Source organism: Dermacentor variabilis, chromosome 4 (assembly GCF_050947875.1).
Source record: "Dermacentor variabilis isolate Ectoservices chromosome 4, ASM5094787v1, whole genome shotgun sequence".
Taxonomy (NCBI): Eukaryota; Metazoa; Arthropoda; class Arachnida; order Ixodida; family Ixodidae; genus Dermacentor; species Dermacentor variabilis.
In genome coordinates, this window is record NC_134571.1 from 62,606,647 (window position 1) to 62,734,994 (window position 128,348).

Genomic DNA, 128,348 nt, shown 5'->3' on the forward strand with positions numbered 1-128,348 from the left:
AATCAAGGGTATAACCGAAGAGGGCCATGAAGGATATACCGAAGCCGAAGCCATTGTGATACAATTTTGTTCCGCTCACTTGAAGGTCAACGTTGGTGACATTGAACGTGCTCATCGTATTGGTAAGCGCCGTCACGGTTTTCTCCATCCTATTATCACTAAGTTCCTCAAGCTTAAATCTAAAACAGAAGTGCTACAAAATGCCCACAAACTGAAAAACCTCAAGTCCGTTAAAGTGTGGATATAAGACTTTTCACGTAAGGTAAAGTTGAATCGTAGGAAGTTGCGTGACCTTACTAAGAGCAATCGTGAAGAAGACGAACGTCTTTCTATTGATTTTACGTCTCTACATTTTAAAGGTTCTGTTTACCAGTTCGACTCAGTCACTAATAATGTTGTACAGGTTGCTGCAAGGAACCAACCTTCCAGTAATTGACGAAAAAAAACTGAGAGGTGTAAGGCTACGTCCATACATGCAGTCTCGTTGCTCTTGGCAAACTTCCGCAGCCTTTTTCACAAAATTGGCGCACTGAAAACGCTCATTCATTTTCCACTATAGATATAGTAATAGGTACGGAAACGTGGCTTTCCAGTGACATCACTAACAGCGAACTTGCACTTGACCCATCTTTTTTTTAATCTTTCGAAAGGACCGGGAAGGCTTTCGAGGAGGCGGAGTTATTATAGTCATTAAAGATGACTATCAACCGGCTCTAGTGACTGTCGACTCTCCTCTTGAAATAGTGTCTCTGCACGTATTGTACATGCGCAATGTCTCGTTGGTGCATGTTATCGTCCACCTGATAGCCGTGTGAAATTTGTTCTTTCCTGCAATGGATGCTATACAACAGGTCATATCCCAGTTCTCAAAATGCATATTGATATTAGAGGGTGACTTTAACTACCCAAGTATCGAGTGGTCGACGTCGTCCTTGAATGCAAATAGCAACAGATCTGAGTGTCTTCATCTTCCACAAACCTTGCATCTTCATCATTTAACACAAGTCATGCGCGAACCAACTCGGGATGACCACGTACTACACATCATTTTAAGAAATCATCCAGAGCTTGAGGCGACACATGTGCTAGAACCATTAAGTGATCAGAGGGTGGTGCAATGCTCCTCTGCATTGAAACCTGTCGAGAAATATACAGCGAAAAAATTCATTCTCAACTACGCACGCGCCGACACTGGCAGAATGATTGGTATGTTAGCCTCATTTACAGCCGACTTTGCAAACATTTTCAAAACAGAACGGTAAATGATGACTCGAGCTTGTTCTGCGTAAAGCCCCTGCATCCACGCGCCACCGCCGCTTTCTTAAGTGGCGACAACCTTTGTATTGCGCCGCTTTTTCTCTTCACAACAAATCCGGTTCCGGCATTTCCGGTTTAAAAATTTCCGGTTCCGGCGTTTCCGCCTCCTGGAGTTGCGCTGCGGGAATTTCCGCTTTGATAGCTGTTATACGATAGGGAGACGCCCGCGCGTGCTTAGCAGAGCTGTGGCAGCCACCATAAGAAGAATGCAAAGGGGACAAGCTGTTGTATTCCGCTGAAGTAGTAGTTCGCGGTCACTGTTTTCCAAATGCACGAAAAACGGCAGTGGTCTCCAAGCGCCCAGGCACTACATTCCACTGTACGTTGTGGCTCGTGCCACAACCGGTCGCAGGTTGACCCAAAGCAGCGATCACGAGCAGATCCCTGGTTACAGTAGGCGGCGGTTCTTGGATGGAATCGCATTCACAGTTTCAACCGCAGCTGGTGCAATTTAAGCCTCTCCAGAGACGCGAAAGTAAACAACGCTAAAAAAACAAAACGTCACTTCCACTCGGAACAGGAAGCTGCGGCTACGTAAGTTCCGCTTGGTGCCGGAAGCTAAGGGGGTGAGTGGGAGAGGAGGGTGGAGGAGGAGGGCAAGTTGGCGGTACTTAACCTGGTCGGCGGAAACGTGTATGCAGGGGTTTTAGTTCTGCGATAAACTCAAAGAAGTTGAAACTACATGTATACCAAAAATGACCATCAGCACAAGGCAGAACAATCCGTGGTTTAACCGCGAAGCGAAAAAAGGCATAAACAAGAAAAAGAAGAGCGTTCAGAAAAGCTGCCCGAACAAATGCTCCAGAAGACTGGCAAAATTACAACACCATAATGCGTCATACAGAACCTACAATTCTCGAAGCTAAAGACAAGTTTTTTAATTGCACCCTTCCGAATATGATAAAAACTGATCCGAAAATGTTTGGTAACCGCCTCTTGATAATGCTCACATACTTGAACAACCATCTATTCAATTCCCTTTTTCGTCCATCATAATATCGGAACAGGGTGTCTCTCGTGCAATTGACAGGCTTCCTCATAAAACCAGCCCAGGTCCTGACGGTATAAGTGCTAAACTTTTAAAATTAATCTCGCACTGCTCTTCTGTTTTATCTCTAATATTTCAGCAATCCCTAGACACGGGATGCCTACCGGTAGATTGGAAATCAGCATTAGTAATACCGGTATTTAAACCTGATGACACAGCAGACCCTCATAATTACAGACATATATCACTGACATTAATTTGCTGCAGATTACTGCAACACATCCTGTACTCTCGCATTATAGCCTATCTTAACGATAATAACCTGCTCCTCAATGACCAACATGGCTTTCGTCAAAATCGCTCGTGTCAGACGCAACTCTATGTACTTTTAACAGATATTCATATTTCTTTGCACAAATTGATTTATACAGGCGACATTTTTAATAATTTTTCTAAAGCTTTCGATCGGATGCCTCATAATCGACTGAAACTGAAAGAAACCTACAGCATACAACACGACGTGATGGATTCAGGAGTTCCTAACCAACAGGTTTCAACTAATCAGTCTAAACAACTGCTTTTCTAACTGCACTCACGACAGTTCGGGAGTTCCTTAAGGGTCCGCCCTTGATGCACTGCTATTTTTAATATACATCACCAGCACTGTAATATGCTGTGTCGACTTGCAGTTTCGGTTTCCAATCGGTTCCGTCAGGGCATCACTCAGCGCCAAACGCTGTAAGTACACCTGCTGCGTTTGCCCTCGCTGGAATAAAGTGATTCTTTGTCTGGTAGTTTCTTTCTCTATGGTCTGGTCCCCGACTCGAGCAGTCCGGCTCATCTTCCCGGCGCTCCGCGCCCCGGCCGTTATGCCTTGTGCCGTATAGGTACCGCGTCCGGCCACCCCGTCGAAGCTACTACAAACTGGCGCGAGGTAAACCGTTTACTCTGCTTCCTACGTAGCCTTGCTGGTCTACTTCCGCTGTTATCCTGCTTCCGGTATGCAAGACGCCGCAGTATACGTCTCCTTCCCCGTCAACCGCAACTCCCCCGCCTTTGTTCTCGCTGCCTAGCATGGCGTTCGCACCACCCCATGCCGCCTTTCCTGGCCCTACCCGGTCTTCTTGCGGTACCATGGCTCACGTGGAAACGTTACTTTTGCACGTTTCTCGAGGCAACCGGAGGCGAGACACTACAAGACAAGAGGAAGAAAGCCATTTTACTCAGTAACTTAGGCTTCGAGGGGCAGCGTCTCTACTACGACCTCGCGTCGCAAACGGACCTGATATCTACTACGTTAGAAGACATTCTTCGCATCTTCGACCAGCGCTACGAAGAAAGCACCGATCCCCTGGTGCACCGCATTATCTTCAGGGACAGAAAGCAATTACCTGGGGAAACCTTTCAGGACTTCGTCACCGCGTTACAAAGGCGAGCGCCTGCTTGTGCGTTCGGCGCTTGGTCCGACGAATCCTTTCGCGACCAAACCCTGCAAGGCGCCGCATCCGCAAGAATACGAGAAAGGTTACTCTACGAAGGATCGTCCCTCACGCTCAAGGAAGCCCAGGAAATCGGACGAAGTGTACAGCAAGTTCACAAAGAACTTCAAGTTTTCAACTACTCGTCTGTCCACGACGAGTTGTCTCGAGGCAACGCCAATATGGCGTCGCCAGCCATCACCTTCCTCTCCCGGGCGCGCAAGATGGCGGTTCCCGCCACCCTTCACCATCGACCCGGCGGCTTCAAAATGGCGCTGAGCGGCATGGCGGAAAGTCGCATCCTGGGAAGGCCCGCCAACATGGCGCCTGGCCCGAACTCCGGAAAGCCAGTGGAGACATCACAGTCCACTGCTACCGATGTGGTTCACCTCACCAAATCGCATCCGATTCAGGCTGTCCGGCCAAGCACGTTTCCTGCCGTGCGTGCGGAAAAGTGGGACATTACGGTTCAGTTTGCCGCTCGAGGAACCGGACGCATCGACAGTCCCCTGCTCGAACGCAGCTTGTTTCCGCTACCGCTTATACAGAATCAGCCACTACAGACCCGTCTGTATTTATTTATTTTTCATAACTTACTTTTTAATTTATGAGGTTGTAAAAGACAGCAACCTTATATTAACATGAGGTCTTAAGAATTAAGAAATTTTAAATGCTTATTAGTTAGCTTTCATCTCATGACAAAGAATTTAATTTCAATAAAGATATCCTTACGATAATTAAAAGCCTATCTGCTTGACAACGTTTCATCTGAATTCCCCCTTTGCAAGCTGATACCGACCCCTTGGTTGGTGGTTCGTATCGTGGGGCCTTGGGATATGTCCAACCGTGAAACAAAGGGTTACTCCGAATGTTTCATTTCACGAAGGCGTGTTACCCTCCTGCCCTTCACTCCGGTTCGCAAACACGCATAATGAATAGCTGCGTGAATAGCGTCGTTAGTCCAAACCCGTGAGCTATCGTTACTCATCTCGCCTTATCGCTGTCATTCAGGCTTAGAAAAGAAATGTACATTTTAAATCGATGTGTCGCGAATCCGAAAGGAGCTGCTCGCGACTAGCCCAGCTAGGTTTCTTTCATTTTGTGCTTTGTCCTAGAAGAGATCAGGCAGACCACTGACAAAGGAAAGCGCAACGTCATAGAGCAATGGACAGAGAATGGAAGAAAGGAAGGCAGGAACGTAGACAACCTCTGTGAGGGCACACACGCACGCACACACGCACAGTGAGTTTGTGTGTATACGCTTTTCTAAGCTGTCTCGTCCCCTCGCTACCTCTCCCACGTGACCAGCTTGGCAAACTTCACACGCTTACAATTTTTTTTCACACGCTTACAATTAAAAGAAAAACAGAGAGATAAGGAAAAAGAAGGATAAGAAAATAAATGAAGAGTTAGCGATAGTGAACACTGCAATACACACAGTGCAGGCACCTTCAAGAAGCACAGTTGGTCTTTTGTGGCCTTGTGCGTCGAATAATGCTCAGGCCAAGTTCCCAGGATATTTTTCTTCGAAAGTGGTCTGCCGTCGAAGCGGCTAATAGTAGCCCATGGAGTAGAGCGCTGAGTTTGAAAGAGGGAGAGAAGGCGTTCTTTGCTGTTTCGTCACTCACCGAAAATTGCACGCCGCGCCGGTAGCCATTAGGAAATTGATTATGCGATGCCAAAACATTTGCAACACGGCAAGATCGTATTGCGATGGGAGAGTACAGGTGTGAGAGAGGGTGGATATGGAGATGAAGACACGCTGTGGTCGAAAGAATATAAGCGAGAGTTGGTGAAACCGGTATAATTCCAGTGTAGACGGGTGATGTGGCGAACAAATGATTGGAGTCACTGCCCAGCATGCGTCCTTCGCAGTGGAATAGGCGCCCGCCGTTCTTGGTAATAAACGTTTCCTGAATACCAATATCGGCAATTACATATTCATCGACCATACCTCGTCGCGTATACTTTAGCGGCAGGCTCTGTATATTACAACTGCGCTGTCGTGGCAGCTTGCGACCATACCATGAGATCTTCCGGTTACGGTGGCCCTACTTAGGACTCTTGCGATTGTGGGAATACTATAAACATGCGCTTACTTCGCAAGTTAGAGAATAGACAGTGTAGAATAGAGTTTCTCGCCTTAGATACGCTCAACGCAAGTACTTCTGCAGCATGTTACGGTGCACGTCCCTTTGAGGGAGAGTTTAATGTACGCGAATACAAACATGGGAACGCGTTAGTAGACAGGGGGCCGTCTTCGGCCTCGTGCCAAACATGTCCAAGCCAACGCAATCTATTAGCAACCATGCTGCCATTTCTATGCAAGGATGTTATGTACTTAAACTCCAGAGGCAGTCCCAGCCGCCGCCGCCTACATTCTAAGAAGAAAAGGAGGAAATGTGGTATTGAGGTTACTCCTTTAGGGGAGGAGCTGATCTGCCACAACCATTCCTCCCTTTGGGGGGTAAGTGCGAGGAGATGAATTGTTACTCCCCATGCCGTTACTCCTCCGAGCACTAACAGTTGCTCCTTTCCGATGCTCCTCAAGGGAGTAACGGTCATTACTTCCGGTGCTCCGCAAAGGTGTAATTAATGAAACTAGGCATTTATACCCTAATAAAATAGATCACTGAGCTGGAAAAAAAAAGAAAAGAAAAACCTCCCCGAAAGCAGGATTTGAACTCACGTCCTCGCGCTCGCAAGTCAGCTACTCTAACCACTGCATCACGGCAGATCTTTCTTTTTTCTTGATTACATGGAAAATAAAACTGAAGATGTATTACAAAGTCGACACAACTACACACTTAAAACTCAGGCGAACACACACATGCATCCAACAAGTGCATCCAGTCTGGCGGAGGTTCCTGCGCAGCGTAGACACTTCTTACATAAGCAGCACTTTCGCGAAAGAAGGACTTTGTACATCGCGGGCTTTCGGCATGGCGGTCACACAGTCTACTTCTCCATAGGCTATGTAAACCAAGTACTATGAACATGTCATAGGGAGAACTACCCGTAACTTTAAACGGTAGAAACCTAATTGTATATGGAGTCATGTCAATGTCCTTTTTAAGCGTGCGTTGGAGAATGTCCCAAAAAATACAGCGTCCCTACAGTCTATGAAGCAGTGATCTATGGTTTCGGCACGTGGACAGAGGCGACAATTTGTTGACCACGGCACAAAGCAACCCCTCGAATTCAACCAAGTTTTAACAGGGAGTGTTCCCGAATGTATTTTAAAGAAAGATATTTTTTCTCCAGGAGGTACACACATTTTTCGGACGTGCTTAAGTACATCCTGATAAGGTCGGCTTAAATAAGGTGCACGACACAAAGGATCTGGGAAAATAGAGTCCACCAGTGCCGCCGAAATTGCTTTTCGACTCGCAGTGAACACGTACTCGCAGGCTGAATCTAACTTTCAAGAAAAGAAATGTGTCAATAACCTCCTTAAGAAAGCCCCAAGGAGCCTGTGGGACATCTTTGGCATTTGATGACACTACTATATTAGGAATATAGTGAACTAAACGGAGTTGCAACATTTCACGCAAATATGGTTGGTCATTGTCTCGAAAGAAAAACAGGCGTGAAACAATTTGTCTGACGAAGAGGTGGACTAATCCTAGACCACCACGTTCAAGGGGGAGGAACAGATTGTCGCGCCGCATCGATTCACAACTCGAACTCCAAATAAATGTTGCAAATACGCAATGCAGTGCCTGAAGGCGAAGCCGTGAGCAGCGCAGTACTTGGAGCACATACATAAGACGGGAAGCTAAGAAAACGTTACACACTTCAGCACGAAAGAACATTGACAAATTCCGCCCTCGCCCTGAATTCACTTTACGTTGAATTTTGCCAACTTCTCCCGACCAATGAGCGTTGCTATTTCTATACTGTGAGAGAGGCACACCTAAATAACGCAGATCTTCTTTCCATTGAATGCCTGCGTAATGTGATGGCATTGTGGCCCATAATCCAAACCAAAAGCTGAACTTTTTTCAAGGTTAACGCTTGCGCCAGAAGCCGCACAAAATTCCTCTGTAATTGCAAGAGCAGTCTTTATACTCTTTTTATCTGTACAAAAAAGGCCACGTCGTCTGCATGCGCAAGAACCCGAACCTCATTAGTCAGTAATTTAAACCCTTGGAAATTTTGTTTTTTTAAGAATGCTCATACAAAGTGGTTCTAAATACAAGCAGAATAGAAGCGGTGACAAAGGGCATCCTTGTCGTACTGATGATGCAAGCCTAATCGAATCGGAGAGAGAGCCATTCACTATCAGCCTCGTTGAACCATTAGCATAACATATCCTGACACCTCTAAGGAGCAGGGAGCCGATATTTATATGCTCTAGTACAGTAAACAGGAATGAGTGATTCACCCTGTCGAACGCCTTAGCCAGATCTAGCTGTACCATTGCCACCTGTCCAAACCCCTCAGCTACACACTCTAGCACCGATCTCGCAACATGAATGTTCGTCTGAATGACGCGTCCTCTGATGCCACATGTTTGATGATCGCCGACCACAGATCTTATTACAACTTGCAAACGGTTAGCTAATACCTTACCAAACATTTTATAATCAACATTGCATAAGGAGATAGGCCGATATCCGTCAACTTTTTGCAATTTAGTCTCATCGTCGCTTTTAGCTATAAGGGCGGTGTGTCCTTCGTACATTGTGGCGGTTAGGTACCCGACTTCCAAGACCTCACGGTGCACCTGAATTAATAATGGTGATAAGAGGGAACGAAAAAAACTGACAAAATTCAGCAGTAAGGCCATCCGGGCCGGGCGTCTTGCCCTTTGCTAACGAATCGATGCATGCAGTTACCTCATTAATATCAATGTTTTCATTTGTATAATTGTGATCATCCTGATTTAACTGGGGCAGCAACGATACAATTTTTTTGGCAGCATCTGTATCCAATGGCTTATGGTATCGAAATAGTTTTTGATAACGCTCGAAAAACGCTTTAGTTATTAGAGTAGGCTCATTAACAATGATTCCACCATACACTATAGCTAGTATTTGCTTCGACAGCGCGTGTCGGCGTTCATCACCAACGGCCCTACTGCAAGGCTGTTCTTACAGGAAATGCTGCTCTCGCGCACGCACTAGTGCACCTCTGTATTTTTCTGCGTTCAAAGTTTGTAACTGTGCCTTGACCTTATAAATATCATCAATATATTGACCCGCATGTAGGCATTCAAGCTCATGCAATTCACTCAGAAGTTTATACAATGCTTTGTAATTATTCTTTTTTTCAAAGGTCAATATTGATGATTCTTCGACAGCTATCATTTTAACTTCCTGTTTGAATAATTCCCACACAGCAAAGAGTGGCAAGTCCTTGCGGCATGACACATGAGCTATAAGCTCAGCGACACGATTTAAGAAACACTCACGCCAAAGTAATTGGTTATTAAACTTCCACAGCTCCCAGCACATACGCCGACTTTGATACCGACGGCTGCCAAACGATGCTGAGACTAGGCAATGGTCACTAAAGAATATAGCGTGCACAGTGTGTCCATAAATAAGAGGTAGCGCGCCAAGTGAAACGTAAATTCGATCAAGCCTTGCATGCGAGGTACCCTGGAAGTGCGTATATCGACATCCCGCCGAGCGCTACACATCGCTTCAGTTAAGTTCGTGATCTCCTTGAAATGGAAGGAACTTAGGTACTATTGACCAGCAAAATCTGGCAGTCTATCAATGACTTGCGCGTTTAATGTGTTTCGCTCACTTATGGTGTGCGCACGAAGGGCATGGCTCCTCACATTCCAGCTTTTAAATTTCACGCAATTTTCTCACGAAGAGGCAAAGTGCTGCTTTGCATGTAGTTCAATAGAAAGCGCACGAACTTCGAGCTATTAACAATTTATAGACATACCGTTTTTGCCGCATCACTCCACGACACGGATTAAAACAGCCGAGCGCATGGGGAGTAACTGTTGCCGTTCGTCCTCCTGTTGCTCTCTTTGCGACCAGGATCTAAAAACACTTACTCTCCGAAATTTGCACACGGCACGCACATTCATGCAGTTACTCCCTTGAGAGACGAAAGCGCCCTTTTTAGGTCTAACTGCCCAGTTACTCCCGTTTTCCCCGGGATTCCTTTGAGTGTAGGGGAGCGAGTGAAGCCGCCGGCTTCCATATTTCTATAGATGAAAAAGAGTGCGCGCCACCAGCATAGTTGGCCGCGGTATACGCGCGGCGCTCCCTGCGTTTGCGGTTCCATGATGAAAACTGAAATTTAACCGCTTTAAGAAGCATATCAGTCCGCGGATGTGTGTCGCTGATGTCGAAAAATACTCCTGCGTCAATTGATTGCCGCAGACTTTGAGAACGGTATCGGCGGGATGCTTCGCCAATCGCACTTCCTCGCTATATTGTGAACGGTCTCTCCATACAAACTACGCTTGTGTGATGTGAGTGCCTAATGAATATCCATTGCTTTAACTCGCTGAGTGACGTGAAAGATTATAAGACACCTTGCATAAAGAATACACTTCCCGCCCTTCAACGGTTGACTAAATGGTGGCACCATTTCATCGTTCGTGAGCGCCGTCACATGGTTGTGGACATGTGGTGAAACTGTGCTGAATATTTCGTACGTGTGGCAGATAGTTCCAAAAAGGCGTTCACGCAACTGCAGGGCTTGCTTAAATCGCAATGTTCCATTACCGTATTTACGCGAATATGAAGGGAGATTTATTTCGAGGTTTCTGACCTCAGAACGCGCCCCGCAGTTTATTCGGATTCAAAACACCAATATAAGGCGGCTTTCGTTTATGTTAATTTTTTTTTCAATATCGCCTACTCTCCATGTATTATAGTACGATTACACTGCCGATGACCTAGCCCAAAGCGCATATAAAAAAGAGCTTCTTTCGAACCTTCCAATGCAGTTCGCAATTTTGTTTTGTAGCGAGGATGGCTGCCTTACGGCGTATAAAAAAAATTTGAAGAACACTTATAAGCACGAATGCAATCAGGCAGGCAGCCCAACAAGATTCTCTGCGCAATGTATCTTGCACGATAGAATCCACGCCTGCCACTTTTTTCACAGTTTCAGCTTCGATAAATAGTAAACTGCGAACAACTGTAACATGTTGGAATTCAGACAACAAATTTGAGCAAAATGATGGTTCTTATAAGCCATTAGCTATAGCATTGTAATAGTCTTGCTGAAATCAGCATTTTACCGGCCGCCAATGTTACTGTTTCAGATCATATTGTAATGTATTAATTTTGGAAGATTTTAATAATCCCTTGGAAGTTTATAGCGTGCTGTGTATTATTGCTTCACTATACTGATAAAGTCCCTATTGCTAGGACGAGAGGCTTGTGGAAGAACGACGCACAACTAAAGCATCCGGCAATCTCTTAGTTACGCTCGAGCGATTTACACCGGTAAAGAAAACCGAGCAAAAAAGGAAGAACAGACGCGTTACTGGGTGCTGTAGTGCGCATCCATTTGTACGCTTGAAAGTTGAATGTCCATATATATATTTGCGGTACCTTAAAGTGCAGTTGGCTATCTTTTTCTGCGGTATCCGAAAGTGCAGTTGTCGGTGATAGAGAGGTCCCAAGCGACAAAAAACACTAGGACGTTCTGTGCTGTATTGGTTCGATGTAGCGGTAAAGTACGTAAGTAAGGCCACAGGCTCACAACACGAACGTAGATGCAGGGCGCAACTATAGGTCAACTGACAGGCACAACCGGTTCTGGTGATAAGCAAGCCATCGAGCAGCGGCTGCTACATCAAAATTTTTGGTCCTGCTGTTAAGCAGGTAAGTGGGTAACAGTGAGTTCGCTTGTGTGATCAGCCAGAGCACATCACCACGAGTATCAAGTCTTCTCAGAGGTCGCATCTAAAGCCGAAAGTGTATTCAGAGGAAGTACAGTATGCTCCTGTCGAGGAAAAAGAGTTATGAATAACAAGTGTCATTGCAGAGCGAGGTTGTCGAATGTCGCCAAAGACAGGGCCACGTTCTTATCCCGGCGATCAGCAGAAATGTACATCGACAGCATGTCAACTAGCATGTAACTGATACTTCATTAAAGTCCTTGCGTGTTCGTGTTGTGCAAGTGGTGTCAGCGACGGCGTTGGTGAGAAAGCGGTGAGCTAAGATCGCGAAAAGTACTTGAGAATCGCGATATTGAAAATCAACGCCATGTTGGAGAAAGCCTGTGACATTAGTGTCTCAAATGGCCTGGAAGGCTTGAGTGGTATCTTTGGTAGCTTACCGCTGGGCGTATTTGGTAACCACAGTGATAGACACAAACTTTGCGAAAGTAAGCAGAAGGAAAGGGCGGAGTGAGTTGAAAATTTTATTAATGAAAGAACTGGTATGGTATATGAAGAAAATGAAGAACACAGTCAGGCTAGATGGACGGCTTTTCAAGTACCGGCAGAGTTTATACGTGGCAACTTAGCGGCGCACAAAATGACATATGCCAAATCAAATTAATCAGCGTGGTCAAACATGTGTAACAAGTCATGCTGGCCGGCCGCCAGGGCATCATGAAGTTTTGCATGAGTGTTTATATTGTGTGCTTGAGAATAACAACAAACACATCAGATATATCATGGGGACGTTTCTGCGGTACAAGGGGACATCCTGAAAAAGAAAAAGTAAACTTGTGAATGGAGGCATTAGACGATCGAGTACTAAAGCCCTTATTGGCCTTGTTCCGGATGACGTAAGCGTTTAATTCAGCATTTAGTTCGGAGAGAATGAGTTCAAGTTATGTTTGTTTGCATCACAATGGCGGGCGTGCTCAGGCAAGTTAGAGCACTTCATTTTAAGGTGTCTGAGTAGTCTGTGTACATTGCGTGCTACAATGATAGCAAGAACACAAAATTATTACATGAATAGGATTCGAAGACAAGCGCACTTATTAGTACAGTGTAGTAAAAAGGAAGCACCTTTGCAGTATTGCTGTGGAGGACGCAAATAATGAACAGGATGAAGAAACACACAGTCCTGTATGTCTGTAGTAAACTGGATAGACCATTGACGTCTTGGCGAAAGGGTAAGGTTACTCCTGGTGGCAGAAAACCTAGAGGCCCAGTCGGACAAGTTTATCTCTCGCAATGATGAAATCCCGCAAAGGACGTGATGACACCATGACGACACGCGACTGTAAGCCAAGAAATAAAGACAATTTTTTTGAAAGTGTGAATTTACGTATATGCTGAACAAATGCGCTCATTAATGGAATAGTTTTATTCCAAGTGCGAAAAAGCGGCCGCCGTGCCCACTGTAAAGTTGATTTAAACAGTTTCAATCTCATGACCATTGCATGGTTTGGGAGTCCCAGGGTATCGTAGTTTCAAAATGGGTTACAATTGTTAGTGAATTCGGGAGGCTGCTGAACGGCAAGAAGGTAGAAGCTTGCAGAATTCCTCATGTTTATAAATTGACTTTTTGAGCAGCATGGTGAGGTGGCATGGTATTGTTGTGACGGCTTTCGAAAATCTCCCAAAATTTGAAGAGAGGCGGACAAAAAGTATGCAGCAACTCCACTGAAGTTGAATAAGTATGCATATGCATATCCCCAAATTTCAGTTAGCAGACCCCCAAATTTCAAGTTGACCCAGCCTCAAATTTGAAATTCCCAGTACGGCCACCCCTAAATTTCAAGTGGGCCCACTCCAAATTTTAAGGTGGCCCACCCTCAAATTTACGTTGGCCCACGCTGAAAATTTAAGTTGGCTCATTTCCAAATTTCTACTGGCCCACCTCGACATTTCAATTGGCCCACCCCCAAACTTCAAATTGGGCCAGCCACAAAATTTAGTCGACCCAGGTGTCCCCATGCATTTTCTATGGAGCCCTGTGTAATCCTAAGGATATATGCATAAATGTGGTCATATTGGTATTTTCTCTGATCAATTCTTTTTGTTGCAATTGCTCCTAATCGCTTATAATGATACCAATTATCTATATTCACACTACTGTACCGTTTAAATGTCTTAAGTTCTCACATTACGCATTTTTGTGTAGCTACAAGACATTACGCATTTCGCGTGACATATTGCTGCAGTACTCGCCAAAGAATGCTTACTAATTATATTGCGCGCATCTTGGCAAAGATGAAACCGCAGGAAATTTCAGGACATCGCTCACTTAAATATAAAAGATAACTTAAATATAAAATATCATAACGTTGACAAGGTGGCCAAATTTCGACACAAATAAATTGGCTGTAGAACTAGTTCAGCTGATACCTGATGGCGCGAAATACGGTGAGAATTGTCGGCAAGTGTCCTTACAGGGTGAGTCGGGTCTGTAATTTTGGACGCGGACTCCATCACATTGAAGAAAATGGACTGCACAGTGTCATCCTTCGATGGCTGGTACCGACTCTCGCGCAATGAGGATGCGAACAAATTGTCTCATGTGTCTACTGCCACGTTCCTCGAACTGCCAACATTCCTTAATGATGTCCTCAACAGTCACACAACTCTTGAATGCAAGTAAGTGTGAGGAGTTGTGCGCCTTTGAGTACGCGGGCAGCGTCTTTGGCGTTAGACACGTGCTAATCTGCATTGCGGCTATGCTATAAAGGCGTAACGGCAACATGGTACAAAACATCGAGAGCAGGCAAATACCGTGTGTATTACTGCACAATAATATTAAATAGCGGTCTTCTGTCACGCACGTGGAAAACCATGACAAAACAGTACTTTGACAACTAAGTGCAAGTACTGTAGTCTGCATACGTCACGCCAAAAGGTGTACCTGGCCCGGTGGCCAGTAAATGGGTCGTAATATTGTGAGCAGCTTCGGTCGTAATATAGTGAGCAGCTTCGGCCAAAGCGTGCTAACGGACGACGAAACAGAGGCAGTGGCACAATTCTTGTGCCGCGCCTTTTGCCTCAAGCTGCAAAACCAACTTGTTGACTCGTCCATCTTAACACAAAGGAATATCTTTTCTCGATTTGCAACTGCTGCGGCAGTTCATGAGTGCGGATAGAAAAATTGCTAGGGAAATAATTGGAGCACCTTAACGAAAGCGATAGGTCAAAATCAAAAGCCGTCCACGACGGCGTCTTTCGTAGATGCTGTGAGACGTTCGAACGCAAAGAATGTGTTCCGACAGGAGAGCTACCGCGGAGTGCTTCCGACGATTATCCTAGCCAGTTGACTATGTAGCATTAAAAAAAAAGAAAGAAAAGAAAACATTGTTGCCTTTCGCGGAGTCTCCAAAAAATCCGGAACCAACAGTCGTTGGGTTTTCCTCGTCGGGTCTAAACACTCTTAGGATGATAAGTCATTTCCAGCCGACGAGCGGCTACTCTTTAGCATTTCAAGCGCATCATTTCAACATTTCAAGCGCATCAATAAACTGAAACTGCAAGAAACTGAAAACTGATAACGCCGGTGGGACAAGTTTTGTGGTGAAGTTCAGCGCGCAGGGACAACCTTTAGTTCTATTATTTTTGTTTCGATGACGTCATCACTACGTCACTGTGGGAAGTTTGAAAAGTTTAAGGTCACGTGGTGGTACCCTCACGAAATAAAAGCCTGATTGATGTCAGGAAAAGCTGGATGCGTTATAGCACACGAAATGTTTCATACCCCAAAAGCGACCATCGCTGATTCTCTTGGAAACAAAAATGGGTTGGTTGGTGATTGTGCATAATGTTTCTCCAAAGTAAGTTTCTTGAAAAAAAATTTTGGGGATGTATAAGCGCTCTCTGAAGTTTTCGTGATGAAGTAAGTTTGCGGGGCATAAATGACTTTTAATCAAATGTTAAACCAGATAGAATGACAACTCTTATTTTAATATATTCTACTGTGGTGATTCTTTCATGTGACTCGCAGGTGAACACATTTATGAATCATTCGCGTTTGTAATTGGCTCAGTGAAAAAGCAAAAAATTTTCATTTTCAGAAACATTCCACACGAACATATTTGACCTTTCAGCCACGATATTTTTTCACTACTTTCTCCGTTGCTATAGTTTCTGCTAAAAGTGTTTGACTACAAATTCAAGTACTCTTCCAGAAAAGTACTTACGAAGTTGCCAAAAAGTCACGTTGTGTCGATGTGCAGACCTAAATTAAGCATTAAGGCCCTGCAGATTAAAATACGCGAGATAGTTCATTATACTAATCAACCTTTCATCTTGTGATCTAGAAATCTTGAGTAAATTTTATTTGAGGTGAGAAAAAAAAATTGAAATTTAATTGAAATTGAAAAACGAATATCACCGGTGGGCACTCCCGAACTGTGTCTTCACTGGAAAAGAAGTATGCGAAAGCATGCCGTGTCACTTAACATCATTATAGATACATCGTGAACAACTATGGTCGGTAGTTCACCCCTTCTAATTTTGTGTACTCGGGGCTGTCAGGTAGGCGAACAGGGCATAAATTAGCTGTTGCAGTAGCAGATAGTGACTAACTTAGTCTCATATTGTCCGACACGGAGGCAGAACTGTCACACAGTCATTTCTTCTCTGCTGCTTCACACCAGAAGCCGCGCTTTCTAGTTCTTTTATTTCCCCCCCTCCCCGCACGGTCGGCGCCGCCGCTGCCGCGGATGCGCGGAGGCGAGCGCCATCTGCTGATGCTTCCCAATGGCACACGCGGCGTGCGCCTCCCTAGCTTTTGCTTACAGACACGACAAACCCATCGGGAGGTAGAGCTATACAGCTTCGCTATAAAACACGGCGCCAATTGACACACGTCTTTCTCGTTCGAATTTCGGTCCTCGTCTCTTCTCCGTGTTCACAGAACCCCTCGGGTGGAGTCGGGAAGAAGAGGAGCTTCGAAATGCGGCTTTGAAACCTGATCCCTCGGACAGCGGGCCCGTCTCGTTGGCGCCAGGCGCGTCCCGGTGGCTGGCACTGCAGGTGGCGGAGTGCGCTGCTTGTTAGCCGATTCCTTTTGCGCAGCGAGAGGATCGCGATGAGCACCGAGACGTAGCGCCTTCGTTTCAGCAGCGTGTGAGGCAATGCGGAGCATTATATTTTCACGTGTCTTGAGAGGGAACTGGCGACGTTTAATGATGGTAGCTAGCTCCTGGAAAACACGGTGGTAGGACCTGATTTGTTTGTTCGTTTGTTTGTTTGTTTGTTCCTCAATTTTAGCGCTAACGCAGTAGAATGTATTGGCGAAGAAGCCGGTGGTTAAAAGTTAAAGGGAAGGGGAGAGAGATAAAAACCCAAACGAAAAAAGCAGATCATGGTGACGTATAAAGTTTATGATAATTAAGAAATAGATTTACCTGGCAGATACAGAAATAAAACTTATTTTTATTATATATAAACACCAAATCTTTTTTTGTGGTATAATATATTCGAATACACAATCAGCATTTATTGAGCTACCCAATTATTGATTTCTAGAATTAACATGACAGCTTGCTTGTGTCACAGAGATAGCCGCAAATGGCCACGCAATGTTCCCGTGGCTAGAGCCGAATGAAAAAGCCCTGAAGGAGAGGATATTTTGAGTAGCTGATGAAATACCCACAATTCGGAATGAAAATTCTCATTTCTTCTTCTGATTTCTAAATCGACGGCATGCTATTAGAAAGTGATCAATGTTTTCGGGTTCCTGGCAGGTAGAACGCATAGGGGACGGTGCCAGACCAGACCTGTATAGGTAAAAATTTAATGGTGGGATACGGAATCGTAACTTTGTTATGGAGATTTCTAATTTGCGTGTGGAACACCATTTATTGTCCCATGAAAACGACAAATGATAAAATTCCGACGTTTGGATTTTCAGTTTTCTAGAATCATGGAAAAGAGAAAATTTTCTTAACCTAGCCGCAGTGACATAAGCCGAAGTAGGCATAAAGGACATAACTGGCCCATCAAGATGTATCTGCGAAAGTGTGTCAGCCAGTTTATTTAACCCCGAAACCTATACCAATTACATCATACTTAAGTTCAGAGGGGTTAATGATTTAAATGTATTGGCTACAGTAATGTCTCAAGTTGAAGTGAGTGATGTGCATACTGACAGTGATGAATCAGTCACCATAACCACTGTTGAATAATTTGAAGGAAGTTTTCGAAGAGCTACGATAATGGCTGATAGTTCAGCCCGAAATATGGGTGTGAAATCCGGAATGCGTAATGCATATGATCAGGATAGAAACTCAGAAAAAAAAGAACACCCGGTTTCTCCTCACTCATTGACGCATCAGCCGCGATCACATTATCTATTCCCAAGAGTGTTAAATGATCTTGTAGCATATTATTTAGATATGTAGTGTGTAGGAGCTTGGCATTCGACGGAAATATGTGATCAAATTCAATCTTTAAATTAGACGAGGGCTTGTTTGGGCAAATTATCTCGCATACGTTAACGTTTGATGGATCTAACTCAGCTTGCACAAACAAAACATGAGATTTATGTAAGCGAGACCAATGCTCACAGATACATGCCATAATTTCGCTAATAAATACAAATTGTGATCGTCCAAAAGAAGATTCATAAATGTTTAAGTATGTTTCTACGGTTAGGATGCGGTATTTGCAGGGATGAGTAGGCAGTCGTGCTTCTTGTTTTTGCAACATTGTTTGCAATAAATTTTGGTAAACCAAGACAATTCCGAAGGGCCTCCCACTCTAGAAGAACCAGGAGGTTAATCTTATATGCTGGCCCACCAGAGAATAGCACGCACCCAAATTCCAGTATCGGTCGATGGTACATGCGACAAATCATTATTTGAGTATCCCTGCGTAGCCCAGCGCAATGTTGACCAAGTTTGCTTATCGTGCCAACCGCCCGTGTCGCCCTAAATTTAACATGATCCATGTGATTTCGACAGCTCAGTTTTGCGTCGCATATGACATCTAAATATTTGATAAAGTCAACTTAATTGCGCAATTATTTCCCGACGGTATTTGAGGGAGATAATAACCGGTGCATTCAATGGAAACACAATCAAGTCACTTTTGTTAACATTACGCGACATGCGAATATCCGAAAACCAGGCGTCAAGTGTTCCTAACTATGACTGCAATCTTATGTATAATGAGCGAACATCACCCGCAGATGCAAGGAATGCTATGTCGCCTGCGTAGACGTACACTTGTACGGTATCGCACAATGGAATTGAGCTTAATAAAACGATAAACAAAATAGGAGGAAGCACAGATCCCTGGGAAACTCCTCTTGATTAATTAAATATTGGCGTCAACAAGCCACGTGGGAAGCAATAAAATTTCTCATCTTTAGAAATTCATATACCAAATTTATAATATACCGAGGAAAACTCATGCTATCTAAAACGTTAAGGAGTGTGACATGTTCTACACTGTCGTATGCTTTAGCTAAATCAAGAGTCACTAAATCTGCATACTGCATTCTGTGTCGAGCTAGCTTAATGCGTCCCTTTAAATCGGCATGTGCTATCATATCGGGCATGGGCTCAATAATGCATTATCCGTTAAAACTGTAATGATATGAATGTGCGATAATAGCCTGTCTATTAATGTTATAGCATTCGAAGTTCATGCGACTGGTCTTACATTCTCTTATGCATTCCCGCTCCTTGTTTTTTTAAGCAGAGGGATTATTTTTGAAAGTTTCCAATCAGGAGGAATTCATGCGTTCAAGAGGGAGTAGTTGACTATATTGGAAAGGTCTTGTGGGGTGAGGTCAAACAATATGTTCAACATGCCTGATGTAATGCCATCTGGGCCCGGGGTTGTGCCAGGGAGCAACCGAGCAACGTGCTCAAGCTCATCTATTGTTACCTCTATAATATCATCCCCGGACAGAGCTCCTTTCGAAGTTTATCAGCAGCTGAGTTCTAAAGCGCTTTTCTAAACTTTTAGCAATTTGATCTAATCATTCTAACAATTCTTTTGGTGACAGAACAACTGAGTCAATGTTTCTGGGCGCTGGAATAGTCTTGCGAGCGCGAAGAAACATAAACAGTGCTTTTTTATTACCACTTTCCTATTAAAAAATTGTAGCGTCTTTCGCCATAATTATTTTTCGCTAATGAAATCGTTCTTTTCAGCATAGAAGCTGTATACTTATAATTACTCTAATTAGCAGGGCACTGATTGAAAATAAGTTTCTTCCACGCGGCTTTTCGGCGTCTATAATCTCATGCGCAATCCCTATTCTACCATGGACAATCAGTCCCCCTTTTGTTGATGATACTACAAACTCTGATTTTTTAATGGAACCTTTCAAAATTGCACGAAGGCTCATCACCCTAATAACTCTTTCTTTCCATATCTGTCGTAGAAGACAACGTTTAAGGCAGATTATTTTTTAATTCTTAATAGTCCACAACTGTCTGTTCATGTTTATTTAAAGAAATTGTGAGCTTGTTAATATCATTGACAATCGGGCGGTGGTCCTTACTAGTGGCGACATCGACTACAGCCCAAGAAGAGATGGAAACGCCCGAGCTAGCAAATGTCAAATCTAGGACAGATCGCGACTGCGAACGCATGAAAGTGGCCACTTTAGCATTTAGACATGTAAAACTGTTAACATTAGTCCGATCCCCTAAACGATCTACAGATGAGTCAGTGGAGAAGCCCTATGGCACATGATCTGAATTGAAGTCGCTCGCAAACAACATGTTCTTTTCGCAATAGGCCACTGCGACATCAAGTGAGCGTACATCTTGTACCCCAGCGGGAAAGCAGGAGTTCACTATAGAGAGTGGGGCGCAACCCGAATAGTTATTTCTAATATTAATATTCCACATTCGAAAGGTAGAGTATGACGTGAAATGTTTGCATTATGACAAAATTTTGACGAAATGAAAAAAACTAATCCAACACCCCGGGAATGTCTATCCAATCGAAGACACCTCTAGTAGTTTAAATGAAAGTCTTGATCAGCGAATTTAGCGATCTAGCAACATAGCGATTTCAAGGAATTACAGAAAAAAGAGTTATTCGATTTTAGTGGTGAAAGCCTCCAAGGATTCAACATTCATCCAAGCTGGAAGATCCAAACGAAGATCCAAACTGGTATTCGGGTGACCACAGCAGCTTATCGGTAGCACAAAAGTGTTCGTGAGTCGTGACACTTAATGTTCAACGTTATCAGTAGCATTCAAGATATTGACATATGCATTAGTGGGCACAGTGCAAGAGGAAAGACAGGCAAGGACAAGAAGGAATTGCGCGGGCTACCCACCTTACTCGATAGCCAGGCACCTAAGGATCCTCCAGTCGAACTGCCGTTCAATACTTTCTGCAGCTACATATTTGTTATACTGAATCTCCCAACAATCTTCGGACGTTATACTATTACAAGGAACTTGTGTGTCCGCTGATCAAGAGAGAGAGAGAGAGAGAGAGAGAGAAAGCAAGGACAGGAAAGGCAGGAGGTCAACCAAAAGAGCACCAGGTTTGCTACCCTACCCTGGGGGTGGGTTAAAGGGGAATAGAAAGAGGAAAAAAGGCAGAGAGTATTGCGCGGGTACAATACTTGAAGTGCACCGGCTTAAGAAACCGTTTAGAGTGTGCCTGTGTATAGTGTCCCTCCCACACGCACTCAGTGCTACTCTCTGCCTTTTTTACTCTTTCTGTTCTCCTTTCCCCCACCCCCAGTGTAGGGTAGCAAACCGGGTGCTCTTCCGGGTGATCTCCCTGCCTGTCCTGTCCTTGCTTTCTCTCTCTCTTTCTCTCTTGATCAGCGGACACACGAGTTTCTTGTAATAGTATAATGTCCGGAGATTGTTGGGAGATTGGATACAGCGCATCTGTAGCTGCAGAAAGTATTGAACGGCAGTTCCACTGGAGGTTCCTTGTGTCTGGCTATCGAGTAGGGCGTGTAGCCCGCGCAATTTCTTCTTGTCCTTGCCCGCCTCGTCTCTTGCACTGGGCCCATTACTGCATATGTCAATATCTTGAATGCTACTGATAACGTTGAACATTAAGTGCCACGACTCACGAAGAGAGAGAGAGAGAAAACAAGGATAGCAAAAGGCAGGGTGGTCAACCAGAACAGCATCCGGTTTGCTACCCTACACTGGGGTGGGGGAAAGGGGAATAGAAAGAGGAAGAAAGGGAGAGAGCAAGCACTGAGTAACACCATACACAAGGACACTATAAACGGTCTCTTAAGCCGGTGCACTTCAAGTACTGCACTCGAAAAGCGATACGACTCACGAAGACTTTTGTGCTACCGGGTAAGCTGCTGCGGTCTCCGGAATACCAGTTTTGATGTTCCAGTTTGGATGAATGTTGAATCCTTGGAGGCTTTCACCACTAAAATCGGGTATAACAATTTCAAGCAATTACACAAAAAAGTTCTTTTTTTGTGCAGTTTCTTGAAATTGCTATGTTGTTAGATGGCTAAATACGTTCCTATACTGCTAGTTTTGTCGGTGCGCAACACTCAGTCACGTAAATTCAAAATTTCATGTTTTGATGATATATGTAGACAACTTTGTTACACGAAACCTAGTAGCGATGTGTGATAACGATTCTTTATGTGTATTCTCATATTCACTTGATAATTATACCAGTGTACTTATTGTTCACTCCTGTAAGGGCCTGCTAAGGCTTATATTATCCTATAAATAAACAATAAATAAATAAAAAAACATAGTTCCCTTTCGCAGTTCTCGCGGCAGTACGTCATGTCATGCCTCTCACTGTAAACCCCAACGCACATACCCATAAAAGTCGGGTACATGACTTGATCAAGATCTATGCGACCTTACAACAACACTCCGCTACCTCGGATAGTTATCGTTATGTAATCGCAGCTACATGCAGCAGTTTCGTTCCAGCGATGACCTCAGTGACCCCGGAAATACCGATAAATCGAACCACACACCAATATCACGACATACGCAGATGTCTCTGCGAAGATCTAGGAATGCACGCAGACTTGCCGAATGCCAGATGGCGCTTCAAATCGCGCGCCCTTTATTTTTTTCTTTACAAGCGCCCCTCGGTGGCGGCTCTCGACACCAACCTTTCGTCGAAATGAGGGCAAGGGGCGTCGGGGCGTTGTCGTCTGCTGCCGCCGCGCTGCCCGTTGCCGCATGCGAGAAGCTGCTCTTGTTCCACGCTTGCTGCTCTCTGCTGGCTTCTCTCGGCAGAGCATTTTTGTCTGCCGAGAGCAGCTCGCTCCGGCTCCGCGCCGCTTCGTCTCTTCTCCCTGCACGCGAGGGAAGCCAGGCCACCGGTGGGCCGATCTTTCTTTGCTCGCGCTCTGGAAGGCCAAGTCAGCAGCGCTCTGGCCTAGCGCAGCGGCGGCAACCGTCGTCGCGTGGCAGCGCGCGGGTGTGCGTTCGCGTGACCGTGTTCTTCGGTCGTGCTCGCGCTGACTGCTGTCGCCCAGCGATCGGACCACAGCGAAGGAACCACCGGAGGTTGTCCGCTGCCCCTGCTAGCGAGGACGCGGCGGTTGTAAAGGAACGTCGCCAGGCTCTCCGTGTTGAGTGCGTGCGTGTGGCGAGGCGGGAGTTTTATCGTCGCATCGACCATGCTGGCTCTGGAAGCGATGTCGAGCGTCCGACAGCTGAACGCCTTGGTAGCGCCTGTGGCAACGCGAATGGCGGGAGTACCAAGGTTTCGTCCATTCGCCTACAGTGAGTACACTTTGCGTCCGTAGCTGCGGCTGTAACGAGGTTATGCTCCTGAAACGGGACGGCAGTTCAGTGTCCACTTGCAGAACATTTCTACCGCTTCATTCACGTCCGTCGCGCTCATGTGCTGACCCCGTGAAATCTTTCGCAAAAGTAGGTAGTGTACGATGAGTGGAAGCTGTCGCGATGATCACCTCTGTGCAATTGATTATCAGCTGTTCTCGGCGCATTTATGAACGACGGTAAAGTTTTATTTTCGAGCACTTTCGGTATCCCGAATATCGGCTTCACAGCGTCGCCAAATTAGAAGACGTCGCGTGGGTTCCGAAACGCTCGTTGGCTGTTGTTGTCCGTCCGATGTCTACTTTAGCTCCAACGCCTGTGGAATCTGATCACTGCTGATTCTGTCTGTCACCTCCTTTAAACACCGCTTCAGCAAAAAAGAAAAAAAGAAAGAAACTGAAATAAGTTATGCGCACTTTTCTTGAAGATAAGGGGAGCAACAGTCACAGCAGGCATAAGTGGCCCGCGTCTGCTCACACCTACGGTGGAAAAAATCGTTCACTTAGCGGTATTCGCGCTTATCTATAAAGCTGCAGCAAGAAGTAGCATTCAAATCAACCGGCGACAGTTCACTGGTGCAACAAGAAATAATTGCTGGCTTTGTGACGAAAACTGAACTTCTCTGACCTCGAATCAGTGAAAAAGAAAGCTTTATTGCCGCGCGTAAAACCAGCTATCCTGCGGTCCCGTGAATTTGTGCTGTCCGTTCCGTTCGGTGTTATCAGCGTCAGTTTCGCGATTCTCCAAGCAGTCACCTGTGGTTCTCTCGGACAGGATTTGTGTGGTGCAGATTCCTACGCCACTGCTGGTTGTATAGAGTGACATCTGCGTGCAAAGAATAACTGCATGGAAAGGACGACTGATAGTGGCAACAATGTACAGTTACGAGCCTTTAAAAGAAATTATCGAGCACATCACAATGCTTCGCACTTGCCCGCATAGTAAATCAGTATTCCGACGACGCATTCAACTGTGTTCTCGGGCACTCCAGTTTCGCATTTCATTTCATGTAACACTTGGTGATGTCGGTTTGAACTGCGCAGGCAAGGCAGTCACGCACCCGGAACGCTGATCAAAAGTGAGAAGTGGGTGAGTGGGTACGAGAAGCGTAACTAAATTCAGAGCGCGAACTACAGGGACACAAGCTAAGGCACAAGAAAAGACAGAGCGCATCCTGTCTTTTTTTTTTTTTTTCTGCCTATAGCTTGTGTTCCCGTAGTTCGCGCTATGAATTTAGCCAAGCCAGATCGTATTCCTCCACACATAACCCGCGTTGCAGCGGTCACCACGTTTCGTTCCATCTGGGTAGAATGCATCCGAGCAAGGCCGGAAAGCTGTGCAAAAGGATAGAAGGTTGGGCGAGTTGGTACGGTAACATCAAATCAAATCAAGTTTATTTCAACATACAACTGATGCTGAGGACCGTGGACAAAAAGCCAGCAACGCTTGACGTGGTCCATGGCCCCGTTTTGCAGGCAGCAACAAATGCAACAAAGGATTAGCACGGTTAAATACAATAGTAATTGGGAAAATAGGATTTCCACACTAATAACTGCGAAACATTAATCATGATAACTATGAGCAAGTATAACAAAACACAAGAAAGTACAAAAAACAGCTAGTCATGAAACACATCACAAATATACAAGAGATAATAAAACAAATGCAGCACTATGCACATCGCTATTACGACACAATATATAAAATTATTTAATACAGTAACATATACAGAAGGATTCGATACGCACAATACCAAAAAAAATGATTATACAAGAATTGAGCCTGTTCAAAGAACATTCATACGTCTGTGTACATATTCGCATTTAGACATATGTTTATCGTAGCACAGAAATAAGCATTACTTTATGTTTGCTTTGTTTAAATGGTAGGGTAGTCGAAAACGTAGCATTTCATAATTTGTTCTAGGCCTTGGTAGTTCCCATATTTCAGAAACTCCTTGTACTGACCGATGATCTTGGATTGTAGCGCGAAGTGACACGGACACAGACTAGAAGCATCAGGGAAAGCTATGGCTGTCGCAGCCTGCCTGGTGTGCCATAGGCCCGAAACCAAGAGATATGCCGTAAGCTCGTGCTACACTGCACGCCCCGGTGCGGGCTCAAGGTTTCTTTTTTTTTTTCTATTTGTACACATATATAGTAAGCATATTGAACGAACTTAAATAACCCTGTGGAAACTGTTGCTTTAAACGTGCAGTCTCTCCAAGTACAAACCCACCGCAGTGGCCCAATGACTATTACGGTGTCCTCTCGCTGTGCACTAGGTCGCTGGTTCGATTCCTAGCCGCGGCGCCCGCATTTCTACGGAGGCGGTGGGCAAAAGCACTTGCGCACCGGCCCCATGTGGGTGCACGTCGGAAAAAGAATTCCGAGAGTGGTCCAAATTAATCGGAAGCACTCCACATCAGCATTTCTCGTAGCTCCTGTGCCGCATCAGTAAGACGTGAGATTTTGACTGAGGCGGTTCAGGCGTTGCCCAGAAAAATCACCTGTATACGTTTATACGTACAGCGCATCCGCGGAAAAGCTTTAGGTCACCACGGAAAAATAGCTGATTCCGGTCGACTGAGGCACAGTCGCGTTTAATATGAGCCGCAACACGGCGCACTTGATTTAGTAAATACAAAAATCGGTTTAGTAGATGCCAGCAACGGGAACGGTGTTCAATTCTGCAATATTTGTTATTTTTTCGTGTGCTAGCAACGACGTACAGTCTCGGATCCCTTCGGACCGCGGCTACCGTGTGGCAGCTCATATTCAACGCGACTGTGCCTCAGATTTGTTTTTCTACGTCATAATAATATTATGTAATAAAAAGGTGATGGGTGGTAAATAATAAAGCTCACTCTGCAGGCAGGTCTCATTTTTACAGACTTTGATACCGCCAGTTTCCTTTATTGCTTCTCCAGCTTGAACTTAACGAACCCTGCAAACTGCCTAATGTGATCGCGGTAGGTATGTTAACTTACGCTTTTAAATGCGGCAACATATATTGTTCCAGTGCTTCCAAGCACTGACGGGCAATGACTTTCCTTGTACAAATCTCATTTCACGCTCTGGTTCTGCGTGAACGCCTCGATTACTCACTCGCAAAGCACGCGATAACATTTCTCGGCATGTGGTTCGCTCTTATCGCGCATATCCCGCTGAGAGGATTTGCCTGGGCGAATTGAATGAGCATACGTTGCATGTATAGAGCACGCTGACGTAAATGATAAGCGCGGGAACAGAGCCGCTCGTTGCCTAAACGCCACCAAATGAAAAGCTTCTGTTTTTTTTTAATACAAAGATTGGACATCTATAGCACACAGGGTGTGAGACCAGGCTAATTGGTATTTTGTGCTAAAGTGACTAGCGCAAGAGTGGACACGGGACACTAAAAAGGCGACAAGGACAAGCGCAAACTTCCAACTGGTGTTTATTGCAAAAAGGTATGTATATATACTCTCGCGCACTTCATCATAATCAGTAACAATCGTGCAAGTCAACATGGTCACCACAAATAAACAAGAACGCACCAAGGTCGCGCCATGGCCTAAGGCGGCCTCCCACATACAGATCCCAAGTATGCAAATTCCTTAACAGCCTATGCTAGGAATGGTTTGCTAACGCAGTCGACTTATTTTTCTGCGATAGCCGCTGCCTCAATGATGAGTCTAGTGTTTTCTTGCGCGTTGCTTCCTATTATTTGTTTTTTTTTTTCAAAGATTCGATGACATGTGCATTGGGAGCAGTGAATCCCAAGGAGAGGGTGTGTGTGTGTGTGTGTGTGTGTGTGTGTGTGTGTGTGTGTGTGTGTGTGTGTGTGTGTGTGTGTGTGTGTGTGTGTGTGTGTGTGTGTGTGTGTGTGTGTGTGTGTGTGTGTGTGTGTGTGTCCGCCACAGTCAATTTAAAAAGAAAATTTTGAAAGTGTTCGCTGAAGCGCCCTGCATACAGCGTTAATACATTGCTTACTTGGTGTCAAGTCTTGCGCAGTGAGATCTTTATACCTTGCGACGCGCCTAATAAAGAGATGATACTTCGAATGGGCTTTCGAGGTTACTGAAAGTTATTCTACTCTGTAAAAGCTCGAAGGAACATCTCGGATAAGTTCCTCCCTTCATTATATGTCGACGAAGACAAGAAAGGGATTATCGTAGTGTGCGGTGCGCCGGAATTTTTCTGTAGTTCCTTCTTTTTAAGTGCACAAAGGCGAAAGGATTTATTATGTCTTTCGTAAGGAAACTTCGAACTTTGTCGAGATTGGCGTTGGAAGTTCGTGAACAATGATCAGCAACAATTCTGAGTTTAGATTCGAGCACCAATTGTCGTCCGCGAAACGACGTTGGTGTGTGCTTCGGTCATTTCGAGCCTTCCTGCCTGAATACTTTTTTAAAGCTCATTTCTTCACGCGAACGCACCCCTCGAATAAGAGAGAATTCCTCTTATTCCTTGGTGTCAGTGTTTGTCGGCTTCTTATAATATAACTAATAGAAACGGGCACCTCAGTTAACCCCATTTCTTCTCGTTTATTACATAACGAGGGTCTCGTATCCGGCAACGTTGATGCCTTCAGGTAGCATGTGTGGGTTTATTGACCGGTTGCCTTTACCCAAAAAAAGATCACGTTGTCGTGACGCCTGCGGCAGAAAGGATATTCCACATCCACCGCCAAGCTCTGAGTGGTGGCGCTGGCTTACACTCCCAGTGTTCTACTAGGAAACATAAATACCCAAGAGAGTGGATGGAGAACCGGCGCCGCGGTAGCTCCATTGGTAGAGCATCGCACGGGAAATGCGAAGGTTGTGAGATCCGCTTTCATTTCCATTAATCTATCGTTTCTTTATTCAATTATTACGCACAAGTAATTTCCCCTGTGTTGTCCTCGGTGTCAGTGTTTGTTGACTTCTTATGATATAGGTAATTTCTCAGTTATTCGAAACTGCATCCCGCAGCTCATTTTACTAGCGCATCTACGGCCGCTGAAAATTCACTATTTCTAAGGGAAACGTTTGAAATGGCGGGTTTTGTCATGTGGATAGCTGCACAGAGTTTCTTGCAATAACTACACGAAGCTCTGGCGCTGCCATCATTCAGCCAACATGGGAATGACGGGTAGTGCCTGGATTTGTCTCATCTTCGTGCTTGGGGCTTCAGACGTTCTTGTGGCTTCGTTTATTACGCTTTATCTAGCACTAAATTTCAAAGTAGTTTATGCTTTTTCTTTTAATACAGAGGGTAGTAAGACTCTGCAAGCACGCATAATCGCTGCTAACTGCAGTGGCTCCGCTTGTCTATGCGTCCGTGGCGTAAGGGTTTCGATATCGGGCTTCTCTGCTAGAGGTCCTGTGTTCGAATCCTGCCTTCGGACAATTTTAGTAATGTTTATTTAATTACTTACGACTCAGTAGTTTTTCACAAACATTTGCAAACTCATGAAGCCATTTAAAGACATAAAAAAACGAAGTTTAGGCCAGTCAATGTACTACCCATCATTTCCGTGCTGGCTGAATTGCCCTGCTTGCTCGTAGGCACTAGCGCCACCTCTACTATTTGTATGAAACTCTGTGGACAGCAGCGCGTTGTTTCCCGCTTACGAAGATATAAGCTTTTTTACGCGCTGTTGCAGAGTTGCCGTTCGCTAGGCCTTGTGCTCAGTACGAGGCAGACGAAGAACGAAAGCGTTTGATCTCGTGGTCGTACGTGCTTATAGAATGAATATAAAAACTGAAATAACCTGAGAGGAATAATTAGCTTGATACGATAATATCGAGCACCCAGCTATTTGCCAGGTGTGTCAATTGAACAGGCAAGTTTAGTTGAGTTGTTTCAGTGGAAGATACCTGTTGAAATGCCTCGTCGTCAGCGCCGAAAGTTGCCGTTAGCTATCTTATCCAACCTATACGGGCGACTGGCTTTGTTAACACGTCAGTCATGTCCCTCAGTGAAAGTCGATATGAGGTGTAACTAATTTCTTGTTCCCCAATAGGGGAATACAAAGAAAATCTTCTTTCTTTTCCTTTGTGGAAAAAAATAGTCTGAAAGGTATGTCAGCTACTCCTTGTCTCTTAAAATGGAAAATACAGTGAACTCTCACTTGGGTGCACTTCAAGGGACCGAAGGAAATAGTTCACTTTAATGAAAGTTCACTAAACTGAATATTTACTAGAGTATGAAACAGCATAGGGCATATCAGACAACGAGTCAAACGTGTGAAATGCAATTTATGGAGTTAGGTACATCAACATATGCAAAGTGCGTAACGAGTACCTTGCTGCCGATCTCATATTGAAAGAAAAAAACTAATTTTCATTTGCACTGGTACTCTTAAAGCGCAAGAAGTAACACAGCTCTCCAGACAGTGTGTTTTTGCGCACTTCCTCAGCCATTGCTTGTTGCTGAGACACGAAGTCTCTCAGCTTTCGGAGGAATTCTACAGCCTCGGCTAGAGTTACAGTATTTAAATCTGCCTCTGCCATTGCATCTCCCTCATCGCACCCTTCTTCGGGACGAGCACTGGGAACAATTTCCAGATCTAATAGTACGGCACAGGTAACTAGCTCCCAGTCACTGCACGTAGTCTTCAAACGAAATGTTAATGTCGACATCCAGCCGGCGACAGACCTCTGTCGACATCCCGGGGACGATCATCTCGTCACGCTCTTCCCCCTGCTCGCTCTCACCTCACAGAGGGGAAAGGCCGGATATATGCCAGCAGTTTCTAATTGTAGCCGGTGTTGCTGTCCACTTAAGCAGCCTTAAGTTCGTTCACCTGAAATATTCGCCATTCAGAAATTCGTTTAACTGAAGGATTTTTGCATAGAATGCATATGAAACCCACCGCGAATTCTGTAAACGCTCGTTAGTCTGAAACGTTCGTTAAACCGACGTTCGTACAACTGAGAGTTTACTGTAATAAAAAAAAGTACCGTTTGAACAATTTTATTGCCTCCTGTTTAATAAAGGACGGAAAAAAAGAAAAAATGGGAATAAAATAGCACTCAGTGGGACAAGAGACTACAGTGCATTTCTAATTATGCGTGCTCTTATCGGCATATATACGCCACCAGGTCAAAGTACGCGGCAGCTGTCATATTGGCGTCCACGTGGAGGCCGATTCAAATAAGGGCCTCAAATGCAACTCAAAGCAGATGCTAGCTGGCCCAACTAGGAGAACGGCTGCGATGCCGACGCTAACTCAGACGAGGAGGGCACGACGACGGCACGATGGCGGCACGATGGCGATGCGAGATGCTAGACACGTTGCCGCGTCGCTAGGATCGTGAACGCGAATGGTGGAAACAAAAACTTAAAAAAGTTACTGAAAGAACTTTTTTTTTCGTTTTCTTCTCTCCAATCTTTTCAACCATAATTTCCAGCCTCATAAGATAACGACGTATCGTTAAACATGTTTTTGCGGAAAGAGAACAAGAAGATCACCGTTCTGCACAATAAGTCCCCGAGCGAAAGCAGGAATAGAATATCAACAGAGAATAGGTAGGGATCTACCTTGTTTGTTTCACGTGTCTGTGTTTCGAAGCACTTACATTAGAAAGTTTGTTTTGACGTCACATTGAAGGCGCCATGCAGATACGCTTATAATCTTGTATTTCTAGTCAACCGAACAAAATAAATTGACAGTCTCTTCATAATATTTGCCCATATAGCACGCAGAATCGCAGCGCCTAAACGACGGGCGTAAGCAGAAAAAAGGAGAAATACCGTCGCAGTGTTACAAGTATTTGTAGTGGACACTGTGAAATCTAGTTTAATTCGTCAGTAAAGAAAAAAAAACGAGAAATAAATAAATTTCTCTAAACTTTTGCGACTGCATGCTAGGAGTGATTCCTGCTGGCGATCGCTGTGAGTGTGTATCTTAATTCGTGTAGCCCGTGTGCAACGACAGGTGTAAATGAAGTATAACACGAGTGAAGTGCTTGACACATGTCTACTTACAGAGAAGTAGTTTCACCGAACCTTTCTGCACTTATAATGGCCAATACCGCTGATAACCTTTAGAATATATTTCAGGTTCACGAGTCCTCGCCTATAAATATCCAAGGTGTTTTATTTTAACGCTATCAGAATTCTTTTTTAAAAAATTGCCTGTGGCATATACTGGGTGTCCCATTTAACTTAAACCAGGGTTTTAACATATGCAAATACCACGTAACTGGACAGAACAAAGGTGATGTTGTTTGCCGTCGCTTGGAGATACTCAAACCATTGTTTTTCATTCTGCCTAACTAGATAATTAGTCGTAATTAATTAATCAACTTCTCAAGTATTAATTGTCAGGCGTGCGGCAATTTTGCGTGCATTTGTGGGCTTCTTTCACGCTCGCAAAAATATTTATTTTTATGCAGGGCGTATTCAGCAACGGAAAGCTGTATCGGAGCTTTTCATGTCGCTCTACAATTTTCTCATTGGCACTTCTCATTTAATTACAATGTTTGATAAGTTGATTAAGTAATGAAGACTAATTAACTAATTCGGTGGAGTGAAAAAAATAGTTTGAGTATTTCCAAGCGTCGGCAAACATCACCACCTTTGTTCTCTAGAGCTACGTGGCATTTTCATATATATAGACTCTGGCTAAAGTTAGCTCGGACAGCATGCATAGCGCGAATCTACTTTTTTAGCTGAATTACTCAAACCGGCAGACATTGCTTACCCAGGAAATCAAATGCATATTTGAATAATGAACAAAATGTCACAAATCATGTTTACCTTGCACATATTGCAGTATACAAATTGAAGTCAATGATTTCACAAGACAAGTCCATTAGGAACCACTTTCGAATCTATAGCGCCAGTTTTAGGATCAGCGCCATACAATCGCCCATAGCCCGAAGAGAGCGCTTGGAGCTGGCGTCTCAACAGCGTGCTGGCCACGTATGCAGGAGGAGCACGTGAACACGCTCCAGCAAAATGGCTCCAAAGCGTGCACTCAGCGTCGAGGACACCCATGCCCGAAAGAAGCGTCACGCATAGCTGGAGCGTCGTCGCTACGCAACGAAACGTGGTGCAGACCGCTCATGCATGTATACAATGCATGCATACAACTATAATAATTACATGAATCACGTGCAGTCCCTTAGTTCAATTGATGATTTACACTTCTGCCACGATGCGTTGTGTCATGTGAGGCGATTATAATGGTCAACCCCCTCAGATATTATAAACAATGACGTACCAGAACGCCTCAGGCAAGAACGTCTCGATGTGTGTTCTGTAGACTACGCAGACAAACAACAGTGTGGTGCACGCAAGGTAACGTTTAACATCAACTCGCCACTGTCGTATTTGACTAAACGCTGAAGAAATGACACATTTTCCGCCAACATCACCGCTAATTATTGTCTATCAGAGCAAATAGCATAGAAAGCTTCGCTTACTTTGTTTCCCACAGTGCGTGGGACCTGCAGATTTTTCTTTGTGCGCGCGCCATTTCTGTGGTTCAGTCTTGCGGCATATTTTTTTTTTTTTTGTACGCAGTTGTCGAACCGATACGTACGTATGCCACTGTATCGCCTTGGGACTCAAGTTATCTTTAACTGTGGTTGGTCACCGCATGGATTAGACGAGCGCAGTTCAGAATGACGGATGACCAACAAGCCCAGTTCCTCAATTTACGCAGATGGTACATTGCTGGGGCTTGTCTGCAATTTAGTACGTGGTCCCGTGTAGTTAGTTCCACTCGCGATCAACCGCGTGCGGTCTTACTCGCGAGCTGCCAACCTGTATGCCCTCGGTCCGCAGTCGACCGCTTGACGCTGTGATAATCCACTTATGTCTTATAAGCGTGAGAAAGCTCAGTTGCCTTACGCTTGGCTTGTCTCTCTGCTCACCTCTGCGTTACCACCTTGCTCTATTATACATCGTGCGTATCAGCGAAAGCTGACGAATTCCTATTGTCAGGTTATATTCTTTACGCGCACAAAACGCGAGGAATTGTGAGAAAATGAACTTACGAATGAAGTAAAATTCGCTCATTCGCTTCCAACCGATACCGGAGTTCACGTGTTGCTGAAACGACAACGTCGGCAGTCATGCTTAATTAAGTTCATTAAGTTGTGATAATTTGTATACGTGTTGTATATACCAGCCCCGTTGCGAAAGGCCGCTGACCAGTTATTCTAACCTGGTGTGTGTACGTGTGTGCGTGCGTGCGTACGCGTTCTTTGTTCTCTTGTTCCTTGCTCTTCCTGTTGCTCACTTATTACCCCACGGCATGTTAGATCGTTAACTTAATTCGCGCAGAACTGCTTCCGGCAAAAACTGCAGAAGTGCTTTGTAGAAATTAATTTTCACGAGTAAAAGCACGTAGCATGCTCTAAGTCAACTCTACGCTTTGTGCCAAACAAGCGCTTAGCAAGCCCCTACATTAAACACTGATACTTGTATAAACATGAAATTCTTTGCTATAGGGTGGCTGCAACTCGACCTCGTCGTTAGGAGCCAATGATAGATGACTGTATTGCCTTTCCGATGCAAACTACGGCTGTCTGCCTTTAATTATTCTGCCGTTTGTATCACGCATTCTTTCTCTCCATCTTTATTCTGTCACGTTGCACAGCCTGCGTAATATTCCGCTTGTACTTGTTCACTTCACTGGTTCTTTCTACGACCTTCTGCGGTTTGTGAGGGAGGTTGTTGACACAGGACTGGGCTCGGAAAAAACAGTTTGTGCAAGAGACAATCTGGAGCGTTTCGCGATGTATTTTCGTTGACTGCTTTAATTATGGGGTTTTACGTGCCAAGACCACTTTCTTATTATGAGGCACGCCTTGCGCGGAATAACAGACGCGAAGCAGTCTGTTATTCCGCGCAGTCCATGCTTATCCATGCGCTGCGCTAAAAAAAGAAAAAGATAACGCACTATGCCGACATAATGAACCTCGTCAATTTAGGACTGTAGCTAATACGCATATACTTTTGTATGCGCCCGTCTATATAGTTCGTGTTACATTGGCGTAATTTTGGCTTTTGCGCTTTGATCAGAGCTCCCACCACCTTCAGCGACTATACGTGTAGCGGCGTGACATCACACTCTCGAGTATTTGCGCTTATTCGGGATTCTTTAAAATTTCCTGTCACGTACAGTTCTGCGAGTAGTACTCACGCAGCAGACGGCGCGAGATTAGAAGGAAACGAAAAACGTAGCGTGTTATTGCGGTAGCATTTATATGGACATTCCAGGCGAATTCTAGCCATCGCCGTGATTCTTCGTATCTATTGGTGTATATGCATATAAGCTACATGTTTATCTATGCCCTATATGCAAGGTAGATGCTACACACTCTGAAAACAGTTGTACCCTCTGAGGTGTATATTTGTCACACAGCAATAATCATGTGCCTTGCTTACGTTTCCTTTCTTGAAAACGCTGCGCTCGCTGCTTTCCTGTCGAGAATGCTCTGCCATGCTGGTAACGCGCATGCCGTTCGTGACTTGGAAGTACCGGGCTCGCAGCGTTAAAGAAATGGAAATGTGGACACGACAATTCTCCGCTGAAATATTCTTCAGAATTGGACAGAATTGATGCGCGCAAGAAAAAGTCGCCAAACGTTTCCCTCACAGCGTATGTCTTCTATCCGGAGCCTTTCAGACTCTTAAAGAGAGCAAAACGATATTAACGCTCGCAATCTGAATGTGATGTCATTTCACTGGCGCCGCTCATTACGGGCAGGGAAGTGGCGCCTGTGACATGTCATAACAGGCCCTAAACGGAGTTTTAAGGTTTTTAAGGGTGCCTGAAGTGTTGGCCCACCCGCGTATGTCGCATCCGCGTATATAGTCGCGCCTGCGTTAGTTAGAACACCGTGGTTCGAGCGCAACTTTAAACCTCGCCATCACTGTCATTACTTCGTCCTGTGGGAGAAACTGACAATTCTTTCTTTAAAAGGGCAAATCTTTAGGGTGCGGTGAGAAAGCCAGTCTTGAGATTCTACGATGACTGTAGCCATCGTAAAGGAAGAAAAAAGAAAGAGAAAGCGTTTCAGCGGCACTGAACAACACATAATGGATATCCAACCATTCGGTTTAACAAAAGGGATCCGCTATGGTACACATTAATGCAATTAGGGGTGGCTTATAATGTCGGCACGCTTAAGTAAGTAAATATATAAATGGTGAGACCAACTGAAAGGATGCCCACCCACCGCGGTGGCGTAGCGGATATCGTGTTGCGCTGCTTAGCACGAGGTCGCGAGATCAAATCCCGACCGTGGCGCCCGCATTTCGATGGGGGCGAAATGCAAGAACGCCTGTGTCCTTCAAAGATCCCCTGGTGGTCAAAATTACTCCGGAGTCCCCTCCCCCGCTACGGCGTGCCTCATAATCGAACCGTGGTTTCGGCACCTAAAACCGTACAATTCAAAGGTTACGCAAAAAATTTTCGCAGAAACTCCTCTGGTAGTTACCTAAGTATGCGTAAGCATTGTACCACTTGCTCTTCTTCACGCAGCCCACTGTCATTATCAATGTTACGAAACTTGGTCCGACCAGCATAAACCCTTATCAACCCTCATCGGTCGTTCGCTTATCATGCTCGATAGCGAACGTTTTTTTATTTATTAACCTATTTGTTTATTTTCTTAATGTGGTCCAAGAACAGCTTTACGCCTTAATATTGGTAACGTTAACATGATGAGGCAGGTTTAAGATCGAATTCATCACGGCACTCGAACCCACGACCATTGGTGCTAATTGAGGTGAAGTTAATTAGTGATTGTTGCTTAAGATATAGTTAATTAAGGCGCTCGAACCCCAGACCTTCGGTTGGAGTTGAACCCGCGACCCTTGGTGTTAATTAGGGTGAATGAATGTTAATTTAGCGAAGCTGTGTCAAAACCACCGCTACATTTGCTGAGGGAGGGGTGCACTGCTTTACTGATGGTTCGAATGCTTGTTTTGAGCTTGTTCTTTATCGAAACGTATGCTCTTCTGTGTGTAGTATGGGTGATTTCAATGAATGTATGCAGTGCTCGCTTCACTTTGCTGAGCGCTTGTAGCCTCTGCCTTACGTGGGTATATGAGCCATTTCTTTTCTTTTTTTTTCTTTTTGCTGGCTTGCTTGCTTGCTTACGGGACTACGATCAATTCCTTAAGGGAGTATGAGCTATTCATTGTCTTACGTGGAGGACATATTTCTCGTTGGATAGGCATAGGAATGCTTACGCATTTCAGATGTGATGTCTGTCATACAAGTGAAAGGCAGTAGTTCCATCGTAACACTGCGTTACGGGAAAACGAGGCAACTATAGTGAAATGTCCCGACGAAAGATTAAATAAAAATAGTTACGTGGTGTACCCGTGCACAAGCGTACAAGTTAAACGTTGTAAAGCGTGAAGAGACGTTGCAAATTTAAAAAAAAATGGAAAAGGAACAACAATAAAGGCACCAGTAAAATCAACCTGAATGCCGCGTACATCGTCAGCCATAGAAGTTGTCGCTAAAATGATTAGATGGTGCTAGTACGTGGACGGCCGCTTATCGGCCGCAGGTATTTCACGAGATGAAACTGTTTGTGCAACAAATGACTCGATGGTCGGCCATCCTTTATTGTTTGATTGCCGCGCCTGTTGCTATCTATACGTGTCGGAGGGTTAAGCGAAAGTGATGCGTATATACATGCTGCGTGTGAAATTTCTCGGATTCTTTTTTTTTTTTTTTGCAGCGATGATTAGAGGCGTACGCATAACGTTGGAGAAGAAATTGGCTCCTTTTTTTCAGCGTGACCGAGTGCCTCCACGTCCCAGCCATGTCGAAACCGAGAGCAGCGAATATCATGTCGCATTCTCTTGCGCTCTTCATTGGCCAGGCGCCAGCGACGGTTCGCTGGCACTACGTAAATGTGCGCGAGGTCCTATATGGGTGGCATGGCTACTAGTGGCAATTCCAGCATAAGCGCCGTGCCGTAACGAAGTGAACGGAAGTGCTGCGCCTCCGCGTTCAGAGCGGGAAGCTCTTCACGGGAAAACACGTGCTTTCGAAATGCTTGACGAAACGGTATTGCGAGACGGAAGCTGGCGCGTCTTTCTTGCGGATTAAGATCACGTACAGCGCGTGTCCTTGGAAGTGTCCGTGCAGTCTTACGTCTCTTTACTGGCCTTCGGGCAGGTGACTCGGGGTGTCGAAGCGTCACCTAATTTCGCGACGAATTGAACGCGGTTTGTCAGAACTGGAGCTTCTCCTACTGTTCCTTATTCCTGCGCGGCGTACACCGATGCTACCTCAAAGCAGAAGCTGGTCTCTGATAGCTTCGAAATCGAACAGCGCGAAACGAATTGACGAAGGAAGACGACTCAGCCAAGACGGACGCTGGCGCACAACTAAGTGTTTTGTTACACTGCATCAAATTATAAATACGCACGCATTGCAAAGGCACGTGGTGCATTCCAGATATTGTAAGCAAGGCCCATCAGGAAGTCATTCTATTCATAAATTCTACTTCCTTGTTGCGCAAAGTGGTAGCCGTTTGATTTACGCACAAGGAAGAATACCTATGCATACGGTATGCATCGACTACAGTTCGCGGGTTCTCATTTCGAAACAGAACCTCGGTTTTTGGAAACCGTCTCTGATCCTCGCAACCAGCGGGAACGCTGGACCCAGTCCAAGCAGTGGCTAGACGAGTGCCATCTCTACAGCACCGCGACCGTTATTCACCACACACACTGTATTAAAGGCGAAACAACAAAGGAAGCGACAGCATATGCCGAGCTGTTTCCATAGAAGTGCACCTCTTTCCTGTGCGTGCGCCGACGTGGGCTGTCGCACTTGTAGCGTTTTCCCTCTGCTGTCGACATCCGTCTTCGCCCTGAGCACCGTGCATGCCGCGGCCTCTCGATGTTGCGTTTCCGCCGCGGGGAGCTATGCTCCAGAGCTTCGCCTTGTTGTTGTCTTTCTTCCTCTTTTTTTTTTTTTTTGCGCCGTGTCCTCGGTGTTTGACCTCGCCTGGGACACGATGCGGTAAATAGTAGGCGTGAGTGTAACCGTCTGCGTGCGTATAAAGACGCTCGTAAGCCGGTAATTTACATAGGGCACCACGTTTTCGCTTCTCAACGCGAAAGCGACGCACTTGCGTGGCGGAAAGGACCATCACTGGGCGCCTATAAGGAAATGCTGCCGTGCGATGCCGGATGCTGTCACGAAAAGAAAAGCGAAGAAGACGTGGGGACGTACCTGCAAGACTTTTCTATACGTATAGAGGTGCCGTCCGCGATTGGGCATCGCGCAGTTGTTGTCACCTGCCACATGGTCACACCGATCGCTGTCATGTGAACGCCAGCCAATGAGGAAATGAGGACACGTAAGAGAAGTTTTGCGCATACCGGTCCCGTTCATTTAGTTATACAGCGAAGCTGATAGCCTCTAGGCGGTCGGCATTTTTTCGTGTCCGCATCCGTTAGCAAAAACGTGGGCCGATCCCGGAGGCAGTGCTGGGAAGGAGCAGTGGCTCGTACCCCTTTAAGTCAGAGGCTCCAAGCACTCGGAAAAGTGAAGTGAACAGTGCGTACATTCTTTCCAATCACGCATACAGCATACAAAACAGCATTCCTTTCAATAAAGAACAAGCACCAAAACAAGCATCCAAACCACATAATTGATTATAAGGCGCTCCTGATATCAATACGAAGCACATAGCGCTCCCCGCATACATTTCCAGGTAAAGGTTACTATTGCGCAAGCTGCCGCGGCGACGGCAGCTTGTGACATGGGGAGGGACGTCGATAGCCTTTTGTATATAAAATAATCAGCCTAGCCACTGATTTTATTGTTGTAGTAGCACCTCTATGAGAGCACACGCATAGCTAGGATTCCCGAGGAGCCGCGTGAATACGAAGAGCGGCATAGGGAAAAAGATGCGGCAATATGAGCAGCGGCGGTGTGCTGCCAAAAGTACCATTACTATCATTCTCTAAAGCAATAAAGCATTGCATCCCCCCCCCTCAGCAGTTGTAGTAGTGGTTTTTAATAGCTTCGTTGGGCATACACTTTCACGGGGCCGGGATGTAAGGTATCCGGTCTGCTGGTTACCTGTTCCTCTTTCTTCGGAAGGTGTTCCGGTAAAAACTAAAAAAAAAATTATTCGTTCTTATCCCAGTGGACGAGTTGAGTTTCGAATTCTGCTGCTTTAGTGCGCCTTTACAACGATTTTTTTTTTCTGTGGCGCTTTTTCTCTCTTCTGTCAAGGCAACGACACTCACGAGTATTGCCGAATGCGTGGCCCGCATACCGCTGGACGAGTCGGGATCGAGCGCTTTGTACCGACTTTGAAATCTGTGTGCTTACTCGAATGCGTACACTGTGTTGGTGCGCTTCATTCGGTCGAATTCTTGTCATTCTTATTTCATGTAGCGCTCTGGTTTCACGATTCCCGAGGAGAACTTGTACAGTGCGCTCAACACTTCAATGTAGACCGCGTGCGAATTTTTCCCTCTTAGAAGTGTACACTCGTCAAGCACTGCAATCGTCCAAGAGACGTTCTGGAGAGTTACGGGCCAAAAACCACGGTCTGCTTGTGGTGCATGCGGTAATGGGTGGCTCCGGATTAAATTTGACGGCCTGGGGTTCTTCAACATGCACCTAAATCGAAGTACACGAGCGTTCTTGCATTTCGTTCCCATCGAAATGTACCCGCCGCTGTCGGTATCGAACCCGCGACCTTCCGTACTGAAAATAGCACCGATCGCTAACAATCGGGCAGCGGTTATTCATTAGCTTTGACTATCCAGAATATGTACACACATTACTCTGTTCAGCTGCGCCGTATTTCAGTTATCTTTCTTTTTCCGGGTCGACGATGTTCGCCATGTATATGATAGGATCCATCCGGAACGGCTATAGCTTGTGGTTTCTGTTACGTGTAGTTACTTGGATGCTGTGTACTGAATTTTTGCCGTAATGAACGTCAGGTCTGCTGCATACTTTAATTTTTCGTTTTAATTCATTCGCATGCACCTTCTGTTTCCTTTCATTGACTCATTCGCACACAAGTGAGCGCAATCAACTATCGTTTAATTTTTTGTCTAAGGGAACGTAAACACATACGCGTTTGATCGTTATTCATTCAGTCAGGTTGTCCGCGTTCCTTCGAAACGCGGGCTGGGTTTGTCCCCTTACAATGTGAAGGCCGACGCGGAATTTCTTCTGTTGTCAGCATTCGCCGTTTTATAAACATGTTAGTAAAGTAAAAGCCCGTTACACCACGGTGGTATAATCGCAATTTATTCCTGACCTGCATGGGACACTGTGCAAACGTGAAAGATTTCCGCAAATCCTTTACGCCAATGTTAGCCAATAAGATGATGTTCCAAGCTACCTATATCATATAAAGATTCACTGGAGAGTTTTAGCAACACATTTATCAACTTTGCGTGAAGACTTAGCGAAACTTTAGCGACTTCACGGCCGTAGGCTAGAGGCTCGCTCGAAAAAAAGAAAAGTTGGCAACACAGCTATCGTGAATACTGTTTGTAAAAATCGTGAGCGAGGTCATGTGGTGAAGCGTTAGTGATGCCATATTGCGTGCGAAGACGCATTCTCCAGGTGCATTGGTGCTGTTCGTGAAGCCGACAGTTCTGTGACCGACTGTACAGTATCTGCGTGCACCTCCGGATAGACGCGCTTAGTGACGTAGCTAGGTCGCCTGGCACCCGGGGTCCATAGGTCTTCAGTCACCCCCCCCCCCAACCCCCCTTCCCCGGTTGTAGTCAGGAAGGCGAGGATATCGAAAATTTCCTAGGAGGGGAGTGATGTTTCAGCAACAGCACAGCCGCCTTGGATACCGCACATGTCGCCCCCCCCCCCCTCGCTTTCGTTCCCAGAGATCGCGAATGTAGCAGGTATAGGCGCTGCTTTATTTTCTGCACCAAGTAAAACAAAGCTGCACCGATAACTTGTGATAAGCTCATTTGCACATTTGGTGTCAGGCTGTAAGGCTTAGCAGCCAATACAGATGCGGCATCGTAGAATATATGGCCCACAAGTAACAAGGACATTTTAATAAAGTTTTAATTAGCGATATTAAAGGCAATATTGCATTTACAAAATTGAAGCTGACAGTCATATGTTGCCCAACAACAACTTCACAAAAATCGTCGTAAGTGCAACGTACTGTGGCGTGCGGTATTTTGGCTGTGTGCAGCCCTTAACCCAAACGAAAGTAACGTGTCAGTGACCCTGATCTCCCCACCCTATTAGAAAACGCCACCTGCTTCCCTGCCGCGTGGGCGCCAATGCTGTGACAATTACGAGTTTGTTCATGCTGATCCATAAAGCATTTCTTTATTTGCTGCTATTGGCAAATGTGATTACCCGAGCGGCGGTACCGCGACAAGATTGGGAACGGAAATGATCACGCTTCGCGACAATTCCTGGCGCCACCATGCAAAAAGAGAGAGAGAGAAGGCCGCGATGAAGCCTGTGTCAGCGAAAGCATGCGTTACTTTTGGTCCGCACTCGCAGTGGAAAGGATAGAGAAAGCGACGTCACTGGTGCACCATTTCGTGTTTCTTTCGGTGCTGCCATACTTGACCGCCTGCAGTGCCAAAGTACTGCAGGCTCTAGCACCTAAGACGATATTCTTTAGAGAAGTCTTAATGCAATAACGTTAGGGGCCTCTTGTCGCAGAAAATCCGGTGCTGGTGTGGTAGTCCGGCGTCGTACGTCACTTAGGCAAAAAGAATTTTGAGCCACTCATAACAAGGGCATCCATGTGGCGCAAGGAAGTTACAGAACTAATTAATTTCCTCAAGCTAAAATACGTAGAAAAATTGTAAATTACGACTTACACACAACCTGCAGACATGTCAGCGTTGGTCTGTAATTTGAATATACGAGAAAACATAATTCTCTTACTCGAAAACTCAAACAAACCCCCTTTCCAGCGTTTCCACCAATCGTAGACCGGCCACGGCGCCCGCCATTGGCGCACGAACATCTCGGAGGCCTTGGATCGGCGCGCCCGGTTCCTTGTAACATCTCCAGATGGCGCTCGCCTCCGCCGCATGATAAGAGCTTGGTGGCGCAACCCACCGCCCCTTTCCAAAGGGAACGCTCATGACATCCATCCACCCATCCATCCATCCCGGCCCACGCAAGAGGCGCGGTTCCTACCAGAAAGCCCGCCTTCGTGCATAACGTTCGCCGCCAGCGTTTCCCGGTGGTGGTGGTAACAACTTTATTTCGTCAACAGAAATGATTTGGCTGACTTTAGTGGGATTCCAGGGTGCGTGAGGTGGCCGTCCGATCAGTTCCTCTAGTGCCACCTGTTATGGTCGTGAGGCCCTGTCTGTCGGCGACTTCCAAAGCCTAGCTGACGGCCTGCAGTTGAACCGCCGGATCCGAGCCGGACACCGCATCCTCCCACTCTTGCTCGTTATAGAGATGTCATTCTCTTTTCGGTTTTAGATTGTCGCAATCGAATAAAATGTGTTTTAAATCTGCCTTTGTGACCCCGCAGAGCTTACATTCGGGGGTGTAGACTCCTGGGTAGGCCTTGGAGTATCCGGGTAAATACTGCTGTTATGCACGCTGCAGTTGCCGGGAAGCGCGAGAAGCAGTCAGGTATCTTTGAATGATAACGCGTTCCATTCTTAAAGGCGAAGCTTAAGCGTCCTCCAAATTTTTGTTGAGTTCACAATATGACTTTGGGTCCTCAATTCCCTAATTGCAATGTTTCCTCTGTAATTACTAATTAAGCAGTTATTTACGATTTTCTTATTAATTATCTTCCATATTTTGCACGATACAGAGCTCCTAGTGGTCAGAAAGGCACAAAACCTGATCGAATGTCGGGAAATATCCTTGCAAAATTCACCTTTTTTTAAAATTATGTACTGTGCAGCTGAAACAAGACACTGTATCTGTTAGATGAAGTCACACAACAGCAACAAAATGGTAATGAGATTGTTAGCTAGGACTAAGAGATAGTTTTTATTCAACACCGCGAAACTGATACAAAGCTAATACAAACGATACAAAACTCATAAATGGAACGCTGTACGCATACTGACGACACACAAATTATGTTTGGACATTGGGCGTTTTACACGAAAACGTAATGACCGGTAAGTACTCATTTCCTTCAGAAGATCATTTTCCGACACTTTGCTTCCGCAAACCCATTAATTACAGCGGTAAAGTTTATATTCTTTACGTGTTTTTCTACGGTTAGTATCGCCAAGTTTGATAGCCTTTCATCACTCATGGTGGAGCGCAGAGACGTTCTGATCAGCTTTACTTTGAAAATTCCTTTCGCACGATGCAATTGACACACAGATAGCGAGGAACAAGCGAAAGGTAACGGTAAGGTTTCGAAAGGGACTCAAAGGAGTTCCATTTGGCGATAAACTCCAGGAACTGTGGTGCGATCCACGTCCTCGTGGCACCAATGCGCTTTACAAACCCTTCGGCCGCATCGAGTCAATACGATCCCGAGAACCCCGTTCGCGTCTGTCGACGGCCGCACTTGTGAACTTTGCGCCGTCGCTCTCGAGGCGCGCCTCGCCGTAAACGCGAGGGCCGGACGCGCTTGTTCAGCGTCCACAAGGGGAATCTTGCAGCTGTTCGTTTTCGCAGCGTGGACTGAACACGACCCAAGAGCCACATCGCCAGACTGCACGTTTAGCGACGCCCGCTCCGAGCACGGGCGCACCGAACGAGCGCACCGCGCGTGAAACGTCCCGCAAATTAAGACGAGTAGTTTTAGCGACCACTTAGCGAATTATTTTTTTTTAGCCGGCACATTCGTGCAATTGTTTATTACGCAGGATGTTGATAAAGCTTCATTCTGCGGCACTACACATCCGATGCATCGGGTACGTGAGCTCGGGCGTTACAGGTTACCGAAAGATTCTTTAGCATTTACCATTTAGCATTTTGTCAAGCCGGCGGAAAGAGGAGGGTCTTCAGACATATATGATACCTCCCCCCCCCCCCACCTGTTACTACGCCACTGGACGTGCCATCAGTGTTCACTCTTTCGTTCTTTCTTTCCATACCTCAACCCTCTTTAATGCTGAGTAGGGTAGCAAACCAAACATGCATCTGGTTAAGCTCCCTGCATTGCCTTGCCCCTTTTTCTTCTCTCTCTCTTTCATCACGTTTATCTAGTTGATCTGTACTTCCTTTGTGGGTAGTACTACGTATGAGCGCTTAATTGGAGCCCCAATAACTGACAAGCGATTGCCGAACATCCCCTTGATGAAGGAAGGCCAACACATTTGGACTGTTGCGTCATGTTGGAAGGCTAAACCCTGCTTTGAGAGATTTGGTGCGGGAAATAGATCATGGGCAGAGTTGCCTGCGTAATCCGTTCCCTCCCGCGTGACGTCATGGCTAACATCGCGGACGCCTTCTGTTATATGGGAAGTATTGAATAACCGCCGCTGCCTGCTTCTCACCGTTCTCGTTTCGATCGCCTTATGGCTTCACCGCTCAGAATGAGAAGTACCACTTCTGTCATCTAGGTGCAGTTGTCTTATCGCATTCACGATTTCGAGCTGAACTTGGCGGTACTTTCTGTACCGCCAAGTTCGGGCAACCGCGCCAAGAACGCGCGGTTGCCCGAATCCGGGCGATAGCGCAGTTGTGTATCGAAGACGTTTGCGTTGTGTCTACGCGCTATATTTTTCACCGCGATCTGCGCAGTCTCCATCCACCTAATGCTTCGGTTTAATTTCTTACATTTCATTTTCCTCTAGTGGGCGGAAGACAAGGCGGAGAGAAATAGGTCGCGCGTCGTCACGGGACCTTGTTTGTGTCGTGCCGGGTGTCGTGCGAGAGAAGTTTCGTCGGTCAGGCTAGCGCACTGACCAGTATGTACAGGACCGTACACGAGTATGTACGATTGAGGAAAGACGTTGAATAATATGTTCGCGATTCGCCATCTGTGGGTGCTGGTCGGGGCCGGATATACGTAATCTTGTTCGGATATCCGGCACCCATGTCACCTCGTAGCTGCGCCGTCCACAGATAACCTTCCGGAACAGCTTTACTGATCGCGTGAGTCTACAATCTTTCGCATTTGCTGCTTTATGCGGCTCGGGTTTACGTAATTATCCATATGGAAGACGAATTGCCAACATCGAAAAAGGACGCAACCGGTAAGAGTTGCATAACTCAACGTCCATGTCGAGCTGCGGCAAAGTGTATCCATGGCTGTGGCTGCTGAGGGCGAGGTCGTAGGTTCGACTCCATGCTGTGGCGACAACATTCCGATGAGAGCGGAACGCAAAAGCGCCTGTGTACTTTGATTACTAAACATTCTAACACGGCGCGACAACTACGTTTGCGTGCCTTGCTTTGGGTGCACCTAAAAGAACCTCGGGAGCCATATTTTCCGAAGGGTCTCTCCATTTTTCGTTCTTTTTATGCCATTCGCCATGGCTTCTTAGGCGCCTCGTTTCCGTTATCTACGGTATCGGTCGCTCGTAGTGATAGACGACAGGGAATAAATAGTACCGGAGGAAAAGAATTTTCACAATGCGGAGAAACTGCAACCGCTAAGAGGTCTTCAAAATCAATCCCGTGTTCCTCCACTACGGGCACTCCCGTATACTTTAAAATAGTTTGCACCCTTAAAAGTGAAAGAGGGTGTAAATGTGTCTAAACTCACACCCTTAGGGCGTGATTTATATACACATTTACACCATTTTTCACGTTTAAGGGTGCAAATTATTCTACAGTTTTAACTACCTTGCGGCTCGGGTGCGTTAAACCGCATTTATTATTATTATTATTATTATTATTATTATTATTATTATTATTATTATTATTATTATTATTATTATTATTATTATTATTATTATTATTTATTTATTTATTTATTTATTTGTTTATTTATTTCCTTAAAGACTCCGCACGGGGGTATTATGTAAGGAGCGGGATTACGACAATAGTTAGAGCAATATTAGTTAGGGTGAGAGAATCGCTGACACTTCTTCCGTGAATGCAGATGAACTGGTGATGGCAGAAATGTAAGGAAGGCCGTTCCAGTCTACACCTACACGAGGTAAAAACGAGGACGAGAAAGTGACAGTGCGCGTTTTGGGGCGAGCGACACTTAATGAATGACTAGTACGACGCGATTTTCGTGCCGGCGGTGAAATGTGTGGTGCGATGGCGAGCGGCCTGTAAAAAACAATTGTGAAATAGTGAAAAGCTGGCAGTGCGACGCAGATACGAAAGATTTGGTAAACTGGAGTCTGCTTTTAAGGATGATGCGCTGATGTAAGAATATGCTTAAGGAATGAATCTAGGAGCGCGATTCTGTACGGCTTCAATTATTATTATTATTATTATTATTATTATTATTATTATTATTATTATTATTATTAGTGAGCCGTGCAGGGCAAGCGCAGCATGCAGCGTTTTGATACCGTGCCAGACCACGTGCACTGAATTATCGCCACTTTTGTTTCTGTTCCGCTTCAATCGAATTCCTGGATCACGTTTGAAGTAACTGTTTTCAGCGCACTTGTCGTTTATAGCTGGCAACTCACACCGACAGCTTCCAGCGGCGTGCATAGTGAATGTCGCGCTCTTGGTTCATTGACTATTCCATGCATCGTTCCTGTAATCTGTAAGTACATCGTCGTAAAAGGACGCTGTCGGGCGTCTAGCTAGTTGTATGGCATGTTGTCAGCCTTATCACCGTAACCATACATCAAGCTCAGTTTGCTACGCCGTAATTCTTGAATAGATATTCGTGCTGAAGCTGAACTGGTTTCCAGACCGACCCAACAGCTCGGCACTTTCAGTCTATTTGCTTCAAGCAACTAATCTTTAGCATATTTAGTTACATTTTAACCGGAACCATGCCATCGCGCAAACTCGTGCTGAAGACACGCAACTACATCGAAACGGGGCCGCATCGGCGTATACGCTCCACGATCGCTATTGGCTTTATACGCTCTTTGACAGCTGCGTTTCGATGTACCTGTACCTTTGTTCTGATCGACCTCTTTTGAGAGGCGAAAACAGGTGCACGTAGTTCACTGCTGTCGGACGAATTCGTCGATGGCGGCCAGCGTCAGTGGTCTGTCGTCTTTTGTTCACCGCATTTTATTTTTCTGTCCGTGTGCGTGGTTGTGCGCTACGGTTTGTCACGATTCCGAACCAACAGGACCGAACGTTGCCAAGTGTTGGCTGCTTTTGTGCCTCGCTGAGCGCAGAGACGCGCAACCTCACGGCTGCCGCGTAGCTCTTAATTACTTAATTATGAGATTTTACGTGCCCAAACCGCCTTCTCATTATGAGGCACGCCGTATTGGAGGGCTCCGGAAATTTCGACCACCTGCAGGTTCTCTAACCCGCGCGGCTCTTCCAGACACGGCGATACACGTTTTAATTCATTTCATTCGGTTCCACCTTAAGGGCCCGAAAGCATGACGTAAGGGAAGGGATTGAGTTGTTTTTCAGTAGCTCGGAAAGTGAACAACAGAATAATAAGAAAGAACAATAACAATGTTAACAATCGGAAATGGAAGAATGCAGTTTGTTAATAAATATACCTCACTAGCTGAAGATTATCGGTAATCTGTGACAGTAAATTTGATTAAAAGCATTAATAAACGTGTAAAGTAGGATGCACAACAATAGTGTATGGCATGCGCATCTGTGCCTATCGGTGCACGTCGGTACATTCCCTGCCAGGCGCTGTATGCACGCCGACGCTTATCACGCTTTGTTTTCCCAGAGCTTATATTCATTGACTGAGAAGCGGGGTGTACTTGAGCTCGACTTAGCATCAAAGATTAAAAAAAAACAGAAACAAAAACACGTTGGCAGTAAGTTTGTTGGCATCGTGCATTTGCGACATACTAGTGGAAGTTTGACCTGTGGCAGAAACTGTGAAGCGTCAGACTTTTGGGGACGAGGAAGCTGCGCTGTGGATGTTCACGATTGGGTGCGCGTTCGAAACCTGTATGAATAATCTCTAGGTTCATCGCATGCGCTGCGGTGTTATACACGCGAACACACGATGAAATTTTTTTCTTTCCAAGTATGGAACATCCGACCGGCTTAAACCTGCCAATTCTCCCAAATTGTTCGTAAAATTTGCGAATTTGGGCTCCTTTTATGATTTTACGACTGGTGCGTCGTGTTTAACGAAATTCTGTTCGCGAGAAAAAGTTTCGAAGGTGTTCGAAGATGGGACGGCACAAGACGCCGTATAGTAAACCAGAGGGGTACTCGCTTGGAGAAAGTTTATCATGTATAGTTTCCGAAGCAAGGCGAAATCGTCGATAGCAGCGTCTTGGTGGTACGTGCATGGTTACAACGGCGCGCGTGACTCACACGCGCCGCGTTATAACCGTGTTGTGTCAAGCCAGTGACCAACCGGGCCGTCTCAGTCTCTTGACAGCAATGTCGCTGAAAGAGTCAGTCTGATACAAGAACAAAAAACGATGCGTTGCTTATCAGTATCTGCTGTTCCCTGTGGGCCGCGATTTCTGTGGGGCGTCTGAAGTTGTTTCATTCGTAATGAAGTGCGTGTATACATACGCCAGAAAAGTGTGCGCCAAGGGCAAAGTATATTTGTGAACGCGTGCTATAAATTGCCGTGAGCGCCACAGCCGGCGAATGAGGCTGTCGAAGAACGCACGGCTAGCCAACATGCGGCAGAAACCGTCGCGACGGCTAAGGCGTTGTGCCGCTGCACGAAGTCCCGGGATCGATTCCAAGGCCACGGAGCTCGCATTCAGGTGAAAATGCAATGCATATTACTGTTCGTGTATTGAGCTTTCGCGCGTGTAAAATAACCTCAGCCTGTCCGAATTCGTCCGGAGCCGTCGACGGTGTGCTCTCTCGATCTCAAATCTCCTAGGTCGCTGCGGGGCGTTAAACCTTAATATCAATCAATCAATCAATCAATCAATCAATCAATCAATCAATCAATCAATGAAGCAATGAAGCAATGAAGCAATGAATTGACCAATGAATGAATGAATGAATGAATCTGACAGAAACAGCCAGAAAGAGAGAATTTTCGGCGGCCTTCCTCCGTACATTCCGTTCGTTCGGAGGAACGCGAGACCGTCACCTGCGGCAGCCGAACCGCAAACATTCCATTGTTTGCATCGCGCTCGTTCCGACGGTTGGCGAAGAGATAAGAAGCGAGCCGACCGGCGCACTCGGGCGTCACGAGTGGTTTGCACCGCGACGAGGGGTCGCGACCGCCCGAGCGGCGGCTGCCGCATATAAAGAGCGCAGCCTTCCGCGACCCGCTGATGCCACCACTTTTGCATTCGCGCCACGAAGCGTGACGGCGTTCGGCCGCGCTTGAACGTTCTCGCGTCGCGAATTCCGTCGACATGCCCGTCGCACGCACAAAGGTACGGACGTCTCCTTCCGGTCACTCGAAGGAGTGTAAATACTCTACAGAGTTTCCGCGACATGATTTCAGCGCTCTCAATTTTGCGATGTGATCGAAGCAATAGCCGAGTGCTCTGACCGACGATAGATCAAAACCTGTAACGATATTTGGCATGAGCTCTTAATCGGCTCGAGTTTTATTATTATTATTATTATTATTATTATTATTATTATTATTATTATTATTATTATTATTATTATTATTATTATTGATGGTGCATGTGGAGTATTGGCCAAGAGTCGTATGGCGCTAGAAAATACATTTAGTCCGCAGTCGCTGTCGTCACTTGTAACACGTCCAGTACATATACACAAGTACGCAGTGTAGTACGTGCATAGTGCCTGTACTGTAGAATCGCGCCTCGCGTACGTCGAAACAGCCAGTCACCCCGCGCAGTTTAAGCTTAATAGCTTTGTGTCATGCACTTCCCTTGTGACCAACGCGCGTCGTTTACGATATCAGTGAAGCAGCACACGTCGCTACAGACAACCAGTGTGCGTAGGCTCTTCCCGAAGGCACACATGCTGCTTCAGTGATCTGAAAGCTGAAACTGCCAATGTTTGTGTGCCTTGGTGGCCTTCGACAGGCATACTTATACGTCACGGGGTCGACGAGCATGCTTGGTGAGCTGCCTACGTTATAGGAAGGTGGCCTGACAATTTCGAAAGATTTTGAACAATGTCACGTACCTCCGGCGTCCCCCAGGGTAATGTTTTGGGTCTCTTACCATCTTTAATTTACATTAATGATCAGCCAGCGGGTATCTCCTCTAACATGCGACTTTTCGCAGGCGATTGCGTAATCTACCGTAAACTAACTTCTTCAGCTGATCATCTTGCTTTCCAACAGGACCTGGATCTCGTAACTAATTGGTACTCACGCTGGCAAATGTCTCTTAATGCCGATAAATGTGAACTAATGACCTTCACCCGCAATAAATCAGCTTCAGGATCTAACTACACTCTTAATAACAGCCACGTAGCTCGCAGAACGTGTTACCTTGGCGTGCATCTTTCACCCAAACTTTCTTGGACAGCTTGCACAGATAAAATCGCAGCACAGGCATCACGCACCCACGACTACCTTATACGAAACCTTCACGACGCTCTTAGTTCGATCAAATCACTAGCATATCCAACATTCGTCCGTCGTCAACTCGAATACGTGTCATCAATTTGGTCACCTCATTAAACCTATCTAATCAATGATCTTGAACGTGTTCAAAATCGTGCCGTCCGTTTCATCGCCAAAGACTGCAGCCATTATTCCAGTGTTACTAATATTAAATCTTCTCTGTGCTTATCCTCCTTAAAACCATGCAGAAAGATTGCTCTAGTCTGCTTATTTCATAAAGTAACAAACCGTCAGATCCAACCCGCCATCCTTCTCTCCCAACCGTTAAGAACGTCTCGCCGTTTGCGCAACAACCGCTCCTTCAAACGTATCTTTGGGCACTCAAACGCTATCAATTCATCCGCGTTACCACTAGCAACTGAACTATGGAATAGGCTCCCTGATAATGTTGTCCACATTCATGACCCTGTTAAGTTTCGTCATGAAGTAACCGCTATTTTTTCGTGACTAGTTGCGTTCATTAATTTTCTCTTAATTATGTACACACTTCTCGCTAACTTCTGTATTTGGAAATGTCGAGAGCTGTACCATTGCATTACTTTTATAAAATTTGGCATTGTTAAATAATGTACCCTTACACTGTGTAGGTCGCCATCCATACCGATAGTATATATCGCGTTCCGCTAACTATTATGTAACATCACCTCGTTTTATGTACCTTAGTACACGTCTCATATATACTCGTTATCTCTTTCCATTCTTTGTAATGCTTCCACTTATGGAGATATATATTGTATTATCCCCCCCTCTCACCATGCTCCTGCTGGAACCTGTCAGGTTTTTTGAATAAATAAATAAATAAAATAAATAAATAAGTAAATAAATAAAAGCCGTACAGATGAGACGAGACCGTCTTTCATTTTTATGTCTTTATTTGTCTCTTGCACAGAGCCTTTCAGGAAGGTCAATTACAAATAAGGCCGACAAAAAAGCCGTAATCAAGTGCACAGATAAGAAAAGCACCTCTTAGCCAAGGAGAACGAGCAGTGTCAAGTAACTTGCGCATTAGAGAAGCCGCTCTCGTCTAATTAGAAGGCAGTGTAGTACTTCTTTATATTTTTATTTATGCACATTGCCTGCAGCGCCTATGAAAGAAACGATTGCAGGGAAGGTGAAGAAGGGGGGGGGGGGGCTACCACGGATAATAACTCACAATAAACCATGTACGTACGTATATAAACAAAGCAATGATAAATAATGGAAAAGGTGCGCTAATCTTCAAAGCGAAGCTATTGAAGTAAAAAATAGGCACTTTTTTTTTTTTTTACGAAAGACTCGACAAAAATGAGCTGAACGCTTCCTCCGACTCGTACTGTTTTCAATGCCCGTGGGTATAGCTTGTTCCACTCCGCAAGTGTGTCTGGGAAGGAGTCTTGAGAAACACCCGTGCGGTGCCGGACCTCTTATTTTCAATACGTGGTCGTGATGTTCGTGTAACGAGCACGGAGATAGCAAAATATCGCGTCTAGGTAATCTTAGATTTATTAAAGTAATTGCGGTGAAGTGTAACTCCAGCTTTATGTTTGATGTATTACGTAAGAAGCAAGACTTCTTATGAATACTTGATTCCAAGAAAGCTTGCACATTCATCAGCAGCTTCGCTGCTGCTGAATTCCTAGTTTCTGGCTACACCAAACGTGCGGCTCGGAATTGCGCGCGCTTTAAAGCGGAAGCTGACGCTCTTGAACGCGGATACCATATCCTCACAAGCGTACTCGAGAATCGGTCCGACATTTGTCAAGTGCAAAACTTGTCCAACCTTAGTTGGCGTGGTGTGGAAGTTGCCTCTTATGAAGTTAAGCGTTATATGTACGGTTTGGCAGTTTCCTGTTCAATTTGTTTAATCCAAATTAAATTTTGATGAAATTAAAACAAACACGCGCCAAGTGTATAATAAAAGGACAAACACTTGACGTTTCAGAGCCCGCATACGGGTTCCTTGCTCAATGTGAAGAAGGGACCTGTACGGGCCCCGAAACGGCTAGTTTTTGTGTATTCATTATACTCTCGGTGAGTATGAAATCAATCATATCGTGGTTTTGGCTCGTAAAACCCCAGAATTCCATTTTTTTAGCTCGGTAGACTAACCTTGCATTTTACCCCGCGGGAAAGCTCTGAAAGTCCTTTATACGAGAGCTGAAATACTGCTGCTCTTTACCCGTGAAACGGCGGCATAGTGAGGTAACATCCCTCTGTCGTCTGACGGCCGTCCTGTGCTTATACTATATGAGGCATGATGTTACGGGTTCGTTTCCTAGCCGCGGCGGCCGCATGCCTCTGAAAGCGTGCAAAAATGCCACGCAACTCCAAGCGACCAAAATCATCCCGCTGCCCTCCGCTACGGCCTCCCTCAAAATACAGGTGTAGCCTTGCGACGCAAGAAAGAAAACAAATCCCACAAAAACCAATGAACCTTTTTCGACATGCTGACGCCGCCGAAATAGTAGATGCCTTGAACATGAAACGTACACACCTAACGCCCCAGGTCAGGCATCGTTCTAATAAAAAAATAAACGTAAAAGCGTTATTCACTCAGTGGACGCTGATACGCGTAGCAGGGTGTCATACTCGTCGGTCTACATTGATAGCGATATCGCGGCTTTCAAATTCCCGGCACAAGCGAACCCTTGTCTATCTCTCCGACGATTGCCTTCGGGCCTTTCATCGCTGTAACTTTTTCTCGCTCGTCACAGATAAGGCCGTGGGATGCGACCCGACTGTGAAACGATAGTGACACTCGATAGAGGCTTTCACCGCCGTCCCCGACGGTGTCGCGTGGGCTTGGAATCTTTCCGCGTCGACTAGTTTTTATCGGGCTGGTGTATGAGTGGGCACTGTAGCAACTCGTTCACCGCCACCTCCGCTGATAAGAAGCCAGCGGGCACAGATGGCATGCTCACAAAGCGGGTTGGATGCGGTCCTTGATTTTCTGCCGAGCCGAGCTTTTTATATGCGTTCGTCTAATCCGCCTGGAGGGACCCCACACGAGATTATACAGGGTTTCCCAGCTAACATTAGCCAGAGTTCAAAAATATGTGAATGTCACGTAGCTGGACAGAACCAAGGTAATGTAATTTAACATCGCTTGGAGATACTAAGATTATTTTTCACTCTAATTATATAATTAGTCATAATTATTCAATTTCTCAAATATTATAACTAGATGAAAAGTGTGAATGAGAAAATTGTAGAGCAACATGAAAAACTCCCGATACAGCTTCCTGTTGCTCAATACGTGCTTCACAAAAGTTTTTTTTTTTTTTTTCGAGCTGGAAGAGCCCACGAATACACGCGGGCTCCTTCAGCTTGGAAAAACACTTTTATGTAGCACGTACTGAGCAACAGAAAGCTGTATCGGGAGTTTTTAATGTCGCTCAACCATTTTTTCATTGACACTTTTCATCTAATTATAACATTTCAGAAGGTGATTAATAATTAAGACGAATTATCTAATTAGGCGGAATGAAAAAAAATGCGTATCTCCAAGCGACGGCAAACAACATTACCTTGGCTTTGTCTAGCTACGTGGCATTCGCATATTTTTAAACTCTGGCTAAAGTTAGCTGGGACACCCTGTATATACCTATGTAGTGATACCTGGCTCTAGTGTTAAGAGGAAGCTTCAGCTTGGCAGAGCGCTCCTGCCTAAAAGCACGGAAACAGATAGATAGTTTTTCTCGGCATCCACCGCACTAAATTTTTTTTTATTAGCTTTGCTGTGTTTGAAAGGAAATGTTAGAATTTAATAGCCGCAGGACGGTAATTCTCAATTCGTGCCTTCAGTGTTATTAGATAAATTCTGTAATGCTGCGAAATTATCTGAAACTAAAATATCAACTTTACGACTCTATAACTCAGCAATAAAAAAGACTGTTAATTGTTCTATAAAGTACCCTTAGCAGTGCACCTAAAGTGGACAAAAGTGATTTATTGTACATCACTCTGAAATATGCTACCAATGTGGGAGCAGGGCTTCTGCAAAACTCTCATAAACATTGTAACAATTTCATGTAAGCTGTAAACTCGTATATCAAATATGTTCGCTTGAGATGCTCACGTGATGCAGTTTAAAGAACTGAGAAATGTGTTTTCGTGCAGATTTGCGCATTTGTTAACTTCGTGCTTCCACTTTTTCATAAAACGGATTTCCGGCAATCTTTATACGAAATTAGAGGTACTAAATCAAAATTCTGCTTCTGGAATTATTATAATTTAGCTTTCTCTTTTAAGGGCAACAAATTTCATTTAGATCGGTGTGGCAGATGTCTCATAACAGCATTGATGTGGTTTACACGCATTTGCATAGGGAAATCTTAGGTGGCACTGAGCTAAAGGTTCCTCTTAAAGCGAGTTTCTTTAATCGCGTTTGTGACACCCTGGGAACGCCGACGTAAGGAAGGCTCGGACTGCCCCGGACGTGGCTTCGCTTAAGACACGATCGCAGATGCACAAATCAAGCTTTCTTGGAAACAAGTATTCATAAGAAGTCTTGCTTCTTTCGTAATACATCACGCATTATTATTGTCTGCTCAAACATACTATATACGTTACGATGACGGTGACCAAACAAGGGAGTGCCAGAACTGTGAACCATGAGTCTAACCCCTTACAGAGATAATACGTCATATACGTCTGAAGACACCCGAAAATTGTCGATATCCTCGCCTTCCTCGTCTACAACTGGGGGGGGGGGGGGGGGGGAGGACAGAAGAGCTATCGGCCCCGGGTGCCAGACGACCTCGCTACGCCACTGCTCGCACCTCCTGCCCTTTTTCTATTAGCGGGAGGGTAATGACCTCTTCCAGTTAGTTTCTTTTGAATAAACGTGCTGAACCGTACGTGTATCTAGTGAACGTGACTCAGGCCGTAGGTCTCGTATTGCCCGTTTACCACCCCATTGCAATGCAGCTCCATATATCAGCAGGACTCCCTAGTTGACGAGCCGTCCACCGTGGCGGGATGGCTTGCCATGTGGTCAACGGAGCTGCGGGCTGTGCTTACAGTGCACGTTGCCTGAATCCGAGTCGATAGGCCGCGACAGCCTTGGAGACCGGACCGCGCCTATATCGATCCGGCGCGTCGTCGCGTGCATTATGCTCTTTCAAACGTCCGCTTTTCGGTGCCTCACTGTAGCGGACGACGCGTTCGATCATTACAGTTCTTCGAGCTCCAGGTATAAATAGGAGACGGCAAATTCGGCTGATGAAAAGTGGGCTGCATGACCTAAAATGCTGTTTTTGTTTAGCTGATTTTTTGCTGTGGTGGTCGGAAAAGTGGCGCTTTATATATACGTTGTCAATAGGTAACGCGTGACATTCAATACACCTTTCCGTGTTTTGCGCCAAACACTGTGTGCCTCTCCTGAAACATGGGGCCTGTGGCGAGTTTCGCAACCTGTATGGTTGAAGGGCTTTTGGATTGCATGTTGTGGGTATATACCGTGGTCTCAACCCCAGCGCTTAGAACTGAAGCCTTGCATCAGGGTTTATACCGCGGTGCAAGGAAGGGATATAGCTTTTGTCGGTGGAATGCCGAGGGGACGTGAAAGAGGAAATGACTTCTTATAAATTTTACCATATATATATATATATATATATTGTAGCCTATTGGTTTCAGAGGTAACATATTTTCTTCAGATTGATTATTACAGTGGTTGTCAAATTGGTAGATTTCCATGTTTCACTTTAGCAGTGCTGCTTCTTGGGTGCGTTGGTATTGCATATTGAGCAAGGGGTAGGCTTTCCGTATGGGTATTTGTGTGCTCTCACTCAGTCCTTGTGTTCTAGTGCACATCTCCTGCACAAACTGCTTTTCACATTCACTTCAGTGGGAAAACGGCTTGTGGTAAAAGCTACCTCCCACATTTGGTGCAGCAGAAATTTCTTGCCCGTAAAGCTTTCTCTGTAAGTGGACACAGACAAAAGCAGAGCATAAAGCTTGCCAAAGAGCAAGCACACACGTGCTGCAAGCTGTGCCGTATAATTAACAGCCGGAAGCACAGGCAGACCCCATTGCACCATGCAGGAAACGTGGCACGAGCCGTTCGCCTGTTGAAGGGAGTGCTTAGTGAACCAGTTGGCCAAGCTGTGCGATGTTCTCCGATTATGCCAGGATGTAGCACTTTTTCTTCTTTAGTTACAATTATTACACATAGTCTACAGAAGTGGCCTGTCTGAGGCATGCAAAAATAATTAAATGGAGCTTTCGGTGAATGACTGCCTTGTTGGTTGTTTGCTGGCTGTAGTTGACAGGATATGAGCTGACTGGTACATTTACATTTGAGCTTTCTCATATGAAAGAATGCATGTATGTGATCGTGAGGCTTATAGCGCGTTAAAAAGACGAGGACGAAAGTGAGACGTGACACACACAGGCGCTAATGTATGTGATATGTTTGTTGTCAAAGGCAAAGAGGCACATAAAAAAATTACATAAAACTTGCGACAAATTGCATTAGCTTCCAAACTCTCTACCACATGGCTCATTCAAAGTATGCAACAGCCCATTCCCCCTGTTCGTCCGTTGTGACAAAAGGTTTTGTCGGTTTTTTTTTTTCTGTCTTGGCGGCAATAGAAAGAAAAGTTTGCAGATCCAATGCACATCTTGGAACCTAGTGAAGCTTTCATGAAGTGTTTAATCAAGTGATATAAATATGTCCAATTTCATTCCTGTCTCTTTGGCATAAGGGAAACTGGCATGTGCATGTGGTCTCATGCACTACTACACACAATGTAACACACTGCAATCATCTCAGAGAGCTATTGTATTTACCCGATTCGAACTGTCACCTGAATCTAACGCACGCGCTATTTCCGAGGGCTTAAAGCGACCCGTCACCCCACTCTGAGGATTTGCCCTTTGAGCGAAGGTTTCTGCCTAGGCATCCCTCTCTCATTTGGCGCCTCAGTCTTGGGTGGCGATTCAGTATCAGTTCCACCGCGTTAGGAATGACTTATCCGTTGTGTGAGACAGGCAACCGAGACCGTCAGTTGTTTGGTGTACCGCCTTGAACACGCTACTAGTGAATTCCCGGTAAGCGCTGAACGTTTTTATTTCTTCTCATTTCCTTTTTTTTTTCGCACTAAATTTAAGTTTTGTTCAAGTTCGCCGGAAATGTATCGTATATTTAGCCGCGTGCATGGCCTCATGCGTGCGGGCGACTCAGAAACTACAATGTTCGAACCATTGAGAAATACTACGCCGTGTCACCTGCGCACGTGTGATTCCGGAACTACGAAGCCGGAACCGTTTAGAAATCCTTCTGTATTGAGCTACCCATCGCGATCAGGAATACACTTCTATCGTCGATAAATCAAAGAAGTTTTTAGGCATGTAGAGCCCTCAGGGCTGTACTTGTCTGCGATAAGGTAGCCTCCCCGCCTGCGGGATTATCTGACTGAGCTATGGCGAATGCTCGGTTGTCATAGTAGGAAGTTCGAATCCCGCTATAAGTTTTTTTTTCTTTATGATGGTGAGCTTGAAATTCAACTCCACTGCACAACTTCTGCAGGCTTGGAGTTACGCCTGTCATCGGCAAAAGATGTCGCGAGCGAGTGGCGCTATACTAATCCAGGTACAACCAAATTAGGAAGGCCCACAAAGCACCAAAAAGACACTCCCTCACCGGATATTGGCCTCCCTGGTGCAGTATTCGGCCACCCCCTCCCAAATGGCTCATCCAATTACCCTCTGGCCCTCAGTCTCCAGCAGCTGCGGAGCACCGGACCAAGGCGGCGGTCAGACCTGTAACGCAGCAGAGGGTGCTATGAATATCTGGATCCGGACAGGCCGCCAATGGAAACTGACCATTGCAACGTTTAACACCCGAACCCTCTCGAGTGTGGCTAGCTTAGCAGGACTCTTTGATAAATTATCAGAGATTGTTTGGGATATCATCGGCCTCAGTGAGATTAGAAAAACTGGTGAGGCTTATACATTGCTGAATAACGGACATGTCCTCTGCTATAGAGGTTTCCTAGATAAGAAGCAATACGGGGTAGGAATCCTCATTTATAAAGACATAGCGGGCAATACTGACGAATTCTACAGCATTAATGAGAGCGTAGCTGTAGCCCTAATCAAATTTAATAAGAGGTGTAGATTAAAGGCCTACTTACAAGCCTACGCTCCTACATTTAGTCACGATGATGAGGAATTAAGTAGATCAGTTTTATGAAGATGTCAACTTATTGGTGAGAAAAGTGCAAACTCAGTATACTGTAGTAATTGGCAACTTCAATGCAAAAGTGGGGGTAAAGCAGACTGGGGAACAAGCAATTGGCAACTACGGCGTCGATTCTAGGAATGCTAGAGGAGAGATGCTGGTAGAATTCGCAGAAAGGAATAAGCTTCGAATAATGAACACCTTTTTCAGGAAGTGTAGTAACAGAAAGTGGACCTGAAAGAGCCCTAATGGTGAAACAAGAAATGAAATTTACTTCATACATTCTGCTGATCCCAGCATAGTGCAGGATGTAGAAGTGGTATGTAGGGTAAAGTGCAGTGATCATAGGTTAGTGAGGGCTAGGATTTCCCTCAATTTGAAGAGAGGAAGAGCTCAGTTGGTCAAGAAGAAACAGGTCAGTCTAGAGGCAGTAAGGGTAAAAGCAAACAAACTCAAGCCGGTACTTGCAAACAAATATGCAGCCTTAGAACAGAGAGATGACGATGACATAGAGCTAATAGATGAAACCGTAACTAGGTTGGCTTCAGAGGCAGCAATTGAAGCGGGAGGCAAGGCACCAAGGCAACCAGTAGGCAAGCTCTCCCAAGTAACAGAGGACCTAATAAAGAAACGACCAAAAATGAAAGTGTCCAACTCAAGAGATAGGATAGAATTCGCGGAACTGTCAAAATTGGTCAACAAGCGAAAATAATGGATATTCCAAACTATAACGTGAGAAAGACTAAAGAAGCCGTAAAAAATAGACGCAGCCTGAAATCGGCGACAAAGAAACTTGGCATAGGACAAACCAAGATGTATGCACTGAAAGATAAGCAGGGTAATATCATCAACAATCTCGAAGATATAGTAAAAGCAGCGGAACAATTCTATACTGACCTGTACAGTACCCAGAGGAGTCAGGATACCTCAATTAGAAAGAGTAATGAATAGGATACAGAAACTCCTATAACTAGCGATGACGTCAGAAGGGCCTTGCAAGACATGAAACGAGGAAGAGCGGCAGGAGAAGATGGAATAACAGTCGATTTAATCAAAGATGGAGGAGACATAGTGCTTGAAAAAACGGCGGCTCTTTATACGAAGTGTCTATCGACTGCAAGGGTCCCAGAAAACTGGAAGAATGCAAACGTTATACTAATCCACAAAAAGGGATACGTTAAAGAATTGAAAAATTATACGCCCATTAGCTTACTCCCAGTATTATATAAAATATTTACCAACATAATCTCCAATAGAATAAGGGCAACACTGGACTTTAGTCAACCAAGCGAACAGGCGGGCTTCAGGAAGGGGTACTCTACCATGGATCACATCCATGTCATTAATCAGGTTATCGAGAAATCCGCAGAGTATAATAGGCCTCTCTATATGGCTTTCATAGATTACGAAAAGGCATTTGATTCAGTAGAGATACCAATAGTCATAGCGGCATTACGTAATCAAGGAGTACAGAACGCTTACATAAATACCTTGGAAAATATCTACAAAGGTTCTACAGCTACCTTAATTCTACTCAAGAAAAGCAGGAAGGTACCTATAAAGAAAGGGGCCAGACAGGGAGACACAATCTCTCCAATGCTATTCACTGCGTGCTTAGAAGAAGTATTCAAGCTATTAAACTGAGAAGGCTTAGGAGTAAAGATTGACGGCGGATATCTCAGCAACCTTCGGTTTGCTGATGATATTATTCTATTCAGCAACAATGCAGATAACTTACAACAAATGGTTGAGGACCTTAACAGAGAGAGTGTAAGAGTGGGGTTGAAGGTTAATATGCAGAAGACAAAAATAATGATAAATGGCCGGGCAAAAGAACAAGAGTTCACGATAGCCAGTCGGCCTCTAGAGTCTGTGAAGGAGTACGTTTACCTAGGTCAGTTAATCACAGGGAACCATGATCATAAGAAGGAAATACACAGAATAAAAATGGATTGGATCGCATACGGCAGACATTGCGAGCTCCTGACTGGAAGCTTGCCATTATCATTGAAAATGAAGGTGTACAATCAGTGTAGTTTACCAGTGCTGACATATGGGGCAGCGACTTGGAGATTGACAAAGAAGCTTGAGAACAACTTAAGGACCGCTCGAAGAGCGATGGAAGGAAGAATGCTAGGTATAACGTTAAGAGACAGAACGAGAGCGGTTTGGATTAGAGAGCAAACGGGTATAGACGATATTCTAATTGACATGAAGAGGAAAAAATGGTGCTGGGAAGGTCATGTAATGCGCCGGTTAGATAACCGTTGGACCATTAAGGTTACAGAATGGGTACCAAGAGAAGAAAAACGCAATCGAGGACGACAGAAGGCTAGGTGGAGCGATGAAATTAGGAAATTCGCGGGCGCTTGTTGGAATCGGTTGGCTCAGGACAGGGGTAATTGCAGATCGCAGGGAGAGGCCTTCGTCCTGCAGCCGACGTAAAACGTGGTGATGATGATATATATATATCTATATATATATATATATATATGAAGTTGAGAGTATGACGGAAGCCCGTCTGGTCGGGATGATGCATACTTAAAGGAAGAGGTCTGGACACCGACCAAAAATGGTTTAAAAGAGTTATTTACGTTTCGGCTCCCCCACGGGAGCCTTGTTCACAATGAAAGTAGCGGCAGAGCTGGCGCCCCTTTTTATGTGCGTCTCAAAACATGATTAAGGCACCTGGCATACATAGGCGGCAGATTGCCTTCGTTGCGATTAAGAGTGTGCGCCGAGGTTTGGATGATTAGGGACTCAAGATAAAGACGCGAAGAATGATTTCGCTCCTTGGCAATCACACGAGATTTCTCCCAGTTAATCTTATGTGATGTGGCTGCGCAGTGTTCGGCCAAGGCATTTGATGCAACGTGTCGTTTCTGGACGTCATTCATGTGTTGCTTAAGTCTTGTTTTGAAGTTGCCGGTTTCACCGACGTAGACATACCGACAGTCCGCACACGGAATGACATACACCACGCCTGGGAACTTGTCCTTTTCCAAAGGGTCTTTCACATGCACGAGCTCGTGTCTAAGTTTCCGGGAGGGCACGTGCGCAGCCTGCACGTCATATGACCGCAGGACGCGTGCAAGAGTCTCGCTTATGCCGGGGACGTACGGAATCGAAGCCCGTCTTTTGGGGGGTCCAGGCTGGGTGGGTGCTGTGCGAGCCAGCTGGCGCCCTACTGAGTCAATGACGTACTCAGGGTATAAACCATTTTTGGTTGGTGTCCAGACCTCTTCTTTTTAAATATATATATATATATATATATATATATATATATATATATATATATATATATATATATATATATATATCTGAAAAGTAGGCCAGCATGCTACTATCCTTAATATACTTGTTTTGTCAAGGATGTGTAAACAACAGGAAAGCGCTTAGCACGGTGCTGCTCCGCACTTCTTTCTGATTTCTCTGTAGGTCGTTATGAACTACGCTAGCGGACGAAATTGGGTGCAGTCAATTAGGGGCCGACAGTTTATGCAAGGCGGCTCAAAAGCGAGCATACATGGTGAATGTCGCGGGCGCTGCCGTGTCCAATAATCCTTGTTGTTTTTCTTGTGCCTGCGCCGGTTTTCGGAAGGTTAGACTGGTTGTACCTTCCACGCATGTGCCCCTTCGAAGGTGATTTGCTCAAATACAGATCTTTCTTCTGGACGTACGCCTTCGAAGATTCAAACAGGAAAATTAATGAAAGGAACAACTTTATACGTTGCACAGCGAACAAGCGGCTGCACATTCCTAGAAGCCCGTGGTGCCCATGTAAATAGTTTGTCACCAATTTTTTAGGGCGTTTTTTCGGTGTTTATTTATTTATATATTTTATTTATTTTGAATACTCCAGAGGCCCCGAAAGGCATTACATGGGGGGGAGGGGGAGATACAATGCACACATGATATGTCAACGCAATAAAAACAACTGAAGACAACAATCAAGCACAGATTTGGGTAAAAGATACAGTTTGTAAAAAAAAAGAAAAAAAGAAATTAGGGTGAGAATACAGGGTACAGTTCACATTTGCTATACATGGCACGCTTCAGCAAGGCACACGCGGCAGGTGGGTGTTGGAAAAATACGCGTTTAAATATATATATATATATATATATATATATATATATATATATATATATATATATATTACAGGCCAGGCAAGAAGCGGCAGCTGAACATTTTATACATTTAAATATGTGCGCAGGGCAGACTGGAAGGCAGACGGGCCAGTGATTGTTACAATGTCTTGGGGTAGGGCGCTCCATTCATTCACTTATAACACCAAAGGGGAATTTTTGAATTTTTTGGTCCTTGCAGATATGGGAGACACTTTGCATACATGGTCATTGCGGTTGGACATATAATGGGAGGGCAAGATGGGAGCAGATGAAAAAGATGAACCGCTATAGTAAAGGGAGTGAAAAAGAAAGACAGACGGAAATATTTCCGTCATGTGCCAAGATCCGGAAGATCAAGGGTCTGCTTTAACGCCGACACACTTTGGTATGGAGAGTAGGAGCGCAAAATAAAGCGGACAGCCTTATTTTGAATCGATTCGATGCAATCAGAAAGGTTAGCTGTTTGAGGGTTCCAAATAATTGAGGCGTAACCGACAGTTGCTCTGATAAGGGAAATGTATGCACGCATTCTTGTGTCACTGTTTGCAAGGCACAGACGGCGCTTTAAAACAAGTTTATTTAGTGCCTTGTTAGTAATATGCTCGACATACATGGTCCAGCTTAAATCAGAAGTAAGAATCACACCCAAATATTTAGAAGAAGAGGTTCGTTCGAGTATGCAATTGCGTAGAGTGTATACGTGGACGGAGAGCTTAACTTGGAAGAAAATGTAATGACCTTAGTTTTATGTGCAGTAATTTCCATCTTCCATAGCGACACCACTGAGCTAATGTGGTTAAATCTTTTTGTAATATGGCAACGTCATCAGGGGTGGTTCTCTGTCTATAAATTACACAGTCATCGGCAAACAGCCGTATTGTTGAATTTATATTCATAGCTGTGTCATTAATACATATAAGGAATGCTAGCGGGCCTAACACTGACCCTTGAGGCAGCCCTGACCTAACGCGGCAGACAGTAGATTAGTTATTAATAGTTACTGATTGAGAGAGACCAGATAAGAACTTGTTAATCCACTGGGTAGTTTATTCATCTAACTTAAGGCTGTTTACTTTCATGATTAGCCGTTTATGGGGAACACGATCGAAGGCTTTCGAGAAGTCAATAAATCTTGCGTCAGTATAAAGCAAATTGTGCCAAGAGTCATGTAGGCCAGTGGTTAGTTCGAACAACTGCGTTTGGCAAGACCGTTTGTATCTGAAGCCATGCTGATTCTTGAATAACAGATTATTTGCATTAAGCTGACCCATAATGTGGGAGTAAATTGCGTGCTCAAGGAGTTTACAACAAACTGATGTCAGTGAAATCGGGCGGTAATTGCTTGGACATGAGGGCTCACCAGATTTAAATGTGGGTATGATATATGGCCAGACTTCCAATCATCTGGAACGCAGCCGGTATCCAGTGATTGTTGGAAAATTAAACACAGTAAAAACGATGATACGCGGGAAGTTAGTTTTATTAGTTTTGAGCTGATGCCGTCCGGTCCAGGACTGGAGCTAAGTGGGAGCCTGTCAATAGCCCGTGATACACCTGCTGCAGTCACGGTGATGGGCTCGCTTGGGTGAGTTATCGTAGAAAGAGAGACGGTGCAAAACTGGTCGAGTGTCGGTTCGTCGCTAAAAGCTTGACTGAAAGTATTGTTGAAGAGGTCACCACATGCTTAATTGGGCACAATGCTGCCATCTGCGACCTTTAGGATTATTACAGTGTCCTTATCTTTAGGGTTAATTACACGCCAAAACTTTTTGGGATCGGATTTTAACAAAGTGGGCAGGTTATAATTGAAATAATGATCCTGAGCTTCTTCAATTCTTTTCTGATTCACGACCTAATTCTTTATATTTTTTCCACGCATAATCAGTTTTGGTTCGCGATACGTTCTTTTCTTTTTATTCAGGCAATGTTTGACTTTTTTTGTAAACCAGGGAACATTTGTTCTTGATGTGAGTGGAATCTCAGGGATGCACGTATTTTCGATTTTCTTAAGGAAGTCGCGGAAGTCGCGGTTATTCTTAGCACAAATACAGTACTCGTGAAGCCTGGCTATTGAAGGGGGTAAGGGGGGGGTGTAAGTTTTTACCTAGTTTTTACCATTTCGTCCGCTGCTGAAGTGCTGATTGGCTGGGGGCTCTTGTCTCCTACGTGCGCGTACCCCAGCCCAGCCAATCAGAACTTCAGCAGCAGAAGAAAGGGACACTCGTGAAAGTGGCAGTGCGATGCAGGACAAGAGTTCGATTTGTACGGGGAGAGACGCAGGAATGTAGCATTCGTTGCAGCAACACTTAGTGTGGAAAGAGTGCGAGAAGGGTGGTGTCGCTTTCGGTATGCAATCTGGCGAGCTGTTGCTCTGCCCCGAGCGCTTTAGATCTGTAGTGCGACGAGCAGAATGAGGTAGAAAGCGGAGTCGCCGTTTCCGTAATTATGTAGGTGAGTCCGTTACGTTCGGAAGTGTTCACATGCGCTGGTAGCGACGCCGCTCTCTGAAAGGGTAGCGAGCGACGCAAGCGAGGAAGTCAGGCGGACAGGTGACGGCCGAATGCGGAAGCACTGGCGGCAGTTTCGGACGGGACTTCGTACAAAACGCGTCCAACTTGTCCAACGCGCCCGCTGCTGTCAAGGCTGCAGTGTAGTACAGCCACGGTGCATCTGTACCAAAGACGGAAGTTGGTGGAGCTCGATATCATCATCATCATCATCATCAGCCTAGTTACGCCCACTGCAGGGCAAAGGCCTCTCCCATACTTCTCCAACTACCCCGGTCATGTACTAATTGTGGCCATGTTGTCCCTGCAAACGTCTTAATTTCATCCGCCCACCTAACTTTCTGCCGCCCCCTGCTACGCTTCCCTTCCCTTGGAATCCAGTCCGTAACCCTTAATGACCATCGGTTATCTTCCCTCCTCATTACATGTCCTGCCCATGCCCATTTCTTTTTCTTGATTTCAACTAAGATGTCGTTTACCCGCGTTTGTTGCCTCACCCAATCTGCTCTTTTCTTATCCCTTAACGTTACACCCATCATTCTTCTTTCCATAGCTCGTTGCGTCGTCCTCAATTTCAGCAGAACCCTTTTCGTAAGCCTCCAGGTTTCTGCCCCATATGTGAGTACTGGTAACACACAGCTGTTATACACTTTCCTTTTGAGGGATAGTGGTAACCTGCTGTTCATGATTTGAGAATGCCTGCCAAACGCACTCCAGCCCATTCTTATTCTTCTGGTTATTTCAGTCTCATGATCCGGATCCGTGGTCACTACCTGCCCTAAGTAGATGTATTCCCTTACCACTTCCAGTGCTTCGCTACCTATCGTAAACTGCTGTTCTCTTCCGAGACTGTTAAACAATACTTTAGTTTTCTGCAAATTAATTTTCAGACCCACCCTTCTGCTTTGCCTCTCCAGGTCAGTGAGCATGCATTGCAATTGGTCTCCTGAGTTACTAAGCAAGGCAATATCATCAGCGAATCGCAAGTTGCTAAGGTATTCTCCATCAACTTTTATCCCCAATTCTTTCCACTCCAGGCCTCTGAATACCTCCTGTAAACATGCTGTGAATAGCATTGGAGATATCGTATCTCCCTGTCTGACGCCTTTCTTTATAGGGATTTTGTTACTTTCTTTGTGGAGGACTACGGTGGCTGTGGAGCCGCTATAGATATCTTCCAGTATTTTTACATATGGCTCATCTACACCCTGATTCCGTAATGCTTCCATGACTGCTGAGGTTTCGACTGAATCAAACGCTTTCTCGTAATCAATGAAAGCTATATATAAGGGTTGGTTATATTCTGCACATTTCTCTATCACTTGATTGACAGTGTGAATATGGTCTATTGTTGAGTAGCCTTTACGGAATAGTAGCCTTTACGGAGTAGCCTTTACGGTCCTTTGGTTGACAGAAGTCTAAGGTGTTCCTGATTCTATTTGCGATTACCTTAGTAAATACTTTGTAGGCAACGGACAGTAAGCTGATCGGTCTATAATTTGTCAAGTCTCTGGCGTCCCCTTTCTTATGGATTAGGATTATGTTAGCGTTCTTCCAAGATTCCGGTACGCTCGAGGTTATGAGGCATTGCGTATACAGGGTGGCCAGTTTCTCTAGAACAATCTGACCACCATCCTTCAACAAATCTCCTGTTACCTGATCCTCCCCAGCTGCCTTCCCCCTTTGCATAGCTCCTAAGGCTTTCTTTACTTCTTCTGGCGTTACCTGTGGGATTTCGAATTCCTCTAGGCTATTCTCTCTTCCACTATCGTCGTGGGTACCACTGGTACTGTATAAATCTCTATAGAACTCCTCAGCCACTTGAACTATCTCATCCATATTAGTAACGATATTTCCGGCTTTGTCTCTTAACGCACACGTCTGATTCTTGCCGATTCCTAGTTTCTTCTTCACTGTTTTTAGGCTTCCTCCGTTCCTGAGAGCCTGTTCAATTCTATCCATATTATAGTTTCTGATGTCCGCTGTCTTACGCTTGTTGATTAACTTAGAAAGTTCTGCCAGTTCTATTCTAGCTGTAGGGTTAGAGGCTTTCATACATTGGCGTTTCTTGATCAGATCTTTCGTCTCCTGCGATAGCTTACTGGTTTCCTGTATAACGGCGTTACCACCGACTTCTATTGCGCACTCCTTAATGATGCCCATGAGATTGTCGTTCATTGCTGCAACACTAAGGTCCTCTTCCTGAGTTAAAGCCGAGTACCTGTTCTGTAGCTTGATCCGGAATTCCTCTAGTTTCCCGCTTACCGCTAACTCATTGATTGGCTTCTTGTGTACCAATTTCTTCCGTTCCCTCCTCAAGTCTAGGCTAATTCGAGTTCTTACCATTCTATGGTCACTGCAGCGTACCTTGCCGAGCACGTCTACATCTTGTATGATGCCAGGGTTCGCGCAGAGTATGAAGTCGATTTCATTTCTAGTCTCACCATTCGGGCTCCTCCACGTCCACTTTCGACTAACCCGCTTGCGGAAAAAGGTGTTCATTATCCGCATATTATTCTGTTCTGCAAACTCTACTAATAATTCTCCTCTGCTATTCCTAGAGCCTATGCCATATTCCCCCACTGACTTGTCTCCAGCCCGCTTCTTGCCTACCCTGGCATTGAAGTCGCCCATCAGTATAGTGTATTTTGTTTTGACTTTACCCATCGCCGATTCCACGTCTTCATAAAAGCTTTCGACTTCCTGGTCATCATGACTGCATGTAGGGGCATAGACTTGTACCACCTTCAATTTGTACCTCTTATTAAGCTTCACAACAAGACCTGCCACCCTCTCGTTAATGCTATAGAATTCCTGTATGTTACCAGCTATTTCCTTATTAATCAGGAATCCGACTCCTAGTTCTCGTCTCTCTGCTAAGCCCCGGTAACACAGTACATGCCCGCTTTTTAGCACTGTATATGCTTCTTTTGTACTCCTAACCTCACTGAGCCCTATTATATCCCATTTACTACCCTCTAATTCCTCCAATAACACTGCTAGACTCGCCTCGCTAGATAGCGTTCTAACGTTAAACGTTGCCAGGTTCAGATTCCAATGGCGGCCTGTCCGGATATAGCTCGATATATATAGCTCGATATAGCCCGGGGCAAGTCCTTCGCATCGGCTTATCTGTGCTGAGATGGCTGGAGCACGTCGTGTTTCCGCGAGGAAATGGAATCACAGCGCATCTTAAGCATTGTGGAGAATAACTCGCAGAGCTCACAGAAGACCGAGGATTCGCAAAGGTTCGATAGAGTGCTTACTGAGTCGTGTCATCTATCCAGTTGCGAGGTCGTCCATCCTTGCTCGAAGGTTGCGTCGAGTGAGAGTTGCAGGCTGACGTGTTATGTGAACAAGATAGGTATAAGTAGTTGATGGCGGGTGTTCGTGGAGGATAACTGGCGGCGGTACTGGGATAGTCAAAGGTATGCGCCTAAGGTGTGGCATCGAAAAGTGAGTTGCTTGGCGCACTAGTTTACTAGGGATTGCCATGAGTTTGTGGCTCTTATTGGACAGACAGTGGGGATCATGGTCTCTGAGGCGTGAATTCCTTGTGCAATGTCTCGTATGTGCCATCGTTGATAGACCGTTTGCCAGCCACAGTTTTATGTTTAGGTACATCTGCTGATTGCATCTTGTTGAGGAAGAGTCAGGAAGTCTAATTCTGGTGCATTGATGGCGAATTCTCTGCTCTGCCTGAAAGCTGGCTTATTTGTCCGCTTAAATTGATTCTGTCTTTTGAAGAAATTGTTATCAAACGAAACCGTGCTGGCTGTCTATTCCCTTTCAGCTATCTTATGCATCCTTTCTAAGGAGATCAAATGAATAAAAGTAACCAGCGTCGAGTTAGCGGTAAATGCGAGAGTAATGCGTAAGCATTACGTCTCATCTATTTGAGGTCCCAGATCGATGTTTTAAAACCGCATTCAGCAGCACATTGCAAAGTGTTGTTCAGGCGCTCACTCGACACACGCCCTGCCTATTCGCGGACCGAATTGCGACTGACAGAGCAGCCCACCGTCAGTTTCACTAATATATATATAAACCACCTGAACTGCTTTCCACACTTCACACATACACTTTTTTTTTCCACTTTGATTCTCCTAATGCCAACGCGTTAATCATAAAGACGGAAGCCATGGAGCGCATGCTGTAAATAAAAACTTGATATCGCTCGCACACGCAGTCATCTTTTTAAAACACGTCAACATTTGGTTTTAAGTTAATGTTATACCTGGATTTTCTTACACATTCCCCGGCTTAGCATCTGGCCATTTCCTGGCACTCTTTGCGTACGTTCGGTCATCTGCGGTTTGACCGCGTACCTAGAGCTGTGCCCCGGTGCATTCACCGTTGTTGCTTGGTGCCTTCGAACGCACTCCGTGAGGCCTCAGCTATCGGGGTCGCGGAACCGGTCGGCGACTTGAGTTATGCACTCTTCGCACTTCGGCTGCCGTGCGTGACCTTGACCTTGTCAATCATCTCGCGGTGTTCCTTCAGCTCGCGTTCTTCTCTCCGATTTTGTCGATTGCTTTGACTTGCACATACGTGTCCGAGGGCAAAGGGGAGAGGGAGAAGCACGAGCGTCCGCCGACCGCTTTGCCACGAAGGCTATTGGACCGCTATTCAAATGGCCGCTGGCCTGGAGCGACCCCGATAGTACAAACGCGAAGTAACGGCGCCATGTTCCGTTTTTGACTTGGAAGTAGCATTGGCTAATGCTGGCAAAAACAATTGCGTGCGTGCGTGCGTTCAAGGCGGGCGTCATTGGGCGAAAGGTTGTGCGGACTGAGCGTAAATCGCCGCCGATACCTAAAAATAGTTTTCGGGGGGACATTTTCTGGCCACACGTGAAGTCACAAGGAATAAGGCGCCAAAAAAAAAAAAAAACGCGAAGGATGGTTGGTAAGGTTTTCCCATCTTGGCGTGGAACGCGGCCCCGGCTTTTTGCGCGCTCTTTCTCATTCTGAACGCGAGCGCTCCCGAATTTCTGGTCTTCCGCACATGCATAGACGACACCCATGGTATTGCTCTCCTGATCTGCGGTGTCCGCACAGTTCAAGCTGCGCCCGCTCTTTCTGCTTTGGTTTCGTTCTCTCTTACGTCTTGCGTGCACATGGCGGATTTCCCCCTCCCTATGCGCCTTGATGCTACGAAGTGCGTTGTGAGCCCACGGAGCACGACGTCGCAAGTCTGGCGTCCGACCCCATGGCATTATTCCTTCGTCGACAGCTAGGTCTAAGGAGAAAAAAAAAAGATTTATAGCACCCTTGCGCGTCAATATTTGTTCGTACGTGTTCTAGTACCTTGAAGAAGCCATGTTAGAAATTAAAGTTTGGTGTTTGCTTGTGGAACGCTAAGCTCCGTGCATTATTTCTTTCGTTATCTTATCAAGCTTGAGGTCACTGCTTTCTCTTTAACGTGCGCCTCGCGACCCCGTTGCTTCAAAGACGACTTGCGAAAGGCCTTCAGCGGAATTCTGCTCTGGAAACCTCTGAGCACCGTCCTTCCGCACTGGCCTCCGCGGAAAAAATGGTTCGGGAGCTTCTCGTCATTTCATTTTTCGTGACAGCGCTAGAAAGCAGAAATAAGGACAGGATGGTGTCGTTGGTGCGAAACGTTTGGAGCTTGTTGCAATCTGTTGTCATTACTTTTTTTTTTAATAGTCGCATCTGTAGACCTCTCCGGCGCGTTCTTGAAGAGGGAACCGGAAGTCCTGTCAACCTAAATTTATGCGATAGCAAAGTGCTGATAATTCTAGCGGTCGATTGAGCAACTAAGCTTTAAAAAATATATCAAATGGAACGAAGATCGGTGTCTTGTGCTTCAAAACTGCGTTGAAACAAACACAGCAAAAACGCTTGTGAAATATTGTTCCCAAGTTTCGCAGGGGTTCAGCACGTTGGCAAGCTTTTACGTAAAAAATTGCAGTTCACGTAACGACATGCGTGAATATATCAGTGGGCTCCAAATTTAGGGGCACCGTCTCTTTCTCCTCTCAAAGCGAGTTATACAGCATGTGACGGGCTTTCACGTAACTTATTTTACTAGCGCTCTGTGCACTTTCAATGTGCTCCAAATCTATGTGCTCGTCATACTGATTTGGTGTCATAAGATATTTGAGCAGGGATAGTATACAGAGCAATATGATTAATTTGCATTGGGAGTCCTTATAACGCCACTTGTCTGCTGCTCAACGCATTGTCTCAGGAATGCCCTGGGAATCGCGCGATTAAGTTCACTGCGATCGGCAGCGTGTGCGTTCAGTTTCGCTCCCTCGATCTCTTCTTCGTTTGAACTATTTCGCTTCAATTACCCGTGAACACCGGACACTCTGCTGACTCGTGGAAATCTGGACAGACTGCCTTGTCCTATCGCTGCTGTAGCCATCTCGATGGAACGAGCAGGAAGAAGTGGGGTTTGTCCGGAAGTTGCGTTATTCGGTTAAAGCACGTTGGCGGGCTAGTTGCTTAGAATCCATGATAGAGTGTATAAGCGCGACTGAACAAGGACGTAGAAAGAAACATACACACAAATAGCGCTTCACTTTCAACTATAGATGTTATTTTCGTACGCGCATATATATATATATATATATATATATATATATATATATATATATATATATATATATATATATATATATATATATATATATATATATATATATATATATATATATATATAAGCCGCACGAAAGTGGAATGGCATAGACAACGTTATGAGTGCAGGTTACAAATTGCTCGCGATTTGAGTAGAACATGCGTGCCTCCTGTTATTCTATGTATAAACCTGTTTGCATATAGCTTCTGGAGACGCTCAGGGGCAAAGAAAACCACGTCCACCCCCGATCTTGCCGCTATTCTTCTGAGATTATGTGACATAATCTCAGAAGAATGTCTATGCCATTCCACTTTCGTGCGGAAGAATGTATGTTGGTAAAACCGGTAGATGCATCAATGAGAGATTAAAAGAGCATCGATATAACGTCACTAGGGTAATCTCGGGTCATTTGGCTATTCAGTGCCCAGATTGTTCCTGCAAACCCATGTTTGAAAGTACTTCCATTCTGTATAGGGCTCAAAGCAGGATGACAAGGGAACCTACGAACCTACGAAGCCTACGAAATTGCAAAATTACAGGAAATGTGTGTGAGCAAGCCATCAGTGTCGCTATCTGAAAAGGAAATACGATTGCTCGGTTTATATTTGTAACAATTGCAGTATATGTTTTCACCATGCCTTGAACACGTGTACGGTTCATCGATATGCACCACTGAATGTTTTTTTTTTTCCTCTCACGTTTGTTTCCGCTCGTACGGGATATATATATCGATGCGTGCGAAAATAAAATCTATAGTTGAAAGTTGAAGCGCTGTCTCTTTGTATTTGTTTCTTTCTACGCCCTCGTTCAGTCGCGCTTGTACACTTTATCATCGCATTATTCGAACATTTGGTCGCAGCGTCGCTAGCGACGTGTCACTGCGTCGTTGCTCTATCTGCCGGCTCTGCATGCTGGGTGCGCTCACATTTCCGCGATTCATTCCGCGCTCATCGCTTTGTGTAGTCACGTGACGAGCACACCGCTATGTGCCACATATAAACGTCTTCCCATCGCGTACCCGTTCCAGATACTTTCAAGCTTGAGCAGTTGTCTTTTCCCTTTATTTCCCTTCGCTCCTTTATCGTATGGTTTGGAAAAAACACATCGCACTATGTGTATAGACACACGCAGAAAACAACGAATACGTTCAAAATAAGGAAACGCTCGGGATTTTTTAGTATCTGTTTATCCGTTGATCTCCGTTATGGTACCTCTCGTAACATATGCAGTGTGTATACCCAGTTTTGAGACCTCTGTTAGCTTTGTAGCTTTGTGAAACTCCGTCGATTGCTGATTACACGTTCTCTCTTCTCCCGCGCAGAATGCCGCCGCTGCATGGCGTCCCAGCCTCGCCGTCCGTCGGTGGCCGTCGCCCTGTCGTGCACCTCGCGCAGCCGTTGGTCGTGGCAGCTGCAGCGAGCGCAGCAACCGTCGGCGGCCGCAGCGGCGACTCGGTGGCGAGGCGGCGGCAGCTGCCGGCCGGCCGTCCCCTGCCGCTGGGCGCACACCACGAGCTCGCTGCGGGACGACGACGACGCGGCCGGGGCCGTTGGGACGGCGCTGCAGGACAAGTGGCCCTACCGCGACCGCAACATCACCGTCACCACCTGCGCCGACCTGTACAAGGTGCGCGGCCATCACGCTCGGAAGAAGCGACCGTGTGTTGCAACAGAAGCTTGATGTGGGCGAGTTGGTTTTGCATTCTTGAAGAAAAGAGCGCTACGAAGACGCGGACTAAAAGAGGAACATGTATGCCTTGTCCGTCGTACATGTTACTGTTTTAGTCCTCGTCTTCGTAGCGCTCTTTTCTTCAAGTGTGTTGCAAGTCGCGCAGTATTACATATATGTATTTTTTTAATGCGAGGGTAAATGTGTCAGGGCATACCAGGGGTATGGGATGAGGGCGAATAAGGATGATTAAATGAATGAAAAAATATTTATGGATGTAATGAAGTCCAAGAGGGATCGATAACGTGGTCCTTGCGTCCACGCAGTGTAATCGCTAGGATTATGCGGCGAAAGTCCCGCTCCTGCGATGTGTCGGAGCCTCGTCGGTTTCAATGCAGGGCAAACCCACAGCAGGTGGTGGATGTCGACTTCAACATTGCGTGACTTGTGTACTGGACACCCAGGGCGAGGATATAACTGGCGAAAGTGCGGCCACTTCCGCGTATTACGTACGCCAAGCAGTCTTGCATGGCTCTGGCCTTTATGTCCAGCAGTGTTGTTTTGCGTTGTCACCCTCGCGATTATTTGTACCGGCTAGCCCAGAAGTTACCGGCGCTGAAGTTTAGTGGAACTTGAGTATACTACAGCCCTTAAGTTCCGTTGCCTGGCTGAATTCAGCGGAGGCTATCAGCCGCGTTGTTGTTTACCCGCCGTGGTGGCGTAGTGGTTTCGGCCAGATACTTATGGAAGGTCTCTGCTTCGGAGTTTCGCGGCTAAGCCCGAAAGCGCCGGATTAAATCCCAGTCGCGGCGGCCCCATTTCGATAGCGGTGAAATGTAAAGGCGCCGGTGTAGCGTGCATTGGGTGCATGCTAAAGAATCTCAGGTGGTCCAAATTAATCTAGTCTTTCACTATGGCGTGCCCTATAATCACATCGTTATTTTTATCGCGTAATACCCGGGAATTTAATTGCTTGGTTTACTTCAGTGTCTCCCAAAAGCTGAATGGCAATGGCTGCGTTGCACTATAACCCATACAAGAGTACAAGCATATAATGAAGTAAACGTACGGAACATCATTTCCAGCAATAATGCACATTAAAATCAAAGTACACAGAATAGTTCTGTGTAAAGAAATGATCGCATTAAAATTAACTGCTAAAAGCATTCGAGCCAAACATTGTGCCCAGCAGCTTTACACACTCAGATGAAAATAGTATCTCATGACAGCGTCGTGCCAGTGGGCTGTCGAGACATCCAGCCAGTACGAAGCGCCAATGTAAACTAATAATTAAATGAACAAACGCTTCATTAGTGAATGGCACGCAGAAGACACGGAACACAAGACGCCATCAAAGAAGCAAAATGTTTCTGAATTTTCGTTCTGACAAAAAAAAAAAAAAATCACGACGACGGAACACAGAGAGGGCAATACCGGATACAACGAAAGGCTCAACTCTCTTGTTTTAAGACATTCCTTTTGTCTCCAGATGTCTACTAGCCAGGGTATCGCTGACCTGATTGTCTTGAATACGCGAAACATTGTCATGGGTGACACTTAATAAAAATTCATTTGTATGTATATACCTTATGGGCACCGCGTGTTCTTTGTGTACAATTTGCTGATAAGGCATCCGTACCAACTTGCAAGCTTCACTAGGGTCCACCAGGTAAACGAAGTTAGGCAAAGCTGAATATACGAAAAGAAACGCTGGATAGCAAAGATGAAGAAGCTGAAGGAGGCTGGCAGTTAACTGAGCAGACTGCTGGCGTGCGCCACTGCGAGATGTTGAAACCGATCCTGCGTAAATGACAGTCTCCTTGCATGTAAATATGCCACAGCTATCGTTCTAGCTCATTTGCACGTTTAAGCTAAGGGTTGGACAGAAGGTGAGGATGAACTTGGCACAGTAAAAGAAATACATCAGTTACTAGGAAAGCTAATTAGCTAAGGTAAGGACTTATGCGATAAACATCAGCCTACTGTAGAAAAAAGAAAGCACCTAAGAACCATGTTGTGAACAAAGCGTCCTCCGTGAAAGTCGAGAAGTAAGTTTCTGTTCCATTAGCAGGGTGTTTACGAAAACTTGGAATTTTCAGGGAATTTGCCTGTTTTGAGAAATTCGAGCAAAACAAGACGGAATGTGTACCCCAGTTGCTTTAACTCGAGGAAACTGGTACCTCACTACAGTTATGGCGACCGTATGCCGGAAGGCAACGAAGTTTTCAACTGAACCTACGCGATCCTCAAATAATTGCGTCTGTTTTTGCTGCTTTTGTGAGTGTGAGCCTTGCCGCGGGTGGTTGGAATATCACGAGAGACGGGATTCAATCAAATGTGAAAGTGCAGTCCAACTGACTGACAGCTTACTGGCACCAGTTGCTGAAAATAGTCTGTCAGCAAATTTTAATGAAAAATCAGGGAGAAACCTGAAGAAAGAAAGAAACGAAATTTTACAATGCCAACGTAATAGACACACTGATTAGTTTTTCAGTTTTTATTCCTTTAACCTTCCAGCTTTTGCAACGTGTCTCTTTTTTTTTCTTGTACCGTACTAAGCAGGTTGGGTGAAACCGCAAATTTTTGACGCGTATGTGTACACGAAGAGGTTGCACGCGAAAGCGCAGTTGGCTCTGCGCTTTCGCATGCACGTTTTTACTGCACATGTTTTTACCGCCATAGCTGTCCTCTACCCTGCTTCCGCAACGCGCACTGCTACTTCGCCTTCATCGTGCTTTCGTCGCCGTCGTAAAGCTGTGTACACAAAGCTTGCCTTGTCTATACGACATTCTCTGACAATGGCGGCACTGTGCTATGACCTCCAACCAGATGCCGCCAACGTCCCTACTGCCTGTTGTTTGAATATTTGCCCTCTTGCGCGTCATTACCTCCCATGACATCAAGCACGGCCTCCCGTGTACTTGTAATGGCTGCCCACTCGCTTACAAGTACACGGGAGCAAATGGTTCACTGCGCAGGCGCCACCTACACAGACGTTTCATCGTTTATACCTCGTTTTTGTATACAGGCGTGTAGGCAAGCGTTGTCGGACTCATGATTCGCTAACGTGTGCGGACCATTCCCAGGGCGCGCTGAATTTTTCCAAACATCTAGACGAGGCATCCCTCACGAGGCTACGTTTCTTCTAGATTCTCGTTTTAGGTTCTTGTAAGTTTGACCACCGTATCCGGCTTACCCGAGCTTTTCACCGGTTTATACGCTTTTGGTCATATTTAGCGCGGATAAGTTTCTGAGTTATTATTTTTCAGCTTCGCTGCCTCGATATCGTTTGCTTTCTTGTTGTATACCTTTTGTCTCGTTCATCCCACCGACATGATCCTTGGTCCAGTCCCGCTAGTGTGTATGTATCTGAGGCTGAACAACAATTGCCCCCTCGTAACATATTCAGGTTCGTCTACTCCATGGGATGTTACGGTAATCTATACTTTATAGGTTTAGCTTCGTGGAAGAGTATCGCTCATTTGGCATCTTTGATATACGTACATATCTTTTTTTGGTCCCCTACTACCGCCCGGTTGTTGACCTATTCCCCGCAGTGAGTTGTGTCATTTCACTTTAGAAATGACCTACCCCTCCTTGGCCTATCCCTCTGTTAAGTCGGTAAAACAGCCGTGGTTGGCTGCCGACGATTTATTAAGTCAAGGAAACAGGCACACAGTAGCAGACACTACTTCCGGCGTAGGAGCCAGCACTGGCGAGACGTTCGCTCCGTGAGGCGCGCTCGTGCCAAAAGCCGCCAGCGCCTTCGCACGCGCACTTCGTCGTTGTCGTCTTCTGACGACATGTCACCCTCCTTGTGGGTACGCGCCATCATTGAGCGTAATCGTCGTCCGCTGCTGCTGCAGCCCTACTTCTCACGCGAGGTGGCCCTCGTTGGGTGCATCTTCTCCCCGTTGTTCTCTTGCAGTCGTGGCGGGGCACTCGTCGCGGCTACTCCAGCGCGCCCACCAACGGTCTTCCGGTTCCGGTCTCCTACGTGCACACGGGCCTGGACCGCTCGGAGCGCGCCGGGCCAACGCCGGCCGCCCAGACCGAAGGCAGGCCCAGCCGTAGGCCCGTCGTCGTCATTCTGACCGGCGCGCCGGGCAGCTACAAGGACTTCGCGCACCTGATCCCCTTCCTGGACCGGCAGGGCGTCGACGTCGTTGCGCCGGCGTGGCCAGGTGCGTCGTCTGCGCCTCGCTTCGCGCTGGAAGCTCAGTGGATACTGTAAATGCGAGAAATTTCCTTCTGATTATGCGGTGTCAACGTTGCAGCTCATTGTGTTCCTTCTGCTTCGACACGAAAAGGTTTGTTCGATTCAGAAAAGGTGCGCGGCACCACAGATGGAAACTGGCAGGTGTTGCCAGTTATGGTCTGCCCGGGCTGCACCCACTTACTGCAAGGTTCAAGGGTTGCACCTTGCCTTGCACCCCGTTCAATCGAGCATGGGGCCGTAGGGTGTACGGCTGCACCTTGGGGAAATCGAAGTCTTAGGTGTAGTTAGTACACTCTAGGGTAGTGCGCCGTTAATAGGTGCATGAGGTGCATACAAACTCGGCTGAATCGAATAAACCTTAAGTCAGAGGTAGGCCCGAGCTTAGGCTGACATATAAGATGGGGGTTTTCCTGTGTGCGCTCACCTAGTGCGTTCTGTCGTGTCGCTGACGCGGGTGGCGGTGAGGCCGGCCCGGCGAACGTAGAATGCGCCCACGGTCTCCAAGATCTGGTTGCGCGCGTGCCGGTTGATCTCGGAGGCCATGTAAATACATTTATTGGCGACACCTTAATATACTGGGTAGCACTCAATGACGTACAAATTACGCAACCGCCACAAGGGCCGCCCTACGTAAGAACCACTTTGAAACCGCAACAGATCAATCCGCGATACCACACTTAGGAAAGAATCTCGCAGGTGCGCGTCTTCCCACCTCGAACCACTGGCAAAGAGTGGTGAAACACGAGAGCGCATTTGTCTACTACAGTGCACAAGCGCCGAACACGAATCTCGTATATCGTCATTCAATTCAATTCAATTCATTTATTTTTTTCGAAGTGCCAATCAACAGCTATAAGCCCTGGTAATTTACACTTGTAAATTTACAAAGAAGGATAATAGGAAACCAAAAACGAAATCTTAACAGTACAGGGTAGCGCAGAAAAAAAAAGAGTGGAAGAAACTTAATTGAGAACCACGGCAAAAATTTGTAAAGAAGCACACATGTGAGTTAAACACGCGTTATAGCCATAGGTAGAAGTTCGCTTCACGTAGAAAACTTTGGAATTGCGCTAGTTTGGGCGCGGCACAGAGAACGCTATACAGCCTATAGCAACCGCGGACAGGAGACGTGAAATTGAAATAATTTAGACGAAAATAACAACATCTTCGCCTCATTTCTTCGGGATTAATGTTAAACAACCGTGATACACGCTCATGTTTGCGGTGAATATTTCTCCACTAGAAAGAATAAAAGTCGCCCCTTAGAGTGTCTATTTATTTATTTATTTATTTATTTATTTATTTATTTATTTATTTATTTATTTATTTATTTATTTATTTATTTATTTCATCAGCAACTTTTGTTAGTAGCATAGAATGTACCCGACCTGTATCAACTTTTTCTCGCGAGGGTTTCTGTTACGAACAAGGTTCAGGGTAGAAATTTGGAATACGCGGAATTGCACGATTTGACTTTTGAAAGCCGTAATTTGTTCGGGATTTCGAAATGTGGGAATTACAGCACGAAGGCCGTAGCCCGTGGCACTTCTTGGTACATATTCTAAATATTTTGTTGATTCTGCCGAATGTTGTGTCTAATGTAAATGGCTAACTTCTTTATTGCATACTTGTCCCATTACCAGTATACCGTGTTTAACGAAGGATGGCGCTGTCGTAGCATTAAAAGGAAGATGTCCTCTATGGCTTGTACTGCTCTAATTAGCTAAGTGAGTATTTTTGTTTGCTGGTCAAATCCGTTGTTTCCCAACCTATTAATGCATAATTCAAGTATGAGTGCATTAACGAGCAATATATTTGCAACCTGGATGCTACTGGTAGAAGAGTTCGAGTTGTATTTAACACGTTTATTTAACACGCCTATACATTGCGATATTTATTTGCATATATAATTTGTATGTTCTTCAAAGATTACATCTATAGAAATTTTATTGTATTTTCTTGAGCTAAAGAGGCTAAAGAGTTATTAGAAATTAGTTTAGTGTTTAGCTCTAACTAAGACGTAGTTGTTTCTTCTTCTTCTTCTGCTTTCTTTTTTTGAGGCGCTTAACGAAAGAAGGTTAGCTTTCAATCATACGGATAGCTCTCTGAGCCATTCATTCACGTATTGTTACAGGCTATCTAAAATATTTCTGGGTTAAAACACGTGGGTAACAACTGCATAAATTATTATATATAAAGTCGGCGGTACGTTAACTATGTCATTTATGTATATATGAGAGAGCATCGGCCTCGGTGTTCGTCTTTGGGATACTCTGGCTACAATTTGGCATAACTACGACATAGCACCATTCACCATGTCAACTGGATGCGATTATTTATATAATTACCGAAAAATGATATACCACCCCTTGTACCATAACATTGCATGTTCTGAAGTATATTAACATATCATGCTGGCGGAATCGAAGGCTTTCTTTTTTATGTGAAGGGATGTACCTATATTTAGCAACCTTTTTATATAATCTAAATTATTTTATCTTTTATATCCGGTAAGACACAGTCTGTTTGATTTTTCTGGAATACAAACTGTTGTTGCTGTATAATTTTTTTTTGCGTCGGGTATTGACAGGGCCTATTATTTATGACGTGTTCAACAATCTTCCCAAAAATGTCGCAGTTCCGCCCGATAGGCGAAGCATCGATTGCGATAGCGAATTGGTAGACAGCTATATGAAGTAAGGATTGTAGTGTTATTGACCGTTTAAACTTCTAAACATTCGCTTACTAACTAAATTAACAAGCGTGGTATCACGCGCGCACTAACAAACATGAACACATCTCTCTCGATGACCGCGGAAACTCGCTGTTAAAACGCTAAAGTAAGGAAGCGCGGCAGCAGGAGCCAGCGAATTGTCATCGTGCTGCCTGTCTCTTCAACGAGAACTAAGCGGCGAGAACACAGCGCACACGAAGCTATCGGCCGTCGGTGCGCCTAGACTCCTGGACTCTGTCCCCATCGCAGATCGCTTTCAAGATCGTGCCTGCGCGACCGCGCCATACACAGCAGCCAGTGGAGTAAAACGCTCCCTTCCTCCTCTCCCCTCAGTGCTATGGGTGCGACGGACGGACGGCGCGCTTCCTCCCCACTTTCCTCCTTTGCGCGTGCGAGATTGAGCCACCATCAACGGCTAATCGTCGCCCGTTTCCACTCGCATATACAGCATACGGCGCGCGTGGACGATGTTTATGGCCCTTTAACCTTACAATCAATATCACGGCGACGCCGACGGCAGAAATGCGCCTAAAGTGTCCATATAATTCCTACTCCATAATACGCAATACAGAGATAGGCCTGTAGTTCTTTATTATTATTTATTATTAATATTTATTATCTATTATTTATGGTACTAGCCTTATGAACAACCACTACTCGAACAACCTTCAGCTCACCTGAGGTGAATGCTGTCGTCTTGGCGAAGTCAAGTCGCCTAATCGAAACGTCGTCCCCGGACATTTCTTCGCTGCTAATACTTGCGATGATTATTCGTACACACTGTCGTGGCTCTTCGAGAACGGTTCGCCGACGTTTCACCTCGCATTGGATGAGGAGTTGGTCAGATGAAACTTGCCAAGGTTGACGACTGGGCGTGTTGGTATAGCATATTAGAGGTTGGATTGCGCAACATTTTGACGAGACACACAGAAGAGAAACACACACCACAGAGCGCTTGGTGCCTGTGGTGTGTGTTTCTCTTCTGTATGTCTCGTCAAAATGTTGCGCAATCCAACGTCTAAAACGAGTTGGTCGGCTCGCGCACAACTTGCGCGAGTTTCTCTCGGCTGAATTCGGAGCGGCCCGCATGGCGGTGCCCTCTGGGAACCTGGTGAAAGAAATGCTGTACGTACTGCTCAAGGTAAAAGAAAAAAAAAGGAAAACAAAATGGTAAAGGAAGGCCGAAACACTTTTCTTCGCGTCCTTTTATTATCCGGCATCTCTCCTGTGTGTCGCGTGCATTTGTGTGCAAGTATCAAGTATACGCGTATAAGTATAGAGTTTATAATTTCCTTGACCGTTTTCGCAGACCTGGCCTTCAGCCGCCAGTCCGGATGCTGGTGGCATTCGAGCGCGGAGAAGACCGACCTCGCTCTCGATTTCCTCAGGGCCGTCGGTGTCACGGAGTGAGTTAACTGCTCTTCCCTGCCTATGTATACGTGCCATCGAACTGCACAATTAAGCAACACGCTCGAGGGGCGCATTCACTCGGGGGTACACTACATAGTAGAGCTCGCTCAGCATTTCTTCGGCAGGAGGCGGACAAATTGATTAGAGGCGACAAACTTTACTGAAAAGTATTTGTGTCGACCTTTACAGTTCTTTGGTAATTAGATATGACCTTCGTCAACCGAGCACACGTCAGCGGGACTTCTGAAACTGCCTGTCAGAGCGATGAGCGAGAACACTGAGAGGAACCGAGGGTCCTGTTACTTACAACCGTAGGAAGCAAACAGACAATGAATCCAGGGAAAACGTAGGGAAAATGAACTGTTCTTCGTAAATAAAACGTAGAGATAAGGAAAATAAAAGTGGTGAAAAAAATTTCCTTAGATGCGAGCCGAGCCCATATTTTCAGCATTACGCGTGTGCTGCTTTTTATCGCAACGCCCGTCAGCTTTATTGGGTATTTGCGTAAGGGTACAGGATCAGCCCTGGAAGTTGAACGTTCCTTCAACCGCAGGCGTCACGTATTATATGCGAACTTGAAAGCATGCGATTGATCAATAAGCCTGCGGTATACTCTATCGCCGTACACGTAATGCGGGAGATTTGGGGTCGACTGCTATCTGTAACAAGGTGCCTCTTCGTCCACTTTCATTCCTCTTTTCGTGATTGTTTCCACGTTTCAACTAAACATGATATTAACTTTCCTATATGCTTTTCCTGCATCATATGGTTGTAACCTGCTAAAGTGAGCGTCGCTTAAAAATAAACGCTGCCTATCGTTCATCTTCTTGAGTAGACAGATGTCGAGTTAGTGCACACATGTACTGCAGGTTTGTAGACATTTGTAACGAGAGCTTCCTGGGAGTACAGTCATAATGCCTGCCCTCCGAACAGTTATAAGTGCCTGCTCGAAAGCACTGAGAAGGCGGCGGCAGGCACACTTTGCAGCTGCATCCAATAGTCAAGGTTGTACCTTGGTATAACCATAAACCCCAATAAACGTGTACACCCGTTTATTGGGGGATATTGACAGAATCGGAGCTCTCGCTGCATCGTGGTTAGTGGCAGAACGCTTCCTTTGAGAACCACCCTGACTCTTTGTCTGCAGATATGATGACGCGAGTTTCCTACCTATGGTTTTGGTTAATAACTGCGTCAAAGCAAACGGATAGGATAGCTACATACCGCAAGATCGACGCAATTAAAGACACTGTCATTGCTTGGCAGCTATCCAATGCAGCCTCACTTTCAACTGTAAAGTGTTTTGTCTCGTTCACTTTGCCGCGTCCATAGTCGCTTTTGGTCACACAGCCCTAGGCAACACCTGCGACAGAAATCAGCCATCCGTTCTACTTTGGCCCTCAACGTCCTCCGTCATTAACTCGATCGCGGGCGCTAACATCGCTAAGTCTTAGCGCGAGCAAGATTCTCATTGCGCAAGGCCATCCGACCAGCCAGCAAAGCCCTAATTAGCGTACCATCGATGATTACGTCTCAGGTAGGCATTATAGAGCTTTGCTTGGCGATGTCTTGTAAGCAACGGCGTTGTGTCATTTTGTAAATATCGGTGCACCAACAAGGACCTGACCAACGCAATATACGTGTTTCCTGCCGTAGAGGGCCTGGTGCGTACGTACTTAAGCCAATACCTCCTTGCATTTACTCGGTGTTGCTATGCAACCAGCGTATGTTGATTTCCACCTCGTGTGTCGGCAGGTGCGACATGTTGGTCGCTCACAGCAGCGGCGCCTACCCTGCCATGCGGCTCATCTGCCGGGAGGACGGCCTCAAGGTCAAGAGCTTGACACTCCTCGCACCGGCAGGCTACAGCCAGATCAAGTGAGCACAACTCAACCCGGACCCTAAATTTCAATTTCGTTCGATGAAAACCCTTACCAGACGTCATTAGTGCATTTTGTCGTGACTTCGAATTATAACTTATTTACCCGAATTCAGGCCGATGTAGTTTAAAAGTGCCAGAAACAAAATATTATTAGCGACGGCTGCCGACGAATGGCAAAGAGCACTTACGAGCGAGAAGTTTTGTGAATTCTGCCCGAGTTTATCCTGTAACTTTCACACAGGCCGCGCCCTCTGACGTCTACAACGTACGTGGAGCCCTCAATGACGAGTGTCGCACTGGCATGAGAGAGTTTTCCGTGTGCCATGCATTCGTGCAAATGTCTTGTGACCACCTTCACATGGAAAGATTAAAATCATTGTTATTTTGGCCAGTGTCTTCGCTTTCCCCGAGTCAGCTTGCATTCGACGAGACTTTTGTTCTGGACGTCTGATTTTCGGCTATCAGCCTTCAATTAAGCCGGTCTAAGTTCGACTAAATGCCGTAACTACAAGTGAAGTTGAGGTGCAGTCAGTGAAGTCGAATAAAGCGTAAATGAAGATTTCTTCAATTTTTCCGAAGGGGCGAGGGAGGCCGCATTATTTAATGATACATTCTATATTGTTCTATATTCTATATAGCGACGGATAAGACCCAAAACACTGTCTAGTTACCGAACCACATCAACAATGGCGAGCACACTCTTCGTTCCTCGAAGTCTGACCTCACAAGTCAACTGCGCCCGCTATCTATACATGACTCATCCTTCACTCCTGAGCAGTCGTTGGTGCTCACCTGCATTCGATTATTTACAAGAGCATTCGCGACGCGCGCTCAGTCGGATAAGACGAGGCTCTTTCGCTATAGGAGTCTCGACAACATTCTATAGTATTATCTGATATAGTGTACAGGTGCTTCGTGCGCCGAACGATAACTGTCTAACACAACAGTGCTGGGCAGAAGGGTTGAAATCCAGGACCAGTTGGTGCATAGTTGAAGGAAAAAAACAGTCACAAAACAAAGGACAAGAATATAGGTTAACACCTTGATAGTCCAGTCGTTGTGGTGTGAACCTCTCTTTGTGCTTTGTTTTCCGACTGGTTTTTGTTCCTTCAACAGCAGGGATAGTCTGGTGCAAAACGGTCACCGGCAAAAGCAAAACATTATAGCCACGTCAATATTATTGATGAAGAAATGAATATATATAAGTATGAAGAAAGGCTTGAGGGATAAAATGACAGCTCGCCGCCGGCTGGATCCAGATCTTCACTTTTTCGTATGGCGCGTATTCACCGCTCTGTCATATGAGTTAAAGTGTGGCAGAGATACGGCGTGACGTTTGTGGTGGAGAAGCTAATTGGGAGAGCGTCTTCTCATTCCGCCTTTGTAGTCGACGGCGGGCAGTCAGCGCTTGTGAAATCCTTTTATATGATTAATTAAAATCAATTTTTGTCGTCTCGCCACCTGCCAGGGAAGAGTTCTGTTGGATCAAGATGTTTGATACATGCCAACTTGTTGCGATCTTGTAGCCCTACATTTAGAACGTGTCTACGGTAGTCGTAATAACACGAGTAACCTCACGATTTTGTTTCTCTTAAATTATTTGTGTACTGCTAAGGACAAAAATTATCGCAAAGAATTACAAATACAGTCGTCCATCGATTTTTCTGAGCCTGATTTTTCGGACACGCTCGATTTTTCGGACGTGCCCGCAGCACTGACAGTCACTCCAGAAAGACAATGTATGCCGGCAACCGAAATTTCTGCCGCTGTTACACGAATATCTTCTCCCTTTTTGAATATTTCCGCTCGTGTGTGAGCATATCACTTATATAGCTGCAACTATATTTGGAAAGACTGCCTGTTCACCGCTCGTACAGAAGAAAGTGTGAGGTTCTTGTGTAATAAACTTTAAAAAAATAGTCATAATTTATTGCATTTGGCACAAAATTTCCGTTTTTCTGTTCTTCTTTTTTTATGTTTATAGTATTACTTACATTTTAAGGCCTTTTAAGGCATTTCAAAGGTTTCGCATTTCGAGTGGGGAAATGCAAGCACGCTCGTGTACTTAGATTCAAAGATTCAAGTGCATGCTAACGAACCCCAGGTAATCAAAGATTAATTCGGAATCGCCCCAATTACAACGTGCCTCATAATGAGATCGTGGTTTTGGCACGTAGTACCTTAAAAATTAATTCATTCTTCTTTTTTTTTCATTTTAGGCATTGCAAGCGGGCTCTTCATAGCAACTTTTGTCCAAAATAAAACTCTCCCCTCGTTCTTGTTTTTTTTTCAAGTGGGGGGGGGGGGGGGGTTGGATGGATGGAAAACATTATTTGGTCCTGCAAGTATTGATAATTAACCACTAAGCGGGCCGCTCCTACGTCGGAACCGGAAGGCCAAGCCTAACGGCCACGTCGTGAGCCTGCTGGACAGCCCAGAATTGTTCATCCAGGTCCGAGCTGCGAAGTGCAGCCTCCCACCTGGACGCATCCTTGATCGCCGTGTCTTCAATTCTTTCACAAGACCAGAGCATGTGTTCGAGCGTGGCTAAAGCACCCCAATCTTGGCAGTAAGGCTCTGTATACGTCTCCGGATAAAACGTTCAGTCTCCGCGGGCAAGGATAAGTACCAGTCTGTAGTAAGCATAATGTAAGTGCCTGAGCCCTGTTTAGTTTAGGATGCGGCAAACCGTAAACCCTGCGATTAAGAAGGTAATACTTCGTGATTTCATTGTATGTGGGGGGGGGGGGGGGGGGGAGATGAAACAAACTAAGTTTACAGTTGAAAAGTTCGCCGAGTGCCTCTCCCGACTATGGTGCGTGTTTCGCTCACTGGTCGCCTGCAGTGTGATGCGGCCGGACTGGTTCACCTTGCTGCTAAGCCGCCTGTACCAGCAGCCGTTGACCCAGCGCATGGTGAACGCCATGGCCCTCGCCTTCCTGGTGGCCACGCGCCATCCGCTGCGCCGGGACGTCGACAACGTGCTGCTTGCCATGAAGGCCATGCTGTACGCCGACAAGGCGCAGGTATACCAACCACCGAAACGCGACGCTGGTGTACGCGTACCGGGTGTTCTTGCGCCGCGGCAACAGGCGTGCACTTTTTTTTTTCCGTGTCATACGAAACCCTCTTATGCGTCGAACATAATTCGCTGCGGCCCGGCGGCAAATAGGTACGGTCCACCACCCTCGTGCATAAGTCGAGCGCTTGAGCGTTGCCCTGCGATGCGAAGAAAGCCATATTCTTGCTTTGCTGCTTGGTTTGAAAGACTACGCTCTTGAGCAACGGTAGTCACCTGGACGCATAAGTGGCACAGTTTACAGCGCGGTATCCTGAACATAGTGGCTACTCTGGTACTACCCCTTATTTGCTTCGCAACGCGGTGAACTAACGCGGTAATAACGCCGTGATAATCTAACATGAAAAAAATTTTGGACAAAATACTGAAATTAATATTTTGTCCTAAATTTCTTCATGTTGGATTGTCTCGCGACAGGTTGCTTGTCTAACTTGCCTAAGAAACAGAGTAGGTCATTGGAGTCCTTTGTTTTTTCGTAGCTTTTTTTTTTTTATTCTTGGAGCTTCTCACCAATTGGATCATCGGTTAAAAGTAGGCGCACACATAATCCAAGAAACTGTGTGCGTGACGGCTAAGTTTAAAGTGACACCCGAGGGACCGAACGATATCCCCAGTGGGCTTCCTCTTCATCTTTTAATCTTTCCCTCCCCTTTTTCCTTTCCCCAGTGTAGAGTAGCTAGCCGGTCTCAGTCCTGGTTAACCTCCCTACCTTTCATTTGCCATTCGCTCTCTCTAAAGTGACACGATATATATCCCTGAATTGCTTGGATCTCCTGTATGCCGTGCAGGCTGCCTCATCCTCGCCTATAGAGGGCTCGAGCACAGCGTTACGAAACAAATAAGGAGTACCACGAGAGCAATACACTGTCCTATTGTTGAAGTAGGACACGGTTATTGTGAAACTGGGCCGTGTCGTAGCTTTCGGTTTTCTTCTCCCATTCTCCGCGGGCCGCAGTTCAAGAAGGACGCCGAGGAGGTGGCGGCGCGCAAGCTTCCAGTTCTGGTGGCCATCAGCGACAACGACAAGCTGATCGACCTTCCCGTCAGCCTCGAGACGGTCGACATCCTCGGCGGGTCCCCGGAAAGCACATGGTACTACGACCAGGAGAAACGGCTTAAGAAACGTGGTACGCCCTCTGCCGTTATGTGCGTAGTATACACATACACTGGACCCAGCTAAGTTTACACGAACCCGATCATATCGGATTGAATCGGCTTGTCAGGGCGAAATCCGGTCGAAGGTTTTCAGCGCAAGCAAGACGAATCAGAAACAGGACCAGCGTAGGTCCTGTTTTTATGAGTCATTCGTTCTGACCTCGTCTTGTTTAGCGCTGGAGACCTTCGTGATAAACCGGCTAGCCTGTAATCCAAGATTTTTATGCGAAATCCGGCCATCGCGAGGTTCGCTTAAACGCATAGCACGCCGGGACGATGCGATGTCGTAGTGAGTTCGCCTGTAATGGTTGGGTTGACGCAGCCACAACCCGCTGGACAAGTTGCGCATAGACGCGGCCGTGTCGGGCTGGGTTAGCTCGATTTCTGGCTCGATTCGCTCGCGTCGAGTTCCTGTAAACGACGCTGTAGTGTCGTGTTTACTACACGGACCGCCAGAAAGTGGAGCCACGCTTTGCAAGTTCTCGCGCACTCAGTTTGAAGCCACGGATTCGCAAGTTCGGTTGTGTTCAACATATGTTCTTGAAGATAATTTAGTGGCGGTGCCGATCGATGCCGCTACCTCGGAAAGTAGACGACGGCTGTTTACGTGCATGTTTATTGAGGTCGTACTTAAAGCACGAGACACGGCACGATGCGTTCGACGCGACGTTCAGCTCGAAGTTCCGGCTCCGGCAGCAGCTCCGGCTGTTGGAACGTGATGTAATCTGCACGGATCAGACGCCAAGTCGTGCCATGTGTCTCCTGCTTATCCAGAGACCGTTGCAGTGGCTCGGCATCCTATAGCGTTTTGCTGTTGAGCACGAGGTCCGGGGTTGAATGCCCCGCTGTGGGAGCCGCGCCACCGATGAAGGTAAAAATTCGAAAACGCTCATGGGCCGAGCTTCGGGAAAACGTTAAAGAAACCGATAATAGTCTGAAGCCCTTCATAAACGGCGCCTCTCGCAACCCCCTGCGTTGCATTGGGAATCCAATGAGTCACTGCTTAACGAAAATAAGTTTTGCTCAACTCTGAAATATGGAGGAACGTTCCTAATATGGGAAGCTAACGTCCACCTGAGTGATTGAGCTAAAAAAGAAGGAAAAGATGCGGGCTCATATGTACGTATTTTAATGCGTATAGAGTTCTTGTACCAGTCAACCCGATTTTGGTCGGGTAAATCGGGTACCTAGCCTATTTCTCGAAGCAGCTAGTAAAAAATAAAAAAGCCGCGGTTTGGATGTAGTCATCGTACGTGATTCTGCCCGAATTAAGTTAAAAGCTTTGTGGCTCGGAAGAAATTGCGTAGAACTCCATGATTAACCATAATGGCTTTTGTTCCCAGCGTTAAAAAATGCCGCAAAACAGAAAAGGAAAGTCAAAATCATTGCTTCTCTTGATGCAGGAAATGGCAATGGACCCGTGAAGACTCTTCGCTTCGAGAAGGGAACGCATTACCTCTTCACCCGCTGCGCCGACGTCATCAACCAGGAGATTCTCGATTTGCTTAAGAGCACCACCAAGCTATGACACGTTCGCCAACATTTAAAAAGAGACGACCTTGCTACTTCGATCGTCGAAAGACATTCAGTTCACGTTGCCCGGTGCACCGTTGGTGATCCACGAGGATTGTGATGATTGACGTTTGTTGACTCCGCTCCGATGTGTCGCTCGTATTATCTTTTTTTTTTCTATTGTTGTGTTTTTGGGACTTCTCAGTTGGCGGAACCTGCGAGATTCCGATCAGCCGATGTAGTGCTTATACAGCGACTACTCGCAGTTGGGCCTAGCTAGATTTAAGGTAAAGCTTCACGCCAACGAGCAAAATATAAGCGTTTGGCGAAAAAAAAAAGATTATTCGAGAACAGAATGCTCAGGGGCCGATATTCTCATTCTGGCGTATTCACATGCGGCAATCAATTTTTGAGTCATATTTAATCGGTGGAAAAACAAAAAAAAGTTAGTTGGCAGTGCCATTGAACAAATGCGAGAAAGCAAAAACGAATAGTGTTATCATGTTTCGCTTTTTAAATCCTTTAAATAAATGGTATTACATGGGACCATCCAGATTGCGAGCGATACACGTTTCACGAAATGTACTGCACGGGCTTACTTAAATGTTTGTTGCACTGCGCTTGCGGCGTCATCGCCATAACAGTGAACTGCACCGCAGTGCAGTATAGAGGAGCGTGCGCTGTGAATACGAGACGTTTCAGTTATGACGCGACTCGTTTCGCACGCATGCGCGGACGCGCATGCAGCTTTAACGGTTCGTCGTGGCCGAAGCAATGATGCGAGGGGGTACGCACTGCATGTACACTTGGTAATCACAACTGCACGGTATACACATCCTCCTATTCGCGGCCCCATCCTTGCGCAGGATTTTTCGCGGCATCCGTGTTCCGAAGCTTGTGTGACCACACCTGTATATTCACCGCCAGCCTTCCAAACTTTGTTTGCATACCGAAATGTGTGCGCTATACACCGCATTGCACTCTTATCACCGTTTATATAGTTTGCGTACCTCTTGTTTCTTAAGAACAGGACTCCATTTTGGCACCCGACTGTTTCGAACTGCAGTGCAGCTCTAGTGTCTGTCACGTGTTGCTGCACTGTGTTGCTACCTCCTCCTAGTATAGTGTGACGACATCTGTGACGTCAAGGCGCGCCGGTCTCACCATTGCTGAACTTTTCTCCAGCGTGACAGCGTGCACTTTTCGCTGTGGAAAAAACGCACGGACTCCGAACCAGAGTCGGAGTGAATCAAGTACTAAGTATGTTTGCAGTTGAATAAAGTCTGTAATAAATGTGATTTTTTTCCTTTAGCATTTTTAGCAATAGTTCGTATTTTCTTGTCTGTGGCATTGACCGGGGCAGGTTGGTATATTTCGAATCTTTTACAGTGCCAAAGACGGGACAATCAGGTCAGAAACACAAACGAAGAGGCGCTGACCTTCAACATACTAACGTTTATTTCGTGCTTCGCACGGAATATAAATGCACATAAGGGGAGAGGGCAATAATAACGTCAATGCAAGATAAATCTTAGAGTGTCGCAGTCAGGCTGCGCGAATGGACAGTCTTCTAAAAATTGCACCTCCTTGGCAAGTGCATTAATTTACGGCGTGCGTGCGCACTGTGCTCCTTTCTTCGCCCTCTTGTATGCGCTTCGAAGATTTCGCGAGTCCTTTTGTTTCTGTACTTCCTTACACTGGTTGTGTCGCTCAGCTCTAGAAAATATCCGCATTCTTTGTATATGTAGTGCAAAGCGAGGTTGCTGCCTGTCTGTTTTTAAGGAATCTGCGTGTTCCCGCAGTCCGGTCGTTAGTGCAGTGGCCTGTCTTTACCGCTGTTAAAACTTTGAAATATTTTCTGGCATTGAAAGTGTAGCCCAGAATTCTGCAAGCAGCTGTAATTGCACTGTGCAGCCAGCAGTTAGCGGCGGGGGCTCTGCGAACGAATAAAGATGTGCTTCCCTTCGGCCTGCTCTGGCGCATGAAATATGCGCGCGCGCCAAGAACAGCTTTACCTTGTAAATCTGGTCTTGTCGGCACATGCAGTTCGCAAGTGAGTCTCTCTTTTTACTCGCACGCCACCTCTCGACAGCGCGTTCGCGGAAGACAATATAAGATTACGTCAATAAAAGCTAGGGAAAAGGCCGCTGTCTTAGTTTTCGTAATTCTGCTGTCACGTCTGGCCGATTTATCTCGCCATAGGTGTCTGTTGGTAGCGCAGATGGTGCACCAAATCGCGCAAAGACAAATACGAGGCTCAACCTGTCATTGTCGCTGTCCGATTCGCTATTGCGACACGCGACAACTCTTCAAAAATTTTCGATCTGCCCAAAGCTTACACGTATATAGACCTTTTCATCGGGCGAGGAGGATAGGGCGCGCAGAGAGCCTTTCCTCCTCTCTCGCTTGGGCGATCAGGCGCGATGCTGCTTGAAAGTATTGCTGTCGCGTGCTGCGGAACGATTTCGAGATGTTTTAGATCGTACTTTGTGAAATTTACGCCATGTCCGTTCATATAAGGTCGTCAGGGAAGCCTTTCGGTGCATCGGTAACTACAGTAGGCGGAAATATATCTTGGGTGCGCAAAAATGTGACGCGCTCTATCAGCCGCGGTGTACGCACATTATCAGTCGCGGTGTGTGTATGTGTTGTGAACTATTTTGCTTATATCCGTTTTAATTCAACGAAGAAAACCGGTGTCTCTGTATCACCAGCATTAAATGATAAATCAGCTCACTGTCTGATCGCGTGGCATAGGGAGTAAAACATAAAGCATAAGAGCGCATGCTCATGCACGGCAAACCTGAGGCAACCACGAAACATATAAGCGGCAAGCGCTATCAAATATATGATGCACCGGCATCGTTCTCGCTCATTTCAAGTCTAGTAGTCTTGAATTTGCTATATGTCTACGCTGGCCTTCCTGCATGAGGCCGATGGCGCTGCTCAACACAGCGATCACTGGGGTTGGTGAAGCAGCACGATACATAAACTGTGCGCTTCGGCATTGTCTTTTTTTGGCCTGTGAAGCCACAATATATGAAAGGGATCGCATAAAAAGAATGCGATGGCTATTTTTGAGGACGAGATTTCCTTAATACGTGTGAGTGCGTCGTAGAGAACGGAATGAACACAACCGAAAAAAAAATTTTGGTTATCATCCACTTTCTCGAAAAAGCAAGAGAAAATGGGCTAACGCCGCAATACGACCTCGCATAGTCACGCCGCACAACGTTTATAGATATATAACCGCTGATGCCGTATGCTTGGACCATGCGATATATAGAACAAAGATATCCGTAATCCAGCACCTACCACTGCTTAGGACGCTCGCGCATATCATAAACTGTCCATTTGCCGGACAAACTTCATTCAGACTGTAAGGTATGCTGCTATTACTTGCCAAAACTATTTTATTCAGGGGCGGAAACCTCATCCATCGAACCAAGTAGTCACGCAATGTAACCTGCAGCGAACAGTTTGAACGCTTATCATAGTATAACATCACAGCTCCTATCCTAGCAGAACGGTACCCACGCTGTTGCGATCGTCGCGTATGTTCCATGGCTCCTAAGTCGCGGCTTAGAAATAAGGATAATACCGCAATAAGGTCACATTAGTGAATAGAACATTCAGAAATACACAATTGATCTCCGAGGCTGATTGTAGGCTCAAATATGCGCGCACACATGGTGCTACGTCTTCCGCCCACCTCAACGCCAGCAGAAACTCCGGCCATGACGCCTTAAACCACTTCAGCACGTTCACAGAACCGTTGCCAAGTAGAAGACGCACGTCATATTAAACAGACCGCACGACCGCGAAAACAAACGCCAGAAGCTGCCGCCGAGCGTATACCTGCCATGCAAGACACCGCTTTCACCCAAGCCAGTATGGCGCTGCTCATAATCGGTGCCACTGCGTTCACAACATGGCGCCGCCTACGAAGAAACGGTGCATATTCACAGTTCGTGGCAAAGGGATTCCCTCTGTGGACTGTGCGGGTAGTCGCACAAAATATGGCTAATCGATTCTTCATGGCCGCAGTGGTCACATGTTGCGGTGTTGGCCAACCCTATGCGGAACGCATAGGCTTTGGTAAAAGCAACGCCCAACCACAGTCGATAGTAAAAGCGTGGTGTCTCCACGGCGAAGCTTTGATGGGGCTCGAAGGCTTTTTTATTAATATGATATAAGGAGATATTGACCCAAAATTTAAGGTGCCGGCTACTCCATATCTCTTGAATGGTTCCATCATACAACACTGAGCAGGGCTCAAGATTACGTAACAAATGACCTTTTCACACAAGCACCAGGACTTATCACGCAACGTTTCCACAGGAGGACTATGGCGTAAGAAACACATGGTACATATAATATACAAGGTAAATGTCTCCACAGTTATGTAGATAAATATCTCAAAAATAAAAACAATACTGTCGCCTATAACACTGTCTCTAGTCAGCGGGTGGTACATACATCGTGTAAATGCATTATCACATACAGTAATTCACAAATAATTCACAAACGCATGCATATATACAGCGACATTGAAATGAAAGGAACAATAAAATAGTTAATAACGTCCAACAATGCCGCTATCTTCAAGAAAAGTCTTTAGTGCTTTTAAAGCGCTTTTCTGCAAGGACGTTGTGGGCCAAGGACCCAAAAATTTCTTTAAGCTGGAAGGTCTGCGGTCTAATTTAGTTAAGGTTGATTTAAGTCGGCATTTTGGTGTGTCGTGATGTGGGCACTCTAGAAGGAGGTGATATATGTCTTCGTCTACAAATCCACAGTCACATTCGGGGGTTTCCGCACGGCCAATTCTGTGTAAGGAATGATGTGTGTTGGCAGTGCCTTAATCGATGGATAAAGGTTTCCATAGTTCTGTCTAATGACAATAAAAATTTGAATTCAATAAACGGATCAGCATGGTATAAGTCCGAGTTCTTAGAATTCTGGTCAAACCAAGTGTTTCTACACATCTTGAAAGACGTTGTCCTTACAATGGAGCGTAATTCATTCTTTGATATTGGGAGCGGAGCCGCATCATCCTTGTGGTGTGCTTGTCGTGCTGCTTCATCGGCTGCTGTGTTGCCAGGAATGTTGCTTAATGTGGGATCACGGGAGTATAGTCGGGAATTCCTGAAATGTGGCTCATTCCATTGCGACAATGAGGGACAAGCAAGTAAGATTACTAGGCACCAGCGGACATAAGATACCGCGCTATAATCACATAGTAACTACATAACTGGCTGAAGTTAACAGCGAAAATTGACAGGAGTTTTCGTCTGTTTTTCTTAGAGCGATAATCTCTGACGAGTACAGAAAGTCCGGTAGGTTGAAAAACTGCATGTAGACTAAAACCCCTGGATCTTTCGAAAGTAGCGACAACTGCCGGCAGCACCTCGTGGTTTGTGCCAAGAGAGAATTGTTTAAATTGCGCGCAGCTGATACGCCTGTTACATTAAGCGGCCATGTGACAGGCGGAAAATCCGCTATTTCAGCGTCTCTTTCAAAGGCTTTCGCTCCTAGTTTTCCCTTTGCGTGAACAAGTGAAGAGCCCGGTAACTGAGAAAGGGCAGATCGCCAAGTTCCGATCTATGTATCTACTACCGTGGCGATTGTGGAAGCTATGTGTGGACGTTTGCTGATTTGTTGCGAAAGGAGAACAATTGCGTGCGCGCTGCACCTGTCCTGTTGGCTGCTCCTGGAGCACGCCAGGGGGCGCGCTAATGTTATCCTCCAATCAAAGCAGCGACGAGATCAAAGGCTTTCGGTACTTTTCGAAAATCCAGGGGCGTTAATGTAGGCAAGTAAATATCGCTGAAGCGGATATGGGCGCAATTTTGTAATTGCGATAACAAGTATTGTTGTGGACATAGAAATTGTGACAGATTAGGCTGAAAAGTATGACGCATCTACGCGGGTGATTCGTATGAACCTTAAAAGTGAAATAAAATTCATAAAAGCTGTACGATTTATTTGGCAGGAGTTTCACTATGGCCTAATGAATAACTGGCAGGTGGATGGATGTTCCTGCAACACAGCAGGAGAAAGACGACCGCCCCGTTGTCGACATGCACCCCGATGGAGCAGCGATCTGTGGGGTGGTTTCTTTCTTTTTCGGCCCCGAGGGGGGCGTTATATTTCTTGCAATTCATCTCAGGACCGAAGCGCACACTATGTAGTATGGTGATTCGTATGTGTTTTTGCAGCAAGTCTACGAGTGGACTAGAAAGATTAAATGCGCTGCAACTTTTTTGCAGGACGCCCAACGACAGGGCCAGGCGTACCGCGTAGTGATGGACGGGAACACTGCGCCAAATCGTCAGCAGGAAAAGTCATGCTGGTTCTATTCTGTGATGCATATGGGGTAATTTGGGAACATTTCAACAGTGAGCAGGCACTCATGCAGATCTAAAGAATTATCTTCGCCGAGCTATCAGAATTAAGCCACGAAGACTTGAGATGTACTGATATGACCGGACAACACCTGACCCAGTACTGCTCGTTTAACGCTTGCGACAATCCAGGATATGGAATTTGAATGTCTCGAAACCCACAAAACTCGCCATGCACATTCCAGAAGAAATTTGAGAAAGAGCCGATACTCCTCTCTCCCAAATATCCAATATCCCCGCGAGAGAGTTATTACTTGCGCTTTTCAGCAGAATGGTAGCAGCGATTTTGTAAGACTGGGTAAAGAACGTGCGTATTTATCCAAGCTTTCAGAGTTTCACGCCTCGTAAATGAGACATTCTGAATGTATAAAAGAAAGTGATACCTGTAATACCAGGAAGCAGGGCTTACGCTCTCGTCGGTGTATTGTCCGCTAACGGAAAAGTGCTTGAAGAGTTGAATTGACTGACGTGGGTAGTATCTAGGACAATGCGATTCTTGTAGCTACGGTAATCGATTGAAAGGACCGAATAGTTGCACTCCGCCATACCACTAAGAGTGGATAGCCTGCGCTGTGAAGGTACAAAAAACATGCATCTGGAAAAAGATTGCGATGATCCTCTTGCGTTCAGCATGGTCAAAGATCGCCGTAGTTAACATTGTATTCACCAGCCGTGATACACTAGCAGTTATTAGACATAAAACGGAAGGGTTGCTGTCACATCTGCCCCATTTTATTTCTGCAGTTTTCGTCGAACGCGCAGTACATGTACATTGTATTTAAAAGCAGCACTTTAGGCACACAAGGAGTTAAATCTCACGCATTTAAAAAGAAAGTTGTCAAAAAGTCCTCGTTGCAGGACTGTAAAAGAGGGACGTCATGGCCGTGGAATGTTGTAACGGCGTGCCAGCTGCCATCAAATTATCGCATACCGTTCGGCAGGTAGGGTCTGGAGCAGAGCGCAGCGACGCTATGTACAGTGCCATTTGCGACGAGGTGCGCCATGGCATCGCCGAGCCAGACAGATAAAACTTCCCAGCCGGATGTCCGCAAGTCGAGGCCATGACGTCCTTCGTAGCTGTTACCACCTCATCTTCCCCAGCCACCACTGTGTCCAGAGCCGGATCCTTGACCACTGCCAGCTCCCCAGCCGGAACCTTGGCCGCCACCTTGTCCCGAGCCTTGACCACTGCCAGCTCCCCAGCCGGAACCTTTGCCGCCACCTTGTCCCGAGCCTTGACCGCTGCCAGCTCCCCAGCCGGAACCTTTGCCGCCACCTTGTCCCGAGCCTTGACCGCTGCCAGCTCCCCAGCCGGAACCTTTGCCGCCACCTTGTCCCGAGCCTTGACCGCTGCCAGCTCCCCAGCCGGAACCTTGGCCGCCACCTTGCCCCGAGCCTTGACCGCTGCCAGCTCCCCAGCCGGAACCTTGGCCGCCACCTTGCCCCGAGCCTTGACCGCTGCCAGCTCCCCAGCCGGAACCTTGGCCGCCACCTTGCCCCGAGCCTTGACCGCTGCCAGCTCCCCAGCCGGAACCTTGGCCGCCACCTTGTCCCGAGCCTTGACCGCTGCCAGCTCCCCAGCCGGAACCTTGGCCGCCACCTTGTCCCGAGCCTTGACCGCTGCCAGCTCCCCAGCCGGAACCTTGGCCGCCACCTTGTCCCGATCCTTGACCGCTGCCAGCTCCCCAGCGGGAACCTTGACCGCTACCTTGGCCGCCACCAAAGCCGCCACCTTGTCCAGAGCCTTGTCCAGCTCCCCATCCACTACCTTGTCCAGAACCTTGACCGCCGCCAAAGCCGCCACCTTGTCCAGAACCTTGACCGCCGCCAAATCCGCCACCTTGTCCAGAGCCTTGACCGCCGCCAAATCCGCCACCTTGTCCAGAGCCTTGACCGCCGCCAAATCCGCCACCTTGTCCAGAGCCTTGACCGCCGCCAAATCCGCCACCTTGTCCAGAGCCTTGACCGCCGCCAAATCCGCCACCTTGTCCAGAGCCTTGTCCAGCTCCCCATCCAGTACCTTGTCCAGAACCTTGACCGCCGCCACCTTGTCCAGAACCTTGGCCGCCGCAACAACCAGAGCCGCCGCTTTGCCCCGAGCCCCAGCCATTACCGCCTTTCCATCCACCGCCTTGGCCGCTTCCACCACGCCAGCCACTGGGTTTTCCTTGTCCTTTCACAGCGCCCCATTGTTTAACCTTTCTGAATCCCGATCCTTGAGCAATGCCCCAATCTGTACCGCTGCCGTTTCCCCAAGCCATGTTCTTGGTATCACTATCGCCGCTGGAACCCCAGCCCCAGCCAGATCCGTTTCCAGCGGTATTGTTAGCTGAACTCGACCAACCCGAGCCACTCTGACCGGAGCCGGAGCTCCAGGGCCCTCGCAGTGGTTCACTTTCGTTGCTGCCACTGTCGATGGATGCACTCGGTGTGGAACCGGGCACGCCCCAAGATTTGGAGCCGCCCGCTGTCCGCGGGCTCTTCAGTGGTTTCCTGTTTAGTGGCTCGTCTTCCGGAACGGTGCTGTTGACGAGAGGTGTGCCAGTCATCGCGAAAGCGGAGCTTGTTACGAGCGACGGCTTGGCGGTCGTCCGCTTTGTTTTGTGCAGAGCCAGGCATTGCGCCATCTGCGGCCACGCAAGAGCGCAGCACACGAGTGCCAGCAGCATCGTGACGGTGGCCATAGCCTGAACCAGACGAAAGAAAGGAAAGCATGTGAATGCCAGCAATGAGACTGCGACGAATGCGACGAACGTGGCACGATTGGCAGAGATTAAGTGTTAGAAGTTTGTACTGATACTACAAGTTGAAAGACATTTCCGCGCTGTATGCACAAAACATCATGCAAAATTGAGAACGTCGGAGAATAAGTATGCTCAGAAAACCAAGAAAGTACACAACTGATGAAGCGCATCTGTTATTTTTTAAGATGTGTGCACACTTAATACAGGCTAGTGTGAAAGAAAACCTGGCGTCAGAAGTCCATCGGCTTTGCACCAGACTGTACGACCAGCAACGTACGCATACCTATCGGCTTAATTGAATGCTCAATGGCGCAACTAGACAATAAATTAAGTTCGATTATGTCAGCTATACAGCAGGCTGCATTGCTAACGCAGCGCACTACTTGAACACGCTCAAGGGCGTCCTCTCGAACTAAATTACCAGCCAGCTCTCCCTGCTGACACTGCCTAGCGAGCGAAAAGTGCGGGCGTTCAGAGCTACTCATACGATACGAACGTTTACTTACGCTGCTGTCTCCAGACGATTTCCTTGTCGAGCCACGAGTGACGAGCTTTGACAGAAAGCACGCTTTTATACATTCGCGCTGAACAGCGAAAGAGAGGGCGAGCTAGAAAAAAAACCAGAGGTCGCTGTGCTGACGGAAAAAAAACGAAGTATAATTTTTTTATTATGAAGTAGTGAACAGGCTTACGAAGCGAAAACTCAGACACGCCTTCATAGGTTAAAAATAAACATAAGAACGTCACCGATAGATGAGTTTGAAGGTATCTATGTTATCGCTACCTATATACTATGGCGTGTGCTGCAATGGAACTATCTGACTGAAGATTTGTCGCAAGAAAACTAAAAGTGGGGGCACTTGACATGTGTTCCTTTTTCTTTATCGAGTGTTTGTTATTCCATTTATTCAGAGGCGAAACCGCCATTCTGATACACACGCATAGATTGTACAAAATTCAATATCAGATAATTCGAAACGCCATGACGACAGATGGCTCGTAAAGTGTGCGAGCACAAGCACACCATTTTCTCCTTACGAGTTATCCACCGGTTAGCAAGCACTAGGACCTCTTGCGCATCAATTTGTGATTCACCATCGAGCAACGGTCGGCAACTCCGTTCTTCGACGCCGTGGCTTGAGTGCAATGAAATCGCCTGCGCCATTACACAATGGTGTCCTATAAGCAGGGACATTGTCACTCTATAGACCCTTTTCATAGGGATCCCATGGACGCCGCCATGTTTGGTCACGTGGTGACGCGTCCATTGCTTGCCGCAGCTGTCTCCGTTGCCTCCGCGTTCGCAATATATGTACATGACGCTGGTGCGGCTCAGCAAACCTCTGTTTCCGCGGATATCGTAGGCTGTGATTAGGTGCATGTCACGAAGTTTTGGCCACAACTTCAGAGGACATGCAAGAGCTTTAAGAGCTCATTACGCCTTGTCCAAACGGGTCGAGCAGCAAATACGGTGTTCCTATAGAAGTGGGGCTAAAAATGTATTCCAAGCTGTACATGGTTTCCGCTTGTGAATTAAATCCGAAACAGTGTGTTTTGCTCTTTGTTGTTTATTTGGCGAACATTTTGAAGCAGCTGCTTGTAATGTTCCTGGCTCAATAAACTTTCTCGCTGCGACCACTATTTGGTTGTTATTTTCTTCACAATCGGTCGCGGGTGGGCTCAGTTGTGATGGACTTGTTCTTACGGAATACAAGAGCTTCCAACGTAGATGTTCTTCACTTTGTAAAAGGTTATAGCAAAGATATATTATCGTTAGTCACTCGCTTAGTTTGTGAACTGTCGCGAAACGTTCAACTTCAAACATTCGTGTTCTGTCAGTGTAGTCGCCGTCAGCCATGCTTCGGTACATTAATTAAACTGAGCGCCCACTCACGTATTCCTGATAAGTTGGTGATATAATGGGAGTAAGTCAAGTTCGCGTGTGAGTTGGGGTAGATGTTTGTAGATAACACGCGAGAAATTTGCTTTGCGAGGAAGTGACGCTACTCACTTTGTCACTGTGTAACACGTGGGGTTCACTCTTGCCGATGATCTGGGGTTGAAGTTCGGATGAGGGAACTTGTTTATCTTCGAAGATGGCCGTTCATCGCGAAAGGCCGGAAACGCATGCTGGAAGTCGTTGTGTAGCAGCCGTGGACATGCATGGTCACACAGGTTCATTCCATTCCTAAATATGCCAGTCACTATTTTTGAGCCAACCGCTGCACATATCTTCCCTTTACCACTCCACATCTTGTAGTATGAATGGCGCAGAGTGCGTTAGCGAACACCGAGTAGCATTTCCGACAGCTACTCGCACATTAGCACCGCAGAACTGGTAAATGTTTTGTATTTGGGCGCTTTTGCTGAGGCAGCGTGCCGCGCGCCACCGAAAGCGCCATCTCGTTTTTCTTTGGAAAACCACTCCGCCAAATGGGTCTATACACCGCCACCAGATCGGCATATTCTCTCTGGCATATTGTTCTTTCAAATGCAGAAAAGTGGATCATTGCTTGTGCTTCAACCAGCTCTGCCGATGGAAGCTGTCATTCTTGCTTTGGTATCCTAGGGGTGTTCTGCGGCGCTATGTAGAACAAACATGTTATATTCCACAGAAACTAGAGAGGCGTGCGCTCATTTTGATTCCAATTGTGTACGCCTGTTCCAAGTTTATGGCATCAAGCATAGGCGCCGACTGCGGGGAGGGGGGAGGCTCCGGGGCCCGAGCCCCCCCCCTCCCCTCCCTACACACACACGCACCTAAGGTGCCTTTACCAGAGCTTTGTCACCAAATCATTTAAGGCTTCTTTTGACTTTCCTCGACCATTTCACTAGAACGTTTACTCGGGCTAAGAGCTTACTGCATCATTCTTGGCGCGGATGTGCACGGTTTTTAGTTCATGCTTTCGCTTTATTTCTGCAAATCCTGACAATAGGAGGACACGCGCTTTAGAAGCACTAGCGGCGGCTGCCTCATCCCTATTTTCTCACTTCAACATTGTTTTAAATTTCCACTGTAAACACCACGCAACATATTTAAACATACACACGGGACAAAGTTTATTATATTTTTGAAAGAGATGGAGGTAGCCAATTAAAGTTATATTTCTAAAGGTATGAATACCCTATGTCTATAGATTGAATATGTTACTGTATGTTCGCCACGCTTCAAATTGGTTTGCGTGCTTTTTTGACCATGAAACAAACTGTAGACTTCAGTGATCCCTTTGGCAAAGACTTTTATCAATAGCGTGTGGAATGCGCGTGAATGTTGTGTCTCTCAGTATTGCTTCTCTTTCCAGTAAGCAATGCTAGCGACTCATAAAAAAACTCTTCTGATAATTTACAACATTTCTAAGGGATGGAAACATTGTCAGTTGCATGCAAAAGTCATGAATATATACAGAGTGCCCAAATTAGCTATCATGCGCCAAGCTTTGAAAAAAAGAGCAATGCGTTACTCGAAGAAAACCTAGTGCGCATTGTTTACAGTACAGTGGAGTAGCTGTCAGTAATTGTACCGTTACTGAGATTTGATTAGGTAATTGTAATTATTATCTAACTCGAGACGTACTATCATAATTATGATAGTGTCAAGGAGGCATTCGAACGCACAGCTACGGCGCATCTAGCTGCGGTATTTTAAGCGATGCACTATATAATTGCGTATAAATTTTTTTCCGACTGATAAATAAACCGTGCGAAATATGGAGAACATCATGTGACTACACTCCCATCCGGATCATAAAGCAGCGCCCTCGAACAGGCTCCCTCTGAGTTATCCAAAGTCAAATAAAAGAAATAAAAAAAAAACATCGTGATCGACCTATCGCGTTATCGGCCGCGCCCTGGCGGAGGTAACACGTCGTGTTTGGTGTTGGAAACAAGCTGTGATAGCTGTTGTCTTAGCACAGAAAAATTCACGGATATATATATATATATATATATATATATATATATATATATATATATATATATATATATATTTGCCACAAAACCTATCACCACAAGAGCGAATTAACGTCAGTGCAAAGGCTTGCCTTGCCTTGGGATTTGTAAATGACAACAAGAGGACGGCCGCAAATATATGTATATCAGTCATGGAAGTGTGGCGGTAGACCAAAGGCATCGACTATCATCAGAAATTGAAAACCTCAAACGAACTGGCAGCTTCAAGAAACAGCGGAGGAGAACTCCATTTTTGAGTCCTCGCGTATACCCACGGATGTTCTAGCATGTATGGCCTCAAATCCTCATGCTCGCGTTTAGAACCTGGACACCCAGGCACCAATTTCCAAGTCATCAGTTGCTCAGCATCAAGTCTGCAGGCATCATGATCAAGTCATCAGTTGCTCCAAGTCATCAGTTTGATGCAGTTGCTTTCAGTCAGCTTATTTGAGGGCGCTGCTTTATGATGCGGGTGGGAGCACAGCCACGTCATATTTTTCATATTTCGTGAGGTTTGTTTGCCAGTCGGAAAAAAATTGCACGCAATTAGTGTGTCGTTGAAATCACAGCAGTTATATGTCACTTGGAGGTACCTGGGGGTGCTTACAAATGCCTCTTTGACACTTTGCTAAATAGAACAGTATTTCTCGAATAAGATAATTACAATCGTCGAATTAAACTTCAGCAATGAAAGAATTACTGGCTGGTCTCCACTGTACTGGAAACAATATGCACTACGTTTCCTTCGAGTAACGCAACTGCTCTTTAAGTCTTGGTACGTGATAGCTGGGACACCCTGTATATTTAACTCAGTCACCGAAATGACGCCAAGCCGGGTTCACTCGAAATCAGAATCAACAACATTCACGCACAGGAACGCTTATACTCGGACTCACAGAAAAACGAAAACAAAAAAAAGGAGAGAGAGAGAGAGAGAGAGGCTGCAATTTCACCGGAAAGGCGAAGCAGTATTACTGATAGCGAAGTATGCGACAATTACACGAAGGAAGGGTACACCCCCGAGAGACGTACGCCAGATTCTTGGTGGTGGGAGAGGACTCCGGCTGTGAAATTGAACTGACTCCTACTATGAGGTCTTGTAAATTCGTATATAAGACCGTCACTTCAGTGAACATTATATATATATATATATATATATATATATGTCAGGGGCGTAGCCATGGAGGTTCAGCCCCCCCCCCCCCCGAAATTTTTTCGTGCTGTCATGCACCGCCGACCAAAACAACCCCTGGCGCCAGACATCATTCTGGATTTTATCAAGAATGTCTTTTGCACGCTCGAAAATACATTTCAACACGAACATTGCGAAATCGTGCTGGATTTCGCGGCAACTCCCATGTACAGGGAGTCACATATGGTGACTTTCCGCCTATGGGGCAAAGCAAGGTTGCTGCCCGTCTGTTTTTAAGGAATCTGCGTGTCCCCGTAGTCCGGCCGTTAATGCAGTGGTCTGTCTTTACCGCTGTTAAAGCTTTGAAATATTTTCTGGCATTGCGAGTGTTGCCCGGAACTCTACAAGCAGCTGTAATTTCTCTGTGTAGCCAGCAGTTAGCGGCGAGGGCTCTGCGAACGAATAAAAATATGCTTCCATTTAGCCTGCTGTGGCGCATAAAATATGCGCGCGCGTCAAACACAGCTTTACCTTGTAAGTCTGGTCTTGTCGGCACATGCACTCGGCAAGTGAGTCTGTATGGATGGATGGGTGTTCTGTTATGAGCTTCCCCTTTGGAACGGGGCGGTGGGCTGCGCCACCAAGCTCTTGCTATTATACTGCCTAATGTCCTACTTAGGTTAAACAATAAAAAAGACAAAAAACACTATGAACTTTCACAACCAAATTTTATGATTCGCTATTGAGAACTGTGCTTTTGTACGTCTCCGTTTTTTGTCGTTTCCCTACTTTTCTTCCACCAATCCTCCAATCGCCTCTTACTAATCCCTATTGCGGGCATGTTTACTTTTCCACTGCTCTCGCTGAACAAAAGGGCTTCAAGGAGGCCAGTGGTGCCTAAATCGACCCCTGGCTAGATGTCTTCACATTCTAATAAAACATGATTCATAGTTTCCCTAGCTTTACCGCAGCAAGCACATGCGTCTTCTTCCTTCTTATATCTCGCTTTATAGGTGCGTGTTCTAAGGTACCCCGATCTCGCTTCGAAAAGTAATGAGCTTCCCTTCGAGTTATCATAAAATGTTTCTTTCCTGATTTCGTTTTTTTCCTCTTAAGTAGTTACTCATTGCAGGTATCTTTTCCATTGCCGCCACCCATGAGATTATTTCGGCCTCTCTGACTTTCCGCTGGACGTTCTTTGTTGCTATGTTACCCACCCTACAGGCCGCATACTTGCTGGTAAGCTTCCTAGTTCTTTTCCTCCACTGTGAATCAATGTATTTTTCCTGTATTGATACCTCGACACTCTCCCAGCCAATTTACTTTCTTCCATATTCCTCAGTCGTTCTTCATACTCAATTTTACTGCGAGCTTCCCTCACTTCAAAACTAGTCCAGCCCATATCACCCTGCACAGCTTCATTTGTAGTCTTCTCGTGAGCGCCCAATACGAGGCGACCCACTGAGCTTTGGTTCTTATCGAGTCCTGATTGTACCCCTGATTTAAAGCAAACAACCATATTTCCAAAAGTAAGTCCTGGAACCATTACACCTTTCCACATATTTCGGAGCACCTCGTATACCTACTGTATCCCCATAGAGCTCTGTGCTTCATTATGGCTGCATTTCCCTTCCCCTTCACTGTTATTGTTTCAGAGCGCAGCTCTTTGGCGTCCGTTCCTGGGTTTCGCGTCGTCGTCGGCCTCGTAACCAGCTCCGCCCCCCTTTCATCCCCCCAGCGCTAGCAGCGACCGACTGATACCGCTGGATGCCGCTGACGCCGCTAGAGAGTCAAGATAACGTGACTGCATAGAACACCGTCGCCGCCATGCAGAAAGAGGAGGAAAGGGTCCCCCCCCCTGTTCTTGTGTGACGGATAGGGTGCTCTTCAGTTGCCGACGCGCCGGTTATTCGTTGTCCCTGAAACCAACTCCGCAGCTGGGGTTGACTCACTATCGGCGTCAGCGGCATCAGTCAGTCGCTGCTATCTCTTCCCTCCTCCCTTTATCGTGTTGTCCGCTTGCTGCGCGCGCTTCTGCCCCCATCGTTTGCCGCTGGGTGTACACGCCGCCCCCCTCCCCCCTCTTCCTGCGAGTCTCCGGTTGTCAAAGCGCCGGCTCGAACTTAATTCCTTTCTTCGCTCCTCCTCCAATGCAACCCCTGTGCGGTGGCAATCAGAGAGCCAGATCGGTGGCGGCGGATCTGTATATGTGCACCGCCCGAGCCGAAATTGCCGCTGCCGTTCGCCCTGTGCGGTGGCAATCAGAGAGCCAGATCGGTGGCGGCTTGACATAAAGACAAACAGCAATTTCCTAACACTTATGCGGGAGAACATCCCGTTCCTCTCGCTCGTAACGCGTCCCACGGCTGTAACAACCTCGCGAGGCACTTGTATAGATCTCGTCTTTGAGAATCAAGCATTGGTGTACCAAGTCGAACATATATCAGTCTATTTCTCCGACCACAAAGCTTCCTTCATGACTGTCAAGAACTGTTAGTGGAGTCTTTGTCAAAGGAATACGTGTGAAAAATAAAAAAAAAAATTCTGTGATAGCGCATACATGTGTTGCTCGATTTCTTTGCCTCAATCTATCGAAAAGGTGAAACAGCTTATTTGCTGCGCTCAAATTTCGCATTAGGAAGTAACGTAATCGTCGGTAATTTTTTTTTCTTGTGTTTCCATATATCTATTGCCTTCGTTTATCCATATACCAAGGTATTTATATTCTGTTACCCGAGGTATTTCCTGGCCCTGAATCTCTACTGTCTGTTCACTGTTTTCATTGAATACCATAACACCTGATTTTCTAACACTAAAGTTAAAACTTAAATTGTTGCCTTCCTGTCCACAGATATTAGCCAAACGTTGCAAATCACTTTGCTTGTTAGCTAGCAACACAATATCGTCCACATAAAATAAACCTCGAAGCTGCTGCTCTACTACTGTACCCGCCTATTTGTATGAAAGATTAAACCCGATATTACTTCCTTCTAGCGCCCTCTCCATCCTCACCATGTACATCATAAACAGCAGTGTGGATAAAGGGCACCCCTGCCTCAGTGCCTTGTTGATAAGAACTTTCTCTTCATCCCTCATCCCTTCTCATTCAACGCCAACGGTATTTCCTAGGTAAATCTCTCTCAAAAGCTGTAGACAATCGTCACCTAAGCCTTGTCCTTCCAGAATATCCCACAAAATCTTGCAGTCTACGTTGTCATAGTCCCCTGTAATGTCTAAAAAGGCCACATATAACGGTCTGCTTTCTACTTTTGATATTTCAATACACTGAGTAATAACAAATAAGTTATCATCTAAACGCCTACCTATTCTGAAGCCATTCTGAAGTTCTCCGGTGGATCGCCTTCTAATCTTTCGCTACATTGCCGAGATTGTAACTGCACGCTAGAGTTAGATGAATGCGCGATATTGTACAGACATAAGAATGAAGATATGCGTCTTATGGTAGAGGCATGGCATATCTATAATGCTGGAGGTGCGTGCGTGAGTCAACCTTCGATTACTTTACATAAGAAAGAGATTAAGTGCCTTAACAGTTATCTCTCACGTAGACCGGCACGTGTACCCTACTGACACGTGGTGTTACCATTCCTGAGCATGCGCAGATGAGTTTTGTGTCTTCTTTCTTTTTTCGCCTCAGTGCTCCCTTCAGTTGATAGTCGGCGTTCGTGTTGTCCACTTCTCTACTCTTGTGTCCTGTCTGCACGCCTCACTTCTTTTTTGCATAATGAATCCTTACCAACTAGCTCAGCTTTCTGTCGTTCTGAGAAAAGGGTTCTACTTATATTGAGGACGACGCAACGAGCTATGGAAAGAAGAATGATAGGTGTAACGTTAAGGGATAAGAAAAGAGCAGATTGGGTGAGGGAACAAACGCGAGTTGATGACATCTTAGTTGAAATCAAGAAAAAGAAATGGGGGCATGGGCAGGACATGTAATGAGGAGGGAAGATAACCGATGGTCATTACGGGTTACGGACTGGATTCCAAGGGAAGGGAAGCGTAGCAGGGGGTGGAAGAAAGTTAGGTGGGTGGATAAGATTAAGAAGTTTGCAGGAACGACATGGGCACAATTAGTACATGACCGGGGTAGTTGGAGAAGTATGGGAGAGGCCTTTGCCCTGCAGTGGGCGTAACCAGGCTGATGATGATAATGATGATGATGAGTCGAGAATTCCTGAAATGTGGCTCATTCCATTGCGACAATGAGGGACAAGCAAGTAAGATTACTAGGCACCAGCGGACATAATACCGCGCTGTCACACAGTAACTACGTAATTGACTGAAGTTAATAGCGAAAATCGACAGGAATTTATGTCTGTTTTCCTTAGAGCGATAATCTCTGACGGGTACAGAAAGTTCGGTAGGTTGGAAAACTGCATGTAGACTAGAACCCCTGCATCTTTTGAAAGTAGCGACAACTGCCTGCAGCACCTCGTGGTTTGCGCCAAGAGAGAAATGTTTAAATTGCGCGCACCTGATGCGCCTGTTACATTAAGCGGCCGTGTGACATTAAGCGGAAAATCCGCTATTTCAGCGTCTCTTTCAAAGGCGTTCGCTCCTAGTTTTCCCTTTGCGTGAACAAGCGAAGAGCTCGGCAACTGAGAAAGGGCAGATCGCCAAGTTCCGATCTATTTATCTACTTCCTTGGCGATTTTGGAAGCTATGTGTGGAAGCTTGCTGATTTGTTGGCAACGAAGAACAATTGCGTGCGCGCTGCGCGTGGTCTATTGGCTGCTTCTGGAGCACGCAAGGGAACGCGCTACGGTTATCGTCCAAGCGCATAGCGACGAGATCAAAGGCTTACGCTACTTTACGAAAGTCCAAGGGTTTTAATGTAGGCAAGTAAGGATCGCCAAGGGGAATATGGGCGCAGTTTCGTAATTGCATGAACTAGTATTGTTATGGACATAGAAATTTTGACAGATTATAGGCGGACAAGTATGTCGCTTATCTGCGAGGGTGATTCATATGAAAACCATAAAAGTGAAATGAAATTCATAAAAGCTGTACGTTTTATTTGGCAGGAGTTTCACTGTGGCCTAATGAATAACCGACAGGTGGAAGGATGTTGCAACACAGCAGAAGAAAGATGACCGCCCCGATGTCGACATGCACAGCGATGGAGCAGCGATCTGTGAGGCGGGTTTTTCTTTTCTTTTTGTTTCATTTTTTTTTTGCTCCCGGAGGGGGGGGTGTTAAATTTCTTAAAATTCATCGCAGGGCCAAAGCGCACACTGTATAATCAGGTGATCCGTGTGTGTTTGGGCAGCAAGTCTACGAGTCGACTAGAAAGATTAAAGGCGCTGTGACTTCAGTGCAGGACGCCCCACAGCCGGGCTGCAGGCACTCCGCGTAGTGATGTACGTAAACACTGCGCCGAATTATTCTATTGTAAATGTTCTAGTCTGCGATGTAAATGGGGAACATTGGAACAGTGACCAGGTACTTACGCAGATCTGCTGAGAAATTATCTTTGCCGAGCTATCAGAAATAAGTGACGAAGACTGCCGTCTTGAGATGTATTGATATGACCGGACAACACCTGACCCAGTACTGCTCGTTTGACGTTTGTGACAATCCAGGAAGTGAAATTTGAATGTCTCGCAACCCACACAGTTCTTCATTCACACTCCAGCCCCGTGTCGGGAAGAAATTTGAGGAACAGCCGATACTCCTCTCTCCCAAATATCCAATAACCCCGCGAGAGCAAAGTCACTTGCGCTTTTCCGCAGAGCGGTCAGCGATTTGGTATGACTGGATAAAAAAAAGTATGTGATCCACACAATGAGAGTTTCATGCTTTCCTGGCTCGGAAATGCCACATTCTCGATACATGATAGAGTGAAATTTGAAACACAAGGAAGCAAGTTTCGCACTCGTTGTTGTAGTGTGCGGTAAACGAACGGTGCTTGAAGAAGAGACAGTGGAGAAACGACGGACGTGTGTAGGACAGTCCGATTTCTTTTTTGCCATAGTAATCAATTGAAAGGACCTAGTTAAGGCATACCACTGGAAGTGAAGAACCTGCGTTGTGAAGAATATGTATCTGGAAAAGGAAGGAAGGACCATCTTACGTTCAGCATGGTCAAAGATTGCCGTGGTTAACAGTGTACATATGCTGCAGCCTGGATGCACCAGCAGTTATGGAACACAAAACGGAAGGGTTGCTGTCATATGTACCACATTTTATTTCTGTAGTTCTCGTCGAATGCGCAGTATACATGTCCATTGTATTTAAAAGCAGCACTGTAGGCACACAAGAAGTTCAACTGCACGCGTTTAAAAAGAAAGGTGTCACAAAGTGCTCGTCGCAGGACTGTAAAAGAGGGACGTCATGGCCGTCGAATGCTGTAATGGTGTGCCATCTGCCATCAAACTATCGCATACCATTCGGCAGGTAGGGTCTGGAGCAGAGCGCAACGACGCGATGTACAGTACCGACAGCGACAAGGTGCGCGACGGCATAGCCGATTCGGACAGATCGAACTACCCCAGCCAGATTGTCGCAAGTTGATCTGGCGTTTCCATGTGCTAAGGCCATGACGTCCTTCGTAGCCGTTACCACCTCACCTTCCCCAGCCACCACCATGTCCAGAGCCAGACCCTTGACCGCCACCAGCTCCCCAGCCGGAACCTTGACCACCGCCAAAGCCGCCGCCTTGCCCAGAGCCTTGGCCAGCTCCCCATCCGGTACCTTGTCCGCCGCCAAAGCCGCCGCCTTGTCCAGAGCCTTGGCCAGCTCCCCATCCGGAACCTTGACCGCCGCCAAAGCCGCCACCTTGTCCAGAGCCTTGGCCAGCTCCCCATCCGGAACCTTGGCCGCCGCCAAAGCCGCCACCTTGACCGGAACCTTGGCCGCCGCCAAAGCCGCCACCTTGACCGGAACCTTGGCCGCCGCCAAAGCCGCCACCTTGACCGGAACCTTGGCCGCCGCCAAAGCCGCCACCTTGACCGGAACCTTGGCCGCCGCCAAAGCCGCCGCCTTGACCGGAACCTTGGCCGCCGCCAAAGCCGCCGCCTTGACCGGAACCTTGGCCGCCGCCAAAGCCGCCGCCTTGACCGGAACCTTGGCCGCCGCCAAAGCCGCCGCCTTGTCCAGAACCTTGGCCGCCGCCAAAGCCGCCGCCTTGTCCAGAGCCTTGGCCAGCTCCCCATCCGGTACCTTGACCGCTACCTTGACCACCGCCTTGTCCAGAGCCTTGGCCAGCTCCCCATCCGGTACCTTGACCGCTACCTTGACCACCGCCGAAGCCGCCGCCTTGTCCAGAGCCTTGGCCAGCTCCCCATCCGGTACCTTGACCGCCGCCAAAGCCGCCGCCTTGTCCAGAGCCTTGGCCAGCTCCCCATCCGGAACCTTGTCCGCCGCCAAAGCCGCCACCTTGACCGGAACCTTGGCCGCCGCCAAAGCCGCCACCTTGACCGGAACCTTGGCCAGCGCCAAAGCCGCCGCAACATCCAGAGCCGCCGCTTTGGCCGGAGCCCCAGCCGATTCCTTGGCCGTTACCGCCTTTCCATCCACCGCCTTGTCCGAAGCCCTGGCCGCTTCCACCACGCCAGCCACTGGGTCTTCCTTGTCCTTTCACAGCGCCCCATTTTTTAAACTGCCCGAATCCCAATCCTTGACCAACGCCCAAACCGGTACCGCTGCCGTTTCCCCAAGCCTTGTTCTTGGTGTCACCGTCGCCGCTGGAACCCCAGCCCCAGCCAGATCCGCTTCCAGCGGTATCGTTAGCTGAACTCGACCAGCCTGAACCACTCTGACCGGAGCCGGAGACATGCCAAGAGCTCTCGCCGCTGCCGCTCCAGGGCCCTCGCAGTGGTTCACTTTCGTTGCTGCCACTTTCGATGGATGCCCTCTGTACGGAACCGGGCGGACCCCAAGTTCTGTGGCCGCTCGCTGTCCGCGGGTCCTTCAGTGGTTTCCTTGTGTGCGGCTCGTCTTCTGCAACAGTGTTGTTGACGAGAGGCGTGCCAGTCATCGCGATGGCGGAGACGGTTCCGAGCGACGGCTTGGTGGTCGTCCGCATTGTTTTGTGCAGAGCCAGGGATTGCGCCGTCTGTGGCCAAGCAAGAGCGCAGCACACGAGTGCCAATAACATGTTGACGGCGGCCATAGCCTAAAGCAGACAAAAGAAAGGAAAGCATATGAATGCCAGTAATGAGACTGGCGACGATTTCGACGAACGTGGCACGTTTTGCAGAGATTGATTCTTAGAAGTTCGTACTGATACTACAAGTTCAAAGACATTTCGGCGCTGTATTCACAAAACATCAGCAAAAATTCAGAACGTCGGAGAATAAGTATGCTCAGAAATCCAAGAAAGTACACAAATGATGAAACGCATCTGCTATTGTTAATATGTATGCAAACTTTAGCCACGCTAGTGTTACGGAAGACCTGGCGCCAGAAGCCCATTGGTTTTGCACTAGTCTGTGCGACCAACAACGTACACAGAATAATCCGCTTGACCACCTGCTCTACGGCGCAACTGGACAATAGATTTTCAATTGTCAGCTATACAGCAGGTTACATTGCTAACGGAGCTCATTACTTGAACACACTCAAGGGCGTCTTCTCGAGCTAAATTACCAGTTAGCGCTCCCCGCTGACACTACCTAGCGAGTGAAAAGTGCGGGCGTTCATAGCTACTCGTACGCCACGAACGTTTACTTACGCTGCTGTCTCCAGACTATTTCCTTGTCGAGCGACGAGTGACGAGCTTTGACAGAAAGCAAGCTTTTATACGGTCGCGCTGAACATCAGAAGAGAGGGCGAGAGAGAAGAAAGCCTGAGGTCGCTGTGTTGACGAAAAAAAAACGAAGTACAATTTTTTTTTGTTATTATGAAGTAGTGAACAGGCTTACCACGCGAAAACTCAAACACGCCTTGATAGGCTAAAAAGAAACAGTAGAACGTCACCGATATATGACTTGGAAAGCAGCTATGTTATCGCTACGTATATACTATGGCGTGTGCTGCAATGGAACTATCTGACGGAAAATTTGTCGCAATAAAACTCAAAGTGGGGGCACTTGACATGTGTTACTTTTTCTTTTTCGAGCATTTGTTATTCCATTTGTTCAAAGACGAAAGCGCCTATCCGAGACACAAGTATAGATTGTACAAAATTCAATATCAGATAATTCGAAACGCCATGACGACAGATGGCTCGTAAAGTGTGCGAGCACAAGGACACCATTTTCTCCTTGCGTGTTATCCACCGGTTGGCAAGCGCTAGGAACTCTCGCGCATCAACTTGTGATTCACCACCGAGCAACGGTCGTCAACTCCGTACTTCGACGCCGTGGCTTGAGTGCAATGAAATCGCCTGCGCCATTACGCAACAGTATCATTTAAGCAGGGACATTGTCGCTCTATAGACCCTTTTCACGGCGATCCCTGCTACATAAGGAACAGACCACTAAGCTACAGACCACTGCTACATAAGAAAAGCCTGCGTTGCCGGCCCATTCGATATGCATGACTTTCCCCGAAAATAAAAGACTTCACTCATCCGCCAGCGTTGCATCGCTAACCTCCAAAGAAATGTCTTCAATCCCGGAACGTTGGCAAGAGTGAGTACCACTCGGTAAACAATGACAAAGGGAGTAGTGCTGCTTCCTCTCATAGTAAGTTTCGCGCACGTTATCTAGGCGCATACACCGTGACTGGCACACCAGCTTACGCCCACTCTGTCGCCAAAATATCAAGAATAAGTGAATGGGCGCAGACTTAAATATATGCGTACTTTATACGCAGAATAAATGACGGACTACACCGACAGCAAGTGAATGGTCGAAGCTGAATATTTCGTGACGGTCCACAAAAGTAGGCGACTTACTAGCGATAATACATCCCTGCTACAAGGAATTAAAATGCCCTGAACAACTACGTTTCAAGCCTTTTGCGCAGTGAGAAATCTACCGGAACTGCAATATATCGGAGCATACCCGCGCGCGATATTAGGCAGGAAATGATTAGAGCTGACAGCAACCTCCTTCAAGTCTAAAACCGTCTGAAAACATTTACGTCATCAACAGCTTAGCTGCTAAATGCGAGAAAATTTGATTGTTTTAAAAGAAAGTAAACTCGTTGTTCCAAGACGACACATTTCGAATAACCTAAGCACTTCCGGCTCTGACGTCAAGCGCAAAGGCAAAGGTTTCATGAAAAACCGTGCTCTTGAATAATATTGTTCGAAACATGGCCTACCTTCGCCATTCAAATGAATGAATGCAATATAGGGGTGGTGCCGGCAAGCACTGATACGTTTCGCTTACCACCACTGCACATAATTCAAGACTGAAATAAGGGAGTGTTCGACTATACAACGAACTGATAGACCAACTACAGGGAGCCATGTATTGTACACAGCAGATATATCACCCGCACGGCGGCAACAACGATTGCCTTGCGTGTCGCGTTCGAATTTCGCACTTTTCCGTAGCACGACGGAAATTTCGGTCGACATATTCTTATTTGATTGCTCACGTATTCAGAGACCCTCTGAGCACATCATAGTTGAGGAGAGGGATATGCATGCTTTCAGCGTGTAGATTCAAGGAAGAATTCAAAAATAAATTCTGAGGTTTTATTACGTGTCAAAACCCCAATCTGATTATGAGGCACATATTACGCCGGGGGGCACTACCGGATTAAGTTTGACCACGTGGGTCTCTTCACATAAATCTAAGGCCTCGCGCGTTATTGCATTTCGGTCTCATCGAAATGCGGCCGCCGCCAATGGGATCGAAGCCACGACGTCAGCAGCGTGTACTGCCACAGCCACTAGGTTGCCACAGCCACTAGCCACTAGCCAAATAAATGAGATTTGCAATAGGAAAATTCACGTGCGCAATGCAGACTCTCATAAAATCAAAGTGCCGCTTAAACAGAGGCATCCACTTTTGAGGCCAATACCTCATTAGTGTCCAATCCATTACGCTTTCAAGGTTCCCCGTGCTTCCCTGAGAATGAGTGTAGTCGATGTGGCGCCTAATGAACATACGTGTCAGTTAGCGAGAGACTGCAGCCTCACAAGGCCTTGTGAGGCCGCCAACAAGAACTGCAAGCGCAGTTCCAATGCAATAAAAGAAGGTCAAGCGGCGAGCACGGGAGAGAGAGAGAGAGAGAAACTTTATTGCAGTTGTAAAGATTTGAAGGAGGGGTGGTCGGAGCCTCTCAGTCCAGGGCCCCACTGGCCTCTGCCGCCTGCCTGACCTGGCTGATTAATGACTTTTGTCCTGCCAGGTCGGAGCGGGCGAGCTGTGCCTCCCACTGCTCCATTCTCCTACTGGTATTTGGCCTGTGAGGGTGCTTAGTGCACTCCCAGGTTATGTGCATTAAGGTAGGTATGCCACCGCACCAAGGACAGTTGGCCCTATAATGAGTGGGATACATGGCGTTTAGCAATTTTAAATGAGGGAACACCTCAGTCTGTATCTTACGCCAATCGGCGGCCTCTTCCCCGTCAAGTTGTGGGTGAGGCGGCGGGTATTTTCTGCGGACTCCACGCTGCGGGCAAGGATGTCTTTAGCATTTAAATTGGTGGAATTTTGTGAGGGATAGTGCGGGTGGTTGGGGTTAGAAGAGGACGCCGTCGCTCGGTTAGTGAACCCTCGAGCTAACGCGTTAGCCTTTTCGTTCCCCTGTACCCCCGCGTGGCCCGGGCACCAGAGTAGGCGATGATGGTGGTTGAAGGATTTGGGGATTATCGCGAGGCTAGTCGCAGTCACGTGCCCCTTGAGAAACATGCGACATGTCTCCTGGGAGTCCGTGACCACGACCGAGTCCCTTTGAGAACGCTCCGCGTGAGCGAGTGCAATCGCCACTGCTAATAATTCAGCCGAGGTGAACTTTTCGATTCTCATACTTCCCATCTTGTGGGCGGGTTTGCATCGACGGGTATTTTTTTAACACATAACACATGAGGATGACGCTCTATTTAGGGTCATGATAAAACAAATAAAGTGTTATTGACATATGTCTCACCAGATTACTTGAAGAAGCACCTCGCCTCTTTGTGCGTGCAGGGCTCTTTTCATGTTGTTAGTCGCCTACCCTAAGTAATATAACCCACGCGTCTTCAGCGTTGGCATAGAATATTTCACTCGCTAACACGCGAATAGATATTGCTCAGCGTTGTCTTTTATTACAGAAGATAACAATGAAATTCAGTTTGCCCACCACTGTGGAATTCTGTCACAAGCGTTTTTAGAACTATACTGCATTGTTATAGCGAAGCCTTTCTTTGCAAACGCTATCGGATTTTCTTGACCGTGGCTGCTTGGTGCCGCTGCTGTACTGCCGAAAAGCTCGTATTCGAGAAATTGCACAGATCCCACGCACCGTGGGAATCGATGTTAGGCGAAGCATTTGGCGGGTACCTGGCTAGCTGCATTGTTGGGCGTTCCGCAAAACGATGCCAGATAGACCAGCGTCTGTGTGCGTGTGCGTGTGCGTGTGTGTGTGTGTATGTGTGCGTCTCGCTAGCGTACGGGTATGTGATGACAGCAGCACGACGACGAGGACCACATCGAAGACGATCGTATGGCATCGAAGGCGTGATGCTGTATCTACGCCGGCCGTTCGACGCGAGCCTACGACATGAGGATTGTGGACTTCTACATAATTAGTGGACGAGCGTAAGCGGGATAAACGCGTATTGTGACATCATCGGCTACTACATGTTATGCATTCCTACGCGCCTATGGCTATGTAATGTGCGGTATGTTAAAACAACGATTACATTTGTACTTCAGCGAAGAAATGTCAGAACACGATTAACTTGGGCAATCATTAAGTAGGCAGAACGTCGCACAATTTCTTAATTAGCGCAAACTTTTACGAAGATAGTGCTGGGAAAAGTGGGCCAGTCCCGCAAATGGTGCAGTCTAACACGACGTCTCAAAGCGCGAGCTGTCACGAGGAAAGAGGACGAGAATGAGGCACGTGGCGCTCGCGCCGAGTGTTTCAAAACCTGACTGCGTTTGGAACGACATAAGTATGCGTGAGACTGTGGACTAGTAGTTAGAGCACCGGGACGCTGTGCTCCATGGCAGAGGTCCGATTCCGCCATCGGTTACACATTATCTTATTTTCATTAAAGCGAAGCGAGACGCGGACACCACAAAGCGCCAAGAATGAGGGATAGAATGCTTCGCACAAAAGAAAATTAAATTACGTGCCCTATGGTCGGATCGAACCTCCAGCCCAATAGCCCATAGGCTCTAGTCATTAGGCCACAATCGCAAGTATACTTATATCGTTTTATGATCATCTGTTGTTTAACTTCTTTACATAGGTCCCAATATGTGCGTTACATCTTCATAATTTTTACAGTGAAGTTGTAAAGGTTTCCCGCCCACGTCAACACTGGCGTCCAAGCATCCCCGAACCTCAACGAGGTAGTCCCCCCGCAGAGCACGAGAGCTGACAGACCGCGCCCGGCCGGCCTCTCGAGAAGACCTCCGAGCAGAGCGAGACAGGCTGACCAGATACAAGGACATCACAAAGATGTACCAACAAGCCAGAAGAACATTCCCACCACCACACAAAGACCTATACAGGGCGCAAGCAGTGTCCCTACGCCAACTACAAACAAATGCATTCCCGAACCCGTTTCACCTCAAACGGATATTATTCCTTGAAGTACACAAAGGAGACACGTGTGAGATATGCAAACAGGACACAGCTACACTTCAAACACATTCTATGGGAATAAAACGCCCAATGCAAAAGCGAGCTAAACTTCGAGAGGCTATTGCTGAGGTAGGCCGCCGCTCTGCGCAGCTCCGACCTCGGCGATCAGCTCTGGGCCGTCCAGCGGGCCCGCGAGGCGGCGCTGAGACAAGATCTCGACGTACCGTCTTGGGAGACCTGAGCCCGGGTCGCCAAAAAGCCTGCCGGACAATTCAATAAAGTTATTACCAACCAAGCTGTTAAGGGCTAGTTCCCCCAGGATCGTATTCGTGAGAAGACCCGAAACTATCATCTCCAGGATTGGCTCCAGCATCGTCTTCTTCTTCCACAACTGGCTCGTTGGCGGCCCTCAGCACTTCCGCGCGAAAGCACTCGTGCCACTGCTCCCGCGTTTGTCGTCGTAATTCATTAATTATTAAGAAATACAATAACGTAACCACTTTTACAGCGAATTACAGCGAAGCTTTTAAGGGCTAGTTACATCAGGATCGTGTCCGTGTGTAGACAATAAACTCCTCGTACGTAGGCCGATCCCGGAGATCGTTCAATGCCGGGCCGACCCGCGGCAGAGGTAAAGCAGGCGTTAAGCACTCCCCATATGTGAACCGATCCCGAAGATAGTGCAATGCCAGGCCGACCCGCGGTGAAGGAGAAGCAGGCGTTAGGCACTCCCCATGCAGGGGCTTATCCCGAAGATTTTGCCTTCCTGTCAAGCGACGTCAGGAATGCTCAAAAACCGACATGCCAAAGTGACGTTTACGCACTACTTATGCTTAATTATGCCGAACAAACCCGGCAATATCTTGGAATAACTGGCGCCTGCCGCGTTCCGTTTGAAATAGAAAATGGCGGCATTTTTGATAGCGTTGGTGGCGGCGGCTCGTGGTGGTGGTGAAAAACTTTTATTCCCCACGGACTTCCTCACAGTGAGGGCATTGCCTCTCAACTTTCGGATCAAAATGTTTCATTATTGCAGGGCACAACAGGGTGTTGGTCTGCAGGCGCCTCAAAGTTCGTTCATAGGCCTTTCTCAGGCCCTTAGCAGGGACCGGGAAAAGCCGATGACGTTTGCAATAACCTGCCAGAATTTCCCTGAACCGGTTGTCTAATCTCTTAACCGGAAGAGTCTGGTTGAGGTGCCCGGTTGGTAAGCGCTCGGGCGGTCGCGTCCGCAGCTTCGTTACGCCCTGGCGGCCCGGAGTCCAAATGATGCGTTTGGGTGAGGAGTCTGATTTCCCCACAGCTGGCTTTAAAATGCGGTAGGCTAAAGGTGAAATCTCGCCCGCCAGGTAGTTTTCACAGGCTGTGTGCGAATCTGAAATGATTACCTTAGGATTCGGGTCCGAGGCTGCAAGCGCTATAGCTACCTCCTCGGCCTGTGCTAAGTTGAAACCTCGATAGGAGAGCCCGTTAACTTACTGGTCCTGGTTAACTACGGCGGCCGTGTAGAATCCAGTGGGCGACGTCTCTGCCACATCAACGTAGTATACATCCTGCTTGGATGCGTATTGTGAGGATTGTGAGGTCAATCCCACCGCTCATAACCAGTTGTCAAGATTGGAGTCCGGCATGAATTAGATGGTAGCTGGCCCATGCCGTCGTCCAACTTATCCACGCTGAGGACGTTGTTGAAGGGAAGGACTGCTTCTCATCGGGAACGAGGAATGTGGGTTTATTTACAGTATCTACATAAGGACGTTGCAGTTCACCAGTCTAGCATGACTGCGAGAGACAGTACACTGAGCAGCCGCACAACAGCGGTTTATAAACACTCGGTCCTCCCTCGATCCCAAGGTGAGGGAAACGTTCGACCAGTCATCGTAAACGAGCCGCCTCTCTGCGGGAGGGACACACACACACTTCCGCACAGGTTCACAGCCCCCACCGACGTCAGACGGTCTTCGCAGAGCTCGGGGCTTACGTCAGGAAAGGCACATCTGATTGCCTGAGCTGACCCCCGCCGCGCGGCCGCCGGTTGTCCATTGTCTTGCGTCTTGAAAAGCGCGTGAGAAGGGGCCTCCAACTACGTTCCCTCGGGCACTCCATTGTTCACAGCAGACCGGGTCGGCAATGGCGGGTTCCGTCACAAAGCCGGGTTCGTCGAACTCATCTCGGCAATCCCGCGACGCAGAGTGGCGGACGTGGCGCATTGTCCAAGAAAAGTTGACGCCACTGTCGCAACTGGCTGGCAAAACTTGCACCTTGTTCTTAACAGTATTGGTGTTCGAGGGCCTGAGCGCGCGCCTTTCGTCTGCCTTCATGTGTCTGCGTGTCCATGTTGCGCGGGAGTGGAGGAACCCAAAGCTTGTGATGTCACTGCTCCGGGAGCCGCCTGCATGTCTCCTCTGGAATGCATTCGCGTTGTATGTGCAAGTGGTCTAGCAGGCGCTGCCCGGACACCGTCTGCGAGAGTCGGGTGTATTGGTTCAAAATGTGGGCCTTTCAACTCCTGGTAGGAGTTGAGCACCCCTAGAGCTGACAACTTAGCGTTGCAGGTAGCCACCAGGAGGTCCAAAGCTCGCTTTGTAGCATTCCTAATGATGGTGTCAATGCATTCGTCGTGTTGCTTTGTAGTGCGAAGGTAAAGTACGGAATACAGGATCCTGCTGGTTACGAAGGTATGGGCGATCCGAAGCGCATCCCTGCCCCGCAGCCCGCCGCGTTTGTTGGAAACGCGGTGGATCATACGTCCGACCTGTTCGCTTACGCGTTTGAGTTTGGCGATAGTGGATTCCGGGCTGAGTCGGTGATGGATGAACAGGCCCTTGATCTGGATCTGCTCGGCCTTTCTGACAGGAGCTCCCGTCAGAGAAAGACGCAAACCTGTGTTGTTTTTGGGATTGGTTCTGACGTGAAGAAGCTCCGATTTCGCAGGAGTTCATTGGAGACCACAGTCGATAGCATAGTTATCGACGATGGAGCTGGCCCACTGGAGGCGGTCCTCCATTTCCCCAAGGCTCTCTTCGGTAGTCCAAATTGTTATGTAATCCGCGTAGAATGCGTGATGGATGCCCTCCGGCCGGGCCATCGGCGGCTCCTCAACTCGCGGTCGGGAGGAGGGAGTCCGAGGATGCGTTTGACATGCCAGACGACCTGTTTCAGCGGCACTTTCACCTGAAGGAAGAAATTGTGCTGTGACTGTGCGACGAAGTGGTGGAGGAACTCGGAGGCGTGAGAGCAGCAGCGCTGTCGGTGGAGCGACAAGTGTTGTGCGCGTTGCGGTTCTTCGCCGCGGGCAGTTTTCAAGGTTCCGTAGGGAGCGAGGAGACGACTGGCGTAACCCAGCCTGCGGTCAGCAAGTGCGTGCGACACGAGGCGGAGGCAATCGTACGCGACGAGGCCCGCAACAAGTGGGTCCTCTTCCCGAGGACGTTAAGGAGGAGACGGCCCTGAAAGAAGGGTTCCTTCGACGCGGCGCCATTCCCGGCGTCATCGGATGCGTGTTCGGCAGCCTTATCGCCATCATCGCACCGAAGAGCGAACAGAAGGCGGCCTTCACGTGCCGCAAGGGCTACTACGCCTTCAACACAATGTTAGTAAGTATCTTCATTTTTGTCTAATTTGCCTGTTATAGCAACGCGTGGCTTATGCTCTGCGCGCTCTCGTCAGATCTGTGACGCAGGCATGCGGATTCTCGCCGTGGACGCTCTGCGACCGAGGTCAGACCACGACGCCTACGTCTGGAGAACTACGTGGTTGCGTGGTTCCAAGAGGAACACATTGCCAAGGCTGGCGAGCACCTCCTCCGTGAGCAGCGGGAAAAATTTACACAGTTGCAATTGCACTTCTGGCAGCATGCAGTAAAGTGTGCTCGCGCCGTAAGAGAATATTGAAGCCCGCACCGCCCATATTATAGTAGAGCTTGTTAAGTGTAGGCGAGATAGGCGGGATGTTGAAAATTTTCAGTGGTATTAGCGCGAGACAAAGTGACAACACACGTGAGCTGTACTTTAGACTAATATTTAATATGTATGTGCAGTTACAAGTACAGTGCATGTGTGTTGTCACATTCTTTTTTTGCACTGATATTCATTTAAGAACACAGACCACACAACTCGCACAAAGAGCTGCCTTGCTGCAAATAGGGATGTTACTATATCCCAGCTATTGTTATCTGTGATCACAGCTGCGTCAGGTGCTCAGCCTGTACAATCCTTTATTACAGCCTTTCTGTAGTAGGTGTATGTTACATGGCACATGTTTCAGTGACTCAACTTTGTGCAGATGATTTAATACCATTTTTTATGATAATGCAGGTGACAGCGCCTACCCCCTGGAACCATGCCTCCTGACTCCGGTCCCAGGCCATCCTCCCACGCTTATTGCAGAAGGCAGGTACAAAACTGCACACGCTGTCATGCGGCCCGTAGTGGAGCATTTGGCTAGTGAAGAGCCGCTTCCGCTGCCTTCAGCGGTACCGCGCCCTCCACTATGAACTGGACCGGACCAGCCAACATCGTTGCAGAGTGTGCAGTGTTGCACAATTTGTGCCTTGATGAAGGTGATGACGTGTCTGATTATGTTAAATGATGACAGCAGCAATAGCAGCAATGACGACGACAATGGCGACTCCTTCCCACAGGGAGTTCCCCGAGTGAGGGCAGCGGATATAATGTACTTGAAAGGCTGTGCTGCCTGGAACAATGTTATTAGATTATTTAGCATGACTCGGCAGCAGCACCAGCACTACCTTCGAAGAACATGCGGATTCGGCTGCGTCGACAACAGTACCAACAGCAGCAGTAAGCATGTGCCTGACGCTGCAGGCAGATGTTTATTACTGCTGTATGTACGCCTAATAGAGAGAAGGAATCAATGTGAAGAAGTGTGTGCAATTAGCGGATAGCCTACAGTTTCTTTTTGTCGAATCGGCTCAATCATAACCGATGTTTTCACTTAGCTTGTGCCAATGAGCTTTCACTACTGCAGATGATTGCATCATTCCACTGCGAAACTACATGAAAGCCTTTCATTTAGTAGCTATGGCTAGAACGCCTTGTGCTCATCAGCAGAATGTGTCGCCACTACTCTGTGCAGCTGGAGCTTGCCGATTGATTTGCTTCTGCTGCTGCTGCTGCTGTTGCTTCTGTCAGCTTGAGGCATTTCGCTGCTGGCATCACCGACACTGTTACCGCCATCTGCATTGTACATGGGAGGATATCGGACTTCGTCTCCTCGTTTCATATTTGGGCTGCAGCAATGTACAACACTTTTCGCTCCACCACCTGTACTGTTCTCACGTACCTTGTAGGCCCTGCGCAGTTTTGCCACCCAGCCACCGCATAGTTTCTTGTCAAAAGGTCAAGACATGCTGAAAACGATCGCCTGGCATGTCCAGCACATTATTCTCCCTTGGAAGAGTGTGCATTTGTAAATAGTTGTAAAACTGAAGGAACGCGAATTTAAATATTCATTTCAAGTACCAGTATCATTGTTGAAAATCATTTATTTATATCCCCAGTGTAAATAAAAGAATGTAATACATTTTCAATGTCATTTTCATCGAAGTAAATGAGAGTCATTGCGATGCACAGCTGTAACTACACAGGGCATGATTTTAAAAATTATATTATGGGGTTTTACGAGCCAAAACCACTTTCTGATTATGAGGCAGGCCGTAGTGGAGGACTCCGGAAATTTCGGCCACCTGGAGTTCTTTAACGTGCACCTAAATCTAAGTACACGGGTGTTTTCGCATTTCAGCCCCATCGAAATGCGGCCGCCGTGGCCGGGATTCCATCCCGCGACCTCGTGTTCAGCAGCCCAACACCATATCTACTGAGCAACCACGGCGGGTTGGGCATGATTTCATGGCGACAAAATAGGAGTATGAAATATCACTACATGGGACCCAATACATTGTCAATGGGCCGTTGGCACATATTAAATCGCAGAAATAACTTACACGATCATAATGGTACTTTATTAAGCTCATGCACAACCATTCATCTTCATCCAGCAACTTCACAGCAAAAAATATGTCTTGTCTGTTATGCAGTCAACATGTTTGTAGCACAAAATAGAATTTATTTTCAATGACTAATGCCATAATAAGATCACCGTATAAAACAGCAGTCACATGCTTTTAAGAACGACGCAAGTGAGAAAATAATCGGCACTTCGATGGTGTTTCATATAACAATGGTTGCAAGAGTAGCCTGGCAGTGAATGTCAAAACAGTGGCCACAACGATGGCTGCGTTAGGCGTATCACGAACTGTACTCAACTACAATGGGGACTAGATTGTATTTCTATCATCGGTAAGGACACCTGAAATATCCCAATAACTATCACAAGTAAGCGGCGCTTGATAAAAAAAAATTCCCATATGGCCACTTGTGCCTTCCATAGGCCCGGAAGATTTGATATTGCAAACATGGCATACATATAGCATGAAAATTTAAACAAGCGATTTCAATACCAGTTACCACAGCATTCTAGTTAAATGCATTTACAGCATATGTGTGTGAGACAATGTTGTAGTTGAAATAAAAAGGATCACATAGTGTACATCTTCCTTGAAGAACAGTACCCGCTGAAACATCGCAGAAACTGCAAAACGAAAGTACACAACAACTAACCAAAATGTCGAAAAATCTGAGGTATAAATTATACTCTTTCATTGGGACAAACTTGCATTGCAAGGAAAAATACACATAAGAAATGAACTTGTAAAAAATTACGAAGTAGAAACAGGCATTTTTCTACCTTTTGTGTGTTGCTGTTGGTCCAGCAATCGGATTGTGTAGCCACTGTTTCCCCAGTGTGCGGAAAACAGTCATATCATCCTTTAGAGCGATATACAAAAAGAAACATGTGCATTGTGGCTTCAAGTGACATCATAGCACTATCAGTTCTCGCTGCCATGGTCACGCATGATCTACATATCATTTCACAAGGCTGGCTAAAACTCGTCAAAACAGCTTGTGAGGACGTGTGGGCACCACCACCAAATGCCGCAGCGTCTATTTGAACGCAAAGATAGGCTACAATTGCAGCTGGTCGCATTAAATGAAGATGTTGGGGGTGGGGGAGAAAAAGAACGCTGTTCCTCATGGCCGAAGCGGCTCGTGGAGGCCATGCGCCAGGGCAGCCACGGGCAGCCGATCAGACCACGCGGGAGACCCTGAACTCTTCTACCAGCTGCTGATGATGCTGCGAAACAAATTCACTTACTGCAGCTACAGGTTATGCACTGTAAATGTTTGTTTCGCAATGTTTGCAAGGGTTATAGTTTCAACACGTTACCCTTGAGGGCAGTGAGATCATATACATATGGCGTGAGAAATGACAGTGCAAGCTGATACTATCTGTAATGTTAAAAACATGTTAAACGGTAGCAGACGCTACCAAGTCACCTCTGCCTGCAAGAAGTCAGTGTTGGTGACTATTTGAATTGACATACAAAAGATGATCACGCTGTGGTGGCACACGCAACCATGCAAATGTGTTGTTAGTTGTTATGTGACAGCCTAACAAAGCAGCTTAAAGAGCACCTCAAAAAAGAGATATGTGGGCCCTATGACTACAGATGCCTCTTATGTATAATCTGGTTGTAACTTAAGTTACCATGCGCGCTAATCCCCTCTTAAAAATGGCAACCTGAGTGTTCACAAAAAAGTTCTTACGCTAGAATTAAGAGCAGATGGGCAGCTGATTGTGACGATGGGCATTGTATTAGCGAAAGCGGCTGGCCTATAGCAAATTCACTTACCAAAGAAGAGCATTATGAATTCTGCCCTTGATTTTTTCCTCCACTCACTCCAAAGTGTGTAATAATGTGTCAGGGCTCAAATCTTGCCTATCTAAATTGTGCGGCCCTGATGGAGGGAAATGTGGCTCTGCTTCTCGACCGGCTTGACTGAGGATGACTTTCTTAATGCATACAAAACCTATCTATAGCGCACATTATAATATATTCGCTCGGTGAAATGTTATGTCCTTGACTTTCAGCAAGGGGATCCAGAAATAAGGGAACATAAAAAGTGTTGTTGTTGTGCCATATACGTTCATGACATTTACCATTGGATTAAGAAAGTAGCAAAGAAACACGGGGGTAATTTAGATTTCTCCGCTACCAAGAAAACTGTAGCTTGCATTTGCACCGCAGTTGACAAACGCATTTCCAGAAACATATATCGATAACTTTGGGCTCTGAAAGACATTCGGTTTCATTCCTTTTAAAAGCGGCGTGGCATAGAAGATATCGGCCCTGTCTTGTGGTGTTGTGTACATTGGGCAAACGACAACGTGCATTGTTTAGTTTCATTCATAGAAGTAAAGTAACTTTCTTGGTGTTCCTGTTCATTAAGATGATGATAAATGACAAGCGTTGCCCCATGGCGCGCGTTTTGTTTGGTGTGTAAGGAAATAATACAGGTAATATACTAAACATCAATGCTTAAGGACAGAACACAAGAAAACTGATAAGATACAAAATGTATTTAACATTTAGTAATACACGTTGCACATGTAGTGAGCATTTGTGGATTGTAGAAGCTGTCCAAAGGGCGATAAAATTTTACTCCTGTATTCTCTAGTATCGACGTTTTGATGGCTTGATCTTGTTCACTTGTTTTCTTTTCTTTCCAGAAAGCCGTGTCTAGAAAGTGGCCATAGAAAACGTCAATGTTCATTCGACATATGTTCTACAATAGCAAAGTATACTTACCTAGTTATCTTGCTTACTTTATTTTAAGCTAATCTCTATTTTCCTGATAAATGAAATTGGCTAGCCGGAAGTATGCGCGGCTTGATATAGTAACGTTGCTCCAGGCAAGGTGCATCCCGGTAGACTTGATTGGCAATTGTTCCACCTAAGTGTCCTTTCCGTTTTATGAATACGTGAAAAGTCCACCATGAGTCCATCAATTCAGTCCCAGGCCGAAATGCTAGAAGAAGGTGCGACACTTTCTCCCGCACTGTATCCGGTCCTTACCTGAAGAAGTTTTAGAACAGTTCTGCTCGCGCATGAGGCAGGTACTGACAAAGAACATAGCCTTTTGTTGCTTCGCGGTGATCAAGCAAGGAACGCATTATTCAGCCTTACATGGCCGATAGTCATGCAAGAAAAGCAGCAGGGTTCTTGCGGCTCAGAAAGTTTCGCTGTAAAGAGAAAAACCACCGTCGTACGTCCCCTTCGCCATGTGAGATGCGAGCTCCATGTTGCAGAGACACGGATTGGCTCTGTCACCTGTCGGTAACTAAAATGTCCAAATGAACCTGGTAAACTGCAAATATATAGTCTAAAGCAGCAACGTCGGCTCGTGCACGGCGAAGGGTATACGAGGGTCTGGCGCGCAGCAAACGTTTGAATGCTAAGCGTGATGGTGACAAGGCAGATTTCCACGTGCGTGCAGTCAGACTCCTCGTGTGTAATGAAAAAGCGTGATACGTACACCTTTCAAAAGAGAACGTTAGTAAATGAAGCATTCTCCACACATCATAGCATATGAGCCGCAGTTGTGTAGCGGTGCCTTTCGCTGGATTATACACAACTCTTACTGCGCGTTCACGGCCGGCTTATCTTATTGATAACGCGGGCGGAACGTCGTTCTGATCACTGATGAAGTACCAAAAGGAATATCATTGGAAAAGGCATCGCTACAAAATCACGGTCATGGTGACAGCTTATTGTAAGCGACATAAGCACGTCGTGAAGTGCTTGTGGAAAGGAGTTTATCCGAGAAAAACGAGGGTTCCAAATCAGCTATTGCCATTACAACCTTCTTTTTTTTTTAACATGCAGCGATATTGCATCACGTCACGCCACTCGCTGCACCTGCGCGAAGCTGCCCGCTGCTACGGGCGCCCAGCGGTGGCGCCCAGATGAGGCTACAAGCGCCAGTGCACTCTTAGGCAAAGTTACACCCTTTGACTTGCCCCTTCTGCCACACAACAATAATCGTTATCTGCCTTGATGCGTTTCCTTTCTTTAACGCTGCGAGCCCGGAACTTTCCAGTAACGAACGGCACGCGCGTTATCAGAAGGGGCACTCCAAAGGGTGTAAACTCTTCTATGCTGATAACGCGCGTGCCGTTCGTTACTGGAAAGTACCGGGCTCGCAGCGTTAAAGAAAGGAAACGCATCAAGGCAGATAACGATTATTGTTGTGTGGCAGAAGGGGCAAGCCAAAGGGTGTAACTTTGCCTAAGAGTGTGTACCCTTTAATAATGGACCCCAGTTACACACGAGAGCCCCCTCGACTGACTACGCGACGCAGATAAATATTTGGCATTGGAAAGCGAACAAGCTCGACTTATTTGACTCGGTTAACAGCTGTAGTGCACGTTTGTCCCGGCTCTCTTTTTCTTGCACGACCTGCCTGGAAATATGTAGAATTTCGCGGGCGGGTTTCTTCCCTTCGTGGTTTCGAGACGGTTAATTGTGCCACTGAAC

At 46.5% G+C, this 128,348-nt stretch overlaps 1 protein-coding gene across 1 annotated transcript; it reads left to right on the forward strand.

The window, feature by feature from the left end:
* The first annotated feature begins 22,777 nt into the window (after positions 1 to 22,777).
* Positions 22,778 to 91,297, forward strand: LOC142579271 (uncharacterized). Its single transcript, XM_075689308.1, has 8 exons — positions 22,778 to 23,352; positions 73,662 to 73,966; positions 77,937 to 78,192; positions 82,271 to 82,367; positions 84,127 to 84,249; positions 87,099 to 87,279; positions 88,288 to 88,459; positions 89,891 to 91,297. Exons 1-8 carry the CDS (start codon positions 23,247 to 23,249, stop codon positions 90,013 to 90,015), a joined length of 1,365 nt encoding a protein of 454 aa, XP_075545423.1. The 5' UTR covers positions 22,778 to 23,246; the 3' UTR covers positions 90,016 to 91,297.
* The last annotated feature ends 37,051 nt before the right edge of the window (positions 91,298 to 128,348 follow it).

Excerpts from the sequence above, each read along its gene's own strand:
- LOC142579271 (XM_075689308.1), top strand. The coding sequence starts at position 23,247 with ATGCTGGCTCTGGAAGCGATGTCGAGCGTCCGACAGCTGAACGCCTTG. Across the intron at positions 23,353-73,661 it reads GTTTCGTCCATTCGCCTACA|AATGCCGCCGCTGCATGGCG; the intron begins GTGAGTACACTT and ends TCTCCCGCGCAG. Across the intron at positions 88,460-89,890 it reads GAAACGGCTTAAGAAACGTG|GAAATGGCAATGGACCCGTG; the intron begins GTACGCCCTCTG and ends CTCTTGATGCAG.